Genomic DNA, 144,179 nt, shown 5'->3' with positions numbered 1-144,179 from the left:
GTCCTCTATAACCTGAGTGCAGGCAGCAGTCATCCATCAAGATGCCATCTCTGCTGTTGGCTAAACTGTTGCTCTAAAACACTAGCCTACGTAGACAGTCACAAAATCGATGGTGTGTGTGAGATACGTGCAACAGTAGAGGCCACCTTACCTGCGCTTCTTCCCTCAATCAGCACGTACTTTCAAGACACTCAAAAAACACCTTGTCACATACCATTCGTCACAGTCTTTAGCACCTCCTGCGCCCAGTCCAACAATCATTATTGGTGCTCCCACTCCCTCCTCCTCGGATTCCCTCATTACCACCCAGCAAAAGTGCCCTTCATCTCTCCATAGACTTTACTAATGTACTCAGCTATTTACATAAAATACAGATGTGCTCTTTGCAGTAGGCATATAAACCTTCTGCGCTTCTTTATGGCACTAAAACTGCCACTAGACAAGTCGGACCCTTTTCCCCCCAGGGAAACCACACACATATTGACAAAAGTGATGTATATATGACAGCCAACCACCTGAAACTCAACTCAAGCAAAACTGAAATAATCCTCTTTGGCCCTCACCAAAAAAACCTGGGACCCCCCATGGTGGCCCACCACGCTAGGCCCTGCACCCACCCCCGCCAACTACGCACGCAACCTCAGCATCATCCTAGACTCCTCCCTCTCTATAACCCAACAAATCAACGCTCTTACCTCCTCATGCTTCAACAAACTCCGTATACTGAAAAACATTCAAATGGATCCCCACAGAGACCAGAAAAACTGTCACTCACGCACTCATCAGCAGCAGGCTTGATTACAGAAACGCCCTCTACGCCGGCACCACTCTAAAACTCAAGTGCAAACTACACGCATCCAGAACTCAGCAGCACGACTCATCCTCGACCTCCACCGACACGAACACATCTCTCCACACCTCAAATCCCTCCACTGGCTCCCCATTGACAAAAGGATCACCTTCAAGATCCTCATCCTCACACACAAATCACTCCACAACACAGGCCCTGCCTACCTCAACGAGAGTCACCTTCCACACCCCCACACGAAACGTCCGTTCAGCTGACCTCTCTCTCGCCTCTGACCCCCGCATCAAACACACCACCACCGGGGGCAGATCCTTCTCCTACATTGCACCCAAAACATGGAACGCACTCACAACCCGCATTCGCAAGACCCAAAACCTACTACTTTTCAGGAAGGGCCTCAAAACCTGGCTTTTTGAACAGTGAACCTCCTAGCCCCTTTCCCTCCCCCCCGTCCCCCCCCAGCGCCTTGAGACCCTCACAGGTGAGTAGCGCGCTTTATAAATCTCTTTGATACAGATCTACCTATATATATATATATATATAAATATATATCTACATAGATATATCTATAGATATATCCATGTACCTAGATATATCTATCTACATAGATATATATATATAGATATATACATATTTTTTTTTTAGTTGTTGTATGGTTTCCTTGGGGGCCAAAATGGCCCCCAGGGAAACCCTACAACATCAAAAAAAAAAATTGCCCCCACAGGGGGTCACCCTGCCCACGGGCGACCCCCTGTCATTTCATTTTTTTTTTTTTGTATTTTTTTTTTTAAGAAAAAAAAAATCCCCTGGGTGGGCACCTACCTTTTTTTTTTTTAAAGAAAATTATGCCAGGGGGGGGCGGCCTGTTTTCCGGGGGGGGCCGCCCCCCAAAAGTGAAATCCCTGGTGTCTAGTGGGGTTTCCTGGCCCCCGATCGCAGCTGTACTGCGATCGGGGGCCAGGAAACCGTTTCAGAAGGCCTCATAAGAAAGGGGAGACTCTCCCCTTTCTTACGAGGCCTTCTGAAACTGTTTCTGGCCCCCGATCGCAGCACAGCTGCGATCGGGGGCCAGAAACAGTTTCAGAAGGCCTCGTAAGAAAGGGGAGAGTCTCCCCTTTCTTACGAGGCCTTTTCAAAATGTTTCCTGACCCCCCCGATCGCAGCTGTGCTGCGATCGGGGGAGCCAGGAAACCTGAAAGTGTTTCCTGGCCCCCGATCGCAGCACAGCTGCGACCGGGGGCCAGGAAACACTTTCAGGAAGGCCTCGTAAGAAAGGGGAGTGTCTCCCCTTTCTTACGAGGCCTTCCTGAAAGTGTTTCCTGGCCCCCGATCGCAGCTGTGCTGCGATCGGGGGCCAGGAAACACTTTCAGGAAGGCCTCGTAAGAAAGGGGAGACTCTCCCCTTTCTTACGAGGCCTTCCCGAACGTGTAAAAGGCCGTTTTCCCCATGAAAGCAGGAAGCGGCAGCAAGGCTGCTTCCTGCTTTCATGGGGAAAACACCTTTGCAACGTCAGCGTGCCTCGCGGCGCGCTGACGTCACAAAGGGGCGGGTGGGGGGCGGGGGGAGACACGGTAGCTTCCGTGTCTCCCGGGGGGGAAAAAAAAATAAAAAAAAAATCCTCGGGTGCGACGCACCCGAGGATTTATTAATGCCCTTCCTGGTGTCGGCCACTGGTCGTGACCCGCACCAGGGAGGGTGTGTGGGCGTCGGACAGTGGCCGACGCCCGCACTTAAGAGGTTAACACTGTCCGCCAGGGTTGTAATGACCACCATAATGTGCTACTGGTGAACATTGAGCAACTAATATGTGCAGTGGTGAAACACAAAGTCATGGGTCAAACACAATTAATAGCATCACATTCCACCCTATGACCAATGAATTTTTGTTTACATACCACTTATTTCAAACAAAAATAAAAAACAAAAACATCAAAAGTGTCTCGAAAACAGAAAGTGGATGTAGCATGAGTTCTACTCATATAAAGGTACACGTCCACCTGAAAGGTTTGCTGGAATGTAAGCAAAAGTCAGAGTTCCATACGAAAAAACACAGACAGTTAACTGTTAAGGTTGCTTAGTCCCAGTGGAAGAATGTAATCAAACAAGTTGAACTTGAACTGAAGGCGCCAGTTGCGCAAAATGGATCCATGGTGTTTGTACTTTAATCAATCAGGTTCAGGTTGGGGGTTCGGTCCCTTCCCCGACCCCACACGCACACACCCGAAGGGAGACCACACAGCACACTCATGGTCAGTGGCGAGACGTGGTAGAATCTGCAAAAGAAAAAAGTATGACTTTTCTTGCAAATAACATTTGTCATCTGAAATGTGCCCTTCCTCTTCCTTTCCCTGTTTTATAATATTGGGGCCCTTTGTTATAATTTCTGCAGGTTCTGAAGGGTCATTTGGGGATTCATTCCAAACCTTAGCACTGAAGTTTTTATCTGCTGCACCACAGCTTCCCTTTCGTTGCACTGTCAGAAGGGCTGGGGCAGACTCCTTCTTTACCAAACCTCCATTCACTGCACTTTTGACAAGTTGGGCCATTCTGTCTCCAATTTGTATGAATAAATCAGATTATTTTTCTAGTTATCAGCATAATTTTGATTTCGACTTGGTAATCTGCAGCAGTGACTGCCCCTAAAACCTGATCAATTTGCCATATCTGTCCTGGTGACTTTCCTCTCTCCAACTGATCTTTGACTGTTTGTGGGACAGATTGCTGTTGTGCGTACTGAATCACAGTTTTTATCAAATCTAGGTGAATGTGCATCTCTCTAATCTCTGCCCACCTGTAATTGGCTTTTTCTCCCAGATGTCCACATTTCTGGTGCACCCACTTAGCCATCCCCACTAAGTCAGAATTCTGGGTGGACACTTCTGTCTCTGAATTTTTCTCTTTAACATCTGCAGGGGAATTGAACCAGTTATGTACAAGCCATGTGGAAAACCAAACGGCTAAACCATTGGCATTGAACCAAGAATCAGTGCAAAAATGACACATCTCAAGTCTCAAGCAGCTTTTGCGTTAAAGTCTGACACACATTGTACGAATCTGAATCAATAGTCAAACAAACATGCTTTTTATCCTCAGGGGACACGAACTCAAATGGCGCACTCAATTTCACTGGTGACTCTTTTACCTGAGGTACTCCCTGCACCCTCTCCTCATTCTGAAAAGGGGCTTCTGACACCTGTTCATGTAGGGCTGCAGTGACTCTAGCCCTGTCTTCCAGTGTATGATATTAGCCTCCTGTGCCTGTCCTATACTGTGAGAGTTAGGTGAACTCATCAACCACTTATAACAAGTCAAAAGCTTACTCCAAACTTCCAGGGGCACTCTTGTCCTCCCCTGTTCCTGATTTACATGTAAATCAGTGTTTCCCTCTTGCACTGCGCAGAAACCTAAAGTCTGAATTATTTCATTTGCCAAATCAAAAGCGCGCAGCTGCTCATGGTTTTTCCTAGTTACTTTATACCAAAGTGTTAAGATTTCACTCAAATGAGGGCTATACTGTTTCCAAAAATCAAACAAGCTCATGAAACTCGGTGTCTCTTGCTTAGTGCAAATAGTAAGAAACTCTAAAATCTTTTGTTTTACTTGTGACAACATCTGTCTATGTTCTGGGTTCCACTGAATTCCCAGTAACTGCACATTTTGCGACAGTACTTCTGCCTTGTCCGAATTAATTTTCATTTGCAAAAGCGGTCTGTAAATTATCTTCTGAGTTCTGTTCTCAGTGTTATCTGTTAAGGAATGCTCTTCAACTGCCAAAAACTGTGAGGTGTTTTGCTCACACTGAGGCTCAGGCAGGAACACAGCTGTTTTAACCCCCTCATTACTCGAATGGGAAAAGCCAGATTCTTCTAAAACAGCAGTTTTATAGATTTCAGCATTATCTTGCATTAATTTGTTCTGGCTAATTTGCTCACGTAAATTCTTATTTTCATGTTCTCACTGCCTACATCTCTCCTGCATTTTTCCGTAAGCAGATAAAAGTATCCAAACCCTTCTGTCAAGAACAAAAGAAACATTATTTCTTTCAAAAGGCACATTTTCTAAATATGCTTTATCACAGCACTCATCCCAAGACTCACACAGTCCTGATAAACAAGAAAACATGTTTCTCACAGCACCATAAGGCAGTTTAACTTCACATGCATTTTCAAACATGGTCTGCCGTGCTTCTTTAATTCTCTAAACAACAAAAAAACAATTACACTTTTAAATCGTGTACTTCCAATCTCCAATTTGACTCCCAAAACTGCCGACTTCGCCAAAATGTTCTGCTTTCCTGCTCTTATCTCACGATTGAGCTTACAGAACCTCCCTGGAATGCACTTCTGTGTTTAAAGAAGACATTTATTGTTATTATTACTTCACCACGAGGTTCCTGAGAGAAGAAATTAGTAGATTGGAAGCACACATTCAAAAGTAGTTGCAGCAATGATAGCAAAATATATCAAAGTACTTCTCAGTTGCAATGTACACAGCAAATACATGTGATTATATTATAGCATAACTTCAAAGCAAAGCATAAAAGTCAAATTTGCAGCACCGTAGGGCTGTAGGGCCTATCGCTATGCTTCATCTTTCTGAGGTCTGCAAGTTGATGACTCCAGTTCAACTGCTAGAAAGAGATTTTCTACCCAAACGGGAGGCAGGCAACTGACGTCTAGCTCCTGTCTGAAGTCAAGATAGTTTCAAACTAACTCTGCTGTAGTCCAGAGTCATCATTAAAAGCAAACTCAGTGTGAGAACCGAAGAAATTTGGAGAGTGGCCAATTCTCTGAGCCTCACTCGTTCTCAGACTGGATTGAGAGGTAAACACAAAATCTATGTGCTCTTATCAGCTAGGGTCTGGTGTGAAAAACACAGCTTGGTCTATCATGTGGAAAAACACAGCTTGGAAAAACACAGCTCATCTGCAATGTCTAACTCCACGTTAAAGCCAATAGGCAGCTAACCTAAATATCAAATGTAATGTCTAATGTCATGTCAAAGCCAATAGGCAGCTAAACTGAACAAAACATAATGTGCTACTGGTGAACATTGAGCAACTGGTATGCGCAGTGGTAAAACACAAAGTCATTGGTCAAACACAATTAATAGCATCACAGTTGTATCCAAAGAATTATCAATCTTTGCAGTATGGTTGGCTCCATTCGTCTCACAAACAATCATCCCCTACAAATAACAATAAACACCTTAACACACTCGCTAATGCGAATCCAATACCTAAATCCTTACAAGAACTAATTCTACTGTTTTGGTTATGAAAGTTTTTAATGGTCTCCATAATCTAAAGAAATTAAAAATACAACAATTTTAAACATTTTTTTAAATTAGTTAAACAACCAAAAATCCCCCCATAACATTTTTTTTCAATCATTTACTCAGGACAGTCTCACTTTGTCAATTTTTGGTATAGCATCTTGTCAAGTTCTGTTATCTATTTGTCAATTCCAGTTATTTAATGTCTCTTTTAAGCACGACTTTGAGGTCTATTTCAACTTATTTTCCCAATTATTTCTCATAATGTTCATGTGCCAGAATAACATTTTCAGTATCTCTATCAAAACAATAGCTCAAGAATTCTTCTTGCCATTCATTTGTAGTTATATATGCCCATTCTGGTCCAGAATATCGCTTGCTTGCAACTCTCTTTCTCTTCGGTCTTTTACTACTTTCACCTTCTTCTCCACTACTATTTTCTCCTTCATTCAACTCTTTTCCTCCTGAATTGGTGGTACTACATTGATTCTTCCACCCTTTGAACTTTTCTCTGTCCAACTGTCTCCTTTCAATGTCTTTTTCATCAACAACTTTCTCAAGATTGAGTCTTCACTTGACTTTGAACCTTTTTCTTCTGACGTTCCCTCAACTGGTTCAGGAAGAGTGTAATCCACTTGGGCAGGACTACCCTCAATTCCTTTCCCAATGGGGTCAGTCCTTTGTTCAGTTTGGTATGTCAGACCACATGCTACTGAGGACACCCTCCTCTGAGCAGATCTTCTCTCAGCCGGATGTCTCTGATCATCCTCGCCTGAGGACACTCTCCTCTGATCAGGATTTCTCTCACTCGAAATTTCTCTTTCCAACTCTTCTCCTACTCCGTCTGCAGATTGTTCAGCTTCTTCTGGGCTCTGTTCCTTTTCATCTGCTATACGAGTAGGCACATCTTGATCATTCTCAGTATTTGGCTCTTCACTTTCCTGTTCTTTACTCCCAATTTTGTCAGCTGTCGGTAACCTCAACTTTTCTTCTTCTTGTTCTGTTGGGTCATTCACCTTTCTCATATGGCTGGTGTGCACCCAGTTTGGCAAACCTGCACACTTTACAGCTGTTGTTGTGAGTATGATCTGTTAGTGCCCCTTCCACCATGGCTCCAGACAAGACTTCCTCACATGCTTTTGTATAATCACCCAATCACCAGCTCTCAAGTTGTGGCCTTGGCCTTGTGTTTGTTGTACCACTGTTGTTTCCACCTGTTGAGAAAAAAAGACCGAACTACATCAGGCAGGCTTTTGCAATAATCTAGCACCATGTCATCTGTAATATTTACAAGTGCATTTGCAGGTATCGCTGGCAATCTCATTGTTCTCCCCATTAAAGTTTTGTGAGGAGACAACCCAGTCTTCGTGTCAGGAGTACTTCTCATTGACATTTAAACTAGTGGTAAAGCATCTGGCCACTTTTAATTTGTTGATGCACATACTTTTGCCAATCATGATTTTAAAGTTCCATTCATCTGCTCTACAAGTTTGTGGCTTCTGGGAAATAGCTACAATGTAGTTTCTGCTGAATGTTTAATGTTGAAAAAAGTAATTTTATCACTTAGTTATTTAAGTGGCTTCCCCTATCAGATTATAAAGAGACCGGGAAACCAAAATGTGGAATTAGCTCTCTCAAAAGTAATTTACCTACTGTAAGGCTATCACTTCTCCTTGTGGGATATGCCTCAATCCAGTGACTAAAAATACACACAATCACCAGCACATATTTCAAACCAGCACACGCAGACACTTCAATAAAATCCATTTGCATCCTGCTGAATGGACCTCCTGCCATGCCTATATGTCCCATGTTGACAACTGTTCCTTTGCCTACATTCATCTGCTGGCAACCAATGCACCTATGGCAACCAGTTCAGCTACTTGCCTAAATTTTGGATCATAACAGAAGTGTTTGAAACACCTTATCATTGCATCTCTACCTATGTGTGCTTGACCATGATAATATCTTCCCATTTGTGTCAACAGACTGGTAAAACCACTTTCCCTTCTATTGTCACCCAAATCTCATCTTCTCTTTGAATGCAATGGTGTTTTAGCCAGTCCCTATGCTCTTCTTCTGGAATATTGTTCTGTACGGCTTTCAATTCTTCTAATGTCTCAACAATTTTCATAGTGAAATTTGTATACACTTCATCAGTTTCAGACATTAATTCCTAATTTCCTTTGAATGAAATTCCATTTGAAGCAACAAAGTTTGCAACCTGGTTTGCATAAGCATTTCCCAAAGTTACAAAATCTTGTCCTCTCTGGTGTGCACTGCATTTAACCACTGCAATTTTCCCAGGTTTCTGTACAGCTTGTATCAAGTCATGTATCCTTTCACTATTTCTCACAGGTGAACCGGATTAGGTTAGGAAACCTCCCTGAGAGCAAAGTTGCCCAAAATCCTGTACAATACTGAATCCATACTGACTGTCAGTGTAAATTGTTACCTTCATCTGATATGATAATTGGCATGCTCTGGTAAGAGCCACTAATTCTGCAACCTGAGCAGAAATTACTCCTTTAAGCCATGACGCTTCCAATATGCCAGTAACTGTACACACTGCGTAGCCTGCTCTCAATGCATCTCTGATATCTCTCAGACAGGAACCATCAACAAAGATAATTTGATCATTATCTTCCAGACAAGTGTCTTTAATATCATCACTTGGTTTTGTGCATAATTCTGTCACTTCCAAACAATCACGTTCAATGTCATCTATTTAGTTTGCATCATCCCCCTCATTTGGTGACACTGTTGCCAGGTTAAGCACAGTGCACTTTTGATCGTTACATTTGGTGCCCTGAGAATCACTGTCTCATATCGTGTCAACCTTGCATTTGTCAGGTATTGTGTCTTTGATCGTGTCAACAGAATTTCTATTGAATGAGGTACCATCACCATCAGAGGATAACCCATCACAAAGTTTTCACTTTGAGTTATACTCTGCTCAATTGCTGTAACTGCTTGTAAGCATCCTGGTAAGGCTGCTGTAACGTTATCCAAAGTAGCTGAAAAAATACGCTACTGAACGATTGACACCACCATGTGTTTGTGTCAAGACAGACAAGGAACATCTATCACGCTCATGATAAAACAACAGGAAAGATTTTGTGTAATCAGGCATATCTAAAGCTGGAGCTTGATACAAACTTTCTCTCAATTCAGTAAATGCTCTCATACATTCTTGATCCATCAGTATGGGACATGAAACATCCTTATGTCTCAACCTCTGTAGAGGTTTAGAAATGGCTGAAAAAATTGAAATCCACTGGCGACAATATCCTACCATTACCAGAAGCATTCTCAACTCTTTCTGTGAACTAGGTGTTTTCATTTTCATTATTGCTGCTATTCTTTCTCTTGATATTCTCCTCAATCCTTTTTCGATCAAATGACCCAAATATTTCACCTCTTGCTGACAATACTGCAACTTAGTAGGAGATACCTTATGACCATTGTTTCCCAAAAAGCTCAACAAGGCAATTGTATCTTCCCTACAACCTTCTTTCATCTGTGATGCAATTAAAAAATCATCAATGTATTGCACCAATGTTGATTGATAAGGCATTATCAGTGACTCCAGGTTCTTTTTCAAAATCTGATTGAAAATTGATGGTGACTCCAAAAACCCCTGAAGAATTCTACACCAACCTTAGACTCTGGTCAGGAATTTGAAACAAAAGAGGTATCTACTGTCCTCATGTAGAGGCACTGAAAAGAAGACTTGGCACAAATCAATCACTGTGAACCATTCTGCATCACACGGAATCTGAAACATTATCACTGCTGGATTTGGCACAACTGGACAATTCACCACAATATCATTTACTTTCCTTAGATCTTGGCCAGACAAATTTTTTCACTTGGCTTTCTTCAAGCTCATTATCAGTGAATTGCACGGGCTACTCATCACTTCTTTCAAAACTCCCTGTTCCAAAAATTGTTCTATTAAAGGTCTTATCCCTTCAATTGCCTCATTCGTCATTGGGTATTGTGAATTTTGTGGAAACACTGCATTCTCTTTCACTGTCACTCTGACTCCTTCAGCTCCTTTAATCAAACCAATGTCTTTTTCTGATAAATCCCAAACCTTTAACTTGACTCTCTCCTGTAAATAGACTCGTAGATCTATTATTTCAAAGACTGAAAGAAATTAATTAAGTCTCCTGAATTGTTATCTTCATTTGTCGGCTCTTTTTCATCAATCTGATCATCAAAATTAATCAAAGGAAATTCCCCGGATCCCAATCCTTTTTCGACAATAATTGCTGGATCTTCTCCATCACTGTTTCAATCTCAATCCCTTTAATTGAACACGAAATTGAACAATTTATTTTACACAGCAAGTCCCTTCCCAGTAATGACACTGGACTAGAATCTCAAATGACAAAACTGTGAAAATCTCTAAAATTACCAACTTTCACAAGAACTGGTTCTGTAAGCGTGTTACTCAAATGTTTGTTCGCAACTCCTACTAACTGCACTGTCCTCTCTGAAATCGGTATGTCTGGAACTTCTATAGTTCTTACTGTCGAACGTGTTGCTCCCATATTGACCAAAAAATGAACTTCACAACCATGTACTTCACCCTTCACATAAGGACCCCTCTGATCCACTTCTAATGATATGGCCATTACATATTCATTCTCATCTGAACTATCCAATGGCCATCCATCTTTTATTTCATCCTCACTATGTAAAGGAAACTGTTCAGCAGTTTTTTTACTTTTGTTCTTTTTCTGATTGGTGACCACTTGCGAAAGCAGTACCTGTTGTTGATCCATAGGACTCTGTATCATTTGAACTTATCTCGGCATGCACATTTGCTATACAGACACCATCTGCATCTGTAGCTGCATTTGTTGTATCTGTGGCATTTGTACCTGTGGTTGTGCATTCTGTACCTGTTATATTGGTTGTAAAGGCTGAAAACCCTGCATATTATTCATATTGTTTGTGAAATTTTGATTTCGAACCCCCATTCTAGGTCCTCCCTTGCTCTGATATGAATTGACACCATTTGTCTGTTGTACAACTCCACCTTGAATTTACATCGGGCACTGTCTTTTCCAAAGTCCAATTATCTCGCAATTATGACAAGGTAACACCTTTTGTCGTTGTTGCTCATCCTGTATCACCACTGAACTCAAATCCACATTTCTATTGACTACTGGAAGCATCATTCCACCTCAACCTCTGCCTCTACCTTGACTCTGGAACATACCATTCCCTTGTGACAGCTGCTGAAAATTTCCCTGTAACCCGGTCTGTGCAGCCTTAATCTGCATCACTATTGCTTTTTCTTTCAACTTTTTCTGCTTCAACTGGATCTCTTCAGTACAGTATTTCGCATACTGCAATACTTCAACAATCAGTTTTGCTTGCCAACAAATTAAATGATTCTTAATTATCTGATTTATTTCTGGTTTCAACTCTTCAACAAACCTAAACACCAAATGATTATTGATCTCTTTCTCAATTGTTTCCACACCACTAAATTGTTTGAACGCCTTCAACAACCATTCATAATAATACATGAACTGATTCCTTCCCTTCTTGTGATGTTCTATCTATGCTTTGCCATTCAATATTTTTCGGTGAATCTCTTGTTTTCAGAAACTCAATAACCTTATAGTAATATTTCATTACTCCGGGAGATGTTACACCTGTTTTCAAATCCCTTTGCGGTTCACTTGTTGGCCAATTCACACTCCTTTTCCATTCAATCCACAAATTTGCTGGAACAACAATATCAAAAAGTGTATTCAGGTCTTCCTACAGACTTTCTGCACGCTTCACAAATCTATCTGTCTGCTGGTACCACTCCACTGGTTTCTCTCATAACCTTGGGTAATCATTTGTAAAACTTAAAATATCACCCCTACTACAAGGTACATATACAAAATTTCCTCCTGGCATTTCCCTCATTGGTAAAATTTTACTGGATCTCCTGCCTGTGTCATGTCATCTTTCTTTGGTCTTTCTCTCTTCTTGACCCTTCTGCCTTCCCATTTGTCTAATGCTCTCTAAACCTGCACTCTCTTGAGTAATTCTCTAAGGTGTGTTTTCATTCCTGCGGATCTCATGTGTATAAAATTCTCCTCCTCCATGTTTAATCAATAACTTATTTTCAGGCTTTTCATTTTTGATAAGTCAATATCATATTTATCTGCTATTTCTGGTAACTGCTGGTGTACTTTCTTTGCTCCTCTGGTAATTATTTTACACAAATATCTCAATTGGGCTTCAGTATAGGACTCAAGTCTGTTCACACCCATGGTCCCTTCCAAAAGTTCAGTTCCTTCCATTAACAATCTCACTCTGTTTATTGTGTCCTCTTCCAGGTCTTTCTTTTCTAAAGTCTTTCAACCATTTCTTTATTTCTTGTGCAGATAAACCTTTTAAAGAAACTCCATTAGATTGTGCATCTAAATCTCATTCTTGTTCTGAATTTGCTTATTGTTGCAGAACCACTCATCTTTGTCCCTGATTATTGTAAGATGTAGTCCCAGAATTCTCAACAGGAGACACATCTATTAAATAATTAGTCTCATTCAAAGTTTGTCCTTGTCTAGGAGTTGATTTTTCCAAAACCCCATTCTGAACTTGCATCAAAGAATTCACCCCACTATTGTTTATACGTGCATATAATGGGGTTACCGGACCCATTGTAATAGGTACAGAAATTGCATCCGGATTAGCTAAAGATCCAACCCTCTGTATCTGTCCTGCACCCATGCTCTGCATTTGTGGAATCTGTATTTGAACAGGCTCTCTTTGGATTATACCACCCAACCCATGCTGACCAGGAGACAATATTAGATTAGTAGTTGTCCTTTTAATCTGAGCCTCTGGCTGTATTTCAGGAATATTTATTTCCAACTGCTGGGTATTGTTCCGTGAATCATTGAAACTACTCTGCATCTGAACTCTTGCATTGTTCAGGTTATCTCTTGATATCTCTGATGAGGATGGTGCATTAGGAATTGTATCACTAATTCCACTCCCATTTGATCCACTATCACTTCTCTAATTTGTATTTGGTGGAGGATAAGTCTTTAAAATCTCTGAAACTATCTCATCTTCACTTATCTCATTGTTATCATTAAACATGACGGTTTAAATCTTTAAATTTTTGTTCTTTAGTCACTGTGCAACCTTTTTTCTTTTTCTTCCCATCTTTTGCCTCATTCTTTTTTGTCCTTGCAGGAAAATAATCTAATTCCCTGTAGTGTTTCTACTCTCCACCTTTTCTGCTCTTCACCCCATCTAGCCTCTGCTTGCGTCTTTTCTACTCTCCTCATTTTCTTCTCAAATGTCAATTCTTGTTGCCGTCTAGCGACCAGCTCCCAAATCGCTAGGGTTTCATCCTGGCCTGGCCTCGGTGGAGGTCTTAAACTGTACATCTTCAACCTCAAACTCTCTGGAAAAGCGAAACAACCTTCCTTCCTTGTAATCTTAACCCAATGTTTCAACCAGAGACATGCTCCTGTCCCTTTCTCCTCAAATACAATATATGGCAGAATATTTTCTGGTGGGCAAATATCTCCTTCGAGAATTGGAATATATTCATCGCCTCTCAATGCGCTTCTCAAAGCCTTGAAAAACTTAAATTTCAACTGAATTTTATTCAAAGCTGATGTCCATGACAAAAATTATTCCTGAAGTGAGTTAAGTTGCGCAAAACAAATAGTAAAACAAACAAAAGATAACCAATCAGGACATGTGACTACAATCCCACAGTTCTCTTCAACCCTCTCACCTTCCAATCGCGTTACATTATTATCGGACTGATTGATGAATCTTCGTGCGACCTTTCTTGCTAATCAACCAATCCCAGCACGGCACCACTTACGTCACACTAACACACACATCCTTTCTCAGCGCAATCGCTGAGATGCTGACAAAGTCTATCATACTGATTTCTTTCACAACTCACATATTAAATCAATGCAATATTAATTTGCGAGCAAAACTCAAAACGAAAATAAGAAAACAAATTTGCCCATTTACTGCAGGTAGGGTAATACAATAGCTTCAGGAACCTTCCAAAGTAACCTTCAGCTTTCACCTATTCTTTTTCACAGTTCCCCTCAATCGCGAGTAAAATTCGACCTACAAATTTCACTTCTCAACTGATCCTTGTACTGTGGTCCTAGTGCACTTAGTACTCACCAGATCTCAGTATAGTTTCAGTCATACCAATCACCTTACAACCTCGACTTACCAATCACTCTGGATTGGTCTATTAAATGGACAAATTACAACATATAACAAGTGTCTCATTACACTTGTCAATATACTCTGGAGTCCCAGACATCTCTCCTTAGGTCTGTCATCAACAACCAACCACATGGATAATTTGTTTCCTGAATTAAGCGCCACACTCAAATGAAGAACGCTGTTTCCCTGCTCTCATACCTACTGGAGTACGCCCATTCCTTCTAAATTCTACTGGAGCACCTCCACTCCTTTAAACTCATATACACCTCATTCATCTGCAAATTAGCTTAAGCTGTGCAAGCCAAATCACTTCCCTCAATTCAACCAAACACCACTAGAAACACATCCTTCAACCTAGAGGGTCTCCAAGAACTGGAGAAAGTCACTTAAGGCAAGTAGCAACTCATCTTGTCTAAGCAGTATAATATTTCAGATATTCCCAACGCATCTATTTTTATTAAAAGGAAGAGAATCTTACATTAACCTCATTATGACATCAACCATCAATGGCGTAACCATAATCTTCTACCAAAAAACTGTTGCAGTGCTGTGAAATCCAAGTTATTACTTAAGCTGAATAGTGGATTTTGCACAAGAAGTCAATTGAACGAAGCGACATAGGATTGAGAGGATGTCATCAATGAGTAATGCGATTTTCAAAATCAAGTAACAAATTTAGAATTCTTTACCTTAGACAATGACCACACCAGTTTATTAAGAAGAATTATGACTTTATTCCCTAGATTAACAACGCTAATGGCACGAAAATACCTCTCAAACACAAGTAATAAGTATATAGAATTAACAGTGGCTGATCAGAACGTCTTATATGTCTAAGTTTAATCAAAACAATCAAGAAAATAATCTCCAAAATAATAACACTGATTAACAACATGAGAATTGGTAATAATGGCAAGGTATGCATTAGTACAAACAAATAGTTTCAATATAAATTCTGAGCATTTAAAGTTAATACCCTCACTATCCACAAATTAGCATCAACATGTTGGGCTTCATGTACAAGAATTTAGGAACACAAATTTAGAAAACACATACTATCTTGGGTTATAAGAAAACAATAATATGCAGCAGTCAAATTATAAGTTGCAACTGGTACCTGCAAAGCAAAAGAGATACATATATCATTACGATTTCATACATTACTCATAGAACAACGACATGCAGTCTACTTCAGCGAAGGGACACCATCAGGTATGACTTCAGAAGATTGGGCCTATCACCAGCTAAACCCACACTACGAGCATGACTCGAACCATCAACAGGAACTCTTGAATACACAATCTCCTTTCCCTCCCTAGAATCTCATAATGGAGTCTGACTGTAGAAAATCCTACCCAGCTTGGTATACTAATCTTCAAAAAGTTTATGATTTGTCAGTTAATGGGGTGGTTATGATTTAACCAATAGTAGCTCTAATTGATAACCTAAAATGTTATCGCATTGACATCAACCAGGACATTTTCATAACAGTAACTTTTCCTCTTCCGTCTTATCTGTGGCTCCTATGTTTCATCTCGTCTAAACTTCTCTTCTCAGGAAGGAACTTCTCAAGTTGAAACATTTACTTCCATCCTCGAGGAAGAAACCAAATATTAGTGACAATTTCAAACAATAAACATTCAACTCGTAATATGATTTTATAAATCTGACCTTGTAAGACATAGTGCAGTGGTAGCTGTGTACACATCTATTAAGCCATCTAATACACTTTTATATAAGCATTGAACTATGGAAAATAACCACAACGTTTAGCTAGGATTTTTGCTCAACTTAGAACAGAAATTAATTACAGTAACCATTTATGTCACCTGTTTTTTGTATGTTAATTCCCTACATAGTTAATATATGAAAATTATTAATAAAACATATTAGAAAAGTCACACTTTCACAGTTGCAAATTGTAATCTGTCCTGAATAACATGTAATATAATGAAACAAAGGGGTATTAATGTTTTTAAATCTCTCTGACTAAAGAAACCCCAGCATCCTTCACAAACCTATCTGTCTGCTGGTACCACTCCACTGGTTTCTCTCATAACCTTGGGTAATCATTTGTAAAACTTAAAATATCACCCCTACTGCAAGGTACGTGTACAAAATTCCCTCCTGAAGAGTGAGTCGGAGGGTCCTAATTTAATACCTAATGCCAGCTTTGAGATGGAAGAAGCTTCTGGCATCCCCCCAAAAGAAGTGTCTAAAGGAGCCTATCATCATTTCTTACAGCTTCTATATTTACCCACATTTTCGGCCTGCATATCAAGTTGAAAGTGGATGAAAAAATAAGGAAAGCCATTAAGAGAGATGTTTTTAGAAAAGTCTATTTGTGAATATTGTGTAGAAGTCTGCCATCTGAATTGACTGTCGAAATTTCCTTTATCTAGATTCAGGGGGCTAAACTCAGTGATCCACGTTAGTAGATCTGGTAAAATGATCTTGAGAAAAATTGTACAATGAGCATCATCAGTTGGGCTTGGATTTTCTGTAGCTTGGAATGAAAGTTCTGAAGATCCATGAATCAAGAAATGTTTTGAGTGTGTTATATTGTCAAATATTCTTAATCTGCCAGTATCCATCAAATCTGATTTAACTAAAAAATGTCTGCGGGTATCATGAGGCCAGGATTTTTTCATGATGGAGCGTGCTTAGTGACTTTATTTAGCCCATCTGGTTAGACAATATTTTTTTTAATGGTTATATTGTGTTTTAAGTTGAAGTTTCCTTTCCTATACAAAAACAATCCTGCCCATAACATGGGCACCCATGCACAGTGGTGCAAGGGTGTCTTAGTTAGTGATATGCAGCACAGTACATCAGTGTGAGGAGTGGCATAAATGCTTCATATCTTTGCAAGTATTGAGCATTTCTGATCTCTCCGTTTCGGGCAACCCAGTGCTGTGTTGCAACTTTGATTGTGCCCTTTAGAATACACATATTATTGCTGGGAAAGGGAACAACAGGTTGTTAACAGTATTTGTTATATTACAGTTTTACAGACGTCAGTTAGAAACTATACCTCATCATCCACAAGACAGCCTATAGTGGCATAGATTGTTGTAGGTATTCAAAACAGAAACAGAAGTGCCAATACACAAAAAGATTTGAGTTACTTATTGTTTGTAAATTTAGTTTCAAGCAGTGTTTAATTGGGAAAAGAATAAGTGTTAGATCAAAAGTTTTTTTCCCATATCTCCCATATCTCTACTGAGACCAAATCCTGACCTTGATCTTTTCATACTTTAATGTATGCAGACTATGTGATTGTCTTAAACCATAACCCTATATGGTTCCAATATGACCTATGAATTGTTTAATTTGATCAGTCTACTGAAAAGCAAGATTATGGCCCTTAGGGACAAGAAATGGTCCATTCCATATACAAAGCTGCTGGGTCAAGATAAATTGGAGAATCTAAAAACATACCCTATTAAAGTAGAGTGTCTCTTCCAAACTGAGTAGTAGGAAAATATTAATTAACATGGGCATGGCTTTTGGTCATGGAGTAGCTCTAAGCTGGTTTCATAAAACTCTTGGAAGCAGGCACTCAAGTACTCAATCAACATTTATGAAATCAAAATCGCAGCCCCACCATTTTTGCATTGAAAAACATTCTGCATTATTTCTGTTCTTTTTTTTTTTTAAACTAGAAGGAAAGAAATCTTTTTGGACACTGTGCACTTCGGGGACTTCAACACTGGCCTAAGCACTTCACCTTGAAATTGGCATCTTTTCATTGGACTGCCTGTAATTCTTTGGGGATATCGTCTGAGCAACTCACCTGAGTGCTCATTGAGACAGCTCCTAAAACAATTTGCCTTAAACGTCAGACATCATAGTTATTTCATTACGAAACTCAATCATACTCTTCCACTCTTTGGGATACCCTATGTATGTTTAAGGGCCTGGTCCTTTGGCCAGTCATAATTGTCTCTGAAAAAGGTGAACCTCCTAGTAAGCTCAGGAAAAGAAAGAGAATAGTGTTGAAATGTGAATCTATATAAAGTCTTATCAAAGTCTGTCCTACTAAACAGAATGAAACCTAATTTTGAACCACAGAGAGAACATAAAAAGAACAATATTATTTTCAAGGTCTGGAAGTCTCGTATTGAGAGCCATGACTAGGAGATGGGTGGGTTACACTGTGAATTCTGAATCTGTACCATTTGAACTGACGATATACAAGAATTCAATCAAGTGTTATTTGATGATCCTGAACTAAGGTTACACCATAGCATGTCTTTATGTACTTTGTCTTTAAAGTATCCTATCTAATTATCAAATGATACCTGTATTTTTAAGCAATTTCCTCTTAATAAGCAAGTTTGTCATTCTATTTATATTTTTCACTAGTCTTTCAAAATGTGTATTGATTTGGTGTAGTATATGAAGATTATTTTATTTTTTGTTAATCTCTGTTGAGGTCTATAACAGTACACAGAACTTACTGAACTAACAGACAATGAGCAGTAGCAATTGAAAATGTGGAGGTCAGTATACACAAAATGCTCCTGGGTGCAGGGATAATACAATTAAAGTAGTGTCTTGGAGTCCGTATAGAAAATAAAACCATCCATACTTAACCCTCTACAACCGCCCTGCTTCATTGTACTTGCCAATCATACACACTGAACCACACAATCAATAACAGTATGAATGAGAGAGAGGCAGAAACAATATTCTGTCATTGCATCTCAGGAGCCGTCCTCCCTGCCTACATTCAATTTGGACTTGTCAGTAATAAATCTACATGCAGATAGTGAATATCATTCCTGGTGAGATGGAAAGGCAGAATGTGAAGCACCAGTTAGGTTTACTTTTAGAAATTCGGTTACTGGTTGACTATGGTGTGAGCCCTAGTCATGAAGCAACCACAATCCTAAACAGAACAAGTCACAAACACACTTTGATTTAAACTGTGCTCACCCTAGTAGCTTAGCACAGAGCAGTCAGATACATGTGTAGAGTGTTTGTGCAACACTTCAAACAGTAAAACAGTGAGATCATGACACAACAAGGTACCACTCCTGGTTGGAAAAATATAACTTAATTTAATCAATAAAACAAGAGCAAAATGACAAAAATCCAATAAGTAGAACTTGAGCTATGAATTTTCAAAAAATACAAACCCTAACGTTCGGGCTCACTGCAATGAAGCATGGGCCAGCTAAAGTGACCCTGTTGGGCCCACTGAACCAAAGTACCTTAATCCTGATTGCAGCTATGCGTTGGTGTTTCACCCTTAGTGGAGGCAATGATGCGATCTTTCTGACACAGTATCGAAGATGGGTCAACATTCTCCACTCAGCAGTGTTGATGCACCAAGGGCAACCTGCACTGAAGAGGCAATGCGTCAACTCTGATCTTCGCAAAGGGGACAAAGCACCAGTTTCCGATCCATGCAGCAGGGATGAAGCGCTGTTTCCAATCCACACAGTAGTGGTGATGTATTGTTTCAGCTGCAGCAAATGCCTTAAGCACCCTTCCAAGGGTCCAGGACTGGGGTGCCACCTCTTGGCAGGATAGATTCACAAATGGCCGAGCCCAGGTGGAGATGTAGGTTGGCTGGAAGTATTTTATGTCACTGAGACTTCATTCATGAGACCAGTCAGCTGGTCCTTGGAGTCACTCTGGGTTCAGTGTTGAAGAGATGCAGGTCCAGTCCTTCACACTTCCAGGCCAGAGGGCAGCAGGTCAGCAAAGCAGGAGTCTAGCAGCATGGCAGTCTAGCAGAGTGTCAGTCCTTGTAGCAGCATAGCAGCCCTTCTTGCTGGCAGATTAAACAAAGATCCAGAACTGTGCTGATTTGGTGGTGTCAGATTTCCAATTCTTAGACGCATTGGTGCCTCTGAAGTGGTAGACTTCAAAGAGATGCTTTTGAAATGCACAGAGTCCCTCCCTCCAACCCTCCTGCCCTTGCCCCAGACTCACTGCACAGGGGTATGCAGCCCTTTTTGTATGGACAGGAGACAGCCTACTCAGGTGTAGGGGAGGCTGTCCCACTCCGCTCTTCCAACCTGCCCAGTATGGACCATCTGGACATAGTGGGCCCATCAAGTCATACATAAGCTCCCTTTGTGTGTGGTTGTCTAGGTGGAATACAGTAAGCCAGATTTTCACCCTTCGCAGACATGTGATGAGAGACAGGCAGCAGGCATCAAATATCTAAGGCAAGAAGACGGCAACTTTCTAAAAGTGGCATTTTCATAAACTTAATTTAAAATCTAACTTTATCATAAATTGTGATTTTCAATTGTGATTCTGAGACACCAAACCTGAAAAACCTTTCTCTTCCAGATTGTGAATTACCCTTATAAGATGTTGTAATGAGGTAATCCCAATGTTTACCTATGGGAGAGATAGGCCTTACAGTAGTGAAAAGGGAATTTAAGAGTTTAAGAGCTTAGGAGTTTTTCACCACCTGGACACGTAAACCCTAAAAGTACATGTTCAACTTTTAAATACCATGCATCCTGCCTTGTGGCTGCCCAAGGCTTACCTTAGTGGTGACCTATATGTGTTGAAAAGGAAGTTTTGGGCCTGGGGTGACTTGGCCATGTTGACATACAACAAACTACAAACACAAGCTTTGAATGGCAGGCCTGAGACATGTTTTAAGGGCCCTCTAGTAGCACTCAATTTACAGGCCCTGGGCACAGGTAGTACACTTTACTAGGGACTTAAAAGTAAATTAAATGTGCCAACTGGGGATAAGCAAATGTTATCATGTTTTAGGGAAAGATGACAGACACTTTAGCTCTGGATGGCAGTGGAAAAGGTCACAGAATCCTGAGGTCAGTGAAAGTGAAGTCAGCCAAACAGAAGGTTTGAATACAAAACGTCAGGGGGAAACCACCAATACAGATTGGGGCCAGATGTATCAAAACATTTTGCATCAGCAAACGGTGCAAATCACAAGATTTCACCATTTGCGAATGCAAAATAGCCTATGATCTATGAAAGGCATTGCAGTCCAATTTTAGGGAATCACAATTGTTAACAATTCCCTAAAATTGTGACTCCAAAGAGGGAATCGCAAACATGGAATTCCTATTTGTGATTTCATATGCACATGTATCAAGCATTTCCTAAATGTGAAATGGGCATATATGAAATGCAATTACCACCAACTCCAAGTTGGTGGTAACCATGTGCACTTTAAAAAAATGCCCAGGGCATGTGTGTGCTTCACATGTGCACAATTGTTTTGGGGGATGCATCAAAGGGGGCCTTAGGCCCTCAGCACCCTTGTTTTTGCATTACTTAATTTGTGAACCCCTAATAGGAATTTGCAAACGAAATGCAAAACCATTCGCACCTATTGATCTTTAGGCCCATACGAACGAATGTAGTCTCATTCCCTAATAGCAATTCCGTATTACGTTTGCAAATTTTTAGAAATCCCTATTAGGGAATCGCTATTCCATTTTGCAGTACCTAACTAGCGATTTCTTAAAATTCACTATTTAGATAATGAAAAATGGAACTTTGATACATCTGGCCCATTGTGTATAGAAAGAGATATTAGGATGCTGGCTAATCTCACAGTAGTCTTGAAAGGAAAAGGAACTGGGCAAATCATTCATCCAGGGGTGTCTTAATAAGGCAGCACAGAAAAAAAGAAATCTCTTAGGTGATAAGTGAATGTAGTATTTGATAAGGTTACAGTGAGTTCTGTGCTGTAAGTTTCTCACCTGTGTAGTCTTACTTTAAAAAAATCTAAAGGTATTTTTTTTAAATATTTTGAAGTTTACTTTACTGTATAATGTTATCAATGGTCATTTGTGACATCATAAGTGATGTCATCAATGATGTCACTGACCATGTTATGAGTTATGTAATATGTGAAGTCATAACCAGTGCATGGCAGGGGAGTAAGTCGTAGTTAGATCAGGTAACTATAACTGCTGACTTTATATGGTTTTGTGTGTGTAAAATCTGAACCTAACTATAACGTCCCTTTAATCTTTGTGTTTTGTTAGTGAATTTCTAAGGTTTTTTTTAATGCTATTTCCTAACTATAAGGTCCCTGTAACCTGTGGTTTTTCTCAGTGAATGTCTATGTTTTTTTATGTTATTTTCTAACTATAATGTCCCTGTAACCTTGGGTTTTTGAAGTGTTGGCAGCCAATCAGATCTCGGCATGACATCTGATGGATACACGGAGGATCCATGCCCCTAGATATCTGTATTTTATATCCTTTAATAGCTCAAAAGACTACTGAACAGATTTACACCAAATTATAAAAAGTGCATTTTCTGTACCCAAAGCTAGACTTCGGCCAAATTTACTGTAATTCCGCTCAGTGGTTTGGGCTGTAGTTGTGTTCAAAATCCCGATGAGAAATTGTATGGTGAAAAAATATTTTAGGAGTTCCCCGTTTTCTCTGCCCTCGCTTGCTGGATCATCCTAAAAGTTTCAAGGCAGCAGCTGAAATAAGTGGCAAACTAGTTTTGAAAAAACCTCCTGAAGTTTCATCAAACAGCACCAAAGTTATTGGTAAAAAAATATGCTTTTCCTTTGGAAACTAGGTCCTCATTTTAACTACCTACCGGTGACTGCCAGTAGGTGACATATACATAATCTAACATTATTATCAAAAATATATTTTTACATTATATAAAACATTTTTGGAGGTTCGTTTTCAGAAATATATATATTTACAAACACACACACACACACACACACACACACACACACAGATATATTGGCTACATGGGCTGTATCTTTAGCACAGTTTAATAAATCTTCATGAAATAGTCCAAAAAAAGATTTCCAGTTAGGTTTTACTGTGCATGGAAAGTTTCGGGGTGATCAGTCAAGCGGGGCTGAAATAAAGAGGTGTCAGAAAAGTGTGTTTCTCATGTTAATTCCCAAAGGGGTTTTAAACATGACTACAGCCTGAACAACTTTAGAGAATTACATCAAATTCTGCAGAAAGGTAGATCTTGGTACAGAAATCACTCTTTTTGTTATTTGGTGTACATCAGCTACGTATATCTGGGTTGAGCCTAAGCACAGACCTCATGGTGCGATCTGATTGGCTGTCAGCAATTCAACCAGGAAGTGCTGGCAGCCATCTTGGGACCCATATACATGATAGCACCCCATTGAAATGCACTGTAGTGAATGGTAGGTTTTGAGGGTCACAAAAAAAAGAACATGTAAAGGCTGATAACAAATTTTAGTTACAATATAAATCATTTGTTGACGGTGGTATACTAATTTTAGGAACTGTGGTGTGTTCTAGTGTGATTTTACCCTGCTGAGATTTCATGAGTCATGTTTGAAATCCTTCAGAGGAATCAATGCCCGACGAGGTCAGCGGATCTTTGGACCCAAAATAAGGGTGAGGAAAAACTAACCAACAAATTGCAATACAAACCAATTAAACACACTCTGACCAATGTAGCCATACAAAGAAAACTCCAGTCGGTAATAAAGTTAAGGGATTTTATTACAAACTTACTCTCAGAGTCATGTAGACAATTCTCAAGAGAAAGTTATGAAGATACAGAATCACCAAGGGTTGACTAAGGTAACAAAATAAGGAGAAAATAGGAGAGAAAATAGGAGAAAATAGGAGAACTAGACATTCAACGAAATAGTACATAATATCAGTAACATAACCTGATGAATTGAAAATAAGCGTTTCTCAGTTTTAATAAGCATTAAGGCAATCCAAATCCTTAAGGTTCCACTTGCTATGACAAGGGAAAACCTACAGATTAGCCCATTAGGGAATAACACATGCAGGGTGGAACACATGTGGGCAAAAGACAAAGAGGACAAAAAGGCAAAAAGAAATTGGAAAAAGTTAATCTCAGGCAACAGGTCACTAACTAAGATAGGCAAAAAATAAGTAAAAAGGGAAAGTGACAACATATTAGAAGATTGGTCAAGAGCCTTCTTCTGAGTGTTAGGAAGACATGTCTAAGGGCCTCATTATGAGTTTGGCAATGTGACTGCAAGACCTCAATGGATGCAGCCGCCAAAAAAACACCATGTTGGCGGTCACAGAGACATATTATGAGTTACATTGCAAGGACTGCCAAAATCCAGCCAAAAAACTGACACCGCCAGGACTCGGGAGGGTGGGAAATAAGCATCCAACCCCAGCACCACCAGCCCAATCACTGCCAAGAAGTAACCTCTGACTGATGGAACCTCTTTATCTGACACAGATGCACCCTGTTGACATTTCTCAAACCATTTGTCCATTTTACAACACTGGACTAGGGACTGCAAATGTTGTGGCTGCTACTCTGATGATCACATCCACCATGCCTGATCTCTTTACTGACTGTTTCTTTTTTTCAAACACAATCAGTCCAATATCCTGTGCACAAGAAAATAAACAGTATTAAAACACCATCTATGTATTGTGAGCATTTATCACTAGTATGAGTGGATGTTTGTGAAATGTGTTACATGCTCCTGATTCAGACATCAGAAGGTGATGTCAGGAGTGACATGTCACAGGTAATCACATGGCAAGGATCCCTAACAACACAAATACACAAGCCAAAGTCTAAAAAAACATTTTCATTACACCGTGCAGCACCCAGGCACACAATTGTCAGGCCTACCTCATTGGCCACTGAAGTCCTGGACCTGTCAGGCTGTGTCCGACTGACGAGGCAAACAGAATGGTTCAAATTGTCATCAGCTTCACCCTTATCACGTACCTACACCATGCCTAGCAAAACTACATATCACATTAGAAAGACAGAGAACAGGACTGCAGTCCCTAGTCAGAGGTTGTTCCACTTATAATGGGCATACATCTGGAGGCATATGACAGCTACATACTAGTCACACAGGACAATTGACAACACGATGCGAAGGTAGAGGGAATCGTTTGCAATGGATTACATGTGACAGGGACACAAAAAAGACACTATTGAACCCACTCACCATGGCAAACAAGTCCATTTTGTAGCACATGTCTCTGCCCTCCCGCTGTCTGGCAGCCTGGGCATGGGACTCATAAACCACAATTACTTTTAACACAGTACTTCCTTAATCCATGTCCACTTCACAGACCAGCTCCATTTTCCAATGGCACAACTCAGATTTGTCCACAAGAGTACTGCATAGTGAAAAGACCTGGAATGGAAGTATAAAAGTGTAACACAATAATGTTAGCCAGGTGAAGGCTTACATGACCTACAAGTTTCCATAACAATTTGTTAGTTAACTCAAGACTGTGCTGTACAATGCCACAAACTAAGGTGTACCTCACGAATGTCACAAGTGCAGGTCAGTAAAACCTAGTAAACTTCTGCTGCATACTGCATAGCATCAATTGACCTCTCAGATGTTCACACAGAGACCCTTCACATACAGCGATGAACCCCGAGTACCCCAAGTAATCAGTCAAATCACAGATCATTACCTACTTACAAGCAGGTAAAGTACTGATTGATGAGATCAACCCGCATGTCTCTACCTTTATCAATATCACTGTCACCTTCTATTAGCACTTCTGCAATCTCACCCAATGGTACTGCTAGCTCCTCCTCATTTCAGATGTATGGTATCTTCTGCCTCAGGGCAAGGTTGTAGAGCATGCAGCAGACAACAATGATTTTACACACTTAAGCAGGTGAGTAGAGGTGCGCTCTGCCAGACTTATCAATGCAGCAAAATCTTGCCTTCAGGAGCCCAAAAGCCCGCTCCACAACACGCCTTGTCCTTCCATGAGCATCGCTGAAGTGGACTTCTCCTGATGTGGTTGGGTTCCTCACTGGAGTCAACAACGAGGGATGGTTTGAAAATGCAGAGTCCCCTGTAAGGGAATGCAACACAGGAAGAAACACACATCCAGGGCATCATCACACATGGCAGCAGACATAGCATGCTAACACACATGACATATATGACTCACCAACCAGCTAGGCCCTCTCTGGGTACAGTTGTGTCAGCTGATAGCATGATGTGCATGATGAAGACGTCATGGGCTGACCCGGGATAGCTGGTACATACTTGGGAGATGTGGAGATCCACCAAACAGACTGTCTAGACATTTATGGAATGTAGTTTTTTTTCCTGTTTCCTGTTCCAATAGACCTGTTTATTGCCATGTGGAGAAACCAAGGCTACATGGGTACCATCTATGGATCCCACTACCAGTGGGATTTGTGCCAAACCACAAAACGCTGCCTTCACATGGTCAAAATCCTCAGGTTTAGGAGGTGTTTTAACAATGAAGATAGTATATCCTTCAGGACAATACTGAACATAGGCTGGGACATCCCAGCAGTTAGTGATACTGTATTTTGAAACGAACCTGGTGCCAGGAAATGCAGCACAGACATGACATGCACAAAGGGTGGTATGCTATTTGCATAACTGATGGCAGGTTTTAGATCTCGCTCCAACTGATGACAGAAATCCTTGATTGTTTGCCTATCCAGACAGTAAGTTTGTATCACATGACGATTCTCCGCCCGTTTGCAAATCTGCCAGTGGTCAGTTTACAGGAGGTTGTCTGACTCTTCTGATTCCAGAAAAACAATGTGAAAGGAAATAAAAAGGTATTTCCAACAATCATATCATTTGTAAGTGAAAGTACATGTGTAATGTTAGAAATGGGGTCCCTGGTTGGCAGTCAGGCCTCCTCTCCAAGCAAGGACCCTCCCTCTAGTCAGGGTAAGTCACACACAATCCAAATGATCCTGTGCCCAACCTCTGGTAGCTTGGCACTGAGTAGTCAGGCTTAACGTAGAAGGCAATGTGTAAAGTATTTGTGCAATAAATCATGCAATAACACAGTATAGAACCACACATATCCACCACACAGTATTTAGAAAAATATATAATATTTATCTGGATAAATGCAGGTCAGAACAATTAAAATGCAATAAGTATATGTTGAGATATCACTGTAAAAGTGATATAGAGTGTCTTTAGTCTTTTAAAAGCAATAACTGTCTCTTTCAAGCAAAAAGTACCTGTCTCGTATGCAAAATTTCTGCAAAGAACCGAAGAGGAGATGCATGGAAACAAAGGGGTGTGTGTCGATTTCTTGGGCCGCACACAGCAATTCGTTGCTAAGTTTTCACGCAGGGATGGATGTGCATCAATTTCCGGTGCTCAGTTGGGGATCCTCTTCGGGTTGTGGGGTTTTCAGATGCCCCGGGGACGATGCGTTGATTTCCTGCGTTGGCAGGACGAGGTCACAGGAGTTGCGTCAATCCGGTGGACGTTGCATCGAAATTTCTACTGCGCGGCAGGCACTGTGTCGATTCCTCTTTCGAAGTTGGGCTGCGTCATTCCAGTTCAGCTGTGCATCGATCCAGTGTGCCGTGCGTCGAATTTCCGGTCACTATGCTGGCGCTGCATCCATCTTCTTAATGCAAAGTCAGGCTGCGTTGTTACGGTTCGGCTTGCAGTGAATTTTTCACCACGGTGCAAGCTGTGGGTCATTTTTGGCTGGCTGTGCATCAAATTTTGCTGCATAAGGAGTCCTTCTTATAGAAGTCTTTTTGGGCCTGAGACTTCAGGGAACAGGAAGAAAGCTCTATCCAAGCCCTTGGAGAGCACTTCTCACCACAGCCAGAGAGCAGCAAGGCAGCAGCCCTTCACAGAAAACAGACAGGTATGTCTGTTGGGCAGCCAGGCAGGTCTACTTGGCAGGATGCAGTTTATGGTTCAGGTTCTCTTCTCCAGGAAGTGTCTGAGTTGGTTGGGGCAGAGGCCCTGTTTAAATACCCAAATATACCTTTGAAGTGGGGGAGACTTCAAAGACTGGCTTAGAAGTGCACAAGGTCCCCTTCCAGTTCAATCCTGTCTGCCAGGGTCCCAGTAGGGGGTGTGGCAGTCCTTTGTGTGAGGCCAGGCTATAGTCCTTTGTCATGTAAGTGTCAGGCCCTCTACCCTCCCAGCCCAGGAAGACCCACTCAAAATGCAGATGTATGAAAGTGAGGCTGAGTATCCTGTGTTTGGGGTGTATCTGAGTGAATGCACAAGGGAGCTGTCAACTAAACCCAGCCAGACCTAGATTGTAAGGAACAGAAGGATTTAAGTGCAGGGAAATGCTTACTTTCTAACAGTGGCATTTATAAAATAGTATTATTAAATCCAACTTTACCAGTCAGCCGGATTTTGTATCACCATTCTAAATATGACCTTCCTACTCATTTGAGATCAGCAGCTACCACTCAACCAATATATGATGGCAGCCCCGATGTTAGCCTATGAAGGGAGCAGGCCTCACAGCAGTGTAAAAATGAATTTAGGAATTTTACACTACCAGGGCATGTAAACAACATTGGTATATGTACTGCCTTTTGCCTACACAGCACCCTGCCCTGGGGGTTACCCAGGGCACACCTTAGGGGTGACTTATATGTAGAAAAAGGGGGGTGTTAGGCTTGGCAAGTACTTTTAAAGTTGAATTGGCAGTGAAACTGCACACACAGGCCTTGCAATGGCAGGCCTGAGACAAGGTTAAGGAGTTACTTAAGTGGGGGGCACAACCAGGGTTGCAGGTCCACTAGTAGCATTTAAACTACAGGCCCTAGGCACATATAGTACACTCTACTAGGGACTTCTAAGTAAATTAAATAGTCCAGTGGGGTATGGTCCAATGTTACCATGTTTAAAGGGAGAGAGCGGATGCACTTTAGCACTGGTAAGCAGTGGTAAAGTGTGCAAAGTCTTAAAACCAGCAAAAACAGTATCTAAAAAGTTGAAGGAGGCAGGCACAAAGTTATGGGTGACCACCCTAAGGCTGTCAGGTCTAACATGTAATATAAAAATGTTGACATGCAAATTGAAACAGTAAAAACATGTTACACTTGGCATACCAATGGAATCAGTGGCATCATACTAACATTTCTTCACATTGTTCAAAATAAATAGATATATCCCTAATATCATTCCACAGAGACAGTATGTGAAATTTAGATCAGACATTGGCTGCAATCAATTGACCAAAACACGTCTGCCCATGGCCGAGAGGGTGGTGACAGGATCACCCTCGATTTCTATGAGATAAGCATGCCAACATAACAACATGACCCATCTACCGGTAATTATATATATTTGTAGTCAAGGCCAACACAAATGTGGAGGATGCAGGACTGTTTTAAACATTGTGACGCATCAAAAATTATATTTTCTACCATATAAAGCCATTAAAATGCAAGTGCCTGACCTTCTCCACTGGACAATGGGAAATGACAGCGACCGCCGGCGGGAGTCGTCATGGCGGTAGGCGGCTGCTACCACAGCAGACATATCCATTGGATAACAGTGCTGCCTATGGTGGTCCTGGGCCAATGGCAGTGTCTGCCAGTAGTGATGGTCATGTATGCGGTGGACGTGACAGTCATCTTCACCTGAATCTCTTACTTGACTTCTGACACTGCTGCCAGCAAGACCTCCACGACCTCAGCTGGTCTGTACTGTCTCTGGGAGCAATCAAGCAATGTCCTACAGATGAAAGGACCCCTGCCTTCTCACAAGAAGAGCTGGAGAAGCCTATAGAGGAGGTCCTTTCCCTGTGTGGACAGCTATATGGTGCACCAGAGGAGCAGATGAGAGCACCATGTGCAGATCTGTTTCTGTTGCTCACCTCCAACATCAGGTAGTCCTGCCCCGGCATATGGTCTAAAATTGAGATTACGTCATTTAATCCCTGTAGGTGCTTTCATTCTGCATACATTGTATAGTTACTGTATTGTGCATTTAACTACATGAAGTGAAAGGTTTAGAGTCCGGAGACAACATGTAAAGTGTGCAAAATGAGTGTTCACTGACCCACCATGGAAATGAGACACATGTGTCGCTAAGGTGTGTGATGGGCACCTTTATGGTGAGTGTGTGCAGTGATTTTCCTCTCTCCAATGACTACTATGTGCCACAGGTGGACAGGATGTTCAGGACGGGTTCTCATTGACTTGTTGCCATTAGGTGAACATGGCACTGGATGTTCTTGTCTGACACTTGTGAACATGATTTTCTTTCTTGTCTTCTGCATCCTGCAGGTCAACACCCATCAGAAGAAAGAAGAAAGAAGGGGATTAGGCATGCCATCGCTTAAAAGGTGCCGACCCTGGGGGTCTACAGCCAGCGGAGCGCACACTGTCGGAAGAGGTTGGAGGACCTGAGATGCTGGGCTCGGAAGTTGGAAGAGGCCCAGCTGGAGCAGTCCTTTGAATGAAGTCGGGGTGCCCATCGGAGAATGACCCCCCTACTGGTCCACATATTGGCGGTGGCCTACCCTGAGTTGGATGGGAGTTTGAAGACAGCACAGCAGCCACAAGTGGCTAGGTGTCATCCTAACTTTGACCACTTACCAGGTAAATGAGTGAGGTACTGAATGCTACATCTGAGTATGTGGGAAGTGTCATGTGTCACAGTTGTTCTGTGCCCACATTGGTGTACCTGGGCCATGTATTGCCAACATGTGAGCACATCCATTTGGGCTCTAGACCTGATACATACAATAAAATCCCCTTGTTTCTATACTACAGCACGGCTAACATTTGAAACTATATTATCTTAATATGATCAGCTGTAACTCCCTAGTTGGGTGTAGCTTCAAACAAACAGATAGATCATCCCTAATGTTGCAGTAGGAAAGTGGGTAGGTTCTGCCACACAGTCCACTATTATGTATCATCGGATATATCTATGTGAGTGTATGATGGAGAAATGGGCAAGACATCTCAATTGAATTTTACTCACTGATGTATCCCATCCTTATGTGATGCATTTGGGTCCATCATACATGTTACATGATTTGCAGAGATGATCTCTTGTCAGGTTATTGCATTTGGCAGCTGTTACATGTTGATATGACATTTTATGGTATGTGTCCATGGTGATTTGGATTATCCAATGTCACTTGATGTAGGTATGGATTGCTTATACCAGGGTAGCCTGCATTTACTTGGTTAATCTATGTAATGGTTGATAAATGATTTCAGGGCAAGGTCTTAGTGAGGATCGCATTGGATTGTGTCAATTTTTACCTACATTGGCAATGGGAATACATTGCATGTCTGCTACTTCTTTTTTTATTGCAGCATATAACTCTCAATATTGGTAGATAGGTCGCCAAGAATGGCTTAGTTAATGTGGTTGTTTTAGGTAATCAGTGCTGATTTGTCTTTTTCAAATAGTTTGCTCTTATGGTGTTTTTCGATAATGAATGTGACAGACATGCGTTGTTTTGTGTTGTGACATTATGTTGGCATTTTTTGGGCACTATCTGTAGGGGGTCAGTTTTTCTCAGGATATGTTTTCTATATCTGCATAATGATGGAAATGTTCTTATGTGTATGCCCTGACCCTAGTTCACTATCTGTTTTCAGCATCAGCGCTGGCAGACTGGCCACGGTACCTCTGGTCAAGACACCACAGAAAGCGAGGTACCCAGTAGCCGGGAGGGCGAGGGGAGTGCCAGAGGGGAGACTGTATCTTCCACATAATTTTCAGAATTTTCTTCCATTGGCACTCCCTAAGGTGGCGGAACCATCGGAGACCCCATAATATCATCTCTGTCCGCCACCCCCATTCTTTCACCGCCCTCCCTGTAGCTCCCCACCCAGTTGGCCATGCCCGCTCACCCAAAAGGGTGGGCATCTCCTTTGCCCCAGGCACCTCTGCCCCAGCCCTTGTTAACCCTGCTGCCCTCAGGGAGGAAGCTATTGCCCTCCTGGGGTCAATCTCTGTGGGTCAGTCCACCATTGTGGATGCCATCCAGGGACTGGCAAGCCAGCTCCAACAGATCAATGCATTCCCGGAGGGCATTCACAGTGCAATGGCTGGCTTACAGAGATCTTTTCAGGCTCTGGCCTCCACATTGATGGCAGCCAGTCACCCCTTGGCTCCCAACCCCCTCCACCATCCTCTTCCCAGTCCAAATCCGCCTTCCTTGACCCAGCCAAAGCACACAGACAGATTTGCAGTCATCCACCTCAACAGACAAGGGAAGTGCACAGACAAACACAAGCACCACAAGACACACCACAAGCATGCACATGAACAATATCCATGTGCAAACACATCAACGGTCACAACATGCCCTGACACCCTCTCCACCTCCAGCATCACGGACATGACACCAGGCACACCTACAAACACCACACCAATATCACTGATACAACCATCACACCCATCCTACCCACAGAGATCACTGCAGCAGACCCTCAGACATCCACCCCAGTAACCACACCTGCAGACACCGTAACCACAGACACTCCTATATGTAGCACATCCACCATACTTGCAGTCACCACCCCAACACACAGCCACCCACCCACCATGACATCCTCCAGCACCTACACCCCCCTCAGCCCAAGGCGCGTAAACGCCCTCGCTCTCCCACCCAAAAGACCCCACCACACACAAGCCTACCTCCCACAAACACAGACCCAAAACATCCACACTTGCATGTCATACAACCACTCCTTTACCCTCTACACCCAAACCCCCTTCTGATGCCCACTCCATGTGTATAAATAAATCTTCCTATGTAGTCTTGACCTTTTGCCTACTCTGCCCCGTGACATCCACAAAAGATTGTTCACCCTCCCAAAGGCCAGCCCTTCCACCTCTAAAGTCTTCCCTATCCCCCTGTCATACCCATGCCCCTCCCCCAAGAAGTCTACCCCTCCCAAGAAGGTTCCCCCTCCCAAACTCAAACCTAAACCCACCCCTCCCAAGACCAACCACCCCCCCCCTCTGACACCCCCTAATGTCCCCTGAGGTGTCTGGCTTCCCCCTTGAGGCCCCTACCTATGGAGGTTACATGACAGTCAGGAGTCAGGTTGGGGTACCTTTTCATTACTTTGGTGCTTATGGCACTATTGTGAACTGGCCAATGGCCTTGGACTATGAAATCTGTCATATCTATGGCATTAAAGCCAACCAGTTCTTGTTTTGTTGATTACATCTTTGTCGTGCATTTGATTCCCTAGGCCTATGTTGTTTCTGGCTGACAATGGTTGAGTGTAAGTATTTGTGTGTGTGTGCTGCTTGTAGATCCATGTGTGGTGGTTTGATGTATGTGGGTTTGTGTGCAGTGCTGTGGTCCCCCAAGGGAAGGGTGTGTGTATTGTGATAGGTTTGTATGTATATCATAAATGTTGTTGTCATGGTATTGTGTTCTGTTTGTTTGTGGTGTGTGTTTGATGCGGTTATGTGAAATGTGGACATGTATGGTGTATGCCTTGAACCCTGATGTGGCTATTGTGCATATGTGGTTTGTGTTTTGGAGTTTTGACAGTGCAGACATGGAGTGTCTTGAGTTGTGCTTTTCTGCTTTGCCTTTGTGTGCATGTGACTGTGTGCAGGTGTATATCCCTCAGGGCTGTGAGATGTTTTGTGTGGTGTTTGGTGTGGTGCATGCTTTGTATACTTCCCCTTCACCCATATGTATGCCTGTACAGTATCTTTATTTTTGGTAATGCGTGTCTCTGAGTTGTGAATGTGGCCAGTTCACATGGGTATGTTATTTTGGGCCATGTTGTAAATGACGTGTTCCAGTATGGGCTCCTTCCATGTGTGGTCTTGCTGCTGTCCTTTCTGCTGTACCTTTCTTGTTGTGGTGTCACTTTGTGTGTTTGGTATGTTTGGGTGTTTGTTTATTGTGCATTGCCTAGTTGATCCTATGTGCTGTGTATGTGTGATGTGTGTCGATTGCTGTGTGGTTTGATGTGGGTGTTGTGTGTCAATGATGGCACATGGATGTATATGTGAATAAATGTTGTATGTTTGTCTAGTCCATGGCCAGTTTTGTGTGTGAGTGTTTGAATTGTGTTTGTATGTGTGCAGTAGGTGTGTTGTTGTGAGTTTGTACGTTGAGTGGGGTTGTGCAACTGTGGGCTTGTGTTGTGTTACCATGCGTATATGTGTGGTATTGACATATAACATGTGTGTGTATGAGCTGACGTGTGTGTTGTATGTGTGTGGGATTCCTTGATGTTGTAGGTGAGTGTGTGTTAATGTGCTGTGATGAGTGAATTCAGACCCCAGCATTCTCCTCCCTATGTTATCATTTGTTTTGTTACAATTTTAAATATTTCACAGTTGACATAGGTGAGTGTGTGTTTCCTTAAGGTTGTTGTCATCCTTGTTGGTGTAGATTCCTTTGTCTTTCTGAGAGCAGGAGCTGTCAGATGAGGTCTAGGCGTGGATCCATAGCTGCCTCAAATGTGCATGGCTTCATGGAGGTGAGTGCTTCCCTACATACTCTTCCTTTCTGCCTCCTGATGCGTGGTGGTTGGACTGTGGTAATCACAGTGGCGGTGTGTTACCTCGTAATGGGTCTGGCGGAAACATGGTCTCTGCTGTCCTGTTTGTGGCTCTGACAGACCGTGGCAGTCTGGGCTGGCTGACAGTGCCGGTGGACTGCTGGCAGTCTTCTGGGTGCACCGCCGCCAAACACATAGTATTCTGGTCCACTCAGTCAGCCTGTTTGCAGTTGGACCGCCACAGCCAACATGGCGGCCGTAGAACTGCCAAACTCATAATCATCCCCTATGTCTCAGCAAGGCATTTCAAAGGGGCAAGGGAAGACAGGACAATACACCTCAAAGTCCAAGAGGTTCAGCATTCAGACTAGAGGGCAAAAGTGTTCTGCATGGGGAAGTGCAGGTTCAGCATCAGTGGGATGCTCCTCTCGATTCTGCATATGCTGGTTCTGACCAAAGTCCAGGTGGTCATCGTTATAATGAAGCTCATTGGGCATGATGATTTTTCAGTTTCTCAGCCACTTGACGTTGAAGGGGCACTATCCAATAAAAATTGATCATGCGACTCCAGCATGAAACATCCACATGGTTTCCCATGTTTGTCACCAAAACTTTGTCCATCTGCACACTTCCACACAAGGTTGAAACAAATGTTAACACTGTCAGTCAACAGTGCAATATGTTCCATATCCAAGGAAGTTTTCTAATATTCTCTATATGCAAAAACAATCTTCATCTGTTTCCAAGCTAGCACTCTCAGGGGAACAAAGTCTGAAAGAAAGGTACACATTAGCAAGATGACAACATTTTTTGCACAGTCAGGAATGCAGGGCCTGGCAGGCCTCACATAGGCTAATGTAAGTGAATTGAAACAGCACATGCCTAGCCCGGGCCCCGCCACCTAGCACCACTGACCCCAACACAGCCGCCATCAACCTCAGACATTGGATAGACTTCTGTGCCAACACCCTCACTCCACCCTAAAAATCCTCCAACAACCGCACCAACACCAAGGCCATCTGGTTCATCGACGAACTTCAGGCCTCCAAGCGGGAGTGCCGGAAAATCAAGAAGTGGCACAACAAACCAACAGAGAGCAACCATGCCACCCTCAAGAGAGCCATCCGCAAGCACCACCAGCTCATCCAGACCACCAAAAGATCCTTTTCCAAAGATCGCATTGACAACAACGCCCACGACAGCAAAGAGCTCTTCAGCATCATTAAAGAACTAACCAACCCCAGGTCATGCTCCATCGACCCCCCTCCATCTCAAGACCTCTGCGACTCCCTCACCACCTTTTTCCATCGCAAGATCACGGAAATCCATGACAGCTTCAACTCCCCGCACCCTACTACCACCTCGGCCACACCAACCTCTTGCTCTCCTGGACCCACATCAACGACGAGGACACCATCAAAGCCATGACCACCATCCACTGCGGATCCCCCACCGAGCCCTGCCCCCACCATATCTTCAACAAAGCGAGCCCCATCATTGCCCCCCAACTCCGTATGATCCTCAATAGCTCCTTCGAGACCGCTGCATTCCCGGAGAGCTGGAAACACGCCAAAGTCAACGCCCTGCTAAAGAAACCCAAAGCGGACCCTAAAGACCTCAAGAATTACCAACCCATCTCCATCCTTCCCTTCCCAGCGATGGTCATCGTGAGGATCATCAACGGCCAACTTACCCGCTTCCTGGAGGACAACAACACGTAAGATATCTCGCAATCCGGATTCCACAGGAACCACAGCACTGAGACCTCCCTCATCGCTCCAACCGACGACATCAGGACCATGCTCGACAAAGGCAAGACTAACCTTTACAATGCCAGGATCTGCCACAAGGCCCTGGACTGGATCACATCCTTCCTCTATGGCAGAACCCAGAGAGTCCGCCTCCCTCCCTTCCTGTCGGAAGCCGCCAAGACTATCTGCGGCATCCCCCAAGGGTCTTCTCTAAGCCCTACTCTTTTTAAGATCTACATGGCACCGCTCGCCAACATCGTCTAATTCCACAACCTCAACATCGTCTCCTATGCCGACAACACCCAGCTGATCCTCTTACTCACCAAGGACCCCGTCACAACCACAACCAGCCTCCACGAGGGAATGCATGCCATCGCCGACTGAATGGAGAAGAGCGCCTCAAACTTAACTCGGACAAGACAGAGATCCTCATCCTCAGCTCCAACCGCTCCGCATGGAACGACTCCTGGTGGCCAGACATTCTAGGAACCGCACCAACGCCCACCACCCACGCACGCAACCTAGGTTTCATCCTAGACTCATCGCTCACCATAACCCAGCAAGTCAATGCCATCTCATCATCCTGCTTCAACACCCTCTGCATGCTTTGCAAGATTTTCAGATGGATCCCTACCGAAACAAGAAGGACGGTCACCCACGCCCTCATCAGCAGCAGACTGGACTACGTAAACACGCTCTACACAGGAACCACAGCCAAGCTCCAGTTGAAACTACAACGTATACAGAACGCCTCAGCACGCCTCATCCTCAACATCCCACGCCGCGACCACATCTCAGCCCACCAACCTTGCCCTTGCTGCCGTGCCCCGCATCCATCAAACTACAGCCGGCGGCAGATCCTTCTCCCACCTTGCCGCCAAGTCCTGGAACAACATCCCCGCCCACCTATGACAGACCCAGGACCCCCTGACCTTCAGGAAACAACTTAAGACCTGGTTATTTGAGCAGTAGCAGTCCCCCCCCTTCCAGTGCCTTGAGAACCTAGCCGGTGAGTAGCGCACTTTACAAATGATTGACTGATTGATTGATGAATACATTCAAATAAAACACATTTAATACACAAACTATAAATTCAGAATTAATCAGTCTTAATTAGCATTCATGTTACAATACTTTAAAACAAAATTCTTTTGTTCATATATTTCAGTCATTGTGAAGCAGAACTGTATTTCTCTATTTTTGCACATGTATTTAAAACAGTTATCATTAGAAATAGAATGTCCTTTAAATACAGCCTATTAGTTTGGACTCTAAAATACAATATAACGACAGATGAATTCTTCAAACTCAATCACGATACCACCTAGGTTTCACTTAGTAGTCTGAGGACACTATCATTCCTTCTCATTGCCTCACTTCACATTCAAACTCTTACTGCTTTGGTTAACATAATGCATAAACTGTCACGTATAGATGATCACTGTGACAGGAGGGACAGTAGTAAAATTTATACTACATCTGAGGTTATGGAAGGTGCTCCAGAGAGCATATTTTCTGTAAATTCACACTACCATTCTCAGCCACATGAGAATGAAGTTTGACATTCTCTGTAAAACATGTACTTCCGACAGAAGAAGCCTTATAGTTGGCTCCCTTGTGTTCTATTGCAACCACCCGGAGTGTTCTAAAGAATTGAGTCAAACTGGTAAAACTTAAAACATTTAGGCCCATATTTATCCTTTTTGACGCAAACCAGAGCCGGCGTTGGTTTGCGTCAAAAATGTTACCGCCGGCTAAAGCCATTCCTACGTGCCATACAGGTGCCTTATTTAAGGATTGACGTTAGCCAGTGCTACGGGCTGGTCAGAAAAAAAAACAAAAATGACTCAAACCAGGCTGTGCCGGCATAGGGGAAAATGGGGGTTTTGCGTCATAAAATGGTGCAAGTCAGGTTTGAGTCAAAATTCATGGCTCAAACCAGACTTGCGCCATTTTTTAACGCACAACCCCCACTGAAATGACTCCAGTCTTAGCAAAGACAGAAGTCATGCCCCCTTGCCCAATGGCTATGCCCAGGGGACTTGGGTCCCCTGGGCATGGCCATTAGGCACAGTGGCATGTAGGGGGGCCCAAATTAGGCCCCCCATGACACTTTAAAAAAATTAAAAAATGATACTTACCCCAACTTACCTGTACCTGGGATGGGTCCCCCCATCCATGGGTGTCCTCCGGGGGTGGGTGGGAGTGGCAGGGTGTGTCCCTGGGGGCAGGGGAGGTCACCTGTGGACTGCTTCCATGGTCAGAGACCATGGAAGTGAGCCCACTGTTCCCTTAACTCCTGCCCTCACCCAGGCATTAAAAACATCACACATCAGGCTGGCCGCTGTTTTTTAAGACCCACCCCCTGCTGTGCGTCAAAATGACGCGGGAGTATAAATAAGGCGCACAGGCCTTAAAGTCATGTTTTGGAAGGGAATGCCTACCTAGCATGTCATTAATGCAAGGTGGTTTCCCGCATTAAAAAACTGATGCACACAGAGAGTTTTTGACGGCTGCGGGGCCGGGCGTCAAAGTATAAATATGGGGCAAGGTTTGCGCTGAATGAGCATCAAAAATTTTGACGCACATTTGGCGCAAACAGAGTATAAATATGCCCCTTAATTTAGAAAGCAACAAAACAAAGGGTTTCATTGTGTCATAGAAGTGATAGTTAGTGCTGCACAAAGAAAGGTTAGGACGTGTTTTAAGTGAGTTCTCATTAAAACAACAAGAAGTAGCAGATGGCCAGTTAACTCCCTGGTAATCAGTGACTTTACTACAATGTTCTAATGAGTAACTAGATTGCTAACATACAGAATTTATGCCAAATGTGTGACACATCTGAACGCCATCTTGATGGAATCAAAGTCGAAAACTGAAAGCATTTTCTTCTGAGGATACTGCAGTAAATTAGAAAATTAGGGAGTTTCATAACAAATACGTCCCAAAGATGACCAGCAGAGAAACAAGAGCCCAAATGCAGCACAAACATCACCCAAATGTAGCCCAGGTATAGCCCAATGATAGCAGTGTGCTAAGTTTTTTTTTGTTTTGTTTTTGCAGGTATATACGTTGCAGACTTGTCCCGAAGGTACTGGAGTGTTTTACATGGGCATCAGTTATATTACACAAGGACACATTAATTTTGGTTTTAGGCATTAAGATTAAGTCATTCGCCAAGAATCACAGGATTTCAAGCTGACCCTGAAACTCAAACCTGGTTCCCCAGTTGCAAAGTCTGCAGTTCTGGCTGTAATGCCACATCCTTCACCCTAAGTGAAACATAAATATATGTTTATGAGATCAACTGAATATAAAACATGAATTTAGCAAATAATTTAAAAATGCTTTGTTACTATTAGAGAACTCAGACAATATTTCCTCATTTTAGCTTTTTAAAGCAATAACCATAATTTCTATGGAAATAAAACCCTCTCATTTTTATAATTCCTAAAAGAAATGCTTTAGGTATTACAGTTTTGATTGCACCAAGATGACGTCAGTCGTGCCATACTTTTGAAATAATTTTAGAATGTTCTCAATCTAGTTGTTCATTAGAATACACTAGGAAGGCAGTGATCAGGGCATGGACTCGGATAATTTAGGGCAGAGAGGAGGGTGAAGAGGCAGCAAGTTGACCACTCTAGGCAGGTGAGAGGGACAGTGGCAGCACAACAGACCATGAAGGGAAGGGAAAAGGAGGGCTGGGGCACGAAACCAACTATGTAGGACTGGCAAAGACGCTGTGGCAATATGACAAACCATGGAGGGCAGAAGGAAAAGGCAGTGGCAGTTCAACCATACATGCCAGCGAACCCATATCAGGCAGGAGACTACCCATATTTTAAGCCCAAAAGGGTTTTATTTTATCAGTCTCCTGCCTAAAATGTCCTCTTTTTCAATGTAAGTCTAAGGGGAAAGTCAAGTCCCCAGGACTTCTTTGTAAAATCTCCCTCTTACCAAGTTCAAAATGTTGGCAAGTATAGTACATTGTATCATGGAGGGCAGGAGGAATAGGGTAGAGACATAGATGCAGGGGCACCAGACTGACCTTACGGGGCAGGTGTCATGGCTTGAGGCAGCACAGTACATCACACATGACAAGGGGAACGGCAGAGCAGCACAACGGACCATGGAAAGCAATAGGGAGGGGACAGGGCCATGCACATGGACAACAGAGAGCAAAGGGGAAAGAGGCAAGAGCAGCAAGCAGACCATTCCGGACAGACAGGAGGGAAAGTTATAACATACTATGTAGGGCAGGAGGGAGGGGTCAGGGGCATGACAATAGACCAGACAAAGCAGGAGGAAGAGAAAATGTGCCTGCACATGGGAAATGGAAGGCAGTGGGCAAGGGGGGAGACGGCGGGGGCCGCAAACTGACCACACAGGGCAGTTGGGAGAGGTTGTGACAGCACAGAAGTCCATGCATGGCAAGACAAGTGGGAGGGTTATTGGCAGCACAACACAATACTTAGAGTAGGTAGGAGTAGTAGAGGCAGGCCCATGTAACATGGTTGACAAAAAGAAGAGAGCAGGGGCATGCACACAGACATTGGAGGGCAGGGGGAAATGAGGGGTAGGGGCAGCAAACTAAGTACAAAGGCTAAGCAGGAGGCAAATGTTGGGTCATAGAATTGAGCGGCGGAGGGCAGGAGTAGTGGGCAGGGGGTTCAAGTTAAATGGAGGACAGTGGCAGCATATCGGAGCATGCAGGGCAGGAGGGAGGGGGCTGGTGCATGGACCCGGACAACAGAGGTAGGGAGGAGGTAGATGAGGCAGCAAGCTAGCTGTTCAGGGCAGGTGGGAAGGGCAGTGGCAGGCAATGGCCACACAGGGCTGTAATGATGGAGCAGGTGCATAGGCTTGGACAATGGATGTTATGGTGAAGGGGAAACAGGAGCAGCAAGCTTTGGAGGGGACAGCACAATGCCAGGCCCTGCATCTGACCTCCCCCACCCTGCACTGGGATGGGCACCTTAGTTAACGGTAAAAAATCCTAGAAATTTAGTGATAAAAAACAGGGTTACATGGACATTATAGTTAGGAAATAGAATAAAAATGTCTAAAAATTCACAGAAAACCTAAAGGTTACAGAGAAGTTACAGTTAGGCTTAGATTTTACACACTCTAAACATAGATATTCAGCTATTATAGTGAGGGCTATTTCAAGTAACTATAACTTCTAATCACCCCAGATATTACATCACTCATGATAACTTCTATGACATAATTTAATATATTTGCAGTAGCATTATTGATGAGAAAACTGTCCATGATGAGTTATGGGTAACTTAGGGCTTGAGCTATACTTAGTTGCAGAAAAATAAAAAAAATAACATTTATTATAAAAACAAGGAAAAGACTATCTGTATATACAAATATTATAAAATGAAACAAACAAATAATATATATATATATATATATATATTATTTTTTTTTTTTATACAATATTAAGAAAAGTATTGAAGTCTGGAAATAATAGATATACTAATCACACTCCAGTTTATGCAACAGTAGTGAAAGCACATGCTTTTAGAGAGGTTAGTTTTACTATTCCCACTCCAATCTGTGCAACAGAAAGGACAGCATTGGACCTTGGAGGGATTAAGGCCCTGATTTATACTTTTTGACGCAAACCTGCATTAACGCAGGTTTGCTTTAAAAAGTTTACCGCCGGATAGCGCCATTCCTGGACGCCAGCCGGGCATCATATTTGAAGAATGACGCTAGCCGGCGGTAAGGCCTGGTTAGCGTCAACATAAATTAAGCTAACCGGGTGGGGGAAGCGTAGGGGAAACAGGAGGTTTTGCGTCGAAGAATGGTGCTAGTCAGGTTAGAGTCAGAAAAAATGACGCTCACCTGACTATCATCATTTTTTGACGCAGAACCCCCATAGACATGACTCCTGTCTTATTAAAGACAGGAGTCATGCCCCCCTGCCCAAAAACCATGCCCAGTGGACTTATGTCCCCTGGGCATGGCCATTGGGCACAGAGCAATGTAGGGGGGCCCAAGTTAGGCCCCCCTATGGCACTTTGTAAAAACACATTTTAAACTTACCTGGACTTACCTTAGATGGGTCACCCATCCTTAGGTGTCCTCCAGGTGGGGGTGGATGGGGGAGTCCCTGGCGGCAGGGAAGGGCACCTGTGGACTGCTTCCATGGTCTCCGACCATAGAAATGAGCCCACAGGTCCCCTAACGCCTGCCCTGACCCAGGTGTTAAATAATGGCGCTAAACAAGCTTAGAACCATTATTTAAGTCCCACCTCCTCCCATGCATGATTTTTGCACGGTAGGATAAATAAGGCATAAAGGCCTTAGAGTCATTTTTTGCCCGGGAACGCCTACCTTGCATCTCATTGACGCAAGGTAGGATTTCACAGTAAAAAAATGACTTTAACTTCAATATTTTGACGCTAGACAGGTTTAGCATCAACATATAAATATCGAGTTAAGTTTGCACAGGATTTGCGTAAAAGGAAAATGACGCAAATCGGGCGCGAATCAAATCAAATCAAATTATTAACATTTATAAAGTGCGCTACTCACCCGTGCGGGTCTCAAGGCGCTAGGGGAAAGGGGGGGGGTTACTGCTGCTTGAAAAGCCAGGTTTTTAGGAGTCTCCGGAATGCGGAGTGGTCCTGGGTGGTCCTGAGGCTGGTGGGGAGGGAGTTCCAGGTCTTGGCTGCCAGGAAGGAGAAAGACCTCCCACCCGCCGTGGAGCGGCGGATGCGAGGTACAGCAGCGAGCGCGAGGCCAGAGGAACGGAGGAGGCAGGTGGGGATGTAGAAGCTGAGGCTTCAGTTGAGGTATTCCGGTCCCTTGTTGTGGAGGGCTTTGTGTGCGTGGGTGAGAAGTCGAAAGGTGATCCTTTTGCTGACTGGGAGCCAATGCAGGTGTCTCAGGTGTGCGGAGATGTGGCTGTTGCGGGGTACGTCGATGATGAGGCGGGCCGAGGCGTTTTGAATGCGTTGCGCGGCGATTTTGGAGTTTGGTGGTGGTCCCAGCGTAGAGGGTGTTGCCGTAGTCCAGGCGGCTCGTGACGAGGGCGTGGGTCGCGGTTTTTCTAGTGTCGGCGGGGATTTAGCGGAAGATCTTGCGGAGCATGCAGAGGGTGAGGAAGCAGGCGGAGGACACGGCGTTGACTTGCTTGGTCATGGTGAGAAGGGGGTCCAAGATGAAGCCGAGGTTGCGGGCGTGGTCTGTGGGGGTCGGTGCGGTGCCGAGGGCTGTGGGTCACCAGGAGTCGTCCCAGGCGGACGGGGAGTTGCTGAGGATGAGGACTTCTGTTTTGTCAGAGTTCAGCTTTAGGCGGCTGAGCCTCATCCAATCTGCGACGTCCTTCATACCCTCTTGTAGGTTGGTCTTGGCGCTGGCGGGGTCCTTGGTGAGGGAGAGTATAAGTTGGGTGTCGTCGGCGTATGAGGTGATGATGATGTCGTGCTTGCATACGATGTTGGTGAGGGGGCTCATGTAGACATTGAAGAGTGTTGGGCTGAGCGATGAGCCTTGAGGTACGCCGCAGATGATCTCGGTGGGGTCTGAGAGAAACGGTGGGAGGTAAACTCTTAGGGAACGGTTTGAGAGGAAGGAGGCGATCCAGTCCAGGGCCTGGCCTTGGATCCCGGTGGAGCGGAGGCGGGTGATTAGGGTGCGGTGACAGACGGTGTCGAAGGCCGCCGAGAGGTCGAGGAGGATGAGGGCGACTGTTTCACCGTTGTCCATCAGGGTTCTGATTTCGTCTGTGACTGAGATGAGGGCGGTTTCCGTGCTGTGGTTGGTTCGGAATCCGGTTTGTGAAGGGTCGAGCAGGTTGTTGTTTTCCAGGAAGGTGGTCAGCTGTTTGTTGACGGTCTTCTCTATTACCTTGGCTGGGAAAGGCAGGAGAAAGACGGGGCGGAAGTTTTTCAGGTCGCTCGGGTCAGCCGTAGGTTTCTTTAGGAGGGCGTTGACTTCGGCGTGTTTCCAGCATTCGGGGAAGGTAGCAGAAGAAAAAGAAGAGTTGATGACGGCCTGGAGGTGCGGGCGATGATGTTGTCGGCTTTATTAAAGATGAAGTGAGGGCAAGGGTCCGAAGGGGCGTCGGAGTGGATAGAGTTCATGATGGATTTGGTTTCTTCAGTGTTGATGTGGGTCCAGTTGTTGAGGGTGAAGGCCGGTGGTGTACAGAGTATAAATATGCCCCTAAATGTACTATTCCCAATCCAGTCAGTGCAACAGTTGGGAAAGTACTTCAAACACATGACATATTTGAATAACCTTATTTCAACAAATACAAATTGTTTAAAATGAACAATAATAATTATCCAAAACAAGTTGAAAAAAAACAATGAAGCAATTTACTCAATTATTAACCAATTTACAGATTATCAATTAAAAATAAATTGTTATTTCTTTATGTTTTACTTAGTTATTGTCCCACACTATACTCCCACAAATCTAGTAGTTCACAATTAAAATATAACTAAAATAAATAAGTCTAACAAAATGAACATAATTATTAATTAATTAAATATATATTAATGCATTTATCATTAATTGTTATTTAAGTATTACTTAATTAACTTTATACGAGATGCCCCTACAAACCCAGTAACCTGCACCTAATATATAGCTTAAACATCATTTCACAATTTACATAATTGATAATCAGTTAAATAATTTAAAAGTAATAATTAGTTGTTAATTATTGCTGAATTATCTTACCACCCTCTACCCCTACAAACCCAGCAGCCCGAACCTAATACACACCTAAAAAATAGAATTACAGAATAACGTTTTTGAACAATCAATTGCATAATTAATAATAAATAATTGTTAATTAATTATTACTTACTACCTTTGCACCCTATGACTCTACAAACCCAACAGCACACACCTAATATATAACTTAAAATATAATTTTTAGACAATTTACATAACTATTAATATGGCCAATGATAAATATTAGTTGTTAATTAATTATACTGAAATAACTTCCCATCCTATACCATTACAAACCTAGCAACTCCCATGACACTATAAACTACTACTATTAGCAATTAAATTAAACATCATATAGCCCTTAAAATTGCAAACTATATTAAAAATATAATTTACAATTATACAAACAATAACACATGAAAATTATATGTCAGCTACAACACATAAAGATAAATATTTTTTGCATCTATATCATTGAGATCAATAGTAACAACAACATTTTTGACAATGATATAACTCACTTGAAAAAAATATATATTTTCTTGACAACAATATTTCTGCATCACAATTTTTGTATCACAATATTTGTTTTCTGCTATTTCTGTAACTTGATATATTAAAACTCACTATTCCATCCAAATACGGGTCAATTTTCCTCTCCTCTATCCTTTACTTGACTATTTCTGTGCAAATGCCCATGATCCCCATCTTTAGACTTCCCATGATGTCCTCTAGATTACATCTAACACCCATACTTCTTCAAGTTATCAACACATTACAGATTATCTGACTTTTATCCTGCCAGCAGTCATCAATTGCTGATGATATTCATGCCTTCACCTTCTGAGCAAAGGGAAAATCCTCAAAGAGAAAGCAGTGCCTTGGATTTCAGGAGACGTTGATGCAGAAACAAAGGTCATGTTATGCAATGTTATGTTAAGCAGATTTGTAGAATGCACTATCACCCAGGAGGGTATCCAGTTGTGGCACAATTGTGAGTCTAGGCACGCCAAGGGTCAAGTAGAACTATATAAAAAAATGCCAGGTCTTGAGCTTCTTAATGAATTCATGTAGCGAGGAGGAGGCTCTTTTGTGTAGCCACAGGTTGTCTCATGCTTTAGAAGTGATGTAGGAGAAGGCTTGACAGCCAGATCTCGCATTCCATAAACATGGGATTTGTGCAAGTAGGAGTTCAGGCAAGAGGAGATTTCTGGAAGGTTTGTGAAAGCATGTGAGATTGTTGAGGTATGGTGGGCCAGTGTTATGTAGGGCCTCGAACATTTGGGTGAGAAGTTTGAATTGTGCTCGTATGTGATTGGGGAGCCAGTGGAGCTCCTTTAGGTGTGGTGTGATGTAGATGAAAGATGGTAGGCTGAGATTTTTATTGATCCCAGTATAGAGAGTGCTCCATAGTCCAGCTTGCTTGTGACCAGGGCATGTGTGACAGTTTTCTGAGTGCTGATTGGGAGCCATTTGAAAATCATCTTCAACATCTTCAGTATATGAAAGCAGGAGGTGGTGATGATGTTGACTTAGTGTGTGTAATGGGTATCTGTCCTAGCTCTGTTAACCACCGTCTGGAATCCTACAGTAATGTGCTCTTCCCAAAAATTACAAGTAGGGTCTTCACTGTGTTCAGCTTTAGACAATTGGGGCCTGATTCCGAGGCCGGCGGGCGGCGGTCGCCGCCCGCCTGGCGGGAACCGCCATATGGCCGCTCCGCGGTCAAAAGACCACGGAGGCCATTCAGGCTTTCCCGCTGGGATGGCGGGCGACCGCCAGGAGGCCGCCCGCCAGCCCAGCGGGAAACCCCTCCCCACGAGGAAGCCGGCTCCGAATGGACCCGCGGAGTGAGTATGTGCGTCGGGTGCAGTTTGCACCCGTCGCGTATTTCAATGTCTGCATTGCAGACACTGAAATACACAGTGGGGCCCTCTTACGGGGGCCCCGCAGTGCCCATGCCATGGGCATGGGCACTGCAGGGGCCCGCAGGGGCCCCGCGGCACCCCCTACCGCCATCCTGTTCCTGGCGGGAGACCCGCCAGGAACAGGATGGCGGTAGGGGGTGTCAGAATCCCCATGGCGGCGGAGCGCGCTCCGCCGCCATGGAGGATTCTCCCGAGCACCGGAAAGTCGGCGGGAGACCGCCGACTTTCCGTTTCTGACCGCGGCTGAACCGCCGCAGTCAGAATGCTCGACGGAGCACCGCCAGCCTGTTGGCGGTGCTCCCGTGGTCGGTGACCCTGGCGGTCACCGACCGCCAGGGTCAGAATGACCCCCTTGGTCTTTATCCAGTGGGCGATGTCAGTCATGCAGGCTTTGAACTTGATGCCTGCGCTTGGTGGCTTCTTCATGAGAGGGGGAATGAATTGCATGTCATCAGTGTAGAAGATGTTGAAATCATGAGAGCTTGATGAGGTGATGTATGTGTTGAAGAAAGTCAGGATCAGGTAGGATTTTTGTGGAAATCCGCAGATGGGTCATTGGGCGTCTGAAATGTACTATGCCAGGCTCACTGATGGGGTCCTTCCAGTCAGGAAGGAGAAGACCCATCAGATAGTGTGCCCTGGGATTCCAATGTCATGTAGGTGTTGGATGAGGCTTGGGTGGGAGACTGTGTCGAAGGCTTTGGAGAGGACAGGGAGTATAAGGACTGCCATGCCTTCTCTATCCGGAGTCATGCGGGTGCCATCAATGGCACCGATGAGAGACATTTCGATGCTGTGGTTAGGTATGAATCCAGACTGAGGGCCTCATTACAAGCCTGGTGGCCTGACGGTAAAATAGCTGTGATGGCGGCTGCCAAAAGACTGACATGTTGGTGGTCATACCCACTGCCATATTACGAGTTACAAAGGCAGGAGCACCTAATCCCACCCAAAATTCTGACACTGCCAGGACTCTGGAGGGTGGGAAAGAAGCGGTTCCACCACCAGCCCATCAAAAATTCTCTGAACTAATTACTATCCACAAATCACTATAGTGGTTCTCCCGTTGTGGAAAATCAATGGTGGCGTGAACTGCTGCGGTCTGCACAGTAATGTACTACACTACATTGGATAATTTTAATTCCACACACCTGACACACCTACAAAGAGCTCTATTTAACAAACCCCTTCACACCCCACAATTCTTTGCATCAAAAATGCCATACACAGCAAGCTAGAGGCCGCACACAGAAATTAGGAACCATAGAATAGGCACCCCTCACCACTCCAAATACCACTCATCCCACACCTGCACATCATACATATCATGCAATTTTTCACCACACATCAGACACTACTCGTCGTCCACTCAGCACAGCACCCACACCTCATCATGTTTTATTTTTACCTTACCGTGTCGTCCACAAATACCACGTCCCCACAAAATCAGCCCCACTTCGGAGACGATGCAATGAGGGTCATGGTGGACGGAATCATCAGAGTAGAGCTACACCTATTTGGAGCCTTGGTCCAACAAACCTCTATTCCCAGGAAAATGGAGATATGGCAAAATAATAGTCGACAGAGTAAATTCTGTAGGACAATAGGAAGAGGTGGACCTCAGGGGGAAGGTATGTTTCATGGTCACCAAGTACTAGCTGGCGGTCCTCAAGACTGGTGTTGGTCCCTCACCTCCTCCTCCAGAGTTCACATCATGGGAGGAAAGGGTCTTGGATAGCCTGCTTCCTGAGGGCTTGACATGAATAGCTGGGGGAGTTTTGTCGGGTAAGTCACAACACTGAAAATGTCACCCTAAAGTCCTGTTTTGCATGCTCCCTGATCACCTTTTGACATCTTACCAGCCAACACACTCACCACCCCTCTGTCCAACTGTCCAAATACCCCTCTATGGCATACCACATGTCAACTAAACTTACCTGGGGGCACAGTGTATATGTATGGAGTGGGTAGCACAGGGACTGACAGCACTGCAGCTCCCAGCAGGCACTGTCCTACCATTAAGGAAACCAGAACAGCGTGCCATAATGAAAATAGCCTTGCATGTCAACTACACAATCGACTCAACACACCTGAATGATCCACATTTTTGCACTCTAGTGCAATGACAGCAATGCTATGGGCATCTGCCAGTACAATATCACTAACACACAGCTACAGCTGTGTCCTCTACAAAAATGGCCCTTTTAACTACCATCATCCATTGAAAGATAGTCACCTGGGGGGAACACATATATCTGCAGTGAGCTGTATTAGGTGTAACCTGATTTATATGGCCAGGTAGAATGGGTACTCCTAAGCTGGTGGACAGGTCAGTTTCCCCTTTACATTTTGCAGCTCTCTGGTGACTCAGTACTGAACTACTGCTAACTGGGAGATAACATGAACAATATAAAGCTCCACAGCAGACAAGATATGAGTCAATTAACAGCAAACAACTGCCAAGCTAATCCTGTAGCAAGGTGTATAATATAGGAATTCCTTATATCCCCTTATAGCTGTACATCAGATTTGAAAGCAGGTGTCATTGTCATATCAAGCAACACATTTCTGTCCATGGCTCAAAGCATATCTACACGTCAAAGGTTGATACCACTTGTTGCATTACAATCGGTAACAGTCCGTTCCACTTCTTCAACAGGTCACCTACACATTGTGACCATAGAGAGGACACCTGAGACAGTCACTTCCCCCATGGATGAAGCCCTCAGTGAGGAGAACACCCCTGGTTGTGAGGACATTGAGGATGACTCTGGCCCATCTGCGATACTTGGTCAGTCTACAACTGTGAGTCTTACCCTGGCTACATTGACCCCTCTCAGCCCTGTTGCTTTTACATCTCAAGTAACCATTCACCCCCAAACCTGTGTTCCAAGGACAGTTGCAAACATCATGTGCCCCCAGTAAAAGTACCAGATTCACCACTAGTAGATCCAGACAATGAAGGACCTAGCACCAGTGGGAGTGGGCAAACTGTAACAAGGCACAGCCATGTGGGGGTAAGGTGCTTGGGAGGGATGTGAGGCCAGCGTATTGAGGCTCCTAGGGATGCAACTGGCCATGACACCATCTTCCAAGTCTTGGGAGCCTACCAACAGTCCCAAGGCATGATGGCCCAGGTATTTGCCATGATGGGGAGATAAAGCAGCTGCAGAGGGGAATCCACCAGAAAGTCATGCAAAAGTTGGATGCCCTCAATGCTAACATGGCCTCCGTAACTGGGGTGCTGAGAGACATTAATACCACCCTGAGTAGGTTATGTCCACAACAGAAGACCCCCTCCATTGGACGTATAACATCAGTCCCTTCTACATTGTGGCAGCCAGTGGAATGGAGGCTCTGCAAGGGGAAGGACATGCCTCAGACACCCCAGTCTCTGTAATTGAAGACCCCCGCAAACATGGATGGGCACTAAACTAAAACATCCAGGAGGAGCAGATGTCAAGACTTCAACCACTGCTAGGAAGTGATCCTCTACTCATTGGTTCCCCTGGAGTGCCACAGATGTACCCTGTTGACTGTTTTAAAACCACTCTCCATTTTCTAATGGCACAAGGACAGTGGACTTGAGACCCCAAATGTTTTAGCAGTTACCCTGCTGCTTACCGTGGTCAGGTATCTGTAGGCATGCTGCTCACCTCTGTGAGTCTTGACACACATGCACAATGGCCTGCAATCAGGAAACACAGTGACATACAAGTTAAATAGTATGTTCATCAAACTAATGAGAATTTTGAAGTTTTGGATTTCAGAGGATGGCGCGTCGAGGCACAAGACCACACATATGACACCATTGGTCCCAGATAACATGACACACAGCTCTATTGTATGGAGCTGTACACTACCATCCAACTGTCCTGACCATCTCGGCATGGAACTCAGACACCACCAATTTGATGCCATACAGTACCTGGATCTACCCATGTTCACTTCACATGTCAGACCCGCAAATCCCACCTGCCTTTGACACAATTCAAGATTGACCACATGAGGATAACCTTGTGAAGAAATCTGCAAAGTAAAAATGTTATGCAAAAGGTGTAGGCAGGTAATGGTAATGAACACCTATAAAGACATGTCCTAAATACAATAGTCACACTGATTGTGCAGTGTGACACACATTAACAAAGAAGGTCTTCACAATAGCAACAAATCCATGTACAATCTTGCCTGCACACCTGAGATATGTACATCTAAGCAGCTAATGAGCTGTCTGATGGTCATACAAAGACCCTTATCAAACATCTCTAAGACCACCATTGGCACACTGAGTCAAGTAATGTTCAGAACAACACATACCAATAGTTAGTTGAAGTACTGATTGATGAGATCTGCCCGGCTGTCTCCACCGTCATCCTCATCACTGTCATCCTCACTTGGTATTTCTGCATTCTCACCCGCTGGAACTGCTGGCTTACCCTCATCTGGTGTATGTGGGATCAGATGTCTCAGGGTGAGGCTGTTGAGCATGCAGCAGGCAACAATGATTTGACACACTTTGGGGGGTGAGTAGAAGAGGGCTCCACCAGACTTATCAATGCAATAAAATCTAGCCTTTAGGAGCCCAAATGTCCGCTCTAGACACGCCTTGCACTTCCGTGTGCCTCTCTGAAGTGAACTTCCCCTGGCGTGTTTGGGTACCTCACTGGTGTCAACAACCAGGGATTGTTTGGGTAGCCAGAATCCCCTGTAAGTAATCTTTACATGTGTGCAACCAGAAATCTTGGGCATCCTTACATTTGCCAGCAAACATAAGATACTGATACACAGCACATATCAGACTTACCAACCAGCCAGGCCTTTTCTGTGTACTGTTGTGTCATCAGCAGGGACTATTGCTGTTCCATATGATGAAGGCATCTGGAACTGAACCCAGATACTTTGTACATACTTGGAAAATGTAGAGGTTCGCCAAACATACTACTTGAACATTTATGGAGTTGAAGTTCTTCCTGTTCTGATATACCTATTCATTGCCATTTGGGGGAACCAATGCTTTATAGGTACCATCAATGGCTCCCACCACATGTTGAATGTGTACCAAAGCATACAAATCAGCCTTCACATGGGCCAAATCTTCATATTGTGGAAATCAGATGTAGCTGTCCAGGTGTTTCAACAGTGCTGCGAGGACATCATTCAAGTCCAAACTGAACGTAACCTGTGACATCCCTGAAGTTAGGGCCATGGTATTTTGAAAGGAACCTGTGGCAAGGAAGTGCAGTACTGACATTACTTGTACAATTTGTGGAATGATATTGGGATGATGAATGGCATGCATCAGTTCTGCCTCATACTGAAGACAGAGATCCATGATTGTCTGCCTATCCCGGCTGTAGATCTGGATGACATGTCGATCCTCCATAGTCTGCAGGTCTGCTAGTGGACGGTACACTTGAGGTTGTCTGACCCTTCTCACTCTAGGGTAACTAGATGCAGGAATATAAGAGGGTATATCTATCAGTCATTGTGTTCACTGTAAGTATGAAAATGTATATGTCACATATGATGCTTGGACATGCTATGTGAAATAGTGAAACATGGTACAATAGACATACCTAGGGAAATAATGGCTTATCGCTGCAATGTCATCCCCTTACCTCAATTAGGACTTGGAAATGGATGTGCATGTCACTGAAAGTCTCAGTGATAATGACATTCTTACCATGTTTCACATATAATAGACATTAATACCATCTATCCAATAGCCATGAGGGTACAGACTATGCCACTAATGATACATTACTCAAATATCATGAATCATCCATTATGCCTATTGATTCAGATTTTAAATACATGGTTGCTCAAAGCCAGCACTGAAAACTATGGAATAGATATGTTTCTGACCTTGTGACGAATCTTTAACTTAACTTTTCTATCTAAGGACCTTAAAATGGCAGCTGCCAGACCTACTGTCCTGCACATTAGGAAATTACCTACATCCGCCGGCAGAAGTCATCATGGCAGTAGTCGGATACAACTGCGGTGGATATTGCCATTGGAACAAACTGCTGCCTTTGGTGGTCTTGGGCCAATGGCGATGTTTACCAGTGGTGACGGTGTCTCACATGGCGGACATGATTGCCATTTCATACTTCATCTTTCACTTGACTCCTGATACTGCTCCTAGCAAGACCTACACGACTTGAGCTTCTGTGTACTGCCTCCGGGAGCAATCATGTCATGTCTAGAGGTGACAGGATCCCTGCCTTCTCACATGAGGAGCTGGAGAAGCTGGTGGAGGAGATCTTATCCATGTATGGACATCTCTATGGTGCACCAGAGGAGCACAAATATTTCATTAGTTCTACTATACCTTGTTAATTTAAGCAAAGGCTGATGGGCAATGTTTCTGAATGTGTCCTTAAAGTCTGTAGGGTGCCAAAGTTGTGATAGAATAGGGTGAGTTTGTGGTCATGTACTTATGTTTGGTGACATATTGTGAGTCCTGAGACACTTTGATGTATGTTTCCTGACCCACCTTGTGAATGTTTTACAAGGTCAGTTGAGCGGGTATACCAGACTCCTCATGAAATACCATATTTGCAAATGTGTTTTCTGTCTGTTCATATGTGACAACATGACAGCTGGTGCTACAAAATGCATGTTGTCTGCCTGTTTCGACCTCACATCTGGTCTGACTGCATATCTATCAGTGGAGGGGATCTTTAGGACAGTCTGTGTTTGACTTGTTGTTTTAACTAGTTGGTAACCCTGCCTGTTTTAGTATAGTACATGCGGACATGACATACTTTTTTATATATTTCATCCATGCAGGTCAACACCCATCAGAAGAAGGAGATATAGCATGCCATCGCCAAGAAAGTGCAGATCCTGGGGACCCACCTGGCAGAGTGCCCATTGTTGGAAGAGGTGGGAGGACCTGAGACGCTGGGCCCAAAAGACTGCAGAGGCCCAGCTGGAGATGTCCTCTCAACGAGGACGAGGTGCCCATCAGACCATGACCCCCCTAACAGTCTGCATTTTGGCAGTGGCCTCCACTGAGTTGGATGGGCGTTTGAAGACAGCACAGCAGCCACAAGTGGTTAAGTACAGACCTAACTCATGTTTGTCCTTTTAACAGGTGATTGAGTGAGAGAACAGAATGTTGGCCCTGACAATGTGGTAAGTGCAAAGTGTCACAGATCTCCTGTTTTTACATTGATGTACCATAGCCATCTATAGCACACCGGTGTGCACTTACAAATGTATTAAGAGGCATGTTACTCAACTATGTTGTCCCCTCAGTACAATAGCATATTATGGTGCACATTGGACTGTATAATATGTGTACCACTATATAGCATTTTCTACTCTGGTGAATGTTAATACCCACCAACAGGTCAATCGTCCCAATGTAATGGTGGTAAGCTATGTAAGTCCTTGCTATCTGTCCTCTGCAATGTCTTAAGATTCCTGTTTATGTGCAACATAGAGTCAGACATAATCAAGTCATCTCTAGTTTTCTAATGCTTTTTGATAAGTGACAGCAGCATGTGAGGCTGTGATGTTCATCTGACATGTTACATGACATACAAGGTTAACATCTTCACACATGTTACAAGGTAATCCTCCTTGGTAAGTGACTTGCATCATGGTAGGTGTGACTGTCATGTTAGCAAGACATGTGATTTGGCTCTTAGAATCATCCCCAGACAGATGTAAGGCTTGCTATGTCTGATGTATGTGTAGTGATGTACCCACTCAGTCAGTGGCCCATTGATGGACTAATTGCATGATTAGGTAGGTCTGATTGTCACCTGTCTGCACAGTATTGTAGTCCATATGTCAGGTACACTCTTATTGACATCTTGTGGTTGTGTGGGATGTAGGCTTGAGCTTACTTGACCTTTACCTGACTGTTAAAGTTTGTTTCAGAAGGCCGATGATCTAGATGACTTGGTCCACATTGTATTTACATCACTGTTGGTGCATGTGTGTGTGATGTGTTCTGACTCCTTAACCTTATGTTGAAATTTATATTATTTTGAGTTGTTACAGGTTTGCATATGTTCACTGTGTATGGTTGTAAGTATCTGGAGTGAATAAGGTATGGCTTTTTCTACACTAGGCTTGCTTGCCTTTGTTTTACAACATGTGTCATAGCCTGGTACATGGCATCAGAGTAAATGATTTGTATGTGTTGAGTATAAGGTTTTGATTAGTGATGAGCAATGTCACATTCCTAAACTATTGCTTGATTGGTGCTTGACTATGTTGTTGTGGATAGGCAACCTGTATCATGTGGCCAAGACATCTTGTCATGGTATGGTCTGTGAGATTGGTTGACTTCATTCATGGTATTGTGGGTGTTAGTTAGGAGGCTTAGCAGGTGTTTAACAATGTTCATATTGAGGGACACCCATCATATTTTGTACACAATGTTGGTACTTTACTCACACTACCTGGGGGTGTTGGTGAATAGGACGTAAGGAGACTTATGTATACGGTATGATAGAAGTTTTATCTTGCGAATGTAATGACCATAACTGATTTTCTGTTTTTCAGCATCAGCACCAGCAGGCTAAGGAGACAGGCACAGCCGAGTGGAGAAGCTTCTGGCCAAGGGACCTCTAGTCACGAGAACACCAATAGCGAGTGACCCAGTGGCCTGGAGGGTGAGAGGTGTGCCACGGTGGAGCCTGAATCCACTACATCTTCTTCAGAATCCTCCTCCAGTGGCCAGTCCCTAGTAGTGGCAGACCCATCTGGGACCACCCTAGTACCATCTCTGTCTGCCTTTCCCCATTCTATCACTGCCCTTCCTGTAGCTTCCAACCCAGTTGGCTGTGCCCGCCCATCCAAGAGGCTGCGGATCTCCTTTGTTGCAGGTACTTTTGCTCCAGCCTCAGTTAGCCCTGCTGCCCTCGGTGAGGAAGATATTGACCTCCTGAGATTGATCTCTGTGGGTCAGTCAACCATTGTGAATGCCATCCAGGAACTGGTGTTGTGTACCCATTTTAGTTATAGCTCCATGCATGTTATTTTGACACACTAGGCCGCTGTGCACTTTAACCTAGATATATTTTATTCGGCTTCGCATTGTTGTTATTACAATAACCATTTTTACGGTCTTGTTTTATTTTCATCTATCTAAATGTTTTTGCCTAGCCCAGCACTCTGTTCCCAAACAAGACATTCTTGATCACTCTGTGCTTCATTCAAGGCTACAGTTCGGTAAATTGCCAGTGAACGTGGTAGAAGTTTAGTCTCCAACATTCATAGAAAATACACATCCTTCAGTAGTGACATTTCCTCGGAACATCAGCTGTGTTGTTATAAAAACACTTCCTTGTCCCTTAAACGTTAGAGGGAGATTCCAGCCAGGGAACCATGACTGTAAGCTGACTGCTGAATGCTTCGCTACAGATGCAAATGCAGACCACAGGCCTTGCTCAAGTATGAGAGTTGATGTATTCCCGGGGGAACCTGAAAGGCAGAATTAAAGCTTAACATGCTGTGCTCAAATTATAATTTAGATAGGAAATAGTCCACAGATCATAGTGACAATATGATAGCGTTGTCTTTATGCTTCACTCTTCTTGTCACAATTTTAATACTGTCATGTTGGGTCGTCCTGGTTATTGCAGCTCATGCTTTGAAATCTAAGATGCAGTTATTTTATTAAACTCATTATTGAAACATATACTGCCACTGTTTGTCATTTGGAAATGAGACTGAATTGCAAATGAGAACCGAATGAGACCTGAGTGACCATGACTTCCCTGAGAAGCCTAGTATATCATGCGCTCGGCTGCTCAATCATCACTGTCCTCTGGTAGAGATGAGGCACTGCTAGTTAGCTGGAGAAGAACCCGGATTTAGAGCAACATGTGTCACCCGCAGTGGGTTAGACTCAGTCTCCCACACTGTGGACGATTATGTTGCTCAAAATCCAGTAGTCTCATTAGAATAATGAGAGCCTACGTGACACTGGCAACTCCAATCCAACAAAGCAATGCGTTCCAGGAGGGCATCCACAGTGCACTGGCTGGCCTACTGAAATCATAACAGGCTCTGGCCTCCACACTGACAGCAGCCAGTCCCTCCTCGTCTACCGTTCCCCCTACACCTTCCTCTTTCAAGTCCAAATCCCCCTTCCCCACCTGAGCCAAAGCACACAAACAGACAGTCATGTATCCACCTCAACATCCAAGGGTAGCACAGACAAACATAAGCACCACAAGACACACCACCGGCATGCACATAGACAACATTCACCTGCAGACACAACAACAGTCACAACTTGCTCTGACACCCCCACCACCCCAAGTATCACAGACACAACACTTGATAAACCTACAGACACCACACCAACATTCACAGATCCACCACCACACCTATCCTACTCACAGACAGCACCCCAACAGACCCTCAGACATACACCCCAGTCACAACACATGCAGTCACCACCCCAATAGACAGCCACCCACCACAACGGCATCCCCCAACACCTCTACTCCCCCCTCAGCCCAAGACATATAAACGCCCTCACTCATCTACCCAACTGACTCCCACCATCCACAAGCACACCTCACACAAACATGTACCAAAACATCATGTACCTAAATGTCAGACAGCCACTCTCTCACACTGTACACCTGAATCCCCTTCTGATGACCTTCCCTGTGTGTCTAAAAAAAGTTTCCTCACTGAGTTTGACCTTTTCCAAGCACTTCCATTTGTGACACCCCTAAGAGAGCTGTTTGTCACCCCAGGCCATCCCTTCCACCTCCAAGGCCTACGTCTACCAGCACACTTACCCCTCCCTCATCAAAAAGGTCTGACCACTGCACAAGCCAAAGCCTAAACCCCCATTTCTGAAGCCTAAGCCCAGACTTCCACCTCTTCCACGCCCCCAAGGAACCCTGAGGTACCCGCCTGCCTCCTTGATGTCCCTACCTGTGGAGGTTACATGGCAGCCATGAGTCAAGTTGGGGCACCAATTTGTGCCTTTGATGCATATATTGTATTCATGGACTGGCCAATGACCATGGACTTCTATTTTTTTTTAAACAGTAATATGTTATAACCAACCAGTTGCTGGTTTTCTGGTTAAATCTTTGTCCCGCATTTCCTCTCCTAGGATTGAGTTGTTCCTGGCTAACATTGGTTGTGTGGCACTATTTGTATGTATGTGCTGCTTGATGCTTCTGGTATTCTCTGAGCAGTCTGTGAGGTTGTGCGGAGTGCTTTTATCTCCCAGGGATGGGGTGTGTTTTGTGTGATGGGTATGTTTATGTAACAGAAATGTAGTTGTCATGGTGGTGTGTTGTGTTAGTGATGATATGTGTTTGTTGTAGTGCTATGTGGCTTTGTGTAGTTAAGCTGTTTGAGTCTGAGTGTATTATGCATGGCATCATAGGTTCGGTGTACAGTGTATGATGAGTATGTTGATTGCTAGGTTGTATGATGGTGTTAATTGTGTGTTTTTCATCACAGATGGTTGTATATTGTGTTGTATGTGTGTGGAGTCCCTGGTTGGGAGTGTTTTACATCTGTTTATAGTTGTGCCGCTGTTGTGTTGCTGTTATGAGTTTGTATGTTGTATGTGAGCTTGTCTGACTGGGCCTCTGCTTAGCTGCCTCATGTAACTGTGTGTTATTGATGTCTGGTGTGGCTCTGTGTGTGTGCTGGCTGTAGTGTGCTTGCTGTGTATGTGCTAGTGTATTTGTTGCTGTATGTCAGTGTTTGTGTCACTGTACCATTACCTCTGAGTATAGTCCTTGAACCCCCTTCCCTGTGGACTGTTCTGTAACAGTTCAAATTCATAAATTTTACAACTGTAAACGTTGAATGTGTGAAGTTTCAGTTGTTGTCTTCCTTGTTGGCAATGATTCCCTTGTCTTTCTGCAAGCAGGAGCAGAGGGATGACATCTAGTTATGGTTCCATGACGACTCCGAAAGTATAGCTTTCTGGAGTGTCTCCTTTTATTCTGTTAGTTTCTGCCTGATGTCCTGTGGTGGTCCGACTGCGCCGGAAATCTTGGTGGTGTGCAACCTCGTAATGAGTCCGGTGGAAACATGGTCTTCACCAGACTGGTGGACTGCCAACATGGTGGTCCTTGGACCGCCAAACTTGTAATGAGGCCCAGAGCGGTGCCAAGTAGTTGTTAGTCGCTGAGGTACTTGGTGAGAGGTCTGTTGGTGATTATCCCTAAGACTTTGGGTGGTAATGGTAGCAGGGCAATCAATCTGGAGTTGAGGAGAATTGAAGGATCCACAGGGGGTATCTCAAGCAATGAGAATGGGAACTACATGTCTGGGAAGGTGACAAAAGAGGTGGAGGCATTCAAAATAGATGTGAGCATGGTGCTGACAGGTTTCAGATCTCTGGAGTCAATATGGTTGGGTCGGAGGTCCAATGAGGACCCAGAGTGGATGGACCTCATTGTAGCAGTGTTTTTCTTCTGGGGTGCTTATGGGCCATGTGGTTAGTACTGGTTCCTTGATAAGATTGTGAGACTTTTGGTGAGGTCTGTCAGGTTCAGTTGCAAGCTTAAGTTACTGTAAATGGTGCTGATTTTGTTGCTGAAGAATTGAGAAAGTTGTGTTGCAAAAGCCCTGCAAAGGGGTGATCGAGTTAGGGGTGGCCAATGGTGAGAAGAAATCATTTTGGGGGGAGGGGGCTGAGAGTCAGCAATGAGGTGATCCAATTGTTGAAATTGTTAATGAGTTTTTGGGGTGGCTATTTTTTTTTTTGGGGCCTTGTGGGTTTTAAGAACAGTGTTCCAGTCCCTCTCAGCGGTGCTGTTCCAGTTTCAAGGAGGCGGTAGTGGTGCATGTGCATTGGCCTGGTGAACTTGACTAGATTGTGTTCTTTCCAGGGGACTGGTGTGGTCTCATTCACTTGGATGTTGCTGTAGATGATGAAGATAGGGTCTAGGATGTGTTCAGCAACAAGGATAGATCCCTCTACTCTCTGGGTAATGTTCGGCTTCCAAGGTCCTCAATGAGGGCTCTTGCTCCAGGATCAGTGTTGTTTTCCAGGTGGAAGTTCAGGTCTCTGAGCAGAATTTAATTGCTAGCATCAAGCGTTGCACCTACTCACTTTGTGCATAAGTACCTTTTAACATTTAACCTACAAGCTAATCACAATGTTACTTATGCTCAATGTGCACTTCCATACTTGCATGGGGCACCTGCCTCTCCAGTGTTTATAAGAATCTTTCTTTAGTTATCTGCAGTGGCATTCCCAAACCTTATTTTTTTAAATATTGCTCTGTGGAATTATTTTATATGTTGGTGTAAATTCAAGGTCTTAATAATGCAAAAAATTTAATTAACCATGGGAATAACACTGCACAAATGCCCTGGGGCAAGGTGCAAGGATCATTGACCTCTATCCCGACCACTCAAGACTTTTAGCCCTCGGCAATGGAGCTTGTTCTATGGCCCTACAAGCTTACAGAAGATGCTGGTTTTTGCCGTAAAGTAGTCCTGCCTTCATATATACATATTGCGTTCTTTGCACATAATGTCTGCACAATGCACTTTCAACTTTGGTCTGTTTGCTCAGACAGGCTGTGAAAGGCTTGAATGACTTATTTTTGTATTTTAAATAATTATTTCTACACTAGTGTTCGCTTAATCCTAATCTTGCGATGTGTTTAGCCTTTTTCTTATAGTATGATTTTACGATTATTGGTCTGTATATGTTTATAGTTTTAGTTGACTAATAAACTAAACTTCATTGTCATTGAGTGATGCGACAAAGTACATGATAGAGTTAGAGAAGTTGGTGTGTGGTATGTAGAAGAGAGTGCCACTTAGGGTGAAGCTGGATGTGAAATGGAAGTTGAATGACAGGTGTTCCGTGTTGGACAATGACAAGTCTGTTGACGTGTTGCAGCTGATGGTGATTTTGTGGGTGATGGCTGTTGTGCCTCTGGTTTTGTGAAGTCTGCTTTGCCTGGCAATCTTGTAGATTGGGTGGGGGGTGGCTGTGATGATGTCATGTTCCTGTGAGGAAAAGCATGTCGGGCATTACTATGCAACAGGTCCTAATCTCTGTGATCTCTGTGGTGAGTGAGTGGGTGTTGAGGAGCATACATGCAAATGTGGAGTGTTTAGTGTGTGGTTGTTGAACTGTGTGTGAGAGTGGGTTGTTGAGTGCTGTTGGTGTGGTGACTGTTGGCTGTGGGTAGGAGCATCAGCAAGAAGTACAATATGATGCTCCTTTGGTGTTGTGTTGTGCAGTGAGCCAACAGCATGTGAGGCAGTTACTGGGCTGTGGGTGTGGAGGATCAGACCTTGGTAGTGGCGGAAGAGTGGAGGGTCAGGGATCACGGTGCTCGGTGCAGTCCAGACACTGACAGATGTAGACCGGCTTGCCTTTTGTTCACCATTTGCACACCCACTACACACATCCACTGCACGCCCAAGCTGTGGCAGCCATGAAGTAGGTGTGTGTTCCCCTTCTGTATCCAGCAGTGCTCATTCTTCATCTATTCAGAAATTTGACCTCTATAGGATTCTCAACTAAAAATTACATAAAACTTGATAGTTGTCATAGACAAAAAAGAGAGGTAAAATTGATGCTACAGCCAACAACCAAGGGACCAGATAGTGTAGGGACGGTTCCTTTGACAGATGGAAGTAAAATAATCAGCGCTGTGGAAGATGTAATCTCATCTAGTTCTTAAGCCTACAAAATGCAGTAAGTGAAAATTGATGACCTCAAGAACTTCTTGTGCTGTCATAACATGGTATCATAGAGTTTTAAAAAAACAGATGCATCGACGGATTTCATATTAATCTCTTGTAAATTGGCTTCATGCCCACGTTTTTATCACCACCCTTAATAATATCAAGCCTACAACGCTCCTTCTTACACAGTCATTCAACACTTTGAACATTACAGGAATAAAGTGCGCGGTCTACACGATTACAAAAAGATAATTAACAAAACTTTGTGTCAAAACTGTTAATTTTAAAATTAAAAGAGTTGAGATGCAGGATCGTGGCCATGTGAGTCTAATAAGATGCTGACTTTGTGCAAATAAAAGAAACCTTCACAGGACAAAATTAAGTCTAAACCATAAATGTTTATTCAAATTTAAGAGTCACTACAGAAGGCAAATTGATAGTCAATGCACATGGCCACCAATAATGCATTAAATAATGTAAATTCAAGGCCAATCAACATAAGGTTAACCTACAAAGGAAGTAAATAGCCAGAAACAAAGTATAGTTCAACAAATTGAACAGCATGCATCTGTTCAGTTCTAAAGTCAATAAAGGATTAAGCATAAACAGAATGACATGAAGTCTGTCTTCTGTGAAGCAAGCACATCTCTCAAATAGGACATACTTTGAAGGTTTCAGGCAATGAAAATTGCACTCTCAACATGGCGAGATCTGACATCATAGGGCTGTTCTAATAAAGTTTTACATGCATACAACAGTAGTGTTTTTGACTACGTCAAATAAGAAACCTTTATTCACACATACTGTTACGCATAACTATAATAAAGTGTGCATAGGAAATGAAGTACATAACTCGATGTGTTCAACATATAAAAACGGTAGACAGTACAACCTTTGAGAAACACTGAGTCAAAAACGTTGAATTTTCTGCAAACACAGGAACATTCTGCACATGGCGTCCTTCTCACTACACACAAATTAATGCATTTAAGGTTGACAAATACAAAGTATCATAAAAGAAATTCTAGTTTACTCATTTCTGAAATGGAAAGACACAAGAGAGTAACAGGGATATAGGGAACTCATTCATGTAATTAAAAAAAAAAACATCTTTCTTGCTGTCACTGTAAAGTGAATGTCAATTAGGCTGACTACAGCCCAGTAGTGTCAAATGAAGCCTGTTTATGCTAATTAGAACACATTTAAAGCAAGCATTATTTTCTATTTATTAAGAATGTTTTAACTCTAAACAAACTCCATCCCTGACTTTGAATAATTGTGCCAACAAAAATGTTACACTTTTAACAAAACAAAATCTAGACATTATACACAAGGACAACATTTTTAACTATATGGACATATTGCGAAATGGAAGAAAGGAATAGAGTAACAATATGTCCCAATCACATTTTTCTGAAAATGAGCAGTGTAATATAATATTACATCAATTCTTTACATCTCATTCTAGTTATATGGTATGTAACCTTTGTACTTAGGGACAAGTTTCCGCAAATATGTATTTATAGATGCCCAGCACTGGCTGCACCCAGAATGGTGAAAAATAAAGATTTTCAGCTAAATTGAGTGCTGCCATGCACTGCATTTACCACAATGAATCTGGCCAAATTGCATGCCAGGCAGTGTGCTCCCTCACCTATTTTGGGATTGTCCAAACCTAAACAGTCTAGAATGTGTAAATAAATTCAGCCATAGTTCAAACTCTTGACTTTCAGCGCGGTCTTTGTATGCAAGAGCACGTTCACTACAAGACCGTGGTAATGTAGGGCACTTGCGAATTTGATAATATGATGTTTACATACCTTCAACAAATTGTAGTAAAGCATCATGAATAAGCTCTGCAATAATTCTAAGGACTTCTTTTCTTGCAAGCATAATGAATACTTGTAATGTTGTCAGTACATCCCATTGTTAGGTAAGCTGCTTTAGTAAATACAAAAGAGAAAAAAATATGAAAGTACATCTCATCTCGACACGTCTCATAAAGCATAGATCACAACAGGACTCCTTTGGCTACAGTTCTCATTGTTTTACACAATGTCACAAAGTGCATTTACTTGACGTTGAATTGAGTTTCAAGCCTCTTGTGTACCCCAGAGGAAACCATGTTTGTGATTTCAGTTTGAAAGGAGCCAACACTCTTCTATAAGCAACAGGAGTTTCTTATTTTATGGTAATATAAACATGTTACATCACTGCATCATAGAAAATCAGGTTTGCAAGTGCTCTGAAGCCTTCATCTCATTAATACAGGATTTTCACATCCTGCTCAGAATAGAAAATTAGAGGGTCATTCTGACCCTGGCGGGTGGCGGGAGCCGCCTGCCTGGCGGGAACCGTCAAATGGACACTCCGCCGTCAGAAGACCGCGAATGCCATTCAGGCTTTCCCGCTGGGCCGGCGGGCGACCGCCAAAAAAGCGCCCGCTGGCCCAGCGGGAAAGGCCCTGCAAAAAGGAAGCCGGTTCCGAATGGAGCCGGCGGAGTTGCAGGGGTGCGACGGGTGCAGTTGCACCCGTCGCGATTTTCACTGTCTGCTAAGCAGACAGTGAAAATCTGTATGGGGCCCTGTTAGGGGGCCCCTGCACTGCCCATGCCAGTGGCATGGGCAGTGCAGGGGCTCCCAGGGGCCCCACAACACCCTTTCCTGCCATCCTGTTTCTGGCGGTGAAAACCGCCAGAAACAGGCTGGCGGGAAGGGGGTCGGAATCCCCATGGCGGCGCTGCAAGCAGCGCCGCCATGGAGGATTCCCCCAGCCGGGGGAAATCCGGCGGAAAACCGCCGGACTCGGCTGGGCGACTGCGGCTTCAAAGCCGCAGTCGGAATACTAAATGAAGCACCGCAAGCCTGTTGGCGGTGCTTCAGCCGGCCTCCACCCTGGCGATCATAGACCGACAGTGTCAGAATGAGGCCCTAAGTTTTGTTTCTCGCTTTTCCCCTTTTTATCTACCTTGTATCTGGATGGGAATTGTCACAATGAAACAAGTTGTGAGTAGAAATGCAGTCCAATTTATTAAGATTCTTATACATGAACATATCTGCATTATCCATGCCCACCTCACCTTTCTGACAAAATCACTGTATTTAACCTGTTATGACTAAGACTCCAAAAAAGAACACTGCACAATAAGTTAAGAACAGCAAATAGTAACAAAATTAGAGTAATAATAAAGTAAGGATAAGAGAATCTATCTATCTATCTATCTATCTATCTATCTATCTATCTATAGATATTACCTAGTGGCAGTCGCCATTAGGTAGTTATAGTTAGGACCTACTTTCTATAGAAAAAGCAGTTTTTGCTTGCCTATATCCTTGGCGCCACTTGACGAATCAAAGTTTTCCCAAAAATTCAAGAGTAACATTAGCTGATGCCCGGAAAAGTTTGAGGTGATCTGTTAAGTGGGGGCCGAGATAAAGGGGGGGGTGACATTTAGAGCTTTTCCAAAGTTAATTCCCATAGGAAAAATTGAACAGCAATAGCGTAAAAAACACTGGACGGAATTACACCAAATTTGCCAGTAATGTAGCTCTTGGTCCACAAGGAGCCATTTTTGTTACATGGTGTAAATCTGTTCAGTAGTTTTTGAGATATTTAAGGAAATCCAAATTTGTATACATATAGGAATGCAAGGGATTTGCAACCCCTCCTGATCTCGCGCAGAGATCTGATTGGCTGATAACACTTCAACACCAGAAGTGTTGTCAGCCACTGAAAACAAATATTTTTAAAAAAATACAAAAGGGGCCTTGGGTATGAACTTCCTGACCGCTTAGCTCTGATGATTTGCCCCACCCCCGGGCTAATTTTTTATTTTTTTATCTCACAGAGGACCCGCGGCAATTCCATGGATCCACCGTAAAATAAAATAAAAAAGCAGGCTCCTGGCCTTCATTATCATGAACCCCCGGGGTGAGCTAAGTCCCTGGGTCATTTCTTTAGCGCTGTAGCGGGGGCCTTCTGGCCAACACCACCTCCCTGGGGGAGTTAACAAAACAAAAAGAGGGCAAAAACAAAAGGGGTTCCTATGGGATCCACCAACCCCCTGGGACAATTATATGAAAATGTGCGGGGAACCCGTGGCTCCCCTGCGCTCTGGGTGTTTCATTACCTTGGGACCAAGCACTATATATAGGAATTGGCCTTAGTCCAATGTCCTGAGTTATATAGATATACATAACTCAGGACATTGGACTAAGTCCAATTCCTAGATTGGCTGCCTGGAACAGGTTTCCTCAAGTTACAGGTAGCCAATCAGAATGCTCGGTCCCGCACTACAAAATACAATGATAGTAAAATATTGTTTTATTTTGCAGCTGCTGGCGCTTAGCCGGTGGGGCGATGCTCCTTGCCATTGCAGAGGAGACAACCCTGGCTCTAGCTGTATCAAAGGTTTTTACCCATTATATGTCTATGGGAAAATGTGTTCATACATATGGCCATACATGTCCATAGAGCATGATGAATGACATTTAAGAAGAGGCAGTGAGAAATCTCCAAACCCACTTTTTACTGTGGCAGCAGCGCCACATCCCATCTCCTGCCAGAGGACTACCTGCAAGCAGGTGAGTCGGGTTCTCCGACAGGAGAGGGGGGTGGGAGGTGTTGTGTGCATGATTAGGGGTGTGTGTGACTGTGTTTAAATGTGTGCATGAGTACTTAATGCATGTGTGCATGCGTGGTTGTGAGTGTACGTGCATGTTGTGTCATGTGATTGCGTGTGTGCCTGGATGTATGTTTGTGAGTGTGTATGAATGTATGCATGCTTGGGTTGAATGTGTATAGTCATGTGTGTATGGGTGTGTATGTATGTGTGTGTATGTGTGTATATGTGGGGGGCAGGGGGAGGGGTATGGCTCTGGGGAGGGTGAAGGACATGAGTGCCAGGGAAGCGCTGTGGCAGTTGGTGTGTTACCTTGGCAGTTTGGCTTTGGCCAAACCGCCAATGTCATAATAGTGGAGGTATGTACCGCCAGCCTGTTGGCGGTAATACCTCCACTATTACACCGACCGCCGGGGTCATAATGACCCCCTAAGTGTCTATGTTAGTTTGGTCTGGCCATCTTGGGCTGGCCAAAGTGACATGTGAGCAACACAAAAGGATGATGGGTGGAGTGCTGAACAATGCAAACACTCACCCCTAGTCACAGATCTGGGTTTGATCTGGGCTATGACACCAGATTCAAGGTAGCTTGGCTGAAGAGGGGTGATATCCCAAAACCGGGGCCAGGATGCTTGTTTCTGGTCCAGGGAGGACCTGGCTTGGGGAACAGGGTCAAGACTGATTTGCATATGACTGGGTCCAAATTAGAATGGCATGGCGAGCAAAACAACTGATGGTTTAAACCCAGATCTGTGACTGGGGTGAATGCTTGATTTTGTCTACATTACGTCCATTTGTTGCCCCAAGTTGGAAGGGTATGCCCAGACGTGGGTCCTGTGCTCACTATGCCACCAGGTTCAAGCAAACATGGTTGAAGAGGGGTGATACCCCGAAGTCGGTCCAAGGTTGATTGTTTCTGGTCCAGGGAGGGCCTGGCCTGGCAGTTCCGACTGGACTGTTTCTTGGGGAACAGGGTCAAGACTGATTTTCATATTGCTGGGTCCAAACTGGAATGGCATGGTGAGCAAAAAAATGATGGATTAAACCCAGATCTGGGACTGGGGGTGGATGTTTGATTTGGTCTACATTCCTTCCATCAACCGTTCTTTTTGCTTTTTTCACCCCAAGTGGGAAGGGTATGCCCAGACGTGGGTCCTGTGCTCACTATGCCATCAGATTCAAGCTAGCCTGGCTGAAGAGGGTTGATACCCCAAAACCGGTCCCAGGATGCTTGTTTCTGGTCCAGGGAGGACCTGGCCTGGCAGTTTCGGCTGGACTGTTCCCATGGGGTACAGTTCAAGACTGATTTGCATATGGCTGGGTCCATCCTGGAATGGCATGGTGAGCAAAAAACTGATGGATTAAACCCAGATCTGTGAAAGGAGGTGAATGCTTGATTTGGTCTACATTCCGTCCATCAACTGTTCTTTTTGCAAACTGACATATGCACTGAGGTTTCTCCAACTCGGCTGTGTTTCACAGCCAGGTTGGAGAAACTGCACAGTCTCCAATGAACTGTCTGAGTTGCAGACTAAGCCACTCAGAACATTTCTGCCACTGCTCTCATTCTAGCTATAGCATGTAAGCAGTGCCAGGATTGCATAGGGAGCCTGTGCTAATGTTCCAGCGACCCTGGGACAGCAACACCACCTGGAGAGGAGTGATGCAGCCGGCTCTGGCAGTAGCGGCACAGGTACTTTTTTATTGTGATTATGTTATTTCCTCCGTCCCTGTCCCCCTCCCCTCCCTTTGAGATTTATGATGGCCATCGGTTGTTAGAGCACATACACTGGGTCATTGGATAGTATTCCAGTGTTCAGAGTCCATATGCCAGCAATAAAATCTAGCCAAGAACAAAAAAAGTGTGGTGTAACTTTAGTGAATGGGAAACGTATGTCTTATACAGTGAAAAATGGCTTTAGGAGTTTTTCACTTCCAGGAGATGCAAAAAGTAAGCACACATCCTAACTTTTCAATACAGTGCACCCTGTCCACTGAACCTTAAGGCCATACCTTAAAGGTTACTTATAAATAAGACAAAGGAATGTTCTGGTCTGGCAGGAGGTTTATTTTAGACCAAATTGACAGTTTAAAATTGCACTACTGTACTGGCATGTCTTAGACCTGTGCTACTTTAGTGGGTTCCACAAGGAGCATTGCAGGTCCCCTAGCAGCATCTAATTTACAGACACTGAGTGCATGTAGTATTGCCTACTAGGGACTTACAAGTAAATTAAATGTGCCAGTTGTTTAGGTGGCAATTTTATCATGTTTTAGGAAGAGAACACAAGCACTTTAGGGCTGGTTAGCAGTGGTAAAGTGGAGAGAGTCCTAATCACAACAATAACAAATACAGCAAAACAGAGGGGGTGAAGGCAATATGTTTTGTTGGCGATCACGCCAAAGAGGTAAGGTTTTGCACCTCCCTTCAGTAAAAGGATCAGTGTTTCTCTGTTGTGTGAGGAGGCTTCTCAGCATCTGCTTCATCTCATCTTTTCAATCCAAACCACGTCCTAACACTAAGGCCCTCATTACAACCCTGGCAGTCGGTGATAAAGCGCCGGTAATACCATCAACAGGCCGGCGGTAACAGAAGTGGAATCATGACCATGACAGAAACCGCTCAGACAGACAGCCACTTTAACACACCGACCACTGGGATGGAATCAACAAGCACCACGGCGCTAACTGCCAACAGCCAGGCAGAAGACAATGTACCACCCACTCTATTATGACTGGCCTATCTGCCACCTTTTTGGGGCAGTACCAACGACATAAAAAGCCTGGCAGAAAGAGAACTCAGAGGTCAAAGGACTCACCTTGGGGGACTCAGGGAATAACCACGACGCCATTCTGGTTCTGGCCAGGAGTCCACTTGGCTCCACCAGCCACCTCCGTGCCCCTGATCCCACCATCTGCCGCCAGGATTTAGAGATCAAGGCCCTCCACCACCCGCAGGCACCCGCCTGCACCTCATCACTGGTGCCTAGTGGTAGGCATATTGTGTTGTTGTGCTCTGACTTGTTGCATTTCGTTATTTCATTTTTCCATATCATTTTTTCATTTTCTGTATTGCTATTATTTGCCTTTGTGCCATTTTTTTAGCCCGTTTCATTTTTTTTGCCCTTTTGTGTGCTCACCTGTTTCAACCGGCTCTCACCGGTCTTCTGGTCCATGCCGCTGCGTCCCCTGCGGCCCGCCCTCCTCGCACCCCGATTGGTCCCGTCTCCCAGCTTCTCCTCCCTCCCACCTACCCCTCTTAATGGCAGCAGCCGGCGCGCCAGAGGCAAACCCATCTGCGCCCGTCCGCGCATGGACTGCGCCCAGCGCTGGTCCCCCTGGCCCTCACTGCCACGAACCCCGAGGCAGCATTACTCCTCAACCAAACTCCACACCCTCAACCCAGGACAACACCCCGTCTGCACTCAGGCCAACCCCAAACACACACACAGACCTTTCACATGTCATGCGGGCCGCTTTTCCTGCACTCCCACAAACAGCAACAACACTAACACTCTCCACAACAACTCTAACACGCACCACAACAACACTAACACACCACAACACACACCACAACAACAACAGCCCCCGCAACCACCTTAACTGCATACTCTTAAACACCTGCTCCATCCACAAGCACGCCATCGAGCTCTGGGACTTGATCACAACACACTCCTCTGACATCGCCTTCCTCACGGAAACTTGGATGAACCCCTTATCAGAACCCAACATAGTCATAGCCACCTCAGAAGGCTACAAAATCTCTTGTAGAGACTGCAGAAACAAACAAAGAGGAGGCATCGCCATCGTACACAAAAGCACCATCAAGATCACCACCAACACCCACGACACCCTAGACAGCGCAGAACACATATACTTCTTAATTCACTTAAACGCCAACACCACCCTCAGAGGAAACCTCATCTACACTCCACCAGGCCCCCGCCCCCTTTTCTGTGATACTATCGCTGATACCATCAGCTCCCACGCCCTCACCTCCACAGACTATATTCTCCTTGGTGACCTCAACTTTCACCTGGAAAACACCCACAACCACAACTCCACAACCCTGCTAGACAATCTCACGAACCGAGGACTCAAACAACTGGTCACCTCACCCACTCACTCAGCAGGACACACACTGGACGCAATTTTCACCTCCAGCAACCACATCACATTCACACACACCACCGAACTCCATTGGACCGACCACCACTGCGTCCACTTCTCCTTCACAAAACCCCCCACCCACTACCGACAACACACCACACCCTACCGAATGTGGGACAAGATCCCCATAGAACACCTGAACGCCAAGCTCACACAAACTCCACCCCTTCACCAACGACCCCAACATCGCTGGTCAAAACCTGCCCAGACTCCCTCACCCCACTGAAAAGTAACAACAACAACAGCAACATCAAGACCGCCCCCTGGTTCACCACTGAACTCCAAGCCTCCACGCGTGAATGCCGCAAAACTGAGAAAGCATGGTACCAAGAGCCCTCCATGAACAACTTCTCCACCCTCAAAACTACCATATGCAAACACCACCAACTCATCCGGACCACCAAAAGGGCTTACTACAAAGAATACATAGATAGTAACTTACATAACAGCAAGGGACTCTTTGCCATCATCAAAGAGCTCACCAAACCCAAATCCTGCACCATCGACCCCCCTCACACACAAAACCTTTGCAACTCCGTCTCCAACTATTTCCACCTCAAAATCTTAGACATACACAACAGTTTCACACCATCCGCACTCACCATCACCACCACAGACACCACCGACATGACCAAAAACACAACACCCCCCCACACTAACCTACTTCACACCTGGACCCCATACCGGTGACGAAGAAACCATGAACTCCATCCACTCAGGCTCCCACGCAGACCCCTGTCCCCACCACATCTTCAACAAGGCCAGCCCAATCATCGCTCCCCAGCTCCGCGCCGTAATCAACAGCTCCTTCAAAGCCACAACCTTCCTAGACACCTGAAAGCACGCCGAAGTCACCTCACTCCTCAAAAAACCCAAAGCAGACCCTGAAAACCTCACCAACTACCACCCCATCTCTCTTCTCCCTTTCCCCGCCAAGGTCGCTGAGAAGATAGTGAACGCCTGACTGTCTCACTTCCTAGTGGAAAACAACGCACTCAATGCCTCCCAGTCTGGATTTCACAAGAACCACAACACTGAGACCGCCCTCATCACCTGGACTGACGACATCAGAACCAGATTCGACAAGGGCGAGACCGTCGCACTCATCGTCCTGGACCTCTCCGCAGCCTTCAACACTGTATGCCACCAAATCCTCCATGCACACCTTTTCGATGCAGGAATCTGGCACATCTGCGGGGTCCCCCAAGCGTCCTCCCTCAGCCCTATCCTCTTCAACATTTACATGGCCCCACTCGCCAACATCCTCCGCCCCCACGGAATCCCCATCATCTCGTACACAGACGGCATCGAACACATCATCTCCCTCACCAGGATCCCTTCCACCGCCAAGACAAACCTCCACGCTGGACTCCTCGACACCACCAAATGGATGATAGCAAGCCACCTCAAACTCAACTCCAACAAAACAGAAATCATCATCTGTGGCCCCAACAAGACAGTATGGGATGACTCCTGGTGGCCCACCGCCCTTGGACCACCCCAACACCCTCCACCCATGCATGCAACCTCAGCATCATCTTAGACTCATCTCTCTCCATGGCCCAGCAAATCAACACCACATCATCCTCCTGTTTCTACACCCTTCGCATGCTATGGAAGACCTTCAAATAGATTCCCATAGAAACCAGAAAAACCGTCACCCATGCACTCATCAGCAGCAGATTAGACTACGGAAATGCCCTCTATGCTGGTACCACAGCCAAACTTCAGTAGAAACTCCAGCGAATCCAGAATGCAGCCGCACATCTCATCCCCAACCTCCCACGCCACAAACACATCTCTGCTTACCTCAGATCCCTTCATTGGCTTCTCATCAGCAAAAGGATCATCTTCAAAATCCTCATCCACGCTCACAAATCCCTCCACAACACTGGACCAGCCTACCTCAATGAACGAGTGAACTTCCACGCACCCACTTGACTCCTCCGCTCTGCTGATCTCGCCCTCGCCACAGTCCCCTGCATCCAACGCACCACCTCTGGATGCAGATCCTTCTCCTACTTCGCCTCCAAGACCTGGAACTCCCTCCCCACCAACCTACGCAAGACCCAGGACCACCTGACTTTCAGAAAGCACCTCAAGACATGGCTTTTTGAGCAGTAAATGGCACCCCCCATCAGCACCTTGAGACCCAATTGGGTGAGTAACGCGCTTAATACATTTTTTGGTTGATTGATTGATTGATTGACGCCATGGAGCCCAAGTTGCAAATTTTTCCCACGCTCGTCTACCTTCTGCTACATTATGAACACCAACGCTGGTGAAGACGACCACAGTGAGTACTTCCACCTAGCACACAAGGGAGGGGGAGGAAAAACAGAGTGACACACACACACCCCCAATACAATACACACATCCAGAAGCAGCAACATAACATATCTACCCCGTACACCTCAGGAATAATGCAAGGACAAAATGATTTGAAGGAAGTGAGTGTAATATGATAAAATACTATGAAGAAGTGCATCAAAATCCAAACATATATACATATTTTCAAATGTAGGGACACAGCCCAGTCCTCAATGTCTGTGGGCCACAGGGCCACAACACATAGGCCAAGGCCCCACCTCACTCCTGCAACAACATGGAGAGAACACTGCAGGGGCATCAGGTTGAAAATACACAGGCACCTCAGGGGGATGGGGAATGGAGGGGCACCTCAGCCGGAAGATGGTACAACACCACTGGTCCTGGAGGGGGCAACATGCCCTGTGCACTGTCCTGGGGAGTGGAAGGCCACAGTCTCTCAAGTGGTTGGTTTGCCCACTGCTTGGCCCTGGGAGTGCAAGGCCACAGTCTCTCAAGTGGGTGGTTTGCCCACTGCTTGGTCCTGGGGAGTGCAAGGCCACAGTCTCTCTAGTGGATGGCTACATCCACTGGTTCTGGAGGGGCCATTGTGCCCAGTGACCTTCATCCTCTGGAGGATGGAGTGAATGGATGGCTTCTTCCACTGGTTCTGGAGGGGGCATTGTGCCAAGTGAGCTTCATCCTATAGAGGATGGGGTGAGTGGATGGCTTCTCCACTGGTTCTGGAGGGGGCATTGTGCCCAGTGAGCTTCATCCTGTGGAGGATGTGGTGAGAGGATGGCTTCTTCCACTGGTTCTGGAGGGGGCATTGTGCCCTGTGATGCAGATCTTGGGGAGAGCAAGGTCACAATCTCTCACCTGGGTGTCAGGCCAACAGGATTTGCAGGTGCCAGGCGGCACAACAGCCCATGGATGCAGGACTACACACTGTCCGCCGGCGGTGACAGCTGCTCAGTGGTGGCAGTGGTGCTGGTGGCTGTGCTGGTAGTGGTGGGGGGAGGCTCCAGCCCTTCCCCTGCAGCCTCAGAAGGCTGCCCACTGGGGCTGCTGCTGCTGGCAGTGGTGCTTCTGGTGGTGCTGAAAGTGGTGGGGGTAGTCTCCAGCCCTTCTCCTGCAGCCTCGCACGGCTGCCCACTGGGGATAATGCTGCTGGCAGTGGTACTGGTGGCGGTGCTGGTGGCGGTGCTGCCAATGGTGGGGGGAGGTTCCAGCCCTTCCCCAGCAGCCTAGGATGGCTGAACCACCATGGTTGGTGGTGGGGGCTCTGAATGAGTCCCAGCACCAGGCCTCCTGTCCTTCCTGCCTGCTGGTGCAGGCTCCTTGCCCTTCCTGTCAGCAGCCGGCGATTGCTCCTTGCCCTTCCCTGTAGCAGCTGGGGGTGCCTCCTTGCCCTTCCCTGTAGCAGCTGGGGGTGACTCCTTGCCCTTCCTTGAAGCAGCTGGGGATGCCTCCTTGTCCTTCCTTGACGTAGCTGGTGGTGCCTCCTTACCCTTCCTTGCAGCACCCAGTGTGGCTGCTTGGTGCCCGCTATCCTTTCCCACCTGGAGTAGCTGTCAACACTACTGTGGCTGTGGACTGGGTGGCTGAGGTGCTCACCTGGGTTCTGACCACCCTGGCCTGACGTGAAGCCGGGGGAGTTATAGGGAAGAACATCTTATGGACATTGGGGTGAGAAGAGAGTGAAGGTTTGGGAGTGGAGAAGAAGGAAGTTGTTGTAGGAGGTGTCTGCTGTGTTTGGGTGCAGGTACCTGGGCTGGATGCTGTTGTGAGGTGGATGGATGTTGGGTGTCTGAGTGCCTGCGTTTCTGTACTTTGGGAGGAGGGGGCACAGACACTGTGGGAGAGGACTCAGGGATGTGTGCATGGATGTGGGGGTGGTGACTGCCAGTGAGGGGTGTGTAGACATAGGCGTGATGGTGATGGTGGGAGTGGATGAGGATATAGTGCATGCAGGTGTGAGTCTAGACGTAACTGGGAGGGAGGTGGACGACGAGGAGTGGGACACAGTGGAGGCAGTGGATTTTGGTATGTCTGCATCTGGATGGTGTTTGTGTGAGTGCCTGTGGGACGATGTGTGGTGCTTGTGTTTGCCTGAACCACTCCTGTGGGATGTCTTGTATGCATGCTGGTCTGCCTGATTGCTTGGGATAGGTTGGGGTTGAGGGGAATGGGATTGGGTAGAGGAAGTTGGAGGGGGGAGGCTAGAAACAGGGACAATGGCTGCCATCAGAGAGGAGGCCAGAGCTTGGGTTGATCTATGTTTGGGAACCATGCCAGTGTGAATGCCCTCCAGGAATGGATTGGTCTGTTGCATTTGGGCTGCCAGTCCCTGGGTGGCATTCACAATGGTTGACTGTCCAAAAGAGATGGATCACAGGAGGTCAATAGCCTCCTCACTCAGGGCAGCAGGGCTAACTGGGGCAGGGCCTGAGGTGCCTGGGGCGAAGAAGATGCCCACCCTCCTGGGTGAGCGGGCACGGAAAACTCGCTGAGGGGCTGCTGGGAGGGCAGTGCTGGGAGCTTCCATCGGAGGAGGTATCACTGTCCGAACTGTCCACTCCAGTCTCCGCCGTGGTGCTCCACTCGCCCTCCCTCCCACTGGTGCCCTCACCCTCAGTTGACTTGGCCTCCTGGGCCCTGTGGGATGCAGCTCCCTCCGTCGCCGGTGCCTCTGCTCCTCTGCCAGATGATGCTAATGCACATAAGGACAGGGTGACAAAACAAAAATGGGGGGAAAAGACAAAGGGTACACTTGGTCAATGGCGCCAACAACACCAGGGTTCGACGGGCACCCCTTACTCGTTGGGTGGCCATCCCCAGCTGGGCCTCCGCTGTCTTCCATGCCCAGCGTCTCAGGTCCTCCCACCATTTCCGACAGTGGGTGCTCTGCCTGCCATAGACCCCCAGGGTCCACACGTCCTTGGCAATGGCACGCCATATACCCTTTTTCTGATGGGCACTGACCTGCAGGGAATTGGACACAGGGAAAGATATTAGTCTGACCGTTCTGCTTGTTACACTCATGGCCCACCATAGCCCTTCACATCCCCTTACACACAGACATGGCCACACATACATGCAGCACGCTGCCCAGGGCCCTTCCACCAACCCCCCACTACACAAGGCCTCCACCTACAGCACTCCATGCATTCATGCCCCATGCATTGTGCTCACAGTGTACTCACCTGTTGGTCTGGAGGCCCAACCAGCATTTGGTACTGGGGTAGGACCCCATCCACCAGTCCCTCCAACTTTGCAGCGGTGAAGGCAGGGGCCCTTTCCCCAGTGACACGAGCCATGGTCGATTCCAGACACAGGTCAATGCTGCACATGCAGTGTAGGTCCTCCGGTTGAAGGTCAGGTAGCAAGTGAGTGAACAGATCGAAAATGACAGTCACATCCACGCCGGTGTGTACTGTCACCACTGGCGTACATCACCATTGGACACTGTAACCCATAGGGCCCAATGATAACCAATAAAGAGTTGCACGGCAGTTCTTGACTGCCTCCCGCAACGGGGCATGTCAGCGGAATTACCTCATTTCCACATGTCCCTCCATACGAGACAGGCAGATGCCATTTCGGGAGGGGCAGGCCATGGTACCTAACCGCGTCACAGTACACATAAGCACCATTTGGACCTATCCAACAATATAGTGTTGCAATCTCAACAAGCAATGAAGTGTAGTGTTTGGAAATATGAGATGCTGACCAGCTGCTCACCGTTTTGCCCCGTAGATTGCAGCTGCTGTGGATGAATAGGATATGGAGTCAGCCCCTTGTACATACGCCCTGGTGGATTTGGCAACAATGGAGGACAGGCACATTATCTTCACCTATAGACTGGACAGGGCCACAATCACAGAGCTGTGTGCCCAATTGGAGCCTAACCTGATATCTGCTATCCGTCACCCCACTGGGATCCCCCCTCTTGTGCAAGTGCTATCAGTGCTCCATTTCCTGGCAAATGGCTCCTTCCAAGTGACAGTGGGCTTGGCAGCAGGAACGTCACAGCCAATGTTCTCAATAGTGCTGGCCAGAGTGTTGTCTGCCATGATTAAACACATGCGCAGCTATATCGTTTTTTCCTAGGTTGAGGATTTGGCCACAGTGAAAGCTGATTTCTATGCAATGTGACATATCCCCAGCATTATTGGGGTAATTGATGGTACACATATTGCATTTGTCCCCCCCCGGACAAATGAACAGGTGTTCAGAAATCAAAAGAGCTTTCACTCCATGAATGTGCAGATAGTGTGCCTGGCGGACCAGTATATCTCCTATGTCAATGCAACGTATTTTGGGTCTGTGCATGATACTTTTATCCTGAGGAATAGCAGCATCCTATATTTGATGGCTCAACTCCAGATGCACCAGGTGTGGCTAATAGGTGAGCCCTGGTTCCCAGACAGTGGATGTTTGTGTATGGGTATGCTGTACCAGGAGATTGGGTCCTGATTAGCAGGATCCAAGTAGAAACAGTCAAACACACTGACAAACAGGCCAAAAGTGGGGGTAACCAAGCTAGACAGAGGTTACTTTCCTACACAACTCCCATCAAACTAAGGTCAATAAGACTAACCTTGGCCAGTTGAGACTTCATTGTCTAAGTGGTGATAAGTGGAGAATAGCTCTTCAATAGAGTTTTTACTCCCTTTATCATCCAATATGTGTTCCCTTCCCCGTGGGTATGTGAACCACTCTGTTTGTTTACTTTTAGTTAGAGAACAGTGAAACTGTGGACTCTGAGATTCCTGATGTTTAAGATTAGGAAAAAGTTTCAAAGTGAGGCAGGATGACTGTCCCTGGGACCCTATTTTAGGACAGGGTTGCTGTCCTAAAGGTTGTAATGCCAGACAGGGATGTTGTCTTAGCAAGGCTAAAGCAGGGTAAAACATTTGTCCCTATGGCTCTAAATGAGGACAGGGCTGCTGTTCTTCTTGGGGTAGAGCAGGATAGGGATACTCTCCCAAGGGCTCCACATAAAGATAAGAATGCTATCCTATGGTTTTAGAGGGAGTGCAGGGGTACTGCACTAAAGTTCCTCTGGGTGGGCAGGAGGGTTGCTTCAAATTTTCTAAGACAGGACAGGTTTGCTGTTTTGTCTTAGTTTTCCCACAGAGAGGTACTTTTACCTCTGGGAGTCCAGCTGTGCTAGCTTTTGACTCCCTTGATACAGGCTTCACCCTAGGAGGGGTGTCTCCCACCACAGGAATGACATCCTTAGTGGCAGGATGGACAGGGGATACCTTGATACCATTTTCACCCCTGGGAAGAGGAGGATCCTGAGGCTTTAGGGCTCCTTCTCTTCTTTGCTTTTTAATCTCATTTGAGATTAAAGGAAACAATTCCTTTGGTATACCCTGCATAGATGCATGGGCCATAAACTCTACTTCAGCCCAACCTGAGGCCTCTAGGTCATTTCCTAAGAGGTAGTCTACAGGTAAGCTAGGTGAAACCACCACCTGCTTAGGGCCAGTGAAACCACCCCAACTAAGTTGCACTATTGCTAAGGGTAGAGACTTCAGTAACTTGGTACTTCTGTCCAATGAGGAGTTGTGCAGTTGACACTAGGTTTTCAGTCAATAAAGAGATACTGGCACCTGTGTCCCTGTAGGCCTGGGCCTCAACACCATTTATGTGAATGTGCTGCTTGTACTTATCCATGTTAAGGGGACAAGCAGCTACAGTAGCAAGGCCAGTGCCACCAGGTGAGACAGAACTGTCTTGGGGGTTTCTACACCTACCCCAGTTTCCATTACGGACCCAAAAGTGAATCCAGCTACACCTTCGCTTTGACTATTACCAGTAGTCCCAACACTACTACTACTACCAGGGGCACGAGAAGTGGATGTGGAGTGAGTAGTTGTGGTAGGATCAGGAGCTTTACCTTGACAGGTCCCCTGGCATATGGCCTTTATCCCTGCACACATAGCACCAAGGCTGTTCAGTGTGTGCAGATGAAGAAGAAGAGGAAATGGTTTTATTCCCACACCAGAGGATGTTTTGTGGACCTGATAAGGTTCTTTACTTTTGTGTGTGTCCCCACCCTTGTCCTGAGATGTATCACTTTCCTTCTTCTTTTCCTTGTCACCCCCTGTATGAGCTTTTCTGGTCACTCTTGTTCTGACCCATTTATCTGGCTTCTTTCCCAATTCTTGGGAAGATGTCAGATCTCAACCAAGTACTGGTGCAACAAGTCAGACACACAGTTATTCACAATATGCTCTCTCGAAAGAGGATTATGTAAGCACTCATAATCAGACACTTTGCTGCCATGTAGCCAGCCTTCTAAAACCTTAACAGAACAGCCCACAAAGTCAACCCAATCTTGTGAGGATTCTTTTCTGGTCTCCCTGAACTTTATTCTATATTGTTCAGTGGTTAGACCAAACCAATCTAAGGGTGCAGTCTTAAGAATATTGTAGTTGTCTGAGTCTTCTTCTCTGACAGTGAGAAGTCTATCCCTCCCCTTGTCAGAAAAGGACAACCACAGAATAGCAGCACACTGCCTTTGAGGGACCCTTTGAACTTTACATCCCCTCTCAAGTGCAGCAAACCACTTGTAACTGTCACCCCCACCTTGTATGGGGGAACAATTTTGTGCAAGTTTCTGAAATCAATGGTGTCCTCCCTGACCCCATAACTCCTGGCACTGCTGCTGCTGTTGCCACCATGGGGTACTAATCCCAACCCCTGCCTTTCCCTTGCCACAGCCAAGGCCTCCATATCCAGGGCTAGCTGTTGCTGCTGCGGCCTCAGCCTGGCCTCCTCCAGTCTAAGTTTCCTGAGCTCCCTATCTATGTGGTCATCTCCTGGAGTTGTACCATGGGATCCCTCAGACAATTAGGTGATAAGGGAATGTGGAGAGGTAAATCTTTCCCTACCTTTTGTGACCCTAGGGACTTGACCTCTGGGTGTGAAGGGAGCCCTACCTGAGAGACTACCCCCCCCCACTACCAGCTACGCTAGTAGGTCTGCTGGGTGTAAGATCTTTGGAAGAGCCCTATCCTGAACCTAAATGATGATTGTCTGATTCTAAGGGGTCAGAATCTCCCTCTCCCTCCTTCTTCTCCTGGCTACCAGCATGCTCCCCGTCAACCTGGAGAGGGAGGCTCAACAGTAAATTCTTGTTGAGGTTCTTCCCCACATCTAGTTTTCTGTCTGTGCAAAGCCCCTTCAATTCATTCCCTCATAGGGAGTACCCATGACCTCAGAGCTAGGCCAAGTAGTAGACATGATGTGTGTGTGTTAGTATAGTGTAGGAAGAAACCTAACCTACCTAACCTCTAGCCTCTTGGAAAGGAAAGTGAGAGACTAGAACTCTCTACTAGGTATATATGTATAGCTCTAGGTATAGAGTATTCTTTCCTGTGGAATCCACCAGTGACAGAGTGATAAGGCAATTGCAAGTACTTATCCCACAGCTGCCACCAATGTAGGAGGCTGTCCTGGTTTGCAGTGGTTACCTATGGTACTTACACCTTATACAAGGTCCAGTAATTCCTTATTAGTGAAATATAGGCAGTGTCTAGAAGCCAGGCTCTCTAAGGGTAAAAGTAGCTGAGGAGCCAAGGCTTATCTAGGAGACATGCAAAGCTCAGATAATACCACTGTAGTCACACAATACTCACACACATGAATGAAAATATTGTCTTACAAAAATAAAGATACTTTATTTTGGTGACACAAATGCAAAAAATACCATAGAGACTATACTCCCTTAGGTGGTAAGTAATACACAAATTATATACGTTAGTATGCAGAAATAGCTGTAAAAACAGTTAGAAAACAGTGCAAATAGTGAAAATTACAATAGTTAGAAATGGGCCTGGGGGAACATAAACCATATACTAAGAAAGTGGAATGTGAATGTTGGTTTCCCACCTAGGCAAGTGTAGAGTGTAGAGGGGTGTTGGGAGTATTATAAAACACCAAAGGTAAGTAATAGAACCCACCCTGCATCCCAGGAAGGCAGGAGTAAATCACAGAAACGTTCCTAGAAAACACAAAAACATGAGAAAGAAGATAATACACAAACCACAAGAGACTGCAAGACTCCAACAGTAGATTCCTGGACCTGAGGACCTGTGGAAGAAGGGGACGAAGTCCAAGAAGCACGGAAGAGTCCAGGGAGAACAGGAGCCCTGCAAACCCGGTTGAAGGTGCAAAAGAAGAACCACCAGTGAAGAACAACAGTTAGTACTGCACCGAAGAAGTTGGATGTGGGTTCCTCGTTGGTGCATATGATGTCCCACACCAGATGGATGGTTGTAGTCTGGTTTGCATTGCTGGAGTCCGTCAACAAGCCTTGGCACACGCGAAGCTCACGGTTAGTGGAAAATGATGCTGCCCAGGAACAGAAGGAACCTGGTGGACTCTATCCAGGAGGTGGAGTCAGAGGGGGCTCTCAGCAACTCAGAGAGCCCTCAGAAGACCAGGCAGCGTGTACAGGAGTCCCACAGCATGGGGACAAAGAAGGTGCAACAGGAGGCCCACAAAGCACTAGAACAAAGGTTCCCACGCCGCCAGAGAACCACGCAGGAAGCTGTGTGTCGCAGGATTGCGTGCTGGGGGCCAGAGCTGTCTGTTGCATGAAGAACTTCATGGAAGGATGCCAACAAGCCTTGGCAACTGCAAAACACGCAGTCCACAGGGGTGTTGTGGGAAGGCAAGCCTTTACCTGCACCAAAGTTAGACAGTAGGACGTCAGGACCATCGGGACCACTTCAGTCTACCACCCATGAGCCAGGATCAACGCAGCTCGTCAGGAGAGGGGACCCACTCTGCTGGTCATCATTGCAGAGAGGTGCCTGCTGAAGCAGGGGAGTGACTCCTTCACTCCAAGGGAGATTCCTTCATTCTTTTTCGGGGGCAGGCTGTCCTTTGAGGATGCACGCCTGGGAAACAGTTGAAGTTGCTGGCGGGAGCTGAAGAAACAATGTTGCAGAAGTCATCTTTGATTCTTTTTTGCAGTTTATAGAGTTCCTTGAGGGTCAAGATGCTGTTTCTTCAGTAAGAAGGTGAAGTGAAGGATGCAGAGGATTCCTGCTGCAGTCTTGCAATCCAGATCTGAAGAACCACCCAAGAGAGAGACCCTAAATAGCCCAAAAAGGGGGATCGGTCAGATAAACAGGTAAGCACCTATCAAGGGAGGGCTCTGACGTCACCTACTGGCACTGGCCACTCAGATGCTTCCAGAGTTCCCTGCCAACTTGGAATCCAAGATGGCGAAACCCAGAGACCCTCTGGAGGAGCTCTGAGCACCACCCCTGGGGTGGTGATGGACAGGGGAGAGGTCACTCCCCTTTCCTTTTTCCAGTTTTACACTAGAGCAGGGACTGGGGGTGCCTGAACAGGTGTAGACTGGATTATGCAAGGAGGGCCCCAAATGGGCCCTTCAAAGCATTTCCATTGGCTTGGGGAGGCTACCCCTCCTAAGCCTGTAACACCTATTTCCAAAGGAAGAGGATGTAACACCCCTCTCTCAAAGGAAATCCTTTGTTCTGCCTTCCTGGGCTTGAGCTGCTCAAGCAACAGGAGGGCAGAAACCTGTCTTAGAAGTGGCAGCAGCTGGGCCTGCCTGTAAAACCTCAGAATGCTGGAACAGCAATCCTGGGGTCCTCTAAGGAGCACCCACAGTGCATAGAATCAATCACCCAAAGCTTGCAAAAGCATTGCGGTATGATTCCAACATATTTGATACCAAATATGCCTATTTTCAGACTTACCATTTTGTAGCTAGACAGAGGTAGTGACCTATGTCCAGACACGTGTAAAATGGCATCTCCGCACTCACGAAGTCTGGGGAAATTATCCTGGAGGTCGTGGGGGCACCTATGCTAGTGTAGGGATACCCTCACATACAGGTACTCTGCACCCTGCCCTCAGGGCTGGAGGGCCTGCTACATGGGGGACTTATGAGTGACCTGGTTCAGTGTAAATGGCAGTGAAAGGGTACATGCACCTTTTCACACAGGCTGCTATGGTAGCCCTGGAGAAGCCTTTGAATGGGCTCCCTATGGGTGGCAATAGATATGCTGCAGCCCCTAGGGATCCCCTTCAACCACAATGCCCTGGGTGCCTAAGTACCATATACTAGAAACTTATAAGGGGCCACCAGTATGCCAATTGGTGAAATACTGGGTTACCTGTATGCAATAACCATAATTTAAGGGGCAGAGCATAACTGTCCTGATTAGCAGGATCCCAGTAGACACAGTAAACACACTGACAAGCAGGCCAAAAGTGGGGGTATCTAATCTAGAAAAAGACTACTATCCTACAGGATGGCATCCACTATTTGTAGGAGGCTGGCCTGGCTTATAGTGGGTACCTTGTGGTACTTACAGCTTGGGCCAGGTCCAGTTATCCCTTACTAATAGATTAGAGGTGTTCTAGCAGCTTAGGCTGATAGAGGTAGCTATAGCAGAGCAGCTTAGGCTGAACTAGGAGACATGCAAAGCTCCTACTATACCACTTATATCACTTAGCACTATATCACAAGAAAACCCAATACTCAGAGTTACTAAAAATATAGGTACTTTATTTTAGTGACAATATGCCAAAAGTATCTCAGAGTAATATACACAAAATATACACACACAAACCAAAATCAGGTAAGTAACAGTTAGAAAAGTAGTGCAACACTGTAGAACACAATAGAATGCAATAGGGAGAAATAGGCCTAGGGGCAACACAAACCATATACTCCAAAAGTGGAATGCGAACCACGATTAGACCCCAGGCCTAGTGTAGTGTGTAGAGGGTCGCTGGGAGTGTAATTAAAGGTGTCCAAGATACCCCACCCCAATACCCTGAAAAGTAGGAGTAAAGTTACCCTACTACCCCAGAAAGACAGTAAAGTCGAGATAGGGGATTCTGCAAAGGCAACAACTGACTGCAAAGCAGATTGAATATGGATTCCTGGACCTGAGGAACTGTAAAGGAAGGGCACCAAGTCCAAGAGTCACGCAAGTGTCCAGGGGGGGCAGGAGCCCACTAAACCCCGGATGAAGGTGCAAAAGGGCTGCCTCTGGGTGGAAGAAGCCAAAGATTATGCACCAACAGAAGGCGCCAGGAACTTCTCCTTTGGTCAGAAGACGTACCACAGCATGCAGGAGGATGCAGAGTTGTTTCCACGCAGAAAGATCACAAACAAGCCTTGCTAGCTGCAAGAGTCATGGCTGAAGGTTTTGGGTGCTGCCAGGGCCCAGGAAGGACCAGGAGGTCGCCCCTTGGAGGAGGAGACAGAGGGGGCACTCAGCAACACGGAGAGCCCATGCAGAAGCAGGCAGCACCTGCAGAAGCACCTGAACAGGCACTTAGAAGATCTGAGGATGACAGTCAACTCAGAACAGCAAAAGAGGGTCCCACGACGTCGGAGTCCAACTCAGCGAGTTGGGCAATACAGGATAGAGTGCTGCGGACATGGGCTAGGATGTGCACAAAGGAAGTCTTGCAAGAGTGCACAGAAGCCCGAGCAGCTGCAGTTCACACTGCACGCAGGATTACTGTCTGGCGTGGGAAGGCAAGGACTTACCTCCACCAAATTTGAAAAGAAGGGCCACTGGATTGTCTAAGACACTTGGACCCAGCTCCTGTGTTCCAGGGACCATGCTCGGCAGGATGAGAGGGGACGCAGAGGACCAGTGATGATGAAGTTTGGTGCCTGGTGGCAGGGGGAAGATTCCGTCAACCCACTGGAGATTTCTTCTTGGCTTCCAGTGCAGGGTGAAGGCAGACAGCCCTCAGAGCATGCACCACCGGGAAACAGTAGAGAAAGCCTGCAGGATGAGGCGCTACAATGCTGCTGGTAGTCTTCTTGCTACTTTATTGCAGTTATGCAGGCGTCCTGGAACAGTCAGCGGTATGTTCATAATGCACACCAGTTTGGACCCAGCAATATGCAAATCAGTCTTGACCCTGTTCCCCATGGGAACAGTCCAGCCCAAACTGCCAGGCCAGGTCCTCCCTGGACTGGAAACAAGCATCCTCAGATTGGTTTCAGGTTATGATGGGACCCTTCATCAGCCAGGCTAGCTTGAATCCAATGGGAAACATCCTACATGGGATTGGAGCCATTGACGGGACCCATATTGCCTTAGTCCCTCCCAGGGCAAATGAGCAGGTGTACAGGAATAGGAAGAGTTACCACTCTCTAAATGTCCAGATGGTGTGGCTTGCTGATCAATACATCTCCAACATCACTGCCACGTTTGCTGGATCAGTGCATGATGCCTATGTATTGAGGAATAGCAGCATCCCACAGGTGATGGCTTGACTACAGAGGCACAGAGTGTGGCTCATAGGTGATCATAAGTCCCAACCCAATGTATGTCAGCGTATGCCTACTGGAGTTGTAACCCATGCCACAGTACATGGCTAATGTGTGTCCCTCACTTCTTTTAGGTGACTCCGGCTACCCAAACCTGTCCTGGCTGTTGTCCCCTGTTAGGAATCCGAGAACAGAGGCTGAAAATCGGTACAATGAAGCACATGGCCGGACCAGGAGGGTTGTGGAATGTACTTTTGGTCTACTGAAGGGGTATCCCTATGCTACGCCACTAAGAAGGTCTGCCAGATTGTGGTGGTCTGCTGCATGCTGCACAATTTGGCCCTCAGATGCCATGTGCCCTACCTGCAGGAGGAGGTGGGTGACAATGCACCTGTGGCAGAGGTGGACACAAAGGACAGTAAGGAGAAGGAGGAGGAGGATGTGGACAACAGGACACATATCATTCAGCAGTACTTCCAATGACACTTAGGTAAGACTGTTGATCTGTTCATATCTCCATTTTAGTTAGGTGCTGTGTGCCAGCTGTGTTGTGCCAATCACTACCTTTGCATTACAATTAACTGTCACTTATGCCTTCCCTTTTTGCAGATGTTGGTGTGGTTACAACTGTGTACTGATGTGATGACTACAGACTGCTGAGACACATTTGATGGATAGATTGACACATTAAAGGACATATTCACAGGATAATACACTTCAATACATTGCAAATTTCTGTCTGATAAAGCACTAATACTCCAGTAGTGTTCAAGGGTGTTTATTGAAGTGACAATAATGAAGGGATGGTACAACAGAGTGAGTTTATGGTTGAGGAAAAGTTCAGAGTAGTGCCCCAGTTTGTTTGCAGCACAGGTCCAGTGTCCATGAGGCCATAGGAAGGGGAGCAATGGCAGCCCAAAGTGAACAAGGTGACTCAGTGGCACACAAGGGGGAAATTCTGGAGAGACTAATTTCCTGGTGGTGGTCTTGGTCTTGGCAACAGTCTATGGTGGTTCACCTTCTGTAGTGGGAGGGGTGCTGGTGCCCATCGGGGCCTGTGGCGGGTCCTCCTGTCCACGAGCTACAACAGATGTTGATGGCTGTTGTTGAGTGGAATGGCTAGTGGAAGTTGCGCCCTGCTGTGTTCTGTTTTCCTGCATGATGTTGGCCAAATCACCCAGCACCCCTACAATGAAGGCCATGTTTACATTTAGGCTCTGCAACTGCTGCATGACCTCCTGGTGTGTACCACCTGCAGCCGCTGGTTTTCCAGCATGATGGTCATCACTTGGCACATCCTGTCCTAGAATTTTTGGTATGCTCCCAGGACATGTGTGAGTGCCTCCTGGGCAGTCGGTTCCCTGGGCCTGGCCTCTCCCTGGTGCACAGTTGACCTCCCACTGTCCCTAGCCCCCTGTGCCTTTGTCCCTTGAATGGTGTGCCCACTCCCACCAGGACCGTCATCATTTTGTCTTTGTGGTGTCAACATAGGTCCCTGTACAGGTGGGTACAGTATTGATCGATGTGTCCTGGGGACAGGGTCTGAGGACATTGAGTGGCTGCTGTGGTGTTGGAGTCGGAGGGGGGTGGGCCTGTGGTGGACTGGCAGTGCAATGTGGAAGCCGACTGACCAATGGTCCCAGATGGGCCAGGGAGTTCATTCAGCCTGGGACAGTTGCTATCATCACTGAGGGCATCTTCTGGTGGAGGACTGGGTTGCTGAGACTCCTGCTTGCCACTGACATTGGCTAGGGCACCTGTGGGGATGTAAGTGTAATGTCAGGGTCATTGTCTGTCACATATTTTGCCTTTCTAGCTTTCCCCATGGGTTTTGTGTTGTCCTCCCGCCTTTGGTAGTGTGTGGTGATGGTTTGTGGGATTGGTAGTTCTACATGCTGTCCATGCATTGCTGGTGGGTGTGCAAGCAGAGCTGGGACAGACGTTCTTGCAGTGGGTAGGGCATGCAGGGTGTTAGAAATGGGGACTTTGGTTGACAGTCAGGTTACCCCCTGTCCAAGCAAGGACCCTCTCTCTTGTCAGGGTAAAAGAGAATCACCCTCAGCTAACCCCCGCTCACCCCCTTGGTAGCTTGGCATGAGCAGACAGTCTTAACTTCAGAGTGCTAGGTGTAAAGTATTTGTACCAACACACACAGTAACCTAATGAAAACACTACAAAATGACACAACACAGGTTTAAAAACATAGAAAATATTTATCTAAACAAAACAAGACCAAAACGACAAAAATCCACCATACACAAGTCAAGTTATCAATTAAAAACCCAAAGGAGTCTTCATGAGATTTTAACCTCTTAGCTGCTGGGCCTTTTCCCCCGCAGTGCTGAGCCCTTTTTTGGCTATTTGGGGTAGTTCGCGCTTAGGCCTTCATAACTTTTTGTCCACATAAGCTATCCACGCCAAATTTGCGTCCTTTTTTTCCAACATCCTAGGGATTCCAATGGTACCCAGAGTTTGTGGTTTCCCCTGGAGGAGACCAAGAAAATAGCCAAAATACAGTGAAAATTTTGTTTTTTCCAAAAAAATGGGAAAAAGGGCTGCCGAAGAAGGCTTGTGGTTTTTTCCCTGAAAATGCCATCAACAAAGGGTTTCTGGTGCTGAAATCACTATCTTCCCACCTTTCAGGAACGGGCAGACTTGAATCAAAAAACCACATTTTCCAACACAAATTTGGCATTTTACTGGGACATGCCCCATTTTTACTATTTTTGGTGCTTTCAACCTCCTTCCAGTTAGTGACAGGAATGGGTATTAAACCAATGCTGGATCCTGGACAGCTAAACATTTCTGAAAACTAGACAAAATTCTGAATTCAGAAAGGGGTCATTTGTGTAGATCCTACAAGGTTTTCCTACAGAAAATAACAGCTGAAATAAAAAAATATTGAAATTGAGCTGAAAACAACAGCCATTTTTCTTTATGTTTTACTCTGTAACTTTTTCCTGCGATGTCAGATTTCTGAAAGCAATATACCGTTTTGTCTGCTGGACTCTTGTGGTTGTGGGGATATAAAGGGCTTGTAGGTTCATCAAGAACCCTAGGTACCCAGAGCCAATAAATGAGCTGCACCCTGCAGTTGGTTTTCATTCTATACTGGGTATACAGCAATTCATTTGCTGAAATATGAAGAGTGAAACAGAGGTATCAAGAAAACCTTTGCATTTCCAAAATGGGATCAAGATAAGGTTTTGAGGAGCAGTGGTTATTTGCACATCTCTGATTTCCGGGGTGACCATACTAGCATGTGAATTGCAGGGCATTTCTCAAATAGACGTATTTTTTACACACTCTCCTATATTTGGAAGGAAAAAATGTAGAGAAAGATAAGGGGCAATAACACTTGTTTTGCTATTCTATGTTCCCCCCAGTCTCCCGATAAAAATGATACCTCACTTGTGTGGGTAGGCCTAGTGCCCCCGACAGGAAATGCCCCAAAACACAACATGGACACATCACATTTTTTGATAGAAAACACAGCTGTTTTTTCCAAAGTGCCTACCTGTAGATTTTGGCCTCTAGCTCAGCCGGCACATAGTGAAACCTACCAAACCTGTGCATTTTTTAAAACTAGAGACCTAGGGGAATCCAAGATGGGGTGACTTGTGGGGCTCTGACCAGGTTCTGTTACCCAGAATCCTTTGCAAACCTCAAAAAGTGGCTAAAACAAACAAGTTTTCCTCACATTTCGGTGACAGAAAGTTCTGGAATCTGAGAGGAGCCACAAATTTCCTTCCACCCAGCGTTCCCCCAAGTCTCCCGATAAAAATGATACCTCACTTGTGTGGGTAGGCCTAGCGCCCGTGACAGGAAATGCCCTAAAACACAACGTGGACACATCCCATTTTTTGACAAAATACAGAGCTGTTTTTTGCAAAGTGCCTACCTGTAGATTTTGGCCTCTAGCTCAGCCGGCACATAGGGAAACCTACCAAACCTGTGCATTTTTTAAAACTAGAGACCCAGGGGAATCCAAGATGGGGTGACTTGTGGGGCTCTGACCAGGTTCTGTTACTCAGAATCCTTTGCAAACCTCAAAAAGTGGCTAAAAAAACAAGTTTTCCTCACATTTCGGTGACAGAAAGTTCTGGAATCTGAGAGGAGCCACAAATTTCCTTCTACCCAGCGTTCCCCCAAGTCTCCCGATAAAAATGATACCTCACTTGTGTGGGTGGGCCTAGCGCCCGAGACAGGAAATGCCCCAAAACACAACGTGGACACATCCCATTTTTTGACAGAAAACACAGCTGTTTTTTCCAATGTGCCTACCTGTAGATTTTGGCCTCTAGCTCAGCCAGCACATAGTGAAACCTACCAAACCTGTGCATTTTTGAAAACTAGAGACCTAGGGGAATCCAAGATGGGGTGACTTGTGGGGCTCTGACCAGGTTCTGTTACCCAGAATCCTTTGCAAACCTCAAAAAGTGGCTAAAACAAACAAGTTTTACTCACATTTCGGTGACAGAAAGTTCTGGAATCTGAGAGGAGCCACAAATTTCCTTCCACTCAGCGTTCCCCCAAGTCTCACGATAACAATGATACCTCAACTTCTGTGGGTAGGCCTAGCGCCCGCGACAGGAAATGCCCCAAAACACAACGTGGACCCATCCCATTTTTTGACAAAATACAGAGCTGTTTTTTGCAAAGTGCCTACCTGTAGATTTTGGCCTCTAGCTCAGCCGGCACATAGGGAAACCTACCAAACCTGTGCATTTTTTAAAACTAGAGACCCTGGGGAATCCAAGATGGGGTGACTTGTGGGGCTCTGACCAGGTTCTGTTACCCAGAATCCTTTGCAAACCACAAAAAGTGGCTAAAAAAACAAGTTTTCCTCACATTTCGGTGACAGAAAGTTCTGGAATCTGAGAGGAGCCACAAATTTCCTTCCACCCAGCGTTCCCCCAAGTCTCCCGATAAAAATGATACCTCGCTTGTGTGGGTAGGCCTAGTGCCCGCGACAGGAAATGCCCCAAAACCCAACATGGACACATCCCATTTTTTGATAGAAAACACAGCTGTTTTTTACAAAGTGCCTACCTGTAGATTTTGGCCTCTAGCTCAGCCGGCACATGGTGAAACCTACCAAACCTGTGCATTTTTGAAAACTAGAGACCCAGGGGAATCCAAGATGGGGTGACTTGTGGGGCTCTGACCAGGTTCTGTTACCCAGAATCCTATGCAAACCTCCAAAAGTGGCTAAAAAAACAAGTTTTCCTCACATTTCGGTGACAGAAAGTTCTGGAATCTGAGAGGAGCCACAAATTTCCTTCCACCCAGCGTTCCCCCAAGTCTCCCGATAAAAATGATACCTCACTTGTGTGGGTAGGCCTAGCGCCCGCGACAGGAAATGCCCTAAAACACAACGTGGACACATCCCATTTTTTGACAAAATACAGAGCTGTTTTTTGCAAAGTGCCTACCTGTAGATTTTGGCCTCTAGCTCAGCCGGCACATAGGGAAACCTACCAAACCTGTGCATTTTTGAAAACTAGAGACCCAGGGGAATCCAAGATGGGGTGACTTGTGGGGCTCTGACCAGGTTCTGTTACCCAGAATCCTTTGCAAACCACAAAAAGTGGCTAAAAAAACAAGTTTTCCTCACATTTCGGTGACAGAAAGTTCTGGAATCTGAGAGGAGCCACAAATTTCCTTCCACCCAGCGTTCCCCCAAGTCTCCCGATAAAAATGATACCTCACTTGTGTGGGTAGGCCTAGCGCCCGCGACAGGAAATGCCCCAAAACACAACGTGGACACATCCCATTTTTTGACAAAATACAGAGCTGTTTTTTGCAAAGTGCCTACCTGCAGATTTTAGCATCTAGCTCAGCCGGCACATAGGGAAACCTACCAAACCTGTGCATTTTTAAAAACTAAAGACCTAGGGGAATCCAAGATGGGGTGACTTGTGGGGCACTGACCAGGTTCTGTTACCCAGAATCCTTTGCAAACCTCAAAAAGTGGCTAAAAAAACAAGTTTTCCTCACATTTCGGTGACAGAAAGTTCTGGAATCTGAGAGGAGCCACAAATTTCCTTCCTCCCAGCGTTCCCCCAAGTCTCCCGATAAAAATGATACCTCACTTGTGTGGGTAGGCCTAGCGCCCGTGACAGGAAATGCCCCAAAACACAACGTGGACACATCCCATTTTTTGACAAAATACAGAGCTGTTTTTTGCAAAGTGCCTACCTGTAGATTTTGGCCTCTAGCTCCGCCGGCACATAGGGAAACCTACCAAACCTGTGCATTTTTGAAAACTAGAGACCCAGGGGAATCCAAGATGGGGTGACTTGTGGGGCTCTGACCAGGTTCTGTTACCCAGAATCCTTTGCAAACCTCAAAAAGTGGCTAAAAAAACAAGTTTTCCTCACATTTCGGTGACAGAAAGTTCTGGAATCTGAGAGGAGCCACAAATTTCCTTCTACCCAGCGTTCCCCCAAGTCTCCCGATAAAAATGATACCTCACTTGTGTGGGTGGGCCTAGCGCCCGAGACAGGAAATGCCCCAAAACACAACGTGGACACATCCCATTTTTTGACAGAAAACGCAGCTGTTTTTTCCAATGTGCCTACCTGTAGATTTTGGCCTCTAGCTCAGCCGGCACATAGTGAAACCTACCAAACCTGTGCATTTTTGAACACTAGAGACCTAGGGGAATCCAAGATGGGGTGACTTGTGGGGCTCTGACCAGGTTCTGTTACCCAGAATCCTTTGCAAACCTCAAAATTTGTCTATAAAAACAACTTTTCCTCACATTTCCGTGACAGAAGGTTCTGGAATCTGAGAGAAGCCATAAATTTCCTTCCACTCAGCATTCCCCCAAGTCTCCCGATAAAAATGATACCTCACTTGTGTGGGGAGGCCTAGCGCCCGCGACAGGAAATGCCCCAAAACACAACGTGGACACATCCCATTTTTTGACAAAATACAGAGCTGTTTTTTGCAAAGTGCCTACCTGTAGATTTTAGCCTCTAGCTCAGCCGGCACATAGGGAAACCTACCAAACCTGTGCATTTTTGAAAACTAGAGACCCAGGGGAATCCAAGATGGGGTGACTTGTGGGGCTCTGACCAGGTTCTGTTACCCAGAATCCTTTGCAAACCTCAAAATTTGTCTATAAAAACAAGTTTTCCTCACATTTCGGTGACAGAAAGTTCTGGAATCTGAGAGGAGCCACAAATTCCCTTCCACCCAGCGTTCCCCCAAGTCTCCCGATAAAAATGATACCTCACTTGTGTGGGTAGGCCTAGCGCCCGCGACAGGAAATGCCCCAAAACACAACGTGGACACATCCCATTTTTTGACAAAATACAGAGCTGTTTTTTGCAAAGTGCCTACCTGTAGATTTTAGCCTCTAGCTCAGCCGGCACATAGGGAAACTTACCAAACCTGTGCATTTATAAAAACTAGAGACCTAGGGGAATCCAAGATGGGGTGACTTGTGGGGCTCTGACCAGGTTCTGTTACCCAGAATCCTTTGCAAACCTCAAAAAGTGGCTAAAAAAACAAGTTTTCCTCACATTTCGGTGACAGAAAGTTCTGGAATCTGAGAGGAGCCACAAATTTCCTTCCACCCAGCGTTCCCCCAAGTCTCCCGATAAAAATGATACCTCACTTGTGTGGGTAGGCCTAGCGCCCGCGAGAGGAAATGCCCCAAAACACAACGTGGACACATCTCATTTTTTCATAGAAAACAGTGCCTACCTGTGGATTTTGGCCTCTAGCTCAGCTGGCACCTGAGGAAACCTAGCAAACCAGCACATTTTTGAAAACTAGAAACCCAGGGGAATCCAAGATGAGGTGACTTGTGGGGCCAGGAAACACTTTCAGGAAGGCCTTCTAAGAAAGGGGAGACTCTCCCCTTTCTTACGAGGCCTTCCCGAACGTGGGGAAGGCCGCTTTCCCCATCGAAGCAGGAAGCGGCCGCAAGGCTGCTTCCTGCTTTGATGGGGAAAACAACTTTGTAACGTCAGCGCGCCTCGCAGCGCGCTGACGTCACAAAGGGGCGGGTGGGGGGGAGACACGGAAGCTTCCCGGGAAAAGTCGCCCACATTTAAGGGGTTAAACACAAAGCTAATGCTGTTAGCATGGAAATGCACCTGGGTGCGTCAAAAAGGACCTCACATGGGCAAATGTGCGAAAAAAAGGGGTTTGCGATGCGTCAATATCACTCGCGGGTGCGACTGTGCGTCATTTCTCTTTTGGTCAGGTCAGCGTGCGTCATTCCTTCTCTACGCAAGAGACCGATGCGTCGATCCGAACAGCACTATCGGGTCTAGACAGGCTTTGTGTCGCTTTTACACACCTAGCGATGTTTGCGTCAAAAATCCTGCTGCACGATGATTCAAAAACCATGCAGTGCGGGTTGTGATCTCACCAGCCTCTGTCATCGATAATGCGCGTCGTTTCTCCAGCCACGTGCGTCTATCTTCCAGCCGCGCTGCAGACGAGTGTCAATTTCAGCCGTGAAACCGCCGGCACATCGATTTTTCAGCCGTGTCTCAGAGTTGCGTTGATCTTTTCCCCGCACAGCGGTCTGTGCTTGGATTTCTTATTCTTGTTCTGCCAAATTCTCCTTTCAGGTTCCCAGGAACTGGATAGGCACCACTTGGCAGGGCAGTAGTCTCAGCAGAGGCTCCAGGTGCTGGCAGAGAGAAGTCTTTGCTGTCCCTGAGACCTCAACAACAGGAGGCAAGTTCTAGTTCATGACCTTGGAGAGTTCTTCACAAAAAGGAAGACACACAAAGTCTAGTCTTTGTCTTCTTGCACAGGCAGAAGCAGCAACTGCAGGATAGCTCCGCAAAGCACAGTCAAAGGCAGGTCAGCTCTTCTTCCTCAGCTCTTCAGCTCTTCAAAGGCAGAGGTTCCTCTTGGTTTCCAGAAGTGATCTAAAGTCTGTGGTTTTGGGTGCCCTTCTTATACCCATTTTGCCATTTGAAGTAGGCTTACTTCAAAGCAAAGTCTCTTTTGAATGTGAAATCCTGGCTTGTCCAGGCCAGGCTCCAGACACACATCAGGGGGTTGGAGACTGCATTGTGTGAGGGCAGGCACAGCCCTTTCAGGTGTGAGTGACCACTCCTCCCCTCCCTTATAGCACAGATGGCTCATCAGAATATGCAGGTTACGCCCCAGCTCCCTTTGTGTCACTGTCTAGAGAGAGGTGCAAACAGCCCAACTCTCAAACTGACCCAGACAGGGAATCCAGAAACAGGCAGAGTCACAGAATGGTTTAAGCAAGAAAATGCTCAGTTTCTAAAAGTGGCATTTTCAAATACACTGGCCCTCATTACAACATTGGCGGTAAAAGCCGCTTACCGCAATGCAGAAGACCGGCAACACACCGCCGCGGCAGCGGAATTCCGCCACGGTCATTATGACCCACTGCTCAGAATCCGCCAAAATTGAGACACCCACAAAAGTCTGCCACATCAAAGGTCAGTGATAAACTGGTGAAAACAAAACCTCCACCGTCATGCCAACAGAAATACGCCCACACTATCACGACCCACGAATCCACGCAGTGGGCTTTCAACCACAGTATTCCATTGGCGGTACACACCGCCGCACTCAAAAAACACACACATATACAAAACACTGCCACATTGGACAATTACAAATACACACACCTGATACACATACACACACCACTCCCACACACCCATTACAATACAAAAACAAACACACACACATCACCCACAAACCCCTACATCCAAAATACCAAAAGTAGTCCAGAGAGAGACACTACAAACTACTACCAAGGATCCACAGGCACACAATACCATCACCCACATAACTTCCACGCACTTCACACAGCACACCACTAAATCTCACCCCACTTATTACTACACACACCACCCCACACATCACCCATACCACCCCATGGCACGGCAAAGACACCCCAGGTTCTATGAGCAGGAGCTCAGGGTCATGGTGGAGGAAATTGTCTGGGTAGAGCCACAGCTATTAGGATAACAGGTGCAGCACACCTCCATAGCTAGGAAGATGGAGCTATGGCGAAGAATAGTGGACAGGGTTAACGCAGTGGGACAGCACCCAAGAGATAGGGATGACATCAGGAAGAGGTGGAACGACCTACGGGGGAAGGTGCGTTCCGTGGTCTCAAGACACCACCTTGCGGTTCAGCGGACTGGCGGCGGACCCCCACCTCCTCCCCCACAACTAACAACATGGGAGGAGCAAGTCTTGACGATTCTGCATCCTGAGGGCCTCACAGGAGTAGATGGAGGGATGGACTCTGTAAGGCAATGCGTTACTACTATATCCCCCACCCTACCTGCATGCCATCACATACCCCCACCCTCGCCCTCACCCCCATCACTCCAATTCCTCACAAATGTCCCAATATCACAAACCACCCATCCCAACACCAAGCCCTGCATGCAACAACAAAGCATGGACACCCATCACCAAAGCATGGCCACTGCACATACCCATACACGCCCCTAAACCACCATCACACAAGGTCCCACACAGGAATGCAAGCACTGGGGTGCACGGTCACCCACCCATTGCACACCATGGCACACACAGATGCAATAAACATCCTTTTATACCCCTGCAGGACCCCTACCCAACGTCACCAGACAGGAGGGTCCACACATGTCCACACCACCAACAGAAGAGGCCCACAGTGATGACAGCATCTCTGTCCAACTGGATCAAGATGACCAGCCCGGCCCATCTGGGACCTTGGGACAGTCGGTTCCCCTGACACAGTCACAGGCCACCACAGAGTTTCCCCCCTCTGGAAACACCAGCACAGCACCCACCCAGCGGGCCCATACCTCTGTCCCCACAACACGTCAATCAGCAGTGTGTCCACCACTACAGGGAACCCAGGCTAACCCACCACCTCAACAACAACAGGGACCTGGGGGCAGTGGCAGTGGGCACACGGTCCAGGGGACAGAGGCCCAGAAACACAGGGGAACTGGGAGGGCTGCTGTGCGACAGGGGGAGGACAGGCCCAGGGAACCCACTCTCCACGAGGCCCTCTCCAACATCATGGGAGCCTACCACCATTCCCAGTAGACAATGGCAACAGTACTGGCCAAGTTTCAGGAGACCCAGTGGCTGCAAGAGGAACAGTATTTGGGCTTCAGGGAGGAACTCAGATCCATCAATTCCACCTTGGGCACCTTTGTAGGGGTGCTGAAGGAAGTCCTCAACACCAGGAAGGACACTGTGGCACAACAAGGGGCCCCTGACACTAGCCTGGATGATGAACTGCCCACCACCTCCGCCGGCGCTAGTGGACAGGAGGCACCGCCACAGGACCACCACACCAGCACCCCAGCCCTACAGAAGGAGAACCACCCCGCAAACGGTCCCTGAGATCCAGGACAAAGACAGAGAACGATGCCAAGACCCCCGCTAAGAAATGAGACCACCCTGATTGTCATCCTTCTGTCCCACCTTGTCACCCTGTCCATCCTCAAACTGCCCCAGCTCCACTTCCTATGCCCATTTGGGCAATGCACCTGTGAGACTAATAGACTGGACTCTGCCATGGACATTCCTCCACCATCATACCTCACCATTTTACAGCACCCTCCAATATTGAGCACTTAAATAAACACCCTTAAAACACAAAACAATCTGGAGTCTGTCTGTGATTTTGAAATAGTGTAGTAGCAATTACAGTGTCAACATTCTCTTTCAATTGTAATGTCAACGTACTTATGTCACACAGCTATAGTCCATGAGGAAACAAAGCAGATGTCGAAGAGTGGGACCCACATCCGTGAAATCGTAAGGGAAAGTGACAACTCAGTGACCATACACTGGGTGAAAACGACAGACAGTAGAGAGGTAGTAGTACTAAAGTACATGTAGTAGGCAGGTTTGTATTCTTACCTGTGTCTCACTGGAAGTATTACAGGATCACTGAGTTCCTGTTGTCGATGTCCTCTTCTTCTGCTTCCTCGTCTTCACTGTCCACAGGCTCCACAGCTGCCACAACACCTCCATCTGGACCATCCTCCTGCAGAAAAGGTACCTGTCTTTGCAAAGCTAAGTTGTGAAGCATACAGCAGGCCACGATGATCTGGCACACCTTCTTTGGTGAGTGGAATAGGGATCCACCTGTCATGTGGAGGCACCTGAACCTGCCCTTCAGGAGGCCGAAGGTCCACTCTATAATTCTCATAGTTCGCCCATGGGCCTCACTGTACCGTTCCTCTGCCCTTGTCCTGGGATTCCTCACTGGGGTCAGTAGCCATGACAGGTTGGGGTAACCAGAGTCACCTGCAAATGGCGAGGGACAACTGTTAGACACACACTAACCTGCAGGGATATCCCCAGACCCAGACAACCATTCCCACTGACTTGCTTCCAGGTGCTCACCTAATAGCCACACACGGTGCATCTGGAGTTGACCCATCGCAAGAGGGATGCTGCTATTCCGCACTGATGCACTGAGCCAGGGAATTTGGCATTCACATGGGAGATGTACTGGTCTGCCAAACACACCATCTGCACATTCATCAAATGATAACTCTTCCGGTTTCTGTACACCTGTTCACTCCTGCGGGGGAGTACCAAAGCCACATGTGTCCCATCAATGGCACCTATGATGTTAGGGATATGTCCCAGGGCATAGAAGTCACCTTTCACTGTAGGCAAATCCTCCACCTGAGGGAACACGATGTAGCTCTGCATGTGTTTCAGCAAGGCAGACAACACTCTTGACAACACATTGGAAAACATAGGCTGGGACATCCCTGATGCTATGGCCACTGTTGTTTGAAAAGACCCACTTGCCAGGAAAAGGAGTACTGACAGCACCTGCACTAGAGGGGGGATTCCTGTGGGATGGCGGATAGCTGACATCAGGTCTGGCTCCAACTGGGCACACAGTTCTAGGATTGTGGCACAATCAAGCCTGTAGGTGATGATCACATGTCTTTCCTCCATTGTCGACAGGTCCACCAGCGGTCTGTACACCGGAGGATGCCGCCATCTCCTCACATGTCCCAGCGGATGGTGCCTATGAAGGACAACAGCGAGCACAGAGTCAACCAACTCAGAGGCACGTACCCACAGCTTACACAGAACACGCTTCATAATCCGATGTGAGGTAACTGTGCTGGCGTTGTACACCGTTGCGGTAGGTGGTCGAAGACCGCGGCGCAATTCTGCATTGGTTAACATTGGACCCTATGGGTCCCAGGAGCCAATGACGATGTACGCCGACGGTGACGGTACGCACCGCCGCGGACGTGACCGCCATTTTCTATCCGTTCAATCACTCGATACCTGATCTTCGACAGGAGAGGACCTACACTGCAAGTGCTGCTGGGACCTCAGTCTGGAAGAGACAATGGCTTGTGCGTCTGGGAAAAGGGCCCCTGCCTTCACATCGGAGGAGTTGGACAAACTAGTGGATGGGGTCCTCCCCCAGTACACGCTACTCTATGGTCCTCCAGACAAACAGGTAAGTACACTGGGAGCATGCTGTATGGGCTATGCCTGTGTGGAGTGGGGTGGATGAAAGATAGGGGGGGTGAGAATGAGGCATTCATGAAACGACGGTGAGTGCATGTGCGTCATGGCAAGGGTAAGGATGCAGGCCAATGACTGTGATGGTGCAGTTGGTAATAACTTTTCTTTTTCCCCTGTACAATTCATGTAGGTCAGCGCCCACCAGAAGAAGGACATCTGGCGTGCCATCGCCAAGTACGTCCGGACCCTGGGGATCTATCACAGACGGAGCACACACTGCCGTAAGAGATGGGAGGACATTCGCCGCTGGAGCAAGAAGACGGCGGAGGCCCAGCGGGGATGGCCTCCCAACGTGGGAGGGGTGCCCGTCGCACCATGACCCCCCTGATGTTCAGGATCCTGGCAGTGGCGTACCCGGAGTTGGATGGGCGCTTGAGGGCATCACAGCAGCCACAACGGGGTGACTACACTCTCATTCAGCTGATTCAGCGCGCAGTGGAGGTGTCTGGGTGGGGGAGGTGGGCTGTGGGTTTCCCTAGACCAGGGCCTGTGTGATAGTTAGGTCCCCTTCTTCTGGCAGACCCGGTGGCACCCCACCCCACCTGTGTACAGTGCCAACTACACCTAGTCAGGCTCCTGTGACATCCATGTGTGCAGATGTTGGCCATAGGCTTGTCGGCCATGTCCCAGGGATTGAACAGTGGACCCCAGGTGCACGGCATAGTGCAGGGGGCTTCTGTGTCTGTCGTATGTGCCAACGGTAGCGGTAATGCATGCACTCAACATGTCTTTCTTCTGTTGTTCCCCCCCTTTTTGTGGTCTCCCTGTTCTTATGTGCATTAGCATCATCAGGCGGAGGAGCAGTGGCACCGGAGCAGGAGGGAGCTGCATCCCACATGGCCCTGGAGGGCGAGACTACGGATTTGGAATTCACCAGTTGGATGGAAGGCGAGGGGAGCACCACGGCGCGGACAGGAGCTGACACCAGTGATACGGACTGGTCCTTTGATGGGAGCTTCCTTGTGGTGGCGGCCACATCTGTGCCCCCTGCATCTACAGGTACAGCTGCCACCCCCCCCTACCAGCACCACCCTCCCAGCAGCCCCTCAGCCTTTACCCCGTGCCCGCTCACCCAGGAGGGTGGGAATCACCTTCGCCCCAGGCACCTCAGCCCCTGCCCCAGTCACCCCTGCTGCCCTCAGTGAGGAGGCCATTGACCTCCTCAGGTCCCTCACTGTTGGGCAGTCTACCATTTTGAATGCCATCCAGGGTGTAGAGAGGCAGTTGCAATAAACAAATGCATTTCTGGAGGGCATTCATTCTGGTCAGGCAGCCCTTCAGTGAGCTTTTCTCTGGCCTCAGCAATGATGGCAGCTATTGTCCCTGTCTCTAGGCCCCTCCTCCAACTTCCTCCACCCAGATCCACACCCCTGTACCTCAGCCTACCCCAAGCACAACATTATACCAGCATGCACACACCTCAACACACAAGGGAAGCTCTGGCAAACATAAACACCACTCATCCCACAGGCACTCACGCAAGCATCCCACTCATGCAGACACACCAACATCCACTGCCTCCACTGTGTCCCCTCCTCCTCGTATCCCTCCTCCCTCCCAGTCTCGTCTCGACTCACACATGCATGCACTACATCTACAGCCACTACTTCCATCACCAGCACACACACACCACCACACCCTGCTCACGTGCAGTCACCATCCCCACTACCATTCACACGTCCCCTGTGTCCTCTCCCAGTGTGTCTGTGATGGCACCTCCCAAGATACACAAACGTAGGAACACACCCACCCAACAGCCATCCACCTCACGACAGCCTCCAGCGCATGCACCTTCACCCAAAGTCACCAAACGTACACCTCCTACAACCACAACCTCTTCCTCCACTCCCAAACCTCCTCCAGCTACCCGTCCCAGTGTTCCCAAGAAACTTTTCCTGTCCACAATTGACCTCTTTCCCTCACCTCCCTCACCCCGTCAGTCTCCTAGGGCCTGACTCTCCAGGTCCCAACCTAGCACCTCAGCCACAACATCTCCGGGACCAGTGGTGCCAGTAGTCACCGGATTCTGGAGTGCACCAGGCAGCAGGGCAGCCAGTGTGGCAGGGAGCTCCAGCACGGACAGTCCCCCACCTGTCAAGCATCAAAAGTTGGCCAGTGCCCGGCGGGAGAGGGGGAAGACTCCAGCCACCAAAGCTGCTCCCAGGGGTACAGGTGGGAGTGTGGAGTCAGCTGAGACACCTTCCAAGGTGGGGAAGGGGCACAAGAAACCCGGCAAGTCTGGGAAGATCATCACGGCGGAGAAAACCACCATCATCCCCGCTGCCCAGGAGGCCACTGCCATCAGACCCGCTGGCCAGGGGGCCATGGCCATCATCCCCACTGCCCAGGAGGCCACGGCCATCATCCCCGCTGCCCAGGAGGCCACCGTCATCAGCCCCGCTGGCTAGGAGGCCACCGCCATCATCCCCGCTGGCCAGGAGGCCACCGCCATCATCCCCGCTGGCCAGGAGGCCACCGCCATCATCCCCCACGCCACCGCCATCTTCCCCGCTGCCCAGGTGGCCACCGCCATCAGCCCTGCTGGCCAGGAGGCCACCGCCATCATCCCCGCTGTCCAGGAGGTGACCGCCATCAGCCCCACTGGGCCAGACAGGACCGCCAGCACCAGCCCCGCTGGGCCAGACAGGACCGCCAGCACCAGCCCCGCTGGGCCACACAGCACCACCAGCACCAGCCCCGCTGTGCCAGACAGGACAGGACCGCCAGCACCAGCCCTGCTGGGCCAGACAGGACCACCAGCCCCGCTGGGCCAGACAGGACCGCCAGCACCAGCCCCGCTGGGCAAGACAGGACCGCCAGCACCAGCCCCGCTGGCCCAGATAGGACCGCCAGCAGCTGAGTCACTGCCAAGGACCCCGCCGCAACAAGCACCGCTGAACAGGACACCGCCGCAACAAGCACCGCTGAACAGGACACCGCCGCAACAAGCACCGCTGCCAAGGACACCGCCGCCACACGCACCGCTGAACAGGACACCGCCGCCACAAGCACAGCTGCCAAGGACACCGCCGCCACAAGCACCCCTGGCCCCTTAGCACCAAGGGCATTGATGCTACTGAGTCCGCCACAAGCAGAATGAAGCACTCTGGGCACAAGGCTCCCTCCAGAACCAGTGGAGAGATACGTCCACTCACACAGTCCTTGGCAGGATGAAGCATTCTGGGCACAAAGCCCCCTCCAGAACCAGTGGAGAGATACATCCACTACCTCTGTCCTTGGCAGGATGAAGCACTCTGGGCACAAAGCCCCCTCCAGAACCAGTGGAGAGTTACATCCACTACCTCTGTCCTTGGCAGGATGAAGCACTCTGGGCACAAAGCCCCCTCCAGAACCAGTGGAGACTGGTATCCACTTGTGAGACTGTGGCTTTGCACTCCCCAGGATTGAACAGTGGGCAAAGCACCCACTGTAGAGACTTGAGAGACTGTGGTTTTGCACTCCCCAGGATTGAACAGTGGGCAAACCACCCACTTGGGAGACTTGAGAGACTGTGGCTTTGGACTCCCCAGGATTGAACAGTGGGCAAACCACCCACTGTAGATACTTGAGAGACTGTGGCTTTGCACTCCCCAGGATTGAACAGTGGGCATGGGGCCCCCTCGTGGATTTGGCGTTGTGCACTCAACTGGCTGAGGTGCCCCCCTTTCCCTTCCCCCTGAGGTGCCTGTTTTATTGCTATCTGATGCTCCTGCAGTGTTCTATCCATCATGTTTGGGTATTGAGTGTAGCCCTCGCCCATGCAGTGTGGGCCCAGTGTTCCACGGACTTCAATGGAGCAATACCTGGATTACTATTCTTGGTGTATATATTTCTTTATAGTGTATATATATTTTTGCGTACTGGATTTGAATATATTACAATGGTTACACTCATTTCCGTTTGTCTTTGCATTCTTCCTGGGGGTTTGGGATGTATAAATGTAATGTATCAACATGTATTGGTGTGTGTGTTGTCGTGAGTGAGGGTGGGGGTGTTGCGTGTTGCGTGTGTGTGTCCCTATTTTTTCCCTCCCCTGTGTCGTAGGTGCAGTACTCTCGTGGTCTTCGCCGCCAGCGTTTGTGCTCCTGGTAGAGGAGCAAGAAGATAAGGGCAGGGAAAATGTGAAGCTCTGGTTCCATGGCGTCCTGGTTCCTCGTGGGGTGTGTAGAGGTGAGTGGTTTCCCTTCGGGGTCCTGTTTCCGCTGTGTTTTTGTTAGCGGTGAATCCGCCCCGGAAATGATGGCGGATTGGTAGGTTGTGATACTGTGGGCGGTACATTGTCCTCTGCCTGTCTTTTGTCGGTGACCACCATGCTGTTTGTTTGTACCGCCGTGGCGGTCGGAGTGTTAAAGTGGCTGTCTTTGTTGGCGGTTTCTGCCACGGTCGTAATGTAATTTTTTTTACCGCCGGCCTGTTGGCAGTCTTACCGCCGCTTTAACACCATCCGCCAGGGTTGTAATGACCACCACAATCTTAAAATCAGCTTTACTAAAAGATATATTTTTAAATTGTGAGCTCAGAGACCCAAAACTCCACATGTCTATCCTCTCCCAAAGGGAACCTACACTTTAATCATCTTTAAAGGCACCCCTCATGTTAACCTATGAGAAGGATAGGCCCTGCAACAGTGAAAAACAAGGTTAGCAGTATTTCACTGTTAGGACATACACAACACATTAGTATATGTCCTACCTTAAACATACACTGCACCCTGCCCATGGGGCTACCTAGCGCCTACCTTAGGGGTGCCTCACATGTAAGAAAAGGGAAGGTTTAGGACTGGCAAGTGGGTACACTTGCCAAGTCGAACTTGCAGTTTAAAACTTCACACACAGACACTGCAGTGGCAGGTCTGAGCCATGTTTACAGAGCTACTATTGTGGGTGGCATAACCAGTGCTGCAGGCCCACTAGTAGCATTTGATTTACAGACCCTGGGCACCTCTAGTGCACTGTACTAGGGACTTACCAGTAAATCAAATATGCCAATCATGGATAAACCAATTACAAACACATTTTGTATAGGAGCACGGGTTAGCAGTGGTAAAGTGTCCAGAGTAACAAAAACAGCAAAAACAGATTCCAACACACATCAACAACCTGGTAAACAGAGGCGAAAAGTTAAGGGAGACCACACCAAGGATGAAAAGTCTAACACAGGGGTAGACATTTAGGTGTGGTCATTGGGTTAGTGCACTGTGTGGAATGGAGTGGGGTGTAGGGAGTTGCAGTGAGGGGGTGACATGCCATGCAGGTATCCGTGGAGATAAGATAGTAATGGTGACATACCAGTGTCCAGCCCTCCAGTAACTCCATTTAGGCCCTCAGGATGCAGGATTTCCAAGACTTGTTCTTCCCATGCTATCAACTGTGAGGGTGGAGGGGGGGTCCATCCCCAGTCCTCATGATGGCCAGCTGGTGCCTTGATGCAATGTAACAGCTGTTCCACCTCTTTTGAATGTCGTCCCTTGTGGTGGATATTGTCCCACACAGTTCACCCTGTCAACGATCCTCCACCATAACTCCTTCTTCCTGGCAATGGAGATCTGCTGCACCTGTGCACCAAACAGCTGTGGCTCTACCCTGACGATTTCTTCCACCATCACCGTCAACTCCTCATCAGTGAAACGGGGGTGCTTTTGTGGGGACATGCCTGTTGTGTGTGTGTTGTGCAGAGGGTGTTTATTGTTGTGGTGTGGTGTGTGATGTGTGACAGATGAATAGGTAGTTGTGGTGTGTGTGTGTGTGTGCGCAGTTCTCTATGGGATTGGGCTGGCAAGCTATAGTGGTCTTTTTGTGTGTGCAAAGGATTGTGGGTTATGTGGGTGTGTTTTTTATAGTGCTGTTGGTGGGTGTGTGGAGTGTGTGTATTTGTGTCAGGTGTGGGTTTTTTGTTGTGGCCAATATTGGCTTAGAGTTTGTGTGCACTGCCAATGGTTGACCGTCATTGAATGTCCACTGTGATGGTTTGTGGGTCATAAGTTGGAGGGCAGTGTTTTGATGGCATAGCGATGAAGGTGGTGGGTCAGACAGTTTTTCACCTTTGTTGGGTCTGGCGGACTTGTGGTTGCGGCTGGTTTCTTTCGGTTTTGTGTTTGTGTGTCATAATCTGGTGGGTAGATTACCGCCTCCGTGGAAGTCTCTTGGCAGACGTCCCTACGGCGGTCTTCGGAATTGACCACCAATGTCATAATGACCACCATAGTGTCCATATTTGTTTGTTTTAGCATAATTGGCCTATAACGGTAATGTTAATGGTAACTGTGCCAGAAAAGGCCTCTTTTTGACATGGTTAGTTCCCATTTTTTGCCTGATGTATGATGTAGCATAAAAATAGTACTGCCCAGTGCCTCTGCTAACCAGGTTCCCTGGGCCACAACTCTTTCCATAAAACTGCTGTGATGCATTGGCAAAATTGCATGCACTTTAGCTACCACTATAAGTCCCTGGTAAAAGGTACTTAGTACCCAGGACATGGGGTACTAAGGGTAGGCCCCTAAGGGCAGCAGCACTGATTGTGCCACCCTCTAGTGCCATGCATCCAGATGCACCCAGCACTGCCATTGAAGGCTGGGTGTCGTGGTACAAGCGTAAAATACAAATTCAACATGGCACACTGCTTGTGTACCCTGTCCAACATACACTACATACACTATGGATAAGACATCCATCTGGTAGGCATTCCAGCCCTAAGGCAGGATGCATCATATTATCTGTGAAGGCATACCTGCATGAGTGATATGCCCCCACAGTGTCCTTGCCAAACCTGGGATATAGTGAGTGAACGGAGCAGCCATTTTATTACATGTGCTAGAAACGAGTTTCCCAGCTACATGATGGCTACTATGAACCCTGGATTGTTTGGTATCAGATAACTCAGAATGATAAATCTAAACTGGTACCTGTATTGGATTTATCCTCAAATGTACCCAGGGGTCTCCTTAGAGGTGTCCCGTTCAAAGCTAACTACCCTGCCATGGTTGCCGACTGGTCTTATCCAGCCTGACGCCTCCAGACACCCAATCTACAAACCTTGTGGGAGAGATCCATCTCTCTGGTTTGTAGAACAAAGCCCTTCCTGGATGGAGGTTCCAGCACCCCCTCCCTCAGGGATGTGCACTGCCCTGGCGGTGAGCTTCAAGGGGCTAACCACCTTTGAAACTCAACCCCCAGGCCTGCTGCTAGCAGTAGATGGTAACTCCAGTACAAACCCCTAAGTTTGGCAGGAGCAACAATGGGAAACTCAAACAAAGAGTAGGAGGAGTGGCCCCACCTGGCATGCACCACCCCTAAGGTGTTGCCTACAAGGTTGGCACTCTATTTAATTAAACTCCATCTTGGATAGAAGTGAAATAGCCAATCAATGATAGGGAACTGACCCTTCCCACAGGAAGTGGTCACTTTAGTGGGCGTAGCCACCCAAAGGTAGGTGAGCCATTGGGCACTACCAGGTTCCCCCTAAAATCCCCACTAAATACAGTATTTAGGGGACATTCCTAGACCAGGACATCATATTCAATGGACAAAAGAAGACCAGCACCAATAAGATCCAAGGCACAAGAACTGTGTACCTGTTGAATCAAAGTAAAGGCACCAAATGCTGCCTGCCTCTCCCAGGACCTGACACACACAGCTGAGGAACTGCTGGATAACTGGAAAAACTCTAACGAACCCCAGGGGGACCAACAGGTTTTTGGAAATCACCATAGAACTCCCTCCAGACTGGAGGTACCACTCTATAACTGAAAGAAACCAGCAGGCCAGTGAGGGTCACTTCACTGACCAGGCCCTAACTTCTGAACCAGAAGCCACAGCTAGACCAAACAATACACCGACAACCAGGAGGACAATCCCTGCAAGTGTGCCAACTTTGCTGGCACTGTGCCCTCAAGTAGTCAAACTGCACCAATACCATGGGTATTGGTCAGCTAACATTGGACACCAAGAACACCAGCCCACCCAAGGTTGAAAAAGGACCAAGGGAAAGCTCCTGTCAAAGGACTTCAGGAAAACTCCAGACTTCTCACCACGGTGCCCTCGTTGTCCTGCAAACGACCCTTGAATCTACTTACCTCCTGCTTTTGAAGCATCCTTGTGCATGGCTCCTGGCTCACCGATTCGCTCTGCACCCACCCCCCCTGTGTCCTGCAACAAAGAAGCTGCTGTTTCCTAAGGATCCCCCACCTCTTTCAACTTCGACACTCCAAGGGTACCCCAAAGAACCATCTTTAAGCTCACCTGTGCAATGCTTTTCCATGTGGCTCCCCCGCAGTGGCCCTGCACCAACTCGAGAGATGTTTCATCGCTGCTCCCGCTGGAACCGGAGCCACCCAAACTTCTCCAGCTGGCACAGTGTGCCCACCGATGACCTCAATTAACCTACAAGAGAAGAAGTTGGTAAACCAAATGCACAATTTTATACGCATTTTTAAAGTTGATCTTCGATTGATTCCTATGGTGAGTAAATATGCACAAAAATACTATTTTTATTAAACTTCAAAAATTCATATCTCAAAAAGTACTTACCCAATTTGGATAATCTTGGTCTTAAGAATTACAAACAAATCCGAAGTATTTTTATAAATTGGTACCAAGATATTTCTTTGAGTGTGTGAGTTGTAAGATTGATGCTGTGAATACAACAAATGCTTTGCACTTCTCCAAGATTGGCATGACTGCTCCACCATGCTACCTTAAAAATTAGAGCATTAGGTGATCGAGTTTTTAGCCCTGTAAACCAACATGTGGTTGCCTGGACCCAAAGCACGGTGTGCCTAGCTTTGCACAATACATGGAGGGCCAGCCTCCCACAGTAACTGATTGTGAATAAGGATCACTACACCTTTGGAAAGCCACTGTAAAAGCCAGCATGCTCTGCTCCACAGAAGCCATCTGTCTTAAACAGAGACAGCCATTACTCACCAGGGGGCAGGTTTATGAAAAATGATGCACAACTGCACCAGCGCTGTTCTGTATCAACATTTTCAATGCAAGATACCATCACTCCCTAGCGCCATTAGTGCACTATATTTGAAAAATGACACACAATGGAGCTAAGGAATGGATAGCGTAAAAATTGATGCTAACCATTGTGACATGCTGCAAGAATAAAATTATGCTAATGCTGGAGAAGTGGCACTAGACTGTTTTACAGCACATATTTTAGATGCCAGAAGGGTTAGCACCATATTTAACCACATTATCGTAAAAAAAAAAATGCAAGCTAGAAAAAAACATTTGAAAAAACAAGATGGAGAATGCAGGCAAGGAGCGACCCCAGGGAGATCCCAGTCACCCAAGTACCATCCAGGAGGGTCCAGCAAAGTCCCAGGAGAAGAAGAAGATGAAGAGGAAGTATCACTTTAGTGAGGAGGAGCATGACATCCTGGTCAGAGAGGTGACGGAGCACCAACACCAGCTCTTCGTCACCTCCAAATTGTCAGTCGGTAGGAGAGACGCCATATGGCAGGCAATGGTAGACAAAGTCAACAGCGTGGCAGAGGTGAGGAGGACTGTCACCGATTGGAAGAAATGCTGGCACAATTGCAAGCACAGGACCAAGGAGAAACTAACCAGGAACTGAAATGCAGCACTACAAACTGGAGGTGGAAGTCCCTCACCACAGGAGGTCCTGGATGAGCTGGAGGAGATGGTTACAGCGGTCATCATGGATGAGCTGGTCACTGGAATCACAGGACAGCACAGACTACTAAGAACTACATCAAATGCATGGTAAGTTGCAGAGGGGACTTCCAGGAATCTCACAGATGGCAGAACGGGAGGCATATAGGACACACTCAATGCATGCTAAAGGGTTGCATCACAACACATAGGCCCTGAATCAAAATGCCCCATCACCACCCAAGCCACACTTGTAGACATGCTCTGGTTGCGCAGTACACTCTGACATATACACAACATGGGCATAAGCCACTCACTTTAGCTTTACTCCACCATGTAAATATGCAGCACATTGTCTGGAAGGGATGTGCAATTGGTGTGGCTGTGCCACAACACCAACTGCATATAGTCATTGCCCCTGATTCAACACAATGCAGGTCATTCCGACCCTGGCGGTCGGTGGCCGCCAGGGCCACCGACCACGGGAGCACCGCCAACAGGCTGGCGGTGCTCCTACGAGCATTCTGACCGCGGCGGTTTAGCCGCGGTCAGACACGGAAAGCCAGTGGTCTCCCGCTGACTTTCCGCCGCTCGTAGGAATCCTCCATGGCTGCGGAGCGCGCTCCGCAGCCATGGAGGATTCCGACTCCCCCTCCCGCCATCCAGTTCCTGGCGGTTCTCCCGCCGGGAACCGGATGGCGGGAGGGGGAGTCACGGGGCCCCTGGGGGCCCCTGCCGTGCCCATGCCTGTGGCATGGGCACGGCAGGGGCCCCCGTAAGAGGGCCCCTAAAAGTATTTCAGTGTCTGCAAAGCAGACACTGAAATACGCGACGGGTGCAACTGCTCCCGTCGCACCTTCCCACTCCGCCGGCTCTATTACGAGCCGGCGTCATCGTGGGAAGGGAGTTTTCCCCTGGGCTGGCGGGCGGTCTTGCGAAGACCGCCCGCCAGCCCAGGGGAAAACTCGGAATACCCTCCGCGGTCTTTCGACCGCGGAGCGGTATTTCGGAGGGGGGAAGTCTGGCGGGCGGCCTCCGCCGCCCGTCAGACTCAGAATTAGGCCCAATGTGTACAGCAGAGACTGGGATGGAAGTCAATACCACCTTAGGGGCAAAATGTTTTCCTTGTGTCATTGCCCTTCCCATGTGTGCTGCACCCTGCAGCACACATAGAAAGGCCGCCTTGCCAAAATAGCTTGTACATGTGCAGGAAGGGACACCTCCTTGCACATAAACAATCTAGTCCCTCAATGCAAGCAACCCTTCATCATGCTGCAACAATGCCTGCGTTGGTGCAGGGGGAACAAATCTGTGCAGGAGCACAGTGAATCGCAAGGGTGTGCTACATTCCAGTAAACATGGCACATCCCTACATTTCAAAACTGGTGCAGCATTATGCAACACATGCTGCTGATGCACTGAGCTGTGCCACTTGAGGAATAAAATCAGGCCCAAAGTGTGCAACCTGTGGAACGCAAACCGCACAGGGTGAACCAACACCAATTATCACACAACACCATGCATCATTTGGGAATGGCCACAAAAGACAACTCAGACAACATATGGGGCATGTCTGTGAACATCATTTGAGCAGCCATCTGACAAGATTGAGAGCACTGTGAGAATGGTTGGTGTACTGCTCAGCAGTAAAATCAACATGTGTAAGAACTGGCACAGTGGTATCAAATTTGCACTACCGGCACAATGTCACTAGCCCAGAATGCAACTGTATCATCATACAAATAGTTGCCCATGATGATCCAAGCTACACATTCTCCTTGTACCACATCAAAAATTCTCAAAATGCATGGATTCAACATCCTTACACCAGCATATGCTTGTTGCAGATATGTTGGGCGCTAGGAAATGTCCCAAATTTAGGGAAGGACAAATTAATGGGGCAGACAATCCATAATGTTTGCATTGTCCCTTTCAATTAGCACATGTGTGTTAAATCAGCGATCTATCTGTCTTTAAATTAGCTTTCGTAGCGATGTAAAACACTGAGGCTTTTATCTCCTCTACCCTCATTTGGAATTATCGAGATGCGCTGATAGACATCAACTTGAAGATCGCTGATTTAACAGGCAGTCTCTGACCTATGGTAGAGGCATTGAAGCCACGGCGTTTCACATCGCAATGAAGGCTACACTCCTAAGACAATTAGATCTTAGTCCGGGACCGCTGAAAAGGAATAATAGTGTTGGCAACTACTATCAAGAAACGATTGTGAGTTATATGATCTTGGAACAAATAGATGCTTCCAATATAGAGAAATTTCCAGTCCTGATGATGACGCTTTGTTGATTTATGTCTGTATAAAGGGTCGAAACGTCGACAAAAGAATGGTTGTTATGGATTGATGTAAAAATAATATAGTGACTTCAAGACTCCTGGATTGAAGGAGTCTTATGGAAGTTCACTGTTTTGTTTTTAACCACATTCTTGTATATATTATACATAACACTGGCACTTTATTCACCACAATATTTACTTTCACTGTGTTTTTATTTTAGGAGCACCTAGTACTTAGTATCTAAGAATTATCTTAAAAATGATTTAAAAAATGTACATAAAATATCAGTTTTTGAATAAAAAGGTAATATTGAATGTTGTTGCAAAGAAATAAAATATGTACTAACTCAAGAATACTATATATAGTAAAAATTATTTAACTTTGTCGAGGCATATACTTCCCCCTTCTTGACCAAAAATTTTGTTTATTATTTATCTACTCAGGTCCAAGGGTTATTGGGTTGTGCCTCATTTTGTAAAACAACCATGGTGTCAGTGGCAGGGACAAGGAGCCTGCAATGAAGGAGGTTGTGTGGGATCAAAGTACAAAGGGCCAGATGTAATAGAAAATGATGGTGCCCCAAATTTGGCAGCTTTGCGCAATGTCATTTCAAAATGCATGGATGCGCTGTATATATTAGAATTCTGTGCACCCCTGTGTTTCTCCCTGCGCTGCCGCTAAAGGCGTTGCCGTGCACCAATACAGCAACCCTTACACCATAGTGCAAGGATGGCTGCGTTTGACGGGGAGATTGTTTTTGTGCAGGAAGCAAAATGCAGCACACATAGAAAAGTAAACAAATGAGGATAAAAGAAAGCATTTCACTTGGTTGTGCCATGCTAATGCCACCCTTGGGTGACATTAGATTTTGGTGCTGTCTCAGATTTACAAAAACATATAAACCTGAGGCATCATCAAAATTCAATGGATATTGCTGTGGCACACCCACAGCAACACCCATTGCAGGCTTCTTCCACACAAAGGTGGCCATTACAACCCTGACGAACGGTGTTAAAGCGGCGGTAAGACCGCCAACAGGCCGGCGGAATTTTTTTTTAATTACGACCGTGGCGGAAACCGCCAACAAAGACAGCCACTTTAACACTCCGACCGCCACGGCGGTACAAACAAACAGCATGGCAGTCACCGCCAACAGACAGGCGGAGGACAATGTACCGCCCACAGTATCACAACCTACCAATCCGCCACCTTTTCCAGGGCAGATTCACCGTGAACAAAAACACGGTGGAAACAGACTTTGAAGGGAAAACACTCACCTCTACACACCCCATGAGGAACCAGGACTCCATGGAACCCGAGATTCAAATTTTCCCTGCCCTTATCTTCTTGCTCCTCTACCAGGAGCACGAACGTCGGCGGCGAAGACCACAGTGAGTATGGCACCTACGACACAGGGTAGAGGGGAGGGAAAAAACAGGGACACACACATGCAACAAGCAACACCCCAAACACCCCCTCACCCACTACAACACGCACACTAATACAGCATGATACATTACATTTACACATCCCAAACCCCCCGGAAGAATGCAAAGACAAAAGGAAATGAGTGTAACCATTGTAATATATTCAAATCCAGTACACAAAAATATATATACATTATCAACAAATATATACACCAAGAATAGTAGTCCAGGTATAGCTCCATTGAAGTCCGTGGAACACTGGGCCCACACGGCGTGGGCGAGGCCCACACTCAATACCCGAACATGATGGAGAGAACACTGCAGGGGCATCAGATAGCAATAAAACAGGCACCTCAGGGGGAAGGGAAAGGGGGGGCACCTCAGCCGGTTGAGTGCATGATGCCAAATGCACAAGGGGGCCCCATGCCCACTGTTCAAAGTGCAAAGCCACAGTCTCTCAAGTCTCTACAGTGGGTGGGTTGCCCACTGCTGCATCATGGGGAGTGCAAAGCTACAGTCTCTCAAGTGTCACACTGGTGGTAACCCATTCGCAAAAGGAAAGGGGTCCCCATGGACCACTGCCTACTCTGAAAAAACTAAACCAAATGGCTTTGTTATTTTTTTTGTATTGCAACTCGTTTTCCTTCCAAAAAAAAACCCCAAAAAACCCAAAAAACTGCTTTATTTAAAAAGCAGTCACAGACATGGAGGTCTGCTGTCTTCAGCAGGCCACCATCCCTGTGAGTGCAGGGACACGCTATCGGGTCGCAAAATGCGACCCACCTCATTAATATTAATGAGGTGGGTCTTTGCGACCCCATAGCGATTCGCAGACGGTGTCTGAGACACCGTTCTGCATCCGCATTTGCGATTCGGAAATTGCGAGTTGCACCGACTCGCAATTTCCGAATCGCAAATGCAGAAATTGATACATCTGGCCATTAGTCCTTTAATGATAATGTACCTTATTGGCAGTTGACTGGGTTGAGAGAATCTAAAGGTAACACTATCAAGCATGAGCTTCTCATGGGTCAGTTGGAGGCACTGAAAGTTGCTTTGCCATGGGCTTATGTGATCCACACATGTATTCATCAATGTGTTGGCATACACATAGCAGGGAAATCATTGGCTGAGAAAGCTGCCAACATTGCTGTTCAGACTGTGCTAATAGCTGTGATAAATCATTCACATACGTGGATAGATTTTGACACCATGGCTGCAGTCACCACTTTGGCTTGTGGTGAGGCTTTACCTAAAATGTACTCAGCAATAAACTCTTATCTATTGAGTTCCCCAAATATTCCCTTTGCCTGCATTCCCGATGTGGAAGATCAAGTAATTCCCAAGTAGGATCCCATGTTAGAGTTAATAATAGCTGCCCATGAGGGATTGGCATCCTCCCATGCTAATGTGTTGACTACCGTTTCTTTTTACGGAAATGATACCGGTGGAAGGGATCTTCGTAAAAAGACTAAAAATCTGTTCTTTGCTGTGACTTTTCTCAACAAATGAAAAGCTCCACCATTATACAGCTAAAGCAGACAACACTTTCAGGTTCAAAGAAGCCATTGCAATGTGTCTATTTAGTTCACTGAGGACCACTCCATACAGCTGGTGCTTTTAAATTTGTCTTAGTGGCTGTTGATTCTTGTTTTTGATTTCTATGGGTGTTGCCACAGCGACCTGCGGAAGCTCAGCCGTACCGCAAATTGTTATTAAAGATTTGTAAGTGTTTGTCAGTATATATGCAGTGGCAGCATTCCACTTGGACAAGGGACCGGCTTTCTATTCTAAGCCTTACCACTAAGTGCACTGTGTGTAGAGTTGTCCATTATTCCTCCCCATCATCCTGAGGGAATATTTAATAGAGGAATGGATAAACCATGACTTATAGCAGTCCTTGCCAGCTACATGGTTGCTGGATGGTCGGACTCCCTACAAGATGTTATTTGATGTCCAAATGTATGTTCCAGATCTTTGGCACAGTGATGGCAGATGCACCCTTTGACATCAGTGAATATTTCACTGGCTTATAGGAATTACACAACATCCGTTATGAGCACTTAAAACATTCTACACTGACAAAGTGAAGGAACAACCAGTGGTTTATGGCTGTATTCCTAAATTTGGGGATCTAGTCTGAGAGAAGATTGCAGACAAGAAGAGTTTGGCCTCCCTCATCATGCACTGGTGCTTGTCCATGACGTTGAAGGTACTTGTGTAAACAGAGAGAAGAAGTTTCCATTGATTTGATTAAGTTACCTCATGTGGTTAGATCTCCGTAGTAGGCCACAAGGGTTTCTCAGTAGTTCCTTGTCCCTTCTCCATACCCTGCATGAAATCCTTCAACTTGCACTAAATAGTCCTGACATTTCTACTCCCCATCTCAGGATTGTGGTTGCAGAAGTTTCAATAGTATCAGTTACTAATGACAGCACAGGATGTGTTTCTAATATGAGTTTGCTGTTTCCTGTTGCTGCTCCTAGCAATTAAATTGTATACTATTAACTGCCTTTATAGGTGCCTACCTGCTTTCCTTTGCCTCATTAGGGCCCTGTTTTTATTCACATTGCCTCTGGTTACCTTGTCAACAATTATGATTTTCCTTCAAATTCTTCACTTTTCTCCTTGCATGGTGAGCATGCACTGTACTTTTGGCTAAAACGGACTTGCCAGATTCTTCCATGGACCTACTGTTGTATTTTTCTTTCATTATTTTTTCTATTTGTCTGGATTGGATTTGTAACAGTTTTCTTACTGCTTTTGAATGGGCATTAGCTTCCAGATCACACTTTTCTAAAACTGTTAGCTGAGCTGCTTATGCCTCATTCTTCTTCACATAAGATCTGAAGAGATTTGTACCTTGTGAGCATTACTGCATTTCCTGTCCGTGGTAGTATTCTTTGGGATGACGTGCCCTGTGACATTTTTGTTCCTACAGAGACCATGAAATTCTTTAAGTGTTTAAAATTCCTATGATGAAGCTATTACCCCATGTTCCATTTCTTATGAATGAGATGTTGTGACTGTTTCTTATCTGAATAAGAACCATACTCAGTATTTTAAAATAAGGGTTTGTATTTGAGTTCTTCAAATTATAGTGAAATGTTTTGATACCATCACTATACAGAACACTATTTACACAGAGCTAGTACTCCACATGCTGTTGTTAATTATACACAGTGGGAGCAATGCAGGACACCACCGTTAGGTAGTTCTAAAACAGATAAGAAGACATTCCCCTATTTTTCTGACCATGTCTCTACAGACCAATTATCATATTATTATAAGCTTACGTGACCAACTTCCCCACCGAAGAAAAATATGCTTACACAAGTGAAATTGATTTATTCTGATTCATTTATTTCACAGCTTACCCTGAAGTGTTGTGAGTTTTGGAAGGACAGCTTTGAACATAATTCTGTTCGGGATACACAGAACTGGCAGGTCCAGGGAACTGATGCTTTATTTACAGTTTGTCTGATCCTTCGCCAAATGATATTTTTAAAAAAAACAAAACAGCACAACAGAATACCTGTCTTGATTCGGCCAATACTAAAAATGTAAATACACTTGGCATTACTGCTGTTGCATTGTTTAATAATTGGCAACAGTATAATATAATACATTTATAGAAGAACAGATGAAATGCAGCAGAATATAACAGACAGTTCTTCAATTTCTGATTCAAAAGGGTTGTTACTGTGACCAGTTGATACCAATGACTGAAATTACCATTTTTTTAAACTATTCATGGGGTTTAATGTAAGCAGGACAGACACACAGTATATTTAGCAACAACACTTGGGGATAGTTATTACCTATTACATAGGTCAGTTGTGCCAGCAGTGTTTACAGTATTCCTCCTTGTCAGCAGGTGAAGGCCACTTATCTCACCTTTCAGATGACATGGATTTTCAATATTTGTTTGTTGGGTTCAAGATCTTCTTTTTTCAAATGTTTTATACATGCAACAAGAAGCTGCTGAATGATTAAGACAAATTGATAAGGAATATTTGGAAAGAGCTTTGACTGTTGTGGCTACGTCATGAAAACATTATCAACTCTCATGTACTCAGTGAATGATATTGTTGTATCTGCATTCAATAACATACACAATTACATGTCAATGCTTCAACATGGCCGGAGCCAGTCGAGGTCGATTTTGCAATTAAGTTGGATGGAACAAGTTGGAAAATCGAATTGAGGGGCATGGGAATATTTAAATGAAACTGAATTTAATCTGACCAGCATCCAGAAAATAATGTCTAGGAAAGAAGCAACCTAAACTTGTCTTGTTAGATCTTGCATCCTTGGCTTGGTCTCCCCTGTCTTTTTTGCCTCTGCTTCCCAAATTTTGACTGTGTGCTGGACTCTGTTTTTGCTGTTTTTTGGAACTCTAGGCACTTTGGCCCTCATCGCAAATGACGGAAGCACCGCCAACAAGCTGGCGGTGCTTCATTCGTCATTCTGACCGCAGCGGTAAAGCCGCGGTCGCCCAGCCGGGTCCGGCGGTTTCCCGCCGGATTTCCCCCGGCTCGGAGAATCCTCATTTAGGGGTGGGCTGGGAGTAGGGTAGTTTTGTTTTTGGGGTGTGGGACAGTTGGGAAACGGGAACGCCTTCCTTGCATCCCATTAAGGCAAGGTAGGTTTCCACTTCCAAAAAATGACTTTAACTCCATAAATTTGGCGCTAGACGGGTCTAGCACCAAAGTATAAATATGGAGTTAGTTTTGCACTGAATTAGAATAAACAAAAAAATTACTCTAATTCAGTGCAAACAGAATATAAATATGCCCCTTAGCGTCAAAAAATGATGCTAATCTGGTCAGAATCATTTATTTTGACTCAAACCTGCTTAACGTAATTTTTTTTTAAGCTAGCCTACCCTTTGCACCGGCTTGCACCATTCCATAAATATGGTGCCCAGCTGGTGCTAAAAAATGGTGCAAGCCGGTGCAAAACGTTTTGGTGCAAAACTGCGTTAGTGCAGTTTTGCACCAAAAAGTATAAATAAGGCCCTACGTTGTTTATATGAAAAACAACTTTTTTATTTATATTCATTGTCATGCTTATTTGAGCCTGAAAATGGTTCAAATCCCAATTTGCACCAAATTTTAACGCCTGGGTCAGGGCAGGCGTTAAAATGGGGAAAACACATCACTACATAAGGAAAACTCACAGAAGCAACATCAGAGCTCAAAAATGAAGACATGGAGGTGCTATTCATCCAGCATGCACGAAGACGCAGAGCACAGGTGCAACAGCAGCAGCTACCACCACACCAAAAGGGATCCCAAAGGCAACACAGAAGGCAGGAGAGGATATTCAGGACCAGGACAACCCTTCACCGCCTCAGGGAACATGACTTCATCCAGAGGTACAGACCAAACTGGCAAGCCATGCAGCAGATGCTGCGCCACATTGAGTCACAGTTGGCACCCAGCTTGCAGACACCCCACATCATTCCACTGGAGACCAAGCTGCTCGCTGTCCTGCACATGTTGGCAAGTGGCTCTTTTCAAACCACTGATGCCATCATCTCCCTCACACCCCTCCACATCAGCTTTCCCAACACACAGCAGAAGCAGCAGGAGACCAAACAGGGGTTTTATCAAATTCATGGCTTCCTGCACATGCTTGGTGCCATTGACTGCACACATGTACGGATTGTGCCACCTGCTGCAACCGAGCATCTATACCACAACAGGAAGCACACACACTCCATCAATGTGCAGACCATTGTGGATCACCGTGGATTGATCACCAACATCATGGCAAAGTATCCTGGGAGTGTACATGATTCATTCATCTTCCGCCACAGCACCATCAATCAGTACTTCCAGGATGGATGATATGGCAATGGCCTACTTGTTGGTAAGTACAAAAACCTAGTTATTTACTCAGCAACCCTCTAGGACACACAACACATACACCACTACATTGACACATGGCCAGGAAGACACTGAGGTGTGACATTGGTAGTCATGTTTGATATCCTGACCCAATGGGATACACACCTATGGACAAAAGACAGATGCAAATAACGAGATGCCACTCGAGAGCCACACGGGACCAATTTAAAACCACACAGTGACAATGACATGGTCTTAACTGGCAGTACAACTTGGAAGATGATCCTTTCAATATCACATCAATAACACTCAATCCCACACCCTTCTAACTAATACGTCCTGTCTAAGGGGTGTGTAATGTGTGTTGCAGCAGGTCAAACACCATGAAACACATAGCATGAGGATGCTGACTCTAATGAAGGTGACATGGAATCATTGAGGCAGTACAAACATCTCACATCACTCCTGGGGTGACATTACCAGCTAGCAATAAGGAAGTGGACTGTGCTATGAAAACATGTGTGTGTGACACTAATGCAAAGTGCACACTGCTACACCTAAAGATTGAGACAATCCCCCATATACATAACAGATGTACAGGCAGATGGACCTTCCAACACTAAAACCTTCACCCCCACAACCAAGTTAGCCAGCTTACCTGGAACAGGTTCAGTAGTGTAGGTACACGTTTTCACTTGAGCCAACTTGGTGAGGGCACAAAAATAGGTTGGCATGGGATAATTGTGAATTGTCAGTTGTGAACACTTCAAGGCTGCCAAATTATGGAGATGTGTTTTGCATTGTCACCTAGCCTAATCATAGGGCCTCACTGTTGCATTTCACCTGCAATCATATATGTCAAATGGATGGGATGTTCATGCCATTAAGTGCAACTGAGTTACCACCACAGTGGAATTGATTGTGTGTGTGGAAGTATCATGTCACCTCCAGTTAAGGCACACTGACACTTCTTTCACATTACATAACACATGGGTGATACACACTGAGCTGCAAGTTTCTAAATATACCACAGATATCATGTCAATCAGCCAAACACCAGTTTTGATAGTTAACCAAGCCAATGCAGAAAGAAAATCACAGAAGCCTAGGATCCCACATAATACCACAAACACTGATGAGTCACAGATGACACAAGATAACAACTGCCATGCAAAGTGACAACAACGGTGCAACCAACAACAAAATACTTACCCTCATTTTCTCTTTCAGCTGATCAGGGTTACGGGATCCAGCCATGGATTATGACCCCAATTGCTAACCCAAGCACAGCAGCAGAGCGTGCCTATAATGAGGCACATTGTAGTACACGCAGCATAGTTGAGAGAACTTTTGGCATCCTGAAGTCCAAATTCAGATGCCTGGACATCACCAGAGCCAGCCTCCTATATTCCCCAGGAATGGTCTGCAGGATCATTTTGACCTGTGCCATCATGCACAACATTTGAGTGAGAAGGAACATTCCCCTCCATGAACCAGATCCACAAATGCCTGAAGAGGAGGAAGAGAAGGATGCTGTCTGTGAAAATGAGGGGGAACATCCAAACACAGCTGCAGAATTGCGTAGGAAACAACACATCCTACAAAACTTCTTTTAACTATAGTCACCATCACCACTTTGTTATCATATGTAATTAAACACCTCACTTCATCACTCAATCATGCTCTGGGTAATTATTTATGCATCTCATGATCCCTAGGAATCATAATCAGAGTTTAGCCTCATGGAGCATTGCAGAAATACAGATTAGGATACTGAAAAAGCCACATCACATTTGATGGGTATGAATGTACAACAAACATCACACACAGTGTAAATGACATATATCCTGTCTATTTCACATTTGAAGGGCAATATCAGAAGACCACAGCTATGTGACACATCCATGTTGCCAACATGGTTAGTTTAGTTTTAAGGATTTATAAAGCGCGTAGTGACCCGAAGGCATCCCAGCGCTAAACCTAACCTGACCAGTGCTAGCAATAGGAGAATTCAGAGAGCTACCTACAGAAAAGAATGGTCTTAAGTTTTTTTCTAACAAGCAGTTCTGAGTGTTCATGACGGAGTTCAGAGGGAAGATCATTCCAGAGACGAGCGGCCTTGGTGGAGAAGGAGTTGGCCCCCCAGGCTCTCTTAGACCGCAAGATGGTCACAAGTCGAGAGGAGGAGGACCTTAGACTTCGAGAGGGGACATAAAGATATAGCCGCTTTCTAAAGAACATTGGACCCTTATCTTGCAGGGCTCTGTGAACAATGCATAGGGTCTTGAAATAAATACGCTGCTTAATAGGGAGCCAGTGAAGTATGGAAAAAGCAGGCTTAGCGGATAAATGTCTGGGAAGATTGACAAGAATCCTGGCAGCTGCGTTCTGGACTGTTTGCAGCCTTTTTATGACATAAGCCGGGGCGCTGAGAAAAAGTGAGTTCCCATAGTCCAGACGGGAAAGGATCAGAGTTTGAACAAGGATTCTTCTGGCCATAGGGGGAAGAAGATTAAGGATTTTCCTAAGGACTCTTAAAATGCCAAAGCATGTAGAGGAAACTCTTTTTGCTTGATAATCCATGGTCAGGCGAGAATCCACCCAAAAACCAAGGCTTTTTACCTGGTCCTTGGGAGGAGGAAGATTGTTGAAGGCCTCCGAGTATAGTGAAAGGGGAGGGGCTGGGGGGGCATTGCCTAGTACAATGACTTCTGACTTTCCATCATTAAATTTAAGCTTAGACTGGATCATCCAAACTCCAATGTCTTTCATACAACACAAAAGGTTGGCCGCCGGCGAATCCCCAGAACTAGATAGTGACACCACAAGTTGAGTATCGTCGGCATAGGTGACCAAAGACAGATTGTAGGGAGCGATCACTTTAGCCAGCGGGGATAGATAAACATTAAAAAGAGTTGGACTCAGGGAGGAGCCCTGAGGAACTCCACAAGTCAATGGAAAGATATCAGAGAAGTAGGCTCGGTCCAGGACTTGAAAAGATCTACCTTTGACGAAAGCGGACAGCCAGGACAATGCTAGGCCTCCTATTCCTAATTCAGAGAGCCTAGAGCAGAGAAGGTTGTGATCCACCGTATCAAAATCTGCGCTGAGATCAAGTAGAATCATGGCTACATGAGACCCTTGGTCCAGAAGTTGCCGGGCTGACTCCGTCACTGTAAGGAGGGCTGACTCCGTGCTATGATGGGCTCTGAAACCCATTTGAGTGGGGTGAAGGAGTACATGGCTCTCTAAGTAGCTGGTTAATTGGTGGTTAACATGTTTCTCCAGAATTTTTGTTGAAATGGGAAGGAGAGCAATGGGTCTATAATTCTCTAACAGAGATGGGTTCAATTTCGTTTTTTTTAAAAGAGGCTTAATGATGCATGCTTAAAAAGAGGGGGGAGGAAACCTAAGGATAGGGAATGATTCAGTATTTTTGTAAGGGGAGGTACAATAATATCTGAAACTCGCGAGAGGATGGAAGGAGGGGCGGGGTCTAGGGGGGAGCCCGATTTAATTTGAAGAAGAAGGTTGGTAGTAGCGGTGTCAGTGAGAGGTACAAAAGCGGTTAATGTGCTTCCGGAGAGGGAGGGATCCATCGTTTGGTACTCTACTGTCCATTGCAGCAAATGACACACAACTAAGACACAATCAATCCTAAAGTAAAAACGTGTTTCATACATGAGACAGTGGATGTGCTATTGCATTGGTAACAGGAATGTATGACCGGCCCTTGACAGCAGTAAGTGTGACATCAGCTATCTCTGCAAGGAGTATGTGTGACAAGATGTCAATCTAAGCTGAAAATGGATAGCACGAGTGCCCCAGGTATGACAAGCATTGCTCACAAGACCTGCCCTGTGCAGTCCATCCCAGGTAATAAGTCCTGCCACTGCCATGTTTTCAGTCTCTGCACACCCTTCTCTACGGGGCCCTGTAAATGGACTATCTGTTTCCTGAGAATCTTCATCTACACACACCCAGACTCCCATTCTGACTCCTGTGTGCTTCCCTCTTCAGTATGGCATGCCATAGTCATAGTTCATCAGTCTGCATGGACGTCAGGTCTGATAATGCACTGCCTGGTAGGACCTGTAATCAGCTGTCCATTGCTTTCCATGTGAAAGGTCCAGTTGGCCCTTTGAACTTGATTCTCAACGGCAGGACTTGTGAGAGACTGAAGGTGCAGACACCTGTGAGCACTTCCATGCAGACCAGCCATTTGAACCTGCCCTGCCCTTGCTGCTGGATGGAACTGCTTAGAAGCTGCCATTTTCTGAATCTCCTGGTTGTGCATTGGCGTACAAATCTCTTGTGTACCAGAGCCCTTGGGGGATTGTGTAACATTGCAGACCACAGCATAAATATTTTTTAGTTCCCACAGTGTTGTTCCTGCTTTTCCCAGTCAGAGTCTGCTCACTGTGTATTTGCCTTGTTCATGTTTGTTCCTGACAAAGCCTGCATCCTGTTAGCCTTACTGGTTCCTGTCTTTGCGTTAAACATAGAGTTTCCCTGTGGCTACATTTCTCTCATAGTTGCCTTCCATGCCCTCTCTTTCCTCCTGGGGTATTGTGTCTGGTAGGTCTACGAGGAATCCTCAAATGTATAGTATAGTTTAATCAGTTAACTTATCGTATTCTGTTCTGTGACATGTATTCAAATGGCCTAATCCAGCCCCCATCCCTTGTCTGGTTTTGCATGTGTTCATGAGTGCCAAACAGTGACCGTGTGCTATGGCTGTATGCATGGATTTGGTACGGTGCCTCCAGCACGTTAAACAGGGGTTGCTAATGTGTATGTAAGGACAAAACATGTTTGTGCCCTGATGGTCCACACACAGATTCACTTCGCCCCCACCTTTTGATGGGGCTTGCGTGGTGACTAGCTATGAGATTATTCAGCACAGAGGCACTGATGTTCTCTATTGCAGTGGGAATTTTAGAGCCCACCCTGTGTACAAATGTTGTGATGAAAGCTGCCTCTATCCTATTACCGATCCATAAAGTTTTTGAGCACACCAAGGTTGCCCTGTTGTCAGCCTTATAAAAGTTCTGCAGTGCTATAGCTGGACTATCCCCATGTGTGTTGTTCATTTATCTTTGGCTTTAGGTCAATTCTGCTTTGAAGGATACTCTGTCAATTCAGGGATTGGCTCCACAGACTCATGACTAGACCAGCACGTAACTGTGACAACATGGAAGCCAGTACTGACACAGGGTACACATGGCCACACACTTGAACTGGACACCTTTGTGCAATGAACCACTGGAAATATGTGAACACATGCAGCATGGTCTGCTGGTCCTCCACAGCCACAGGAGAAACATAGGTCATTTACACAACTCAAACTGTGTTGTACATAACAATTTTAGATTTGGATTTGAGACCATGTGTCACAAACACTGTACCTACCTAGCATGTTCAAAAGCCTGACTCATGGGTACTATACACACAAGTGACCATGATGTGGTATTCAACATTTCTTTAAATGTGATGAGTTACATATCTGACTTAGCCATTATCAACCGTCCTCTATCTATCCTGTGTATAGTTTGTCATGGGAAATGTTTTGTCCCCAAAGTCAAGGAAGTACACACAGCATAAGACGCAACAGATATAACAAACACATATCATGACTGATGTACCTCAATTAATGGCATCTAATGGTTATACACTATTATAACACATTCCTAGATGCACATTATGCCAGAATTGTCTTGTAACGTTCACACAGAGGCACAACAACAATTTCAAGTGCCAATTCACAGACATAAACACACAGGCCATGAGTCTATTCATTTAGTTGCGTAGCCTTGCTATCCTCTCTTGATGCAACACCTGCGCAAACTAGTTAATACCAATCTTATTCCAAAAGCTTGTGTTGATGTTGCGTCAGTTAATAGAGCTAATCAGGCACCACAACATGAGTGTTATGGTCAGAAGTGGTATGGTCTGCCACACGTGCCCAAACACTAGAACACACACTGCAGGTCATTCCATCCTATCTTTGTATAGTCATAGGCTGCATGTATGTAAATAAATAAAAAATAACACAAACACACTTTAAGACAGATTTTTTGATGCAAAAGCATAAAAAAATTACGCATATGAGTCAAAATATAACACACATGCGTTAAAATATGACGCTCACACCCATAATACATCTATTTGTCCCTAGCGTTAAATCGGTTATCCATTAAAAATGTATTGATCCTTGTATGCGGGTGATTTTTCATACATATGCGTCAAAATAATTTAACTCAAACTCTGTAAGTGTCAGAAAACTACACACAATAAAAAAACGCACCGCAATTGAGACAGGAAGTGATGTCATAGGATATCCTGTTTACAGAGATTGTACAGTGTGTGTACCTTCACTTTCACTTTGCAATCTGTGATTATTCTAGACTGTGTGGCTGTGTCTTGAGTTGTCTCTGTGAATTTTATGCTTTTGTCTCCTGTGTGCTATTGCTATTGTATTCTGTTGTATTGTAAGTGTCTGTGTTAATCTGTTTGAGTGTTTTATTGTCATTTATTGTGATTATATTTGTCTTTGTACTGTTGGGAGTGTGTTAGTGGGTATTGTTATTTGGGGTATTGTTGGGCTGTCTGTGGGTTAGTTAAGTTTCCTCTTCATACCTCCTTCCCCTGTTTTTCCCTCTTTACCCTTTCCTAACCTATTTTTGGGAGATGTTGGGTAGGCCACGTCTGGGGAGAATGGGTGAGGAGGAGCTAGGGGCTTTTGTGTGGCTGGTGTGCCACTTCCTCTCCCTGATGTTGGAGGCTGGGTGCCGGGTGATACAGGGATATCACATGGAGGCAAGGCGGCTCAGGTAGGCAAAGGTGCTGTTCCACCTGAGAAGAATCTTTAACAGCCAGCGCAACGACCACCAACTGAAACACCGCTGGGCTGACGTGGTGGCCCGAGAGCAGGACCTGCTGGACCTGCTGGACCATCTGGGTGTGGTGATTGGTGGCCCTGTTGGTGAGTACAAATTTGACTAATGTGTACAGTACAATGCTCTGGAGTGACAGTAGCAGATTTTGTGACAGTACACTGAAGGGGAAACACTCACCTTTCGACACTCAATCAAGAACCAGGATGCCATGGAGCCCGAACTCCAGGTCCTCCCCATGCTGGTGTATCTGCTAATACACCAGGAATTTCAAAGAAGGCGGCGGCCACGACCACAGTGAGTACTGCACCTGGCACACAGGGGAGGGGAGGGGGAAAAAGAGAGTGACACGCACACAGGTAACACGCAACACCCCCACCCCTAACACCATACACACAAACGCATGCAACAACATTACATTTACACCCCGTAATCCCTGGAAGAACGCCAGGACAAAAGGAATTGAGTCAAATCAGTGATATTTAGAAAATGCATATAAAGTTAACGATTGTAAACAACAGTATATACAAATATTTACAATATGTACAGAGGGCCATACACTGTCGATTGCAAATGTCAGTGGACCAAAAAAATTACGGGCGAAGCCCACACTTGACTCCTGCCTCAAAACGGAGAGAACACTGCAGGGACATCAGGTCCAAAAAAACACAGGCACCTCAGGGGGAAGGGGAGGAGAGCACCTCAGCCAGAACTACGCCACTCCTCCTGGAGGGGACAACATGCCCCCAGCGAGGTCCTGGGTAGTGTAAAGCCACAGTCTCTCAAGCCTCTCAAGTGGGTGGTTTGCCCACTGCTAGATCCTGGGGAGTGCAAAGCCACAGTCTCTCAAGTCTCTCAAGTGGGTGGTTTGCCCATTGCCTTCTCCTGGGGAGTGAAAAGCCACAGTCTATCAAGTGGGTGACATGATCCACTGGTTCTGGAGGGGGCCTGGTGCCCAGTCTGCTTCATCCTGCCAAGCATAGGGAGAGTGGATGCATCTCTCCACTGGTTCTGGAGGGGGCCTTGTGCCCAGTCTGCTTCATCCTGCCAAGGAAAATGATAGTGGATGCATATCTCCACTGGTTCTGGAAGGGGCCTTGTGCCCAGTCTGCTTCATCCTGCCTAGGAAAGTGATAGTGGATGTATATCTCCACTGGTTCTGGAGGGGGCCCTTGTGCCTAGTCTGCTTCATCCTGCCAAGGATAGGGGGAGTGGATGCATATCTCCACTTGTTCTGGAGGGGGCATTGTGCCCAGTGATTCTGCACCTGGGGTGTGGCAGGTCATATTCCCCCACTTGGGTGTCTGAGGCACGAGAAGTGCAGGGGACAGGTAGCATGATACTCCCTGGAGGTAGAGTCAGACTCCATCCTGAGGCAACTTAGGCTGCAAACCTGTGGTAGTGGCAATTCTGGTGGTGGTGCTTGAAGTGGTGGGTGCAGGTTCCAGGCTGTCTCCTGCAGCATCGAATGGCTGCCCAGTGGGGATGCTGCTGATGTCCGATGTAGTGGCACCGGCTGGCCATGTGGCGGTGCATATGGCGGTGCAGGTGGCGGTGCCTGCGGCAGTGTCTGTGGTGGTGTCTGCGGCGGAGATGCTGCCAGTGCTGGCCGTGGTGCAGGTGCTGGTAGTAGTGGAGGGAGACACCAGGCCGTCTCCAGCAGCCTCGGACGGCTGCCAACTGGGGATGATGCTGCTGACTGTTGTTGTAGCAGCGGCGGTCCAGGCGGCGGTGCAGACGGCGGTGCAGATGGCAGTGCAGGTGGCGGTGCTTGCGGCGGTGCTTTCGGTGGTACAGGTTGCTGGGCTGTCAGGACTAATGGTGGTCACCAGTCCATCACCTGAAGGCGCCGAGCCCTGAGGTGCCTTGCCTTTGTTTTTTTTTCCCTTCCCCACCTTGGCAGACATGTTGGGATCTTGACACCGTCCTCTTGTTTTTTGGATGAGGCCTTGCTGGGTGGGTTGTGCATCCTCTCCGTGCTGCATGCTGGCCCCTTCTTCACCTTGACAGGTGGCGGAATCGGTTGGTCTTTTGCACTGGTCGGTGGCACCCTGCGAGCCCTGACGGGTGCCCCCTATGATCCCCTCGGACTTGCAGGGTGGCTGAGGTGCTGGCCTGGGATCTTGATATCCTGGCCTTAGGGGAAGGACGTGGGGGGGAGGCATAGGGAAGAGATCAATGTTAGCCAGGAAAAGTTTTTTAGACACACTGGGACAGGAAGATGGAGGGGGTTTGGGAGTGGAGGAAGAGGTAGTGGTTGTAGGAGGTATATGTCTGCTGAGTTTGGGTGAAGGTGCATGGGCTGGATGCTGTTGTGAGGTGGATGGCTGTTGAGTGGGTGTCTGCCTGCGTTTGTGTACTTTTGGAGGAGGGCTCACAGACACACTGGGAGAGGACACAGGGGACGTGTGCATGGTTGTGGGGGTGGTGATTGCTCATGAGGGGTGTGTTGTGATGGGCATGCTGGTGATGGAGGTAATGGCTGATGATGTAGTGCATGCAGGTGTGGGTGGAGATGGTACTGGGAGGGAGGTGGACGAAGAGGAAGAGGGAGACACAGTGGAGGAAGTGGATGTTGGTATGTTAGCATGGGTATGGTGCTTGTGTGAGTGCCTGTGTGATGATGTGTGGTGCCTATGTTTTCCTGAGCCACTTTTGTATGTTGATTTGTGTGCATGCTGATCTAAAGGTGTGCTTGGGATAGGGTGAGGTAGAGGGGATTGGGTCTGGGTAGTGGAAGTTGGAGGGGGGGGCTTGACACAGGGACAATGGCTGCCATCAGTGCTGAGGCCAGAGCCTGAAATGCTCGCTGTTGGGCCGCCACGCCAGAATGAATGCCCTCCAGGTATGCATTTGTTTGTTGCAAATGCCTCTTGACACCCTGGATGTCATTCAGAATGGTTGACTGCCCAACAGAGAGGGATCTCAGGAGGTCAATAGCCTCCTCACTGAGGGCAGCAGGGCTGACAGGGGCAGGGCCTGAGGTGCGTGGGGCGAAGGACATGCCCACCCTCCTGGGTGAACGAGCACGGGAAACACGCTGAAGGGCTGCTGGGAGGGTGATGCTGGTAGGGGGGGTGGCAGCTGTACCTGTTGTTGGGATGGACACAGAGGTGTCTACCACCGCCAGGGAGCGTCCGTTGGAGGAAGAAACGCTGTCACTGGTCTCCCCTCTTGTCCCGTCATGGAGCTACCCTCACCCTCTGTCCCACTGGTGCCTTCATCCTCTGTGGATTCAGCCTTCAGGCCCATGTGGGATGCAGCTCCCTCCATAGCCGGTGCCTCTGCTCCTCCACCAGTTGATGCTAATGCACAAGGACAGGGTGACAAAACAAAAAGGGGGGAGAGAAAGAGGATACACTTGGTCAATGCCAGTAACACCACCACCGTTAGCGGACACAACACACAGGGAGCAGCCCCAGGATGCGGAACATCAGGGGGGTCATGGTGCGATGGGCACCCCTTCCACGCTCGGAGGCTAGCCCCAGCTGGGCCTCTGCCATTTTCTTGGTCCCGCGACGCAGGTCCTCCCATCTATTGCGGCAGTGGGTGCTCCGCCTGTGAAAGACCCCCAGGGTCCGCACCTCCTTGGTGATGGCATGCCAAATAGCCTTTTTCTGGTGGGTGTTGACCTAGAGGGAAAAGACAGCGGAAAATGTAATTACTCACCCGTCCGGACCGGCATACTCATTGCACACAAGTTCCCACCCATGCTCTGATGCACATACACTGACCACCTCTCATGCAGCACTCAGGCCAGGAAGCCTCAGCACCCCCCAACATTTGGCTTACATCCACACCACTCAAAACATGCATTGCCCACACATCATGCTCACAGTTTACTCACCTGTTGTCTGGAGGACCGTAGAGTAACGTGTACTGAGGTAGGACCCCATCCACCAGTTTCTCCAACTCCTCCGCAGTGAAGGCAGGGGCCCTTTCCCCAGACACTGTAGCCACTGTCGCTTCCAGACTCAGGTCACATCAGCACTTGCAGTGTAGGTCCTCTCCTGTTGAAGATCAGGTAGCAAGTGAGTGAATAGCTAGAAAATGGGGGGACGTCCACGGCGGTGCGTACCATCACCGCCGGTGTACATCACCATTGGCTCCTGGGACCCATAGGGCCCAATGATAACCAATGCGAAGTTGCGGGCAGACATTGTCTGCCTACCGCGAGGCAGCACAATGCCAGCGAACATACCTCATTTTCCCTTGTCCCTCCTCACAGGTCAGGCAGCCGCCATTTCAGGGGGGCACATGGCATGGCACCTAGCTGCGTCACAGCACATATTGGCACATCTACTGAATCTCGACTTCACACACTGCTTCTGTGATATACATTCAAAAACAGTTGTGCCATCTATGTTGAAATATGACCTTCTGCTCACCGTTCTCCTCCATAGGCTACAACCGCTGAGGCAGATGATTATATGGTGGCATCCTTCGGTGTACAGACCCCTGGTGGACCTGTCGACAATGGAGGACAGACACATTATCATCACATACAGACTTGATCGGGCCACAATCCAAGAACTTTGTGCCCAATTGGAGCCAGACCTGATGTCAGCTATCCGTCAGCCCCCAGGAATACCCCCTCTAGTGCAGGTCCTGTCAGTGCTCCATTTCCTGGCAAGTGGTTCCTTTCAAACAACAGTGGCCATGGCATCAGGGATGTCTCAGCCAATGTTCTCCAACATGTTGGCCAGAGTGTTGTCTGCCCTGCTGAAACACATGTGCAGCTACATCTTATTCCCCCAGGTGGATGATTTGGCCTAAGTGAAAGCTTACTTCTATGCCCTGGGTATATTCCCAACATCATTGGTGCCATTGATGGTACACATGTGGCATTTGTCCCACCACGCAGAAATGAACAGGTCTACAGGAATAGAAAAAACTATCATTTGATGAATGTGCAATTGGTGTGTTTGGCAGACCAGTACATCTCCCATGTGAATGCCAAATATCCTGGCTCAGTGCATGACGTCTATATCTTGAGGAATAGCAGCATCCCTTATGTGATGGGGCAACTCCAGAGGCACTGGATGTGGCTATTAGGTGAGCCCAAGGTCCCCAAACAGTATAAGCTGGGGTCTGAGTATGGGGTTGTCCATAAGGGGTAGTGTGTCTAACAGTTGTCCCTCAATATTTATGGGTGACTCTGATTACCCCAACCTCTCATGGCTACTGACCCCAGTGAGGAGTCCCAGGACAAGGGCAGAGGAATGTTACAATGAGGTACATGGGCATACAGGGAAGATTATTGAGAGAACCTTTGGCCTCCTGAAGGCCAGGTTCCGGTGCCTCCATCTGACAGGTGGATCCCTGTACTACTCTCCCAAGAAGGTGTGCCAGATTATCATGGAATGCTGTATGTTGCACAACCTAGCTTTGAGACACCAGGTGCCTTTTCTGCAGGAGGATGAGCCTGGAGATGGTCTTGTGGCAGCGGTGGAGCCTGAGGACAGTGAGGAAGAGGAGGCAGATGAAGAAGATGTGGACAACAGAACAAACATTATACAGCAGTACTTCCAGTGACGCACAGGTAAGAGATTGCAACTCAACTTCACATTTCAGTAAACTTTTGGACATTGTACATGGCAGCCTCATACCCTATGTCTATGGACACTGACTGCTCCCTTTGGATTCCCTATTTTCAGATCTGTGTACCCCATTCTGGCTCCTGCTATATGTACTGCTGCCCATCAACTGTCATCCTGTGGTATATTTCACTGAACATAGATGTTGCAATGCTTTGAGAATGTTGTAAAAATACATCTTTCTGATCATTACACTGACTCTAGTATGGTTTATATTTCTAGGGTGTTTATTTTTTGTGCTAAATAGTATGGGGCTAAGTGCAAGGGGCTAGGGTGATGGTGGAGGAAGGTCCAGGGTAGAGTCCAGTCTCCTGGTATCACAGGTGGATTGTCCAATGGGGCATTGGAAGTGGAGCAATGGCATTTCAAGGTGGACAGGGTGACATAAAGGGACAGAAGGGTGACAATCAGGAGGGTCTTATTTCCTGGCGGGGGTCTTGGCAATGTTCTCTGCCTGCTGCCTGGATCGCAGGGACCATTTGTCGGGTGGTTCTCTTTCTGCAGGGGGTGGGGTGCTTGTGGCCTGTTGGTCCTGTGGCAGGGTCTCCTGTCCACTAGCGCTGGCGGAGGTGGAAGGCTGTTCCTTAGTTTGACTAGTGTCAGGGGCCCTTTGTTGTGCCACTGCCTCCCTCATGGTCTTGCCCATGTCAGCCATCACCCCTGCAATGGTGACCAGGATGGTGTAGATTTTTGGTACTGTCCCTCCTGCAGCCGCTGGGTCTCCTGTAACTTGGCCAGTACATGGTCTCCTGGGAATGGTGGTATGCTCCCATGATGTTTGAGAGTGCCTCGTGGAGAGTGGGTTCCCAGGGCCTGTCTTCCCCCGTCGCACAGCAGTCCTCCCAGCTTCCCTGTTGTCTTGTGCCTCTGTCCCCTGAACCATGTGCCCAGTGCCACTGACCCCAGGTCCCAGATCGCCCTGGGTTTGTGGGCTTGCTGGGGTCCCTGTAGTGGTAGACACACTGCTGATTGACATGTCCTGGAAACAGAGGTATGGGCCTGCTGGGTAGGTGCTGTGGTGGTGTTTTCTGAGGGCGGAGGCTCTGTGGTGGTTTGGGAGTAACCAACTGTCTAGAGGTCCCTGATGGGCCAGGTTGGTCATCGTGATCCAGGCGTGCAGAGCTGCTGTCATCACTGTGGGCATCTTCTGGGGGGGGGGGTTGGATGTAGCTTGCACCTCCTCTCCAGTGACATTGGGTAGAGGTCTTGTTGGGATGCAAATGCATTGTTTTGTGTCTGTGTGTGCCATCATGTGCAATAGGTGTGTTTCCTTGTATAATTGTGCTTTCCCTTTTGCCTTGGCCTTGTGGGAGTGGTGATTATGTGGGCTGGGTGAGTCTCTCTAGTGGGCATGCTTTGGTGATGGGTGTCCATGCAGGTCTGTGATGGGGGTCCATGCATTGGTGTTGCATGCAGGGCTTGGTATTGGGATGGGTGGGCTGTGTTAGTGGGATATATGTCAGTTGGTGGTGTGAAGGGAATTAACGAAAGGGTGGGGGTGTGTGATGGCATGCAGGTAGGGTGGGGGATATAGTAGTAAAGATTCGACTTACCAGAGTCCAGTCCTCCTGCTACTCCTGCGAGGCCCTCAGGATGCATTATTGCCAAGACTTGCTCCTCCCATGTTGTTAGTTGTGGGGGAGGAGGTGGGGGTCCACCGCCAGTCCTCTGTACAGAAATCTGGTGTCTTGAAACCACGGAACGTACCTTCCCCCGTAGGTCGTTCCACCTCTTCCTGATGTCATCCCTGGTTCTTGGGTGCTGTTCCACGACGTTGACACTGTTGGCGATTCTTCGCCATAGCTCCATCTTCTTTGCAAAGGAGGTCTGCTGCACCTGTGATCCAAATAGTTGTGGCTCTACCCGGATGATTTCCTCCACCATGACCCTTAGCTCCTCCTCAGAAAACCTGGGGTGTCTTTGGGGTGCCATGGATGTGGTGTGAGTGATATGTGTGTCGATGTGCGAGGCAATGTGTGGGGTGATTTGTTGGGGTGTATACTGTGATGTGCGTGGATCGTGTATGGGTGATGGTGTTCTGTGCCTCTGATTGGGTGGGTGCTCTTTGCTTGTCTCTCTATGCTTGGTCTCTTTTTTTTGTTGTAATGGGTTGTGGGTAATGTGGGTGTGTGTTTTATAGTGGTATGAGTATGAGGGTGTGGGTTGTGTATGTGGCGTGGTAATGTAAGTGTGTGTGTATTTTGAGCGTGGCGATGTGTACCGCCAATGGTTTACTGCGGTTGAAAGACCGCCGCGTTAATTCGTGGGTTGTGATACTGTGGGCGTATTCCTGTTTGCTTAATGGTGTGGATTTTGCTATCGCCAGTTTATCACTGACCTTTGGTGTGGTGGACTTGTGTGGGTGTCTGTATTGTGGCGACATTCTCTGTGTGGGTCATAATACCTGTGGCGGATTACCGCCGCGGTCACGGTATGCTGGTGGCCGTCAGCACGGCGGTAAGCGGCATTTACTGCCAGGGTTGTAATTAGGGCCTAAGACTCTAATACATATTTGGTGTCTGGAAATGGACTATAAGAAAGGCAATGTTCAGACCCTAAAATTGCTCATCTGCCAACCAGCCAGATGGCCACTGTGAGGAGGGGATCCTCTGCAAGACTTCTGCCTGTGACCAGGACTGGGGTCCAACGTCTGCTAGTCTCCCTGCTGGGTGAGGGGATATCACACAGGGAAGCCAAGACCACTGGCTCTGGAACACCAGTAATTTTCCACTTGCCAAGACCTATTTGCCCTGTGAGCTGTATTCTCTAGTGACCGGTGCAATGAACATGACATATATGCTCCAGGTTTGGTGATAAAAGAAACAGAACAAAAACAATGTAGACATGTTCACAATCACTTTTTCAATCTTGCCTCAAGCTTAGAGTTCAATTCCAGAAAATGACAATCAGTGACAGGGCCTTTCAAGGCGTTACCTGATATGTAATTCCAGATATCAAGTTGCCATGGCCCAACTCTCTTTTCCATCTTGACATGATATTAATCTGAGATTTAGATCTTATGACATTTTTGCCTACGGATGGATTGAATATAATGACCTACCAATAAGTGTTCCTAATAATGGAGTTAGTGTGATTACGTTTAGTAGCCTTGAAAAAGCCCCAAGTAGGCCCACCAAAGGGGGAAGAACATGTCTCGGCTCTCTGGCTTTTTGTTTCAAACATCCATGACCTTTGTTTGAAATGGGCATCAATAAATAATCTTGGACTTTAAGATTTGTGGATCAAATGTTTAAGAACCATGTCTGAATTGAAATAAAAAACAAAAAACTTGAATTCATTCAGTGGGTTTTCAATCTTTCATAACCTCTTTACCTGATATGTGTTTGTGATTTGGCCGCCCTCTTTGAAGCTAACTAAGTTCCTGGGCCCACACTAGCAGGGCTTCCTGTTAGTGGAAAAAAACACATCCCCAATCCCAGGGCATTATTCCTGCACACACCTCATTTAGGTAAAATACTTGATTAACAGCAGCAGGGAAGATGATGTAAATTAGTCTCTGGGAGCTTCAGGCTGGACCGTTTCTAAAATATACTTTTGCAAAGTATTTACTAACAATCCCACTTCAACATGAATTGTTTTTTTATGAATATTTAAAAAAAGCAGTTGATTTATTTTTTTGCTGGTTGAGATACAGAATTAATATCTTAATATGTACTTTTCTTTTGTCTGTAGTACAGCCAGGCCAACAACAGTGAAAATAGCTTTTGGGGCAGTGTCACTGTAAGGATACAAAGCCATTACCTTTCTACATGCTTCACCTTTAAATACCAGGCACCCATCCTTGTGGACTAAGAGGCCTACATAGAGGTGACATTAATATTTAAAAGGGAGGCTTAAGATCATCAAAAAGTACTTTTGACCAATTGCAGTGCAGGTAATACACTGGAGATGTCAGGCTAAAATGGTAGGCCTAAAACCATTCTTTGTATGCCCACTGTCTGGATGGGACAATAGGTGCTGCAGTTCCCATGTGAAATTAACCTTCCAGGCCCTGGATGCATTTTGTACACCATAAGCTAGGGACTTAGAGGCAAGTTAAATATGTGAGTCAGAGGTAAGCTCATTTAACCATGTTTAATAGGGAAGCAAAGAAGGAGAGCAAATTAATTTCACCCCTGTGTAACTAGACTAAAAGAAAATATAATTTGTAGTCCAACAAAAATATGTTCTAGAGAAAGGCAAACAATATGGGATGACAGGGCAGAAAAGGCACATTTTCTGGAGTGAGTAGATGTTTGTTTTCTGTTATTTGTGTTACCTGATAGGATATATTTTCCTTCTTGTTTTCCTTATATAGAAAAAATGCTAATTTAGGTAAATATATTACATTTTTGTTTAATTTTGTGCATAACATTTGTATGGTTTATTTTAAAATATCAATATCATTTTTTTTATTCTTAAATTCTTTTACATTTTGAAATGTCAGTATGTTTGTGTCTTTGTATGTTGCTAACAGGTCGATATTTTGTTCATCTACATTTTATACATCTATTTTGTTTTAGAATTATTTTTTGGAATGACAATATTATTGTAATTTACAAAAATGCTATTTAAAGTCAAAAGATCCAAATCAATATTTTTTATCTTGACATTTGTGTTGTTGATATTCAGTAATACAATCTTCCCGTGCTTAATTTGTGCTTGTTGCTTCCGGTGCTGAGCACCAACACATATTTTCTAGAGCCGGGGCTAAATCTTCTGCCTCAAGCATTTGCTGCAAGAAAAAGACACATTTGGGAAAGACGGAGGAAGGGAAAAATGAAAAAGCGTCATAAAGGGAGAAAGTAGAAAGCTGCAAGAATGAGCTGAAGGGGCAGGGAGTGGATTTATATGGATTGAAGAGGACTGAGATGGCTTCAGGATTACACAGTCTCAGTATTCCGTGTTCACAAATTTAATTGCAGCAGCCACGTGTTTAAGCGGAGGGCTTTGGGCACCGGCACCTTTTTATTTACAAATTAAGCACTGCAATCTTCCAGAAATCGTTTGAGAAAGTAAGAAATGTAAATGTACACCAGGCATGGATTTAAACCCACCTATGTAGATTTATGCATCTTTCGGAGACTATAACTATGTCCAGAGTTGTATTTTATAAACCTAAAAACTATAGCATCAACCCCAGTCTGGGAGCATACAAATGACCACACCACACACAGAGCTCTGTAGCAGAAGTTTTTGTTTCCCAGCATACAAACACACACTGTACTCTGTGTCACAACCATTAATGACCACACCTTAACACCTACCAGCAAGCCATGTACTTCCTCTGTTCAATCTTCCAGAATCTGCAAGTGTCCTACTGTACATAGTCTCACAAAACTACATTCTCCCTTTGTGAAATAAATAAGTATGAACAAAAATAACATTATATTTCTTCAATAAGTCATTGAGGTACTTGCAGTAGTCGGCCGGATCAAGTGGTATGAGGTAGTTCAGATGCATTCTGGCTGTGCACCAATGCTACATGTTCTGATGCGTGATCTGAACAGTTAGGCAGGATCACCCTATTCATAATTGCAGGAGCTGATGAAAGTCATAGTAGGTGCTTCAAGTTTGATGAATCTTGTGTGATGGACTTTCTGGGACGATACAGCGCCTCCATCTGTCCTTTGCACATCAGAGCCCTGTGAGGATTGACAGCAAATGAAGTGTCTGTTTTCCACTTTCGTTTCTGTTTGACCAGGAACTAGTCACCTTCATCATAGACCGTTACCTGAGCTTTTCAACTCCAATCGGCATATGTTTTCATTTTGCACTTTCAAGAAGTATCTGTGACAGAATTCAAAGATCGGTCCACTGTCCACTGTTGCAGTTTGATTCCAATGACTCTCCCAAATAGCAAGGTGGTGGAATCACATCAGTTGTGGAGTGAGGAGGTGAACGATAAGTACAGAGTGTTTGACACAGGGCCTACTTTAACTTGACCCCTTTCATTGATGCTCGATGAATTACCCTTTTGAGGGTACCCAAGAATAATTCCACAACAACATTGTCTTAGGGCCATAGAGGTTTACTGTTTTGATGCTTGACATTTAGGACCAGATGTAGCAAACATTCTTCATGGTGCAAACTGCGAAAATCGTAGTTTGCGCCATGCAAAATGCCGTTTGCAATGCTCATTCACAATTTGCGAGTCAGTACCGACTCGCAAATTATGAATGCGATTCGCAAATAGGAAGGGGTGATCCCTTCCTATTTGCGACTCGCATCACTATGCTAAATTGCTTTGTGACCGCGAATGTAGTCTCAAAGCAATTTGCAGTTAGCACCAGTGTCACACTGGAGGTAACCCATTCGCAAAAGCCCCCTTCCCCTTTGTGAATGTTGCCAAAAAGGGTTTTTCAGAGCAGGCAGTGGTCCAAATGGTTTCGTTATTTTTTTTATTTTGCAAATTGTTTTCCTTTAAGGAAAACGGGCTGCAAAATAAATAAAAAACTGCTTTATTTAAAAAGCAGTCACAGACATGGAGGTCTGCTGACTTCAGCAGGCCACCATCCGTGTGAATGCAGGGACTTGCTATGGGGTCGCAAAATGCGACCCACCTCATTAATCTGAGACACCGTACTGCATCCGATTTTGTGAATTGGAAATTGCGAGTCGCACCGACTCGCAATTTCCGATTCGCAAAATCAGACTTTGCTACATCTGGCCCCTAGTCTGACTAGAAACGCCTGGAATCCTTTGCTACTGAATTGTGGACAGTTGTCAGATTTGAAAATGGTGGTGATAGTCATGATGCAAAGACGTCATCCAACCACTCAATGATATTGTCATTGGTTGTTGATGATAACTCCTCTACTAAAGGAAAGTGTGAATACTCATCAATGACTAAAGTCATAATATGTCTGTTTCTTAAAGGCCCACAGAAATCAATTGCAACTCTTTCCCAAACCTGTTCAGGAAGATTAAACATTTTCAATGGATGCTGGGGGAAAGGCAATTGTAAAGATTGCAATTAAGTGCCACCTTAGCTGATTACAACCTGCACCGGCCATCAGCCCATCGGAATCGAAGATCCTGGTGGGGACAGCAATAGGTTGGATGTGTGCCCGCCAACCTCGTAAAGTGTTGGTCAGACTGCAGCAACCACAAAGGTCCAACCACCACCGCAGCATTGGCTGTCGCAAAGATCGACATTTTTTTAGTTTCCTCGTAACTCGCTTGTGTAGGTGGGCAAAACAACATTGACGGTCCGAGGACTGACGATGCTGAGGTGGTGGTCGGACCGCCATGGTTGCTGCAGTCTGCATGCCACATTACGAGGTTGACGGACAAACCCGCCAACCTACCGCCATCCCCGCCAGGATCTTTGATTCTAACAGGCTGATGGTGGGTACAGGTTGTAATCAGCCAGAGCTGAAGTCAGCTCTGCCGTGTTGATTGCAACCTTGTTCTCCACCAGCCTTTTCATGGTGGTACCACCGCCATGAAAAGGCTGGCAGAAAACCGGTGCAGGGGCAACAGTGGGCTCCTGCACTGCTCATGTCATAGCCTTCCCAGCACCCTTGAAATGTGCACTGTCTGCTATGCAGACAGTGTGCATTTCGAGGGTGCTGGTGCCCCCTCCATGCAGCAGCATTGCTCCCGGCTCATTTATGAGCCGGCTAGAATGCTGCCAACACTTTCCTACAGGGCTGACCCGCGGAAATGTTGGTTTCCACCAGACAGCTCAGTGGGAAGGTCATAATGGGGCCAGCTGGGAAATCACCAGCAAGGCTGGGACCACCGAATCAGGAGTATGGCGGATGGGTGTTCCCGTCTGCCATACTCATAATCGGTCCCTCTGTCTCTTAGGTTTTTTTTTTTGGTGGCTACAATACACGATGTCCTTCGTGAGCTAGTTAAATAACTTGGGGCCAGATGTACGAAGCAGTTTTCAAGTCCCAAACAGCGAATAGGCCTGTTTGTGACTTGAAAAATGCTATTTGGGCTATACAAAGACCAAACTGCGATTCAGTAACTTGTTACTGAATCGTAGTTTCGGTTTTGCGATTCGGTATTAGGAAGGGGTGTGACAAGGGCTTCCCTTCCTAATACCGAATCCAGATGGTTGTATGATTGATTTGTGACCACAAATGCGGTTGCAAAACAAGTTCGCAGTTAGCACCAGTTTCAAACTGGTGCTAACCCATTTCCCTTTGTGAATGGTAGCGAAAATATTTTTTCAGAGCAGGCAGTGGTCCCAAGGACCACTGCCTGCTCTGAAAAAATGAAAGGAAAACTGTTCATTTGCATCTCGTTTTCCTTTAAGGAAAACGGGCTGCATTTAAAAAACAAAAACTGCTTTATTTAAAAGCAGTCACAGACATGGTAGTCTGCTGTCTCCAACAGGCCACCATCCCTGTGAGGGCGGCCATTTCCAATGGGGTCGCAAATTGCGACCTACCCCATGAATATTCATGAGTTAGGTCATTTGCGACCCCATTGGGAATCGAAAACAGTGTAATTGACAATGTTGTACATCAGGTTTTGTGACTCACAAATAGCGAGTCGCTTTGACTCACAATTTGCGAGTCACAAAACTTGATTTTTGTACATTTGGCCCTTGCTGTCTCAAGGTCTTAGGTAAGGCGATTCTCAAGCATCTCAATACAATACTTTCCGTGGTCATGGATAGTTCACCCTGTATAAAATATTTTTTCATTTTTGAAACTCAATATAGTCAGCAAAATGTTGACTGTGCCCCTTCCACGACTGAGTTGAAATGATGCCTTTGAGGATAAGTATGTTCTTATGGGCATTAGTAGCCATAATACTCTGTTCAACAACAGGGCTGCTGGCTTGCTGGACCTCAAAATGACATTAATGTACTCCTCAGCCGTTTTGGATGTCACACTGTGACGATGTAGTGGTACTTGTTAATAGTAATCAGCAGGGTTATGTTTTTACCCGACTTGTGTACTACTGCATATTCACACTCTTGCAGTTGCAACTCCTGCTGCTCAATGTGAGGGGGCATGTTGACGTTTGGGTTTCCAAAAATAGTGAGCAATGCTTGGTGGTGTGTAATGATAGTGAAACATTTTCCATATAGAAACACATGAAAATGTTTACAGGCCCACACTACATTCAGACTCTCCTTCTCCGACTGAGAAGAGGTACGTTCTATGTCAGATAGGCCTTGACTGGCATAGACCACAGTGTGTCTCTGAGCATCTGGATGACCATTATGTTGAGAAAGAATTGCCCCCAAAAGCTCTAGGCAAGCATCTTCTGTGATCTCAGTATGTAACTTGGGATCCAAATAGGCAATCTCAATCAAATCTTTTATTCTTTTGCAGCTGTGATCACATTCAGCAGACCACCGGAAAGAGACAATTGGTTTTGTCAGGTCTCTGAATGGAGCACTCACTGAAGCAAATTCACAAATGTACCTTGAGCAAGAACTGGCCATGCCTAAGAAATATGACAGCATGGTGACATCTTGTGCGAGGCAAGTAGCTGACAGTGTTGCACTTTATCTGGATCAGGAGACCTTTCTTCAACAGAATAAAAGTGCCCAAAGAATTTAAGTTTGGCCTTGTGAAACTCACACTTTGCTGCATTCAGAGTGAGACCTACATCAGCAAGTAACTGGAAACACTTGTGTAGGAGCCTTGCAACTCTCCTTTTGCATTGCTCCAAGTACCAGTATTTCATCATTGTAACTAAAAGCATGTGTGGCAGGTTGAATTATTTGATGTATAACATTCAGAAATATTTCTGCATCTGACAAAACTCCAAAACTCAACCTTTTGTATCTGAACAAACCAATGAGTTGAAGAAGTAGTGATGTACCTACAGTTTTCTTCCAACTCGAGTTGATGGTATCTCTTCTTGTTCAGGTCAAGAGGAGAGAAGACTTTGGCACCATTCAGTTGCATAATCATGTCCACTATGTGTGGGCCAGGATGTATTTCTATCTTGATTGCTTTGTTGGCCTGGTGCATATCAAAACAGATGTGCACTGCACCTCCATTGTCCTTTTTATTGACACTATCACTATTAGCGAAACCCATATTGTTATGTTTCAACAGCATTTCTAGTTCTTTCTCAATGGTTTCTTGCAAGTGAAAAGTGACTGAGGTGCCACTGGGCAGCAGGACAAATGTCCTTATTAATATGAAGTCACACTTTCATTGTCTTGAGTCTTCCTACGGCTTGAAACAACAGCCGAAACTGACTAACAATTTCAGATTAAATGTGAAGGTGGTAATTGAGGGATATTAGCCTCATGTCAGCAGCCATGGCAAAACTGGGTAGGCATGCACTGGGCAAAGTTCCATAAAGAACTTGTATTAGTGTTTGCACTAAACCTGCTTCATGTCACTGTGAACAACCTTCAAGTTGTGGCACATGAGACAGGGTATTGAACTTCTTGACTGGCATGATGCTAATTAACACACCACTGTCTATGATAACATTTATGGGGCAACTGTTGATTTTTATAGGAATCAAGGGGCAGTGTCCAAATGAATTTGGTTGTTTCATTTGACAGTTGCCTTTGCTTTTTGTTCTTCCTTACAATCAGCCAAACCAGCATCTACCTGTTATTCCTTGGTCAATACCATAATTGTACACCCATCTATTTCACTGGCACTTAGATAATGATGTTCAAGAGCCTTTACAGGATGAGCTTGATGATGTTTGACTTTGTCGGGTTTCTACTTGTCATACCCAATATTACTTTTTGTCCTTGTGGGCGTGGGGAGAATGCTTCTGGAATCTTCTGACTTCCACTTTCTTTTCTCTCTATGATGTATTTGGTTTCTCTTTTGCTTAGCAAACTGTTAAGAAGTGGTTTTCTTTCCCGCAACCTTTGCACTTCTGTCCTATGGTTCGACATTTACAATGAAAATACACATCGGAAACACAACTTGTTCTTCTTTGATGACGTCGACTTATGTGAATCTACCTTTTACTTGTGCTTGCTATTCGTGACCAACTCTGATTCATTTTCTGCTGTTCCAACGTCCAGGTTGTTGATCTGCTTTTTAATCAGCTGTTGCAGCCACTGCTATTTTCTCTAAACTGAGTGTCTATCTCAACATGCATCTTCTGAAAGAGTCTGCATGATAGTCATTGACAACTCTGAGTTGTGTGGCTCCTTTATCACTAAATTCACTAAACATTACAATGTTTGATAAGCACATCAAGTTTTTTAACAAACTCATCCATCATTTCACCTGCATGATGTCTCACTTGACTGAAAATGTACCTTTTCCTTTGGCATTAGTTTGAACTTACTATCCAGTGCTTCATGGTTTTCTTATCATCTACTTTTTCTAGGGCATCTAAGAAGTCATCAAATGTCTCGATCCATGCAGTCCAACTGGCACCAGTATTTTGCTTCTTGGTGGTGTTGAATGGTGATGGTGGTTTCAGAAAAACAGTTGCATTGTACTTTGCTCTTTTCTATTTTTCATTGACAATATTCACTATTCTGATGGCATTCATTGCACTGGATGCCACTCACCTCTGTGCACGCATCCTCCTCTTAACCTGGGCTGGGTCTCCAAACCTGATTCAAGGTTGTGTGGCACTTCCCTTGCTCATGCTGGTAAGTACATTTTTACTTTTGTTCCTCTTTATCACTGCCTTTATCGTTGGGTTTTCATGGATAATGGCTCTGTGTTATGGTGTGACACAGTATTTCTTCTTTCAGCCTTACCACTAATTCTGGAGCACTTTTCTATGAGGGACATATATATGGGCTGGAGCTGGGCTTCAACTCCACATGCACCAACTTTCAATTGCTTCTCATCGATTTGGGCACTTGCAGCATGCACAAGCAGTTTGCTGCATCATTGCGAACTTTCAGGGAGAACAGTCTCTTTTCTTTGGATCACGTATCCCATCCTTGTCGCCAGAAGCAGCTTCCACCCTACCCCAGAAGCTTGCAATTGACAATGCCACACATAGAGCTCTGTAACAGATGTCTCTATTTCTTAGCACATGATCACACACTGCCCTCTAATATGTTACAACCATTAATAACCACACCTTAACACCTCCCAGCAAGTTATGTAATTCCTCTTTTGGGTCTGCCCAGAACTGCAAGGGTCCTGGCACACATTTATTATGATCTTGGCAGGGGGTAATACTCCATACACAAACATGACAGATTTCCCCTCTGCTGTATTACAATCCCATTATGTCCTATGGAGATTGCAATATGGCGGACAGGTTTGTGACAGAGTATTCTATCCACCAAGATCAGGCTCATAGTCTCACATCACTACCAAAACCTTTTAGAAATCACGTTGAATCATTCATTTATATCCTATGGTTCTCTGTTTATTTTTACTCCTTATATGAATGGCCACATTTCAGACTGATAGTCCGCACCCCGCAGTAGTTTCTAAATTATGACACCAGTGCCCCTCACTACTACAATGGTGCACAATATTTTAAAATTGACGCACACATGGTGGCGTTAGGGGGGCACTAAAGGGCGCAAGAAAAGTGGCTCTGCACTAGGTGCAGCACCACTTTTCATAAATCTGCCTCTATATTTTTGGAGAGTAGCATTAGGCCATGTACATAGCATGATGCAGACCACAGCTAGTTACGCTTTCATTCTTTGGCTCAAACTGTGCAAATGAAAACTGTAAGGCATATGAATAAGAGGATAGCAGATGTTGAGTCAGAGGGCAATAAAAAGTAGAAGAGAAATACCAGTCCTTGGATTTGAATGAGCAACAGATCTTCACCATGTACCACCTTACATTAAATACATCACAGATATACAGTTAGTGATACTGGATGAGAGTCAGCTCCACATCAACATCATTGATAAATATGTGGACAAGTTAATCACTTTCCAAAATATCCCCAAGAATAAATATGCTGAGCTGGATAGCTGGTTAAGACAAAGTACAAGTTGCAACTGGTTATGTGCTTCTTTAACTTCTAACACCACAGATCTGGCAACTGTTGCTCTGCAGCCATACAATGTAATGCACAGTCAAGGAATAGATCATTAAACATCTTCATCATGCATTGCATAGGTATTTACATATCTGTGAAGCAACAGAGCTCTGTACATTATTTGAGGGTGTCAGGAAATAATCTACAAGCGCATGTACCTCAAGATTGATTACACAAATACATTTTGCACACATTTAGACACAGGGAGATTATGTGATTTGACCAGAACCACATGATGTTGATTCTAGTTTAGCAGCTGGCATTCATACCTGGGTCTCTGGGTTCCAAATGTGGCAGCTCAATCCGCCAGGCCACATCTCTATTGCTATGCTTGTTTACCCAGTTAAATGCATATTTCAGCAAGTTGATACACAAGTAATGTCCACATATCTGGTCAAGTCTCCAACCTCACAAGCTGTGACTCTATGGCCTTCATTACAACCCAGGCGGTCGGTGTTAAGGCGGCGGTAATACCGCCAACAGGCCGGCGGTAAACAAAATGGAATCACGACCACGGCAGAAACCGCCAACACAGACAGCCACTTTAACACTCCAACCGCCACAGCGGTAGCAACAAACACCGCAGCGGTAACTGCCAACAGACAGGTGGAAGACAATTTATCGCCCACCCCATTACAACCAGCCCATCCGCCAGCTTTTCCGGGGCGGTACCAACGCCATTAAAAGCACGGCGGAAACAGTACACAGGAGAGAAACTACTCACCTCTCGAAACTCAACGAAGAACCAGGACGCCATGGAGCCCGAGCTGCAGGTCCTTCCCATGATGGTCTATCTTCTCATCTACCAGGAGTACGAACGGCGCTGGCGACAACCACCGTGAGTACTGCACCTAGCACACAGGGGAGGGGGGAGGAAAAAGAGAGTGACACACACACATGCAACATGCAACACCACCACCCCCACCCTCACCCACAACACCGTACATACAAACACATGCATCAACATAACATTTACACCCCGTAACCCTCTGGAAGAATGCAAGGACAAAAGGAATTGAGTCAAATTAT

The sequence above is a fragment of the Pleurodeles waltl genome, chromosome 2_1 (genome assembly GCF_031143425.1).
Source record: "Pleurodeles waltl isolate 20211129_DDA chromosome 2_1, aPleWal1.hap1.20221129, whole genome shotgun sequence".
NCBI lineage: Eukaryota > Metazoa > Chordata > Amphibia > Caudata > Salamandridae > Pleurodeles > Pleurodeles waltl.
The sequence above is the reverse complement of the archived record's forward strand: the minus strand, read 5'-3'. Positions refer to the sequence as shown.